This window comes from Pyrus communis, chromosome 14 (assembly GCF_041283825.1).
Source record: "Pyrus communis isolate YQ-2024b chromosome 14, ASM4128382v1, whole genome shotgun sequence".
Lineage (NCBI taxonomy): Eukaryota > Viridiplantae > Streptophyta > Magnoliopsida > Rosales > Rosaceae > Pyrus > Pyrus communis.
In genome coordinates, this window is record NC_142578.1 from 8,082,403 (window position 1) to 8,204,298 (window position 121,896).

At 37.1% G+C, this 121,896-nt stretch overlaps 11 protein-coding genes across 20 annotated transcripts; 5 read left to right on the forward strand and 6 right to left on the reverse strand.

Annotated features, from left to right (window-relative positions):
- Window positions 1-15,725: 15,725 nt before the first annotated feature.
- Window positions 15,726-18,085, reverse strand: LOC137713362 (mediator of RNA polymerase II transcription subunit 10b). The gene is made up of 6 exons (XM_068452652.2): window positions 17,950-18,085; window positions 16,971-17,231; window positions 16,785-16,865; window positions 16,594-16,696; window positions 16,416-16,505; window positions 15,726-16,011 (listed from the first exon to the last, which is right to left on the reverse strand). Exons 2-6 carry the CDS (start codon window positions 17,195-17,197, stop codon window positions 15,940-15,942), a joined length of 573 nt encoding a protein of 190 aa, XP_068308753.2. The 5' UTR covers window positions 17,198-17,231; window positions 17,950-18,085; the 3' UTR covers window positions 15,726-15,939.
- Window positions 18,086-44,384: 26,299 nt separating this feature from the next.
- LOC148691170 (uncharacterized) lies at window positions 44,385-44,786 on the forward strand. The gene has a single exon (XM_088683928.1). It carries the CDS (start codon window positions 44,385-44,387, stop codon window positions 44,784-44,786), a length of 402 nt encoding a protein of 133 aa, XP_088540054.1.
- Window positions 44,787-46,543: 1,757 nt separating this feature from the next.
- LOC137712291 (uncharacterized) lies at window positions 46,544-47,192 on the forward strand. Its single transcript, XM_088683929.1, has 2 exons — window positions 46,544-46,808; window positions 46,855-47,192. The coding sequence occupies exons 1-2, from the start codon at window positions 46,544-46,546 to the stop codon at window positions 47,190-47,192; spliced, it is 603 nt and encodes a 200-aa protein (XP_088540055.1).
- A 6,687-nt stretch (window positions 47,193-53,879) lies between these two features.
- LOC137711866 (cytochrome P450 78A9-like) lies at window positions 53,880-56,233 on the forward strand. The gene is made up of 2 exons (XM_068451023.2): window positions 53,880-54,927; window positions 55,279-56,233. The coding sequence occupies exons 1-2, from the start codon at window positions 53,935-53,937 to the stop codon at window positions 55,912-55,914; spliced, it is 1,629 nt and encodes a 542-aa protein (XP_068307124.2). The 5' UTR covers window positions 53,880-53,934; the 3' UTR covers window positions 55,915-56,233.
- A 10,439-nt stretch (window positions 56,234-66,672) lies between these two features.
- On the reverse strand, window positions 66,673-69,985 carry LOC137712577 (methionine gamma-lyase). The gene is made up of 2 exons (XM_068451672.2): window positions 68,905-69,985; window positions 66,673-67,402 (listed from the first exon to the last, which is right to left on the reverse strand). Exons 1-2 carry the CDS (start codon window positions 69,698-69,700, stop codon window positions 66,825-66,827), a joined length of 1,374 nt encoding a protein of 457 aa, XP_068307773.2. The 5' UTR covers window positions 69,701-69,985; the 3' UTR covers window positions 66,673-66,824.
- Window positions 69,986-90,129: 20,144 nt separating this feature from the next.
- On the reverse strand, window positions 90,130-94,351 carry LOC137712987 (embryogenesis-associated protein EMB8). The gene is made up of 8 exons (XM_068452210.2): window positions 93,777-94,351; window positions 93,514-93,642; window positions 93,106-93,237; window positions 92,339-92,481; window positions 92,150-92,247; window positions 91,965-92,059; window positions 91,247-91,300; window positions 90,130-90,465 (listed from the first exon to the last, which is right to left on the reverse strand). Exons 1-8 carry the CDS (start codon window positions 94,260-94,262, stop codon window positions 90,253-90,255), a joined length of 1,350 nt encoding a protein of 449 aa, XP_068308311.2. The 5' UTR covers window positions 94,263-94,351; the 3' UTR covers window positions 90,130-90,252.
- Window positions 94,352-94,537: 186 nt separating this feature from the next.
- On the reverse strand, window positions 94,538-95,447 carry LOC137712988 (uncharacterized). Its single transcript, XM_068452211.2, has one exon. It carries the CDS (start codon window positions 95,326-95,328, stop codon window positions 94,855-94,857), a length of 474 nt encoding a protein of 157 aa, XP_068308312.2. The 5' UTR covers window positions 95,329-95,447; the 3' UTR covers window positions 94,538-94,854.
- Window positions 95,448-96,822: 1,375 nt separating this feature from the next.
- LOC148691171 (uncharacterized) lies at window positions 96,823-98,848 on the reverse strand. 3 transcript variants are annotated; one of them, XM_088684416.1, is made up of 3 exons: window positions 98,683-98,848; window positions 97,958-98,164; window positions 96,823-97,129 (listed from the first exon to the last, which is right to left on the reverse strand). In XM_088684416.1, the coding sequence occupies exons 2-3, from the start codon at window positions 98,098-98,100 to the stop codon at window positions 97,063-97,065; spliced, it is 210 nt and encodes a 69-aa protein (XP_088540542.1). In that variant the 5' UTR covers window positions 98,101-98,164; window positions 98,683-98,848; the 3' UTR covers window positions 96,823-97,062. The 3 variants fall into 3 exon arrangements, with proteins under 3 accessions (XP_088540542.1, XP_088540541.1, XP_088540543.1); XM_088684415.1 differs by having other exon boundaries at window positions 97,958-98,124; window positions 98,683-98,815; XM_088684417.1 differs by having other exon boundaries at window positions 97,958-98,108; window positions 98,683-98,806.
- An 8,968-nt stretch (window positions 98,849-107,816) lies between these two features.
- Window positions 107,817-112,152, forward strand: LOC137713055 (rab GTPase-activating protein 22). Of its 4 annotated transcripts, none has more exons than XR_015955575.1 (6): window positions 107,817-108,626; window positions 109,268-109,403; window positions 109,528-109,577; window positions 110,304-110,357; window positions 110,523-112,049; window positions 112,096-112,152. XR_015955575.1 is itself a non-coding variant. In XM_068452292.2 (5 exons), exons 1-5 carry the CDS (start codon window positions 108,448-108,450, stop codon window positions 111,775-111,777), a joined length of 1,674 nt encoding a protein of 557 aa, XP_068308393.2. In that variant the 5' UTR covers window positions 107,831-108,447; the 3' UTR covers window positions 111,778-112,152. The 4 variants fall into 4 exon arrangements, 2 of the variants coding, with proteins under 2 accessions (XP_068308393.2, XP_088539983.1); XR_015955574.1 differs by having other exon boundaries at window positions 107,831-108,314; XM_068452292.2 differs by having other exon boundaries at window positions 107,831-108,626; window positions 110,523-112,152.
- A 734-nt stretch (window positions 112,153-112,886) lies between these two features.
- On the forward strand, window positions 112,887-118,234 carry LOC137712622 (protein HLB1). Of its 3 annotated transcripts, none has more exons than XM_088684075.1 (14): window positions 112,887-113,575; window positions 114,050-114,175; window positions 114,394-114,463; window positions 114,958-115,071; window positions 115,306-115,389; window positions 115,881-115,931; window positions 116,121-116,150; window positions 116,299-116,361; window positions 116,499-116,564; window positions 116,730-116,858; window positions 117,036-117,071; window positions 117,338-117,457; window positions 117,619-117,792; window positions 117,967-118,234. In XM_088684075.1, the coding sequence occupies exons 1-14, from the start codon at window positions 113,154-113,156 to the stop codon at window positions 118,075-118,077; spliced, it is 1,596 nt and encodes a 531-aa protein (XP_088540201.1). In that variant the 5' UTR covers window positions 112,887-113,153; the 3' UTR covers window positions 118,078-118,234. The 3 variants fall into 3 exon arrangements, with proteins under 3 accessions (XP_088540201.1, XP_068307832.2, XP_088540202.1); XM_068451731.2 differs by having other exon boundaries at window positions 112,978-113,575; window positions 117,622-117,792; XM_088684076.1 differs by lacking the exon at window positions 116,299-116,361 and having other exon boundaries at window positions 112,978-113,575.
- A 62-nt stretch (window positions 118,235-118,296) lies between these two features.
- LOC137712621 (metal-nicotianamine transporter YSL1-like) lies at window positions 118,297-121,659 on the reverse strand. 3 transcript variants are annotated; one of them, XM_068451729.2, is made up of 7 exons: window positions 121,315-121,617; window positions 120,868-121,246; window positions 120,606-120,778; window positions 120,229-120,323; window positions 119,905-120,039; window positions 119,515-119,819; window positions 118,297-119,418 (listed from the first exon to the last, which is right to left on the reverse strand). In XM_068451729.2, exons 2-7 carry the CDS (start codon window positions 121,232-121,234, stop codon window positions 118,499-118,501), a joined length of 1,995 nt encoding a protein of 664 aa, XP_068307830.2. In that variant the 5' UTR covers window positions 121,235-121,246; window positions 121,315-121,617; the 3' UTR covers window positions 118,297-118,498. The 3 variants fall into 3 exon arrangements, with proteins under 3 accessions (XP_068307830.2, XP_068307831.2, XP_068307829.2); XM_068451730.2 differs by having other exon boundaries at window positions 121,391-121,529; XM_068451728.2 differs by having other exon boundaries at window positions 120,868-121,659.
- Window positions 121,660-121,896: the final 237 nt, after the last annotated feature.

The window sequence follows — 121,896 nt, forward strand, 5'->3', positions numbered from 1 at the left end:
GTCCCTTTCACACTGCCACACATTTTGAGAGAAATAAGTTACAATGTGCCATGAAATTTTAAGCAAATTAAGAAGAAGATGAAGATTAAGAACATATTATATATTAGGCAAACACTTGTTAATTTAGTGCCGGTACTATTCTAAACAAGTTGTTACGTTGTCTATATGTGGTCGATATTAAGTCAACTTTATGCTGGATATTTACATTGCTTAAGAAAATGACAATTGAGCACATTATAGGATACAAGTCAAAACCTTGTTAATTTGGTGTCAATACCATTCTACACAATTTGTTATACTGTTAAAATTTGGTCAATACTAAGTTGATATTTGGGTAAATTACATTTGCACCCTCAGGTTTGTGGTCATTTGCAACCTCATACAACATCTTTAAAACATTTCAATCAATTACATTTAGTTATTTGGCCTAGTCGGATAAATGGTCCCCGCAGTCATAAGGTATTCGGAAGATAGCCCCTGTGGTAAAAAAATTTAGATTTATACCCCTGCGGTCTAAGTCTATTAGGATTTATGCCCGAAATTAGAATTTTTGTCATTCCTCTGTTAGTAGCTTGCAGGTGGGTTTCACGGGTAAGGCTAAGATGGTCATTTCATCCATTCCATTGATCTCCTTGCAAAATGATGATGATGGCCACAACCGCATTGCCAAACTTGTTGTCGATGTCTCCTCTTCCTCGCCATGAAAACAAATCAAAATCTTTTAGACCCTCAAATGGTTACATTTTCCTCAAACCCTCTTCAAAAACCCCTATATTATCTCCAAATTCGGGCCCTTCTCGTGCCCGATTTTGCATCTCCGACTCTCTCGCCGCACTCGCCATCACCGGATTTGCAGACAAGAACACTAAGATTAACAAGTAATGCGAAATGGGTAATCTGAAATCCGCCATGGAAATGGTGTCGGGGGCTCAAAAATCCGATCTTAACTTGGAGGCTTACTGCTCCGTTGTGGAGCTATGTGATGGAATGATGTTGCTGCAAGACAGAAAAAGGGTTCACTCAATTATCTATGACAATGGTGTGGAAGCTGATGGGCAACTGGGTGCAAAACTTGTGTTTATGTATGTAAGGGATGAAATGGAAATGGTGAAATGACCATCTTCGTCGTACTCGTGAGACCCACCTGCAAGCTACTAATGGAGAAATGATAGAAGTTCTAATTTCTGGCATAAATCCTAACAGACTTAGACCATAGGGGTTTAAATCTGAATTTTTTTTACCACATGGGCTATCTTTCAAATACCTTATGACCACGGAGACCATTTATCTGATTAAGCCCAGTTATTTTTATTTCACTTTCATATATTCGTCAAAAAAAATCTATTAAGCAGTTAAGCCCACCCATACAACCGCCAAAGTTAATGAACACCTTAACTTCATATAAACTGTTAATTATGAAATTTTAACAAATTTCACACCATAATTTCCTAAACTAATGCTGCTAAATTAAAGTTGCCTAATCTACATATATTCCAATGACACACAAACTCAAAAATTCATATAATACACAATTTAAATATCACAATCAAATAAATTCAAACTTACTATTTATAATTAAGGGACAAATACATAGATTTCCTTTAATTGACTTCCAATCCAATCACAAACCTACATAAATCAAAATTAATTAATCATACATTTAAATAAAAAATTATTCCACAGATAAAAACAAACAAACCTTCAATTAATGGAGAGACGAAGAGATAAAGGAGAGGGTGTGGGTGTGTGTGTGAGAAACAGAGGGAGGGAGGATTACAGAAGCAACGCGGGGGAGGGGAAGAAGAGAAATGAGTAAATGAGAGAGAAAGAAGACGGCATGAACCTAATTCATGAATTAGTGTTTGCCTTATGGAATGGTTCGCAGGGCAACCACTAAGATGCGATCGAGTAAAGGCTTTACCACTAAATTTTTAACACGTCATCGTCTTCCATGCTCAACGAACCAGAATTGTAAGCCTACGAACCTTTACTAGAAAACCTTTGCGCGCCATTTTTTTTTCTCTTAGTGCCAAAATCTTGCTCGACGGATAAGTTTTTGTTGCATGATATTGTCCGTCTCGTAAAGGTTTTCAGTAACCCCGAATTGTTGACCAGATTTGCTTTATGAACTGGAGATTTCGTCAAGTAAAGGTTGTTTAACCGATGAAATCCTGTTCATTGTAAAAGTTTTTGTAGGGCAAGCCCTATTTTCTGGTAGTGATTAATTGGTGAAATCTTCCTTTATACTAAGTTCATATTTTGCTGGAAATTTTCATTTTCTTTAGATGACGGAGATTAAACACATATTATCGATACTTTGTAGTTGATAATAAAAATTGTGAGAACATGATTTTCTAGGACAAAGACACATGACACATGACACTTAGGGTGGCAAGAATGACATAAATACTCATAGTACTTGACAATCATGTGAACAAATATCTGGCAATTGGTAACCACCACCAAGCTTCGTGACTCATGTGCAAAATTTCTTTTAATGGACTTGTTACTGCTATTGTTCATGATCAAGGACTGAGTTTTCCTTGCAAGCACAAAAAGATAGGGTTTCTAATATCTTTGTTTATTTTCTTCCAATATCTTAATTGCTTTGAAAAGTTTAAATCATGTCAGCATGAAAAAATTAAGAATACAATCAGACTATTTGTAATCATTTTGCAAAAAAGATATGTAACTGCTACAATGACACAACTGCTTCGACCAACATAGCAGAGTTCCATAAGAAATCTCTGGGGGCAAGTCACCCCTAGAAAAGGCATAAAGTTCAACTCCAGAATTCTGTCTCGAGTTCCATCAGAGCTTCAAACTAAACAATGAACCATGACATTCTTGCAACGCAGCTCAACAACTCTGCCTATAACTCAAAACACAATGAAATAGGGCATCACATTCGACACATATGACATCTCCGCCTAGTAGAGGATCAGGGATCGTCCTTACAAAGGCAAAGGAAGTTTTGGCTCCACGCTGACCAACATTGCATCACGGGTTCGACTTATAGACTTCTTATCTGAACTCTACATGCAAATCAATTTTGAGTTCATCAACATTAGACTAGGGCAATGTAATCATGCCTAAAACCCAGTCTATGCACTTGAATGATTTTCAACGGAAGATTGACTTCCTGGATAAATTTTGACACAATACCAGTTGGAGACAAAATTTAAGATGCTCAAGATCGCTGTCTCAAAGTTTAAGAATTTTCTGCGAAACTAATGCTTCCATTTTTTGGAACAAAGACAGTCGAAGCTACATTCCCGTTAGGGCTGCACAGCTGTAAGAAAACGAAGATTCAAAGTTTTTTCAATTGTGCCATGTGACATGCCATATATGCCTGGAAAGCCAAAAAAGTAGAGCTACAATTAGGGGTGGGCAAACAGGTTTAAGATCCGTGGCGTGGGATGATTCCAGCCGATTCGGGGCCGGTATAGATTTTGAAAATTCAAAATGGGGTGGGGTGAGCTGGGTCCATTTAATTAGCGAGGCGAGCCGAGTCCAAACCTTTGAAAAAACGGGTACACAACTCGAACTGCTTCCACCACCTATTACATGGAGACTAAATCTCCACCACTCATTTCAATCACTTATGTTATCTCCGTCTCTCCGCTCTCGAATCCAAGGTCTAATTCACTCAACTTTCTCCTCTAGAAATTCAAGCCTCAACCTCTAGTCTTTATCCCTACTCCGACATCACCATCTGCTATCCTCAAACCCAACCACCATCATCTGTTTTCCTCAATGTAACTATCACCATCTACTCTCCTTAAAGCCGACAGACTTTTTCTCATTCAAATTCCAAAACCGGAGCACTCGCGGCAAGCGGAAACTCTCTCCTCCCATGATCTCAAAGTATGTTGCTGTTGACCACCCAATCTAGTCCAATTTAGTCGATTCTACGGCGTTTCTTGACTCGATTGATGACTTTATTGCCATCATCAGGGAATGGAAAGAGCTTGTTTTCACGCTTTAGGTGGCATATAGGCTGAGATTTGACCTGGGTTTTTAAATTTCAAGCTTTTGCCTTCCATCAATCCCTTGAATCTTCAATCTGTCAGTCAATTTCCATAACCCAACATTTCATTTTTAAGTATTCAAGAACCAAACTTGAATTGCAACCGATAAACTTGAACAATTTTGTGAGTAACCCAGATCTAGAATTTGCTTGGATTCTATTTATGTTCACCAATTGATTTGCAATATCTTTATTAATCTTAATACGTGTTTTGGGGCATTTTAGAAAGTATAATACGGGGATAGTTTTGATTGTGGTTCTTACATTTAGGATTTTTTTTTTTTTTTTTTGTTATGTTCTAACAAAGTTAAAAAAAAAAAAAAAAAAAAAAAAAACAGGACCCGTGGCTCGTAGGAACCGGCCCATTTAAAATGGGCCAAGGTTAGGTCCGGTTCCATTTCTACAAAAGTCCAAATCCGCCCCGCCCCAATAATTTTATAAACCGGTCTAGTCCGGTCCCTCCAATTTTGTGCCCAGCCCGGCCCGTGGCCACCCCTAGCTATAATGTTCTTATTTTTCTCAAAATTTTCCAGAAGGCATAATAATCCCAAATCTGACACGCAAAATAGATAAACAGCTAGCCAGCCCAACCAGTTACAGTAGCACTACCAAATTGACAAGCTAAATTGTGCCTCCTCCAAGTGAGTTAAATTTTTTTTCCATTCACTATCGCAAAGATACGAATGTCAGACTTTTGTAGAGTTTTAGAGAACTTAATTCCGAGCCACGTGGAAGACGTTATCATCGTTTACTACTCTTCACACGTGCTAGATTTCTCTGTGGTATTCCTCAAGTTTTCCTCCAACCCATATCAAACACGTACAACACATCTCCACAACCTATGAGTTTAGGATACACACAATAACGATCAAGCCAGCGGTTTACCTAAGGGCTCCAACCAATTCAAGTTCTCCTTGATGAGCTAAAAACAAAAGTCATCTGCAAACCACTATGCGACAACTCCACACTTGTCCTCCTCAATTGCTAGCTTGCAATGGACAAACACAAGGGGCATACCAAATGGAGAAAGAAGAACATTTTCATGAATCCAAATGACACCTATCCCACATGGCCGTTATGAACCAGATTCCCACACATGAGGAAGTCCAAACGGAAAATTACTCTGGCTTACTAAAAAACTATTCAGAGCAAGGTGGCAATCAATGTACCTTCGTAGTTCGATCATGGATTAAAAAAAATTATCCTCAAAGTTGGACAAATAAAGTAGTGATTCCACCATCATCCTGTTTCGGAGCTTCACTAAGATTGACCGTGCTTGTTCCCAAAAGATACGGAAACCTACTCTAGCAAATAATCATAGAGTTTTGTATAATCTTATAGTCCTTACTATCTAAGGATTGGAGTTCGTCGTAAGTAGTCACACTCCTAAGAGGATGCAATATCTCTATTCCTATATATCTTCTGGGATTCTCGAAGGCATCATCAAAGATAAGTGAGGAAAACAACTCGAAGGCCCATTTGACAAGTGAACAACCTTGGTCCAAACCAGGGTAACGCTCCAAGAGATAAGTACTTTTATATACATGATTAAATGCATATCCAGGATAGATGAACCAAAGCTAGAAATGATCTTTTCAGATCCTCGCCATTGTTTGTTTTTTCTTACACTATTCATTGCGGTACATGAAATAACCTAAATTCCAGAATAACACACAGCTTTCAAACTTTGCGTAATTACAAGTCTAAATATTCAAAGTTATAATGTCAGAGGAGTCTCCTTTAGCCCACTCCGTTGAATTTGGTTAGCAGCTTGGAAGGCCTGAAACGTATGAAGCGTGGTAACAATGGGCAGGCTATGAGCAAAAGCACATGGCCTTTGACCCGGAAACCCAATGCACCATCCGGCCTCTGGACAGTTTCTACAACCTAAGGATTGTAGGTTATAACATTCTAACATGGGCTCAACATCATTCTCAAAAAATGATTGAAAGGGCAATTCGAAAATCATCTAAGAGGTAAATATGAGATTTCGACCTTGAGTACAATTACTTCTACCTCATACCAGCGTACTAGGTCAAGTACATTCTATATCACATATGTTTAAGAAGTCCGAATGAGGTATCCATACTAGAGCTACCTTAGTAGGATCAGACTAGCCTTTATCAGAACAGATAATTCAAACAAAGTCAGAATACAACGAAGAGAGGCAGCCATGGTCAGAAATAAGCCTATTAAAAATAGTACATGTCTCCCAAGTAAAGAAACCCTAATTCAAGTCAAATTAGGATATCTTGGGGATTAGGCAACGTAATCATGATCCTAGGAGGATTGGGTATCTTATCCTAGATTCCCTCCTAGATAGTCTCTCGATTTAATTGGGATCCCTTTTCCTACAAGGACTTTCAAGATCTGTATAAATACCCTAGCTTGGGCATTTATCTCACTAAGTCTTTTATGATCCAAAACCCTCATGATTTTTCATCTTCTACAATATACACATATCCTCTCTATGTTTAATAGAGGCTTATCTTACATATACGATGTCGTCTATATGTAGACACGTCCATGGAGAACTCATCTTCTTAACGTCCCTCCATAGGCTATGTCAAGGATGGTTCATGATGTAATACTCATCACACCATTCTTTCATAGAACTACTCTTGGGGTTGGATTCTCCTTCCCGAAGATATGTATGCAGTTCTATTGTGATTCAACCACACCCCCAATAACCCCATTCTCACATTGTCGGAGATCATGGACAATTCCGATTGGATTTCGCATCTATTCGTAGATGTGCGTAAATTTGGTTCCAACAAAAATGTATGAGTCAAATATCCATAATATATAAGATTGTAGATTCATACTCGAGACCAACTAATTCATACGTGTGTATAATGTTCAACTTCCAAATTTCCCAAAGATATTCATGGTCTAGACTGACAAACAATATTAACTCATATATTAATGTATGAATAATAGAACAATTGAAGTAGGGAACTCAAGCTACTAATTAACAACTTGCTTATCAGTAATTTAAGAATTAATTTAGGGTCGAAATCCACCAGAGTCAGAGAAGTCCAATCTATCACATCTTTTTTCCCTTTTTCCTCTTTTACATAACATTTTCTTCCTTGGAGCACAATCCAAATCACATTATGTTTGGAGACAAGTCAAAGTTTAAAGAGAGTAATTTCAACAGTGTTAGCAACTGGGTTGCTTCTCAGATACAACTTTGTCATACATCTCACTTACATCTGTCACCCTTGATAGATTATTCCTTTCTTTTCAATTTGTGTGATATGATCAGATCTTTCAGAGCTACTGTAAAAACAGCAACGCAAACTGAAGACACATATACAAAGACATAATAATGTAATCAACAAACAAAAAAAAAAAAAAAAAAAAATCTGATCTTTAAGATCATCCAGATCTGAAGAAATCCAATATAATCTGACAAATAAATGTTTAATTAATGGATGATTAAGATAAAGTACAAACAAGACAAAGCTCCGGAGATTACAACGCTCTAAAGCTGAATTAATCCACCAAACCCATTACCGCTAACAACAAAAGAAACAAATTTAAAAGAAGAACAATGATTAAATGCATGTTTTTTGCAGCATTATGTATTCACGTATAAGAAATATTAATCAGAAGGAAATGAAATAAAAAATGTTTATGGTAACTAAACAAGATTATTTAATAGAGAGGCAGTAATAGCAGCGTGTAAAGTGGAAACCCTACTGGAGGGCTACGGTGCTATAATGCACAAGTAAAATTAGGGTTGTCCAAGGCAAATTTAAACTACCCAATTAACCACTCTGTTCACCAATAATAAAAAACATAAAGCTAATGAAAATGTTTAAAAACTTTAAGTTTTAATGATAAAGACAATATAAAAAATATAATGAATAATATTATAATTAACTTTTAGTATAAAAATGTAACCTGCATTAAAATAAACAATATCTAGAATTTTTCATTAAAGTTTTCTAAAAAAAATCTTCAATTAAAAGTCGCTGTGGTGGGATTAGAGAGAGAGAAAGCAGAAGTGGACAGAGAAGATTCTTGAAGCCATCATGAAAAAAACCAGTCCAATGATATGAAAACCTGTTGAAAGAGTTAGAGACTGACAAAGAAAACGCAACCCTGCATATGTGCTGCCCAATTTCACGAAATTTAGAGATAAAAATAAAAGAGTAATCATGATCTTTCCCCACTTTCGTCAGAGTGAAAAGGCCCCAAAAAAAAAAAAAAAAAAAAAGCATAAAATAGCAGTCAAAACCTTTCATCATTACACCAATCTGCTTCTGCCTGGTCAACAACCCGTGTACAATTTCTTCAACGAAAAATAAAAAGCCGTTAGAAAAAGTTAAAAAGAAAATAATGTTCATAAAAATATACAAATATGAAGGCTGGGAAAAATCAACAGAAATCTGGAAAGATGTTATCTTTGGATGCTCGGGGTAAATATATGGGATAGGTAGTGAAGATCTGTGTGATTGGAAGCAGTAATTGGGGGGAATGAAGCCTGGTCCGAGGTCGCTAAACATAAAATCAATGATCTTTCTCAACTGATACTATAAAATTTTTAAGACTGGTGGCTAAAATTGTCACCAATTGAGATGGAGATCATAAATCTAGCTAGAGGCCTCGAGCCAGACAACATTCCCCTCAAAAAAAAAAATTTGCTTCCTCTTCTTTGATCTTTCTGCCTCCATTTCACAAAAGCAGCTTTACCCTAACTATGAACGAGAGAGAGAGAGAGAGACAGACAGAGACAGAGACAGAGAGGAGGGGGTAGGAGAAAGAGGGGGAGGGAGAAGTGGTGTGTGGTCGTGGTGAGTGAGAGAAATGAAATGGGTGGTACGAGATATGAGAAGGGAAGGATAGAGATAAAAAGGCTGAGTCTAGAGAGAGAGAGAGAGAGACGGGGAAGGGTAAAAAGGACAAAGTAAATTAAAGTCAGCAGAGACCCTACCAACTGGGTCTTGACCACGACATTTCGCTCTTTCTCTTCTCGCTCACACACACTCTCTCTCTCTCTCTCTCTCTCTCTCTCTTTCTCTCTCACTCGTCCCATCGTCTCTACCATGCAATCTATATATACACACACCCTCGCTCATAAAAACAAACACTTTACACGTTAATATCCAATCCCCCCCCCCCTTCTCCCCCCCGCGCCTCTCTCTGATTACTGCTAAATCATCATGACCTAATCATATCATCACTTAAAAACCTAATTCCATCAATCTCTACGCAGAGATTTCGACTTTAACGGAAACCCATTTCAGCCATGCTTAAACTAAGCACAATTAGCTTTTCTCTACATATTATATACGTATATGTGTGTGTGCGCGTGTTATATTAACGTGGATGAATAGTAGTTATCAAAACCCTAAAAATGAAGTTATTCTGTACTACGATTTAGTGATACCTCTTCACTTGTAAATGAGAGATCTTAGGACATTATTGCTAGCCATTGTGAGACTAAACCCACGCCCTTCCTCTTAGTGTAAATAATATCATTTTTTTCAAAAAAAAAAAAACCCTAAAAATGAAGACCAATTGTGAGCCGTATGACGGTGACGAACATGACAAGATGAGGCACAAAAACGAGTAACCAAAAGGATGAGGCAGTGGTTTAGTTTAGCTAATTCAGCGACCCTTACATAGGAAAATTTGGGATTTGGGGCTTTCCACTTTTCCTTTGCTTGCATACATCGTTGTTATTTTTTTAATTAATTTGATTATTGCATAATTTGGTTGATAATGAGATAATTAGAGTCAACCACTCAAATTTTACATTTTATTTATTTATTTATTTTAATTTAATTTTTTTTTTAATGAAACGATAGCGTTAGTAAGTTAAATGTTAGATTAGCCATCAAAGAGGTTCAAATCCACACCGTGATATAAGGACACAACACATTTCCACCACTGTGGCAAAGGGCCACTTGCTACATTTTATTTATTAAGCATTGGTTGGTTTTTAGTTTTTTTTCTTGAAGCCTTCTAAATTATAATTGAAATGTTTTATCTTTATCCATGTTCTTTTCTTAATTTTCAACTAGCATTTGCCTACACACTTTGTGTGTATGAACACATTTTTTTTTAAATGTGAAGGGGAGAGAGAGAGAGAGAGAGAGAACGTGGGGGAGTGGGAGGTTTTTGTTTTTGGTTTTCTTTTTAAATTTTAAATATTAGAAATATTTTAACATCACCTGTAGGTGAGGCTTCAATAAAAAAAGTAAAATTTAGACCTACGAAATTACATTATTGCCCATCATTTTTTTGTGTGTCATAGAAGACTAAGTTGTCTTTTCATCCTTTTTTTATTGACAAAGAGAGTTTCATTAATTAATAGAGATAATATTTAATTTAAACTTTAAAGAAAAAGAAATTGTTTTCTATAACTTCAATTTTTTTATGTCTAGTCCTTCTCCTTTTTTTCTCTTCTGAAAATAAATGTCATTATTTTAATAATTAATTTATTATAATTTAATATTATATATTTTTTGTATAAAGTTTTAATATGCATTTCTTTTGGGTTACCATTAGTTTTTTACACGCCAAAATTATGATAATACAACATATTGATAACTTGGTACGTATTTAACCAAATTTGGATTATATAACGGTACATTACATTTAATATAATATATATATATATATATATATATATATATATGTGTGTGTGTGTGTGTGTGTGTGTGTGTGTGTGTGTTTGGAGAAGATTGGTACGTTCAAAACAGCACTGTTTGGTTTTTAGCACCGATAATTTAACCTTTTTCTTTTTTTTTTTAATAAAAAATTTATTGGTTTTTTTTTTTAATTTTGAAATATATTGAATTAATAAGACATAAATTAACAAGATTTTCTATTGCAAGCTGTTAAGTCTTTATCTTTTGGATTTAATTAGTAAATTAATCAACATTTTATAAAGCAGTTTGATCATTTCTATATTGAAAATGACCAAAACGCTTTTGAAAAAAAAATATATATTTTTGAGTTCCAAAAGCATTTAAAGTGTTTAATACAAGAAGTACCAGTTATGTGCTCTTTATAGAAAGCATTTCAATTTTAAGTGTTTTTTTTTTTTTTTTCCAGAATTCACTTGCATTTTTATTAAGCATTAGTTCAAAAAAATGTTTTTTTTTATCAAAAGTGCTTTGAACAATTTTAAATCTACTTCTAAATAAGCCGTTGAAGTCACTCAGTACTACGGTCTGATGATATTCCTCTTCCCTTAGAAGTGAGAGGTCTCAGGTTCAAATCTCCTAGATGGCGAAGTCGATACCAAATTGGGCTGCCTATTATGTGGTTTAACCGAACTTCTCATTTCCTTAATGAAAAAACATCGATGTACTAAAAAAAAAAAAAAACCGTTGAATATTTAACCTAAAAAATTCAAAAATCAAATATTTGGATCAAAATGTACCTTTAATAATATTCAGGAAAAGGGAATCCCTCGTTCAGTGGGGTTTCACCCCTTTTTACTACGGTAGCGGGGGATTCAAGATGACGACAGAGAGTAACTGACAAATAAAAAGAAGAGAGAGAGAGAGAGCAGCCAGCTTTCCGGATACATAGGCTAAATCTCGTTATTTTTCAGGTGCTTGCTGGTCTACTTTTCATAGTATGGTCCTCCCATCCCCCTCCAACATCACCTATTTCATGTTTTGTACCTAGCTTAATTGATTGCATTCTGTTACTAATTATAAGGATCTTCTTTTAACTTACCGTCATTATTTGGTTATATGTTTTCGTTTGGTCAACTGAATTTAGTTGATGAAGTTTTAGCTTACCTTGATCATGCATGAATTGTCGTCTCTCAACCATTGATCGTTGTAGAGTTAATTATCATTAATAATTGTAAACACTCGAACTAGTAATGTTAGTATTTCCTTCAGTAATATTTAAACATGATTTCTCGTTTCTACAATTATACTTATTAAAGAAACGACAATTACTAATTAAAAACATTGATCTGACCCAATTTTATTGATAACGTAACTCGTTACACTTTTCTTTTGTTAAAGTAAATTTAAAATGAGGGTAGAGATTGTAGAATCAAATTCTTATGTAAATTAGGGAAAACTATAGTGGTTGGAGAGAAAAACAGAAAATATATCTGCTACAGATCCTTTCCTTTGGCATTGGGGTCGGCTTAATCATTCTTGGCTCTTCCCTATCTTCCCTCCATATTTTTCTATGTCGTAATTATCTTTAGCTCGTAGTTATAGTTGCTCTTTCACTCAGGCGAGAAGAATCTTCGTGATTGTCGATGATATCTCACAATGTTGAGTAGAGCCTTTGTCGCGCCTATATGACTCAAACCCAAATTATTGAGCGGCAACTGCAATTAGAGATGAGGATGGTTTTTGTATTTCTTATGATTTTTGGGCATGGCAAAGGACTATGACGAGGAAGCTTGTCATTTGTTGGAGGTGAATCAGAGTAGTGCTTCTTTGTCAACGATTACAAGATCATCAAATGATAGTGCAATATTTTTTCGTGAAGCCTTTATGGAAGGTAGTTCAACAACTTGCATATTTAGTTTTTGTGAGTGTTATCTTTCATGTTGGTTGGATGTGACTAATCAATTGTATCAAGACGTAATGAGAAAAAAACAGTAAAGTTGTAGTGTTTCTTTTACATGCGTGTAGCCTCTTGGTTTCATTTTGTATGTATGCTCTATACACGTTTATTATTCTTAATAAAGTTTCGTTTTATCTAAACAACAACTTTATGTATTTTGTTTTTCAACTAATTGCGTTTTGGGTTCAAACCATCCATCTTCCTCCCCTTAAGTGTAGATTAATATTGATTGCAATAAAAAAATAACATTTATGTAGAAAACGATTTTTGTTTTCCTCTTACCATAATGTCAATATACCATTTATGATATTTCTTTCCTTATGAATTTAAAATACATGAGTTGTCAAATCCATGCCAACTACAAATTGATGTTTATTTGTCATGTAGCATATTTGACAAAATATAAGGCCATAGCCTTTTCAAGTTATAGATCAACTATCATTTAGCTACAAGATCCAATTCAAGCTTTGTCAAAGAATCCACAGCAACCACAGAAATATTATTTTGAATTTGCAGGATTGAAATCTATGTGCGAATTAGGTGCTTGGTGACCAAGTTGATCGAATAAGATAAACAAGTTTGAGCAAAATCAAAAACCAAGTTTACACATCTTTACTAGTTTATAGTTCAATTGTTTTAAAATATTATCGTGCACTATAATTCGAATTTAAATTTAAACTTTTCTCTAAATTCCCTCGTAATAAAATAATTGGACAATACTCACCATCAAAATATTTTTTTAGTGCTTTTCTCACCCTCCTAAAGTGGGGATGATGCTCACCCCCATTAATTATCGTTAAATTAGTTTGGTTTAATTGATTTAAGATACGAATCTTAATCTAACGACATTTATTGAAGGGCTGAGCATTATCCTCATTTTAAGGTTAGAAGAATGCAAATATTAGGCAATCCAAAAGAATAAAAGTTAAGAAACACACAAGTAATAGGAGGCATGCCAACATTTTGGTTGGATTCAGGACCACATAAATAAAGTGTCCATTGACCTGAAGTCACCTGTTTGACCATAATCCCATGAGATTTACATCTCTCTTTTCCCGAGCTCCCTAATTTCATGGTGATTGACCTTAAAAGCATCTTTAGATGGACACCAAACTTCACCTAGATTTTTGTTCTTTCCCAATTCCCACCATACATATTAACGGCATCGTCTCCTCTCTCTCCATTTCCTCTTCAAAAATCCATCTCCACAGCTCAGTACCTGCTGTGCCCAATTTGTAGGGAAAAATAATAGAACTCAGCCTATATCTTTTCTATCATTCATATATACAATTTTGAGATGAAAAAATGAAGATTTAATATATAATTTCTCTCCAAATTCACGATACTCTCAAGACGTCTCTTGACTTTATTCATAATGTTGGTTGTTATTCGAGCTAGGTTTATTTCTTCATTTTTTTTTCTAATTGTAACTGAAATTTTGTTGCTTGATATATTACATCAGACATAAATACAAATACGTGAAGTCAATAACACAAAAGCAAACCTCGCATAACGCTTCGTTAGTGGCCGGCGCATTTTCCGAGCTACCCCAATCATAAATAGGAAAACTAATGAAAAAGGTTTTAAAAACTTTGAGTTTTAATGATAAGGTCAAAATAAAGGATAAAGTGAATAGTATCAGGATTGACTTTTTAATGTCAAAATGTGGTTTTTCGTTAAAATGAACAGTACCGTATGCCTTTCGGTTAAACTCCCATTATAAATAGGAATCTCAATTATCATCAACTCCATATAAACATTTACAATTTTTTTTTTCTTCCAAATCAATTACTTAATAAGCTGATTTTGAAAGCACTTTGTAGTAAGCAGCCACTAATCGTTATGAAAAGCTTAAAGTACCTCCCCTTGATTAATATAATCTCGTTTGTTAACAAAAAAATTGAAGCAATTGGCCTCGTTCTCATACAAAATAAACATAAAGAAAATGAATGTGCAAGAGTAGTTAAAAAGTGAAAAAGGTGACCGCCCTTTTTGCTCTGGCTTATTTTCTCCCACCCCAAACCAAGGAGCCGGCCTTGATTGAGCGGACAAGATTCTTTACAAACTACACAACGTAGAAAATAAAGCCAAAAGATTTGGTGGGGGTCTCTCCCTCTTCTATTTTTAATGGTTTAGAATTAGGGACACATGCTTTTGACATACATTTTAACAAATATTTTTTGAAGCCTTCTCCATAATGTCTTTTAACAATTTAAACCGTCTATTTTTTATGTCTTATCTCAAAAATCATGTCTACTAAAAATCAATCTAATCCGAAACTAGTTGACCGTTGGATTAAATGAATGTCTTAATTATTTTGAATTTGTCTAATTTTTTATAAAGATGATTTATGAATTATGTTAATATTAAAAAAATAAACGGTACGGATCGTTGAAATACATTATAAAATGACCCTTACAAAACAAATCTTAAAATGTGTGTCAAAGCATCCAGAATATTAAAAAAAAAATTAATGAAATACATATAAAAAAAAAAAAGAAAAGAGGGGGCTATACCATGTACGTGTATAAAGGGTTGATTCCCATCCAGATAATAAGTTTCATAAACGGGTCTTTTTTTATACCGTGTTTCTTTAAAGTGGAATTGATCCTTTGTTTTTTTCTTTCCATTCGCTCGGATCTCTTTCGTTTCATCGATTTTGCAAACTTCAAACTCAGACATACAATATCACGACGGATTCAGCTTCGAGTTTTGTTTTTATATAAAAATGGTCCAATGAAACAACCGAGAGACAGGGTGCAGGTGCTGCTGCTGGGAGACAGATTTCTGGCAAAACATTTGGCAGTATTGTTGTTTAAAAAAGCTACCAGTACCAATATGCATGTCAATTTTGGATTTTTTTATTTTAATTTTCAATTTTGTTTGGTTGTTGGAATGTTTTCGCTATCAGATTATTTTGTTGGGTCTTTTTGGTTTCGAAAATTGAGGAGTGCAGTGTGGCTGATTAATTTGATGGCCCAAATCACAAAAACCCTTCTCAATTTGGGCTAAATGTATATTCGACAGTATAAATGCTAAGCAAGTCCAATTTGTTTCTTACACAAGCGGTATTACAGAAGTGAGAGGATTCAAACCCGAAAACTCGGATGCAAAGATGAATGCTGTTGACGAATTGAGCTACGAACTTCTTGCTATATTACAAAGTAAATTGACAAAGTCTCTAGGCATATAGGTGTAAAGGTGAACAAAGTCATTAAGCTCCCACATGTTCAAGGAATTACACATGTAATATAGAATCACTCATCATTTTGAATTCACTACCTGGTAGATTACAAGCACGGCAAGATGTGGACGGTAACAACATGATACATAAACGAATCATACACTTAAAGCTCTGGCTTGACCTTCACATCTCCATTTGGTAGTGTGCTCTGTGCTTGTGCAAGCCGTTTTGTTTCCTGTATCATACAAAACGAGTTTAAACCATATGAGAATGGTAATTAAACATACCTAAATAGACAAAAAAACACAAGGAGACGGTAACATGAGTGCTTCCAAAGAAGGCTCCGCTTTTCTCTAAGAATGAGAATGAAATATCGACAATAAACACAAACAAGCTGGCTTCTGCTGAGTGCATAGTCAACACATCTGTAGCAGATTTTATCGAAAATAAATAAACCATCGGAGAAAGGTTGTTTGGTCTGGATAAATGACCACAGGGAAGAAAGGCCGAAAGGGTCCATGGAAGACTTTCTTCACTTAATTTTGACAAAAAAATATGCTTAACAATTTACGAAGGAGGCCAATAAGCTCAATAAACTCATTGTTCAAGATATTGGTGGGGGAATTCAAGGTATCTTACAGCAGCAGATGCAGCACGTATGTCTCTGTAAGATTCAACTTCATCCGGAAAAGCCTGTTCAAGTTCCTCCAGGAGATGTTTGCGTAAACTCTGAAAAAATGCGCACAGTAGGTTCATCATGACAAACTTCAAACATCAAAACGAAAATAAATAATTATTTTCACACGGGAAAAGCTACCTTGAAGGTATCAGTTTTTCCTTTCGTGATCTGATTCTTGGCAATACAGCCGTTAATGACATCCCTTGTGAATTCATCGGGATTCTTCCCATCATCGATCAAACTAGGCAAAATTGATAAGTCAAACGTCAGAACTCTCCGCAGAAAAGGAATTGTCAGTTGCTAAAAGCAAATTACAGGAGAATGCTCACTTAAAAACTTCCATAGGAACCTGGATATTGCATTTTTCTGATAGCTTAGCCATGTTGTCAAGCTCCATAACAAGAGCATTTCTGATAGGTCAAAACCAATGTGAGAAAGTCTCCAAGCAGCAATAAAATATATTGAGAATGTAAGGTTTGAATAAACATTGAATAGGCTCAGACAGAGAAAATTACAGGCGTTGGAGGATGGGGAGCTGAGACGCGGCATTGAATGAAGACACGGTGAGGTAGAGCTGGTGAATGAGGCCTAAGGTTTTCTGAATAGAGTTAATGACCTGATTCAAGTTTTGCTTTGGATCATCAACCGCTGCCGGTCCAGCTGTATCATTGGTTTGAGGGACCAACGTTCCGTTTCCACCACTCCCACCGATTCCGGCTGTTACATTCTGTGATGTATCCATCTCAGACCAACTCTAAAGCTCTTCAAAGGCGCACCTGGTATACAGAAATTAAACGAATTAATAATTTCTTTTTCTTCGTGAAATTGATCTTTAGAAATTCCCACAAGATAAACAGGATAATATAAGTACAGCAGATGCCAATATAACAAACCAACGATGACTGAGTATAAACTTGAAATCATCTTTTATCGACTATTCTTTCTTTTTCAGGATTACAAAGTTAAGAACAACAGAATGCAGGACATGAGAGACTCGAGATTTATCTATATCGAAATCGAAAAGGTATTCTTACTTTCATAACAAGAAACAGAACATACACCTTTCAGTTCATCTACAAGTGCAATTTCAACCTGTCTACTTAAACCCCATATGTTCCCCATATGTTTCCTAACCCAATCTCCAATCCACTGATAAAAATTTCAGTTTCTTTGATCACAATTTAGAGTCAAATTTCAGTTACAGTTAACAAAGCAATCAAATTTCCGAAATATGGATTGAAACCTTCAATTTCCAATTCCAAAGGCTCCAACTTTCCAAATAAATCTGCAAATAGATGATTTCCGTTTCCGAAATTCATCCAAACCCAGGATAATAATTCCACAAAGTACAATATTCCCATTTTCCCGGTACCCCGACACATCTGTCGAACCCTAATTGAAATTCGTGCCCTAATCAGCCGAACAAAGGACCTCCCCAATTTTATTTTATTTTCCAATTTAAAGATCGTAACTTTGAATAAATCAAGAGTTTACCTTGGTGTGAATTGCTCGTTGAGGTCGAGGCGGTGAAGCTGCCCAGCTACAAACGGAAAGACGAGGTTTCTGGCTCTCTGAAGCGACGTCGCTTTTCAGATGTTCGTTTCGGTTGAGTCCACTGTCATGTAGTTCGGCATCTGGATTAGATTGGACTTTTGAGTTTCTAGACCAGGCCCATTTTCACATTGCATTGTTGGTGAGGGCTGACCTCAATCAAGCCCAATGAAAAGCACAAGAGCACACTTCCCTTCTCACAAGGCAAGCTTTGTTTAAAGTTTCAAAGTCATGTTCAATTTCTCCATTCTATTATACAAAATAATAGTGCTACAGCCTCGTTCGGTATAGAGGATTAGATTGTAATGAATAACTTTTTAGATTTAATTTTTTTTTTCTTAAGAAAGAGGAGAATAATTTCTCATGTATAGTTGACAGGATTAGAAGAGAATTAGATATGCAAGAAACTTCTCCCTCTTATTCTTCTCATTTTGGTGAGGATTGGAATGGATAACTTTTATTTTTGAGTAGTCCATCTACTACCTCCAAGTTGGTCACCAAGTTTTCATTGCTCCTTTCAACATAACTTGGAAATAGTTGCTTATCCATTCTAATCCAATCTTTGATGCTAAACGATGACACATAAGACTAATGACCTCCCTAGTAACTCACACGTCACAACATTGCATGTAGGACTCATTTAAATTAAAGAGGTTGACAATAATATGATCAGTTTTGTGTCTATGTAATAATACTCTCAAATAAATTGGAAATTTTGTAAAAATGTCATTTTTTGGAGGTCATTCTTTATCAAAATTCTGTAATTCTGTAATTTTTTACTTGTGAAAACTGATTTATAGTTTTAACTGGACCAAAAACATTTTTGACAAGAAGCGATAAAGTAGTTTCCATTGAACATCACAAACAATTACGAATGTTGCCAACCAGGTACACAACTACACTAACCAAGTAATTTATCTGATGTGAATTTGCACAAAATACAAAATGCCACTAATACAATGTCACAAAATGATAGAAGCAACAAACTTATACCGCTACACCAATAATCGCAGATGAACAAGACCACATAAAGCCGTAGCCATGGAGTGAGACCACATAAAGTCACCATTGAATGCCGGGAGCACATAACATGTTGCTCGAAGACCACATACAACATATGCGCGACCACAACAAAATACACACTACTCCGAGAATGGAATCTCTGGTCAGCTCATCAGAGAAACAAAGACACTTTATCCAAGACTACATGCACCATCTCCGTACAAGTGAGCTATGTCGTGTTTACGAGTCGAGACAGCGCCAAATCTGGTCGCATAAGGCAGCGGAGTCACCTAATTGGATCAAAAACCTTCCTTTGCCTAATTCTCATTGTTCGAGACCCCTTCGAGAAAAATGCAAACTCTTCTCCACCCTCTCGAGTAATATGGCAACTAACAAATATATCACTCGAGATAAAAGAAGTTACTCAAGAACTCGAGATTGGCTCGACCTATGGGAAGGGCAAGGGCCTGAATGCAATCAAAACTAAGCGGTTAGTTAAGTCCATTAACAAGTAAAAAGAAAAGAAAAGTTCTAAGTATTTTTGATAAAAAAAAAAAAGAAAGAAAGGGACTAAGGGGGCATCTTTCGATCACGTGTTTTGCGATGTACATGGGAAGCTTAACTCTATAGAGCACTTTTACCCTAATGTTCTCGCGATGCCCTTTTATTCAGATTTAGATTCTCTTCGGATCCCCTCACTAGGGACCCTAGGGATCAATGCATGGTAACTATTCATCAAAGATCGTGCGGGCACAATTGAATGCTTTTTATATTTTTAAAAGTAAAGCAACCTCGTTTTACGTGAAAAATATAAAAAAATTAAAAAAAATTATGGCCGCACTATCTTTGATGAACTGTTACTATCCATTGATCCCCGGGATCCCCAGTGAGGGGATCCCGAGAGGATCTAAATCCCTTTTATTCTATGTTTAGATGAGCGACTTTCTGTTGGAGATTTATCAACAGTCAATGATAAATTTATACATATAGAAAATTTTGAATATGCTAATAAACAAATAAATAGCAACATTGCATATTGAATAAACAAGATTGATATTAAACAAACGAAATGAAGATCAAGGCTTGCATGTGGCAATGCCCTTAAAACATAATTTTGTCCCTACTTTGTGCTTGTAGTTCAATGAACGTCTGCTTCATTAAGATTCAATGATCTACATCGAGAATCCAACACCGAAAAACTGGACATCTGACGAATATCATTGTGGTTCTCTCAGTATGCTTTGTATTGAAGGATAGATGATTTTTGGTGGTTTGAATGATATACAAATGCATGTATTTATAGTAAATTAGTAAACATATGCTTGTTCGCAACATACATGTTTTTGGGAGGCAACTGTTCAACATAAAGGGTTGTGGCTTCATCTTTTCCTCAAACTTTTTCATACATTCTCAAACTCTCTCAAACTTCATTCAAAAGAATGAGTCTGTTGAAAAATAAAAAAATTAATTTAATAAATTAAAATATTAATTGTTTAATTTAATTATTAGATGTGAGCATCATGGCCCATCTTTCAATAATTAAATATTTATTAACTATGCATTGATTATAATTTAATTATCACATCCAAAACCCAAACCCCCATCTTTTGATAATTAAATACATACTAATTATGCATTAATTATATATTAATTATCACACCCAAAGCCCAAACCCCTTTTTTTATTTATAATTAACTACATATTAATTATGCATTAATTATATATTAACTATCACACCCCAAAGCTCAAACCCAAGGTTTAAGTTCAATTTTGCTTCCAATAGTTCATCTTTCCAATCATTTTGTATGATGGACTTGATGTTATAAGGTGTGAAACTTCTCAACTTGATGTGGAACAAATGAGAGGCAAGGAAATTTCCACTCTAAAACTCTAACAACACCCCACATTTGAGTTGAAATTTCATTCTAACACTTGTAAAGATAAAGAGTTGTCAGATCGTGACAAGTTTCAAAAGATGAAGGAATAAGGTGGTTGTGATAGTTAAAACAGTTAGTATAGAATATTTAGTGTGTAAGGAAAGTCACACACACACACATATATATATATATATATAATTGTATTATGTACTGTAAGCATTATTCATTGAATACAAAATAGATAATTCAGCTGCAACTCTCTCTCTAAACTCTTCTCTTTCTCTCTCTAGATTACACAGAAAGCTCTATTGATGTTCTTCACAGGATGAAGATTAACATGGTATCTTTGCCGGTCATTCGATTCTAAGGATAATTACTGCTTCCGCTCTCGATCTTTGAGGTTTTTTAGTGATCTGATTCGGAGTTCTTTGCTGCTATCTTTCGAGTCAAGTTTCGTATCTGACATCGATCTTGATCTGCACAGTGTATGCACCCATGCCTGCCAAGTGTTTGTTGAAAAGTATGACTCAATCTTTACGTGTTATATTATTGATTTCTTTCTGAATCTTTATCTCGATTTGTGTTCTACGCTCTTCTGCAATCTTGCGACTTCTTCTCAAACCCTAGATTTCTCAATTTCTTCAACCAAATTCCTTGATTTTCTGTTACACTCTGCAAAACAATGGTGACAGCTGTATAATTGAACATAGTTCAATTTCCAATGACGAATCTGATTACAAATGTGTCTACTTCTGTCACTGTTAAACTTGATGATACAAATTTCCTTGTTTGGTAATATCAACTTCGATTGCTTCTTGAAAGCCATGGCATTTTAGGCTTTGTGGATGGTACTAGGTGATGTCCTAATCGATTTATTGAAGATGCTGGAATTGAAGGTGTTGAAACTAATGAATTTCAGATTTGGAAAATGCATGACCGTGCATTAATGCAACTTATCATTACCACATTGTTTCCTATTGCTATGTCTTGTGTTATTGGTTGCTTGAGCTCTAATGACATGTGGATAAGCCTGAAAGATAGGTTCTCTACTGTGACCAAAGCCAGTATCTTTCAGTTAAAAACAAAGCTACAAAACATTAAGAAAGGCAACGATTTAGTTTCTACATATTTGCAACGTATTAAAGATGTGAGGGATCATCTTTCTGCAGCTGGTGTCACCTTTGAGGATGATGATATTGTGATATTGGCACTGAATGGTTTGCTTCTGAGTATAATACCTTCAGGACAGTTATAAGGAGTAGGGAGAATGTCATCACTCTTAAGGAATTTCGGTCTCGGTTATTGGCTGAGGAAGAAACTGCGGAAAATAACTCAATCTCAGAGTCGTTTATTACTGCAATGGTTGCACAAGATTCATCTGGTAAAGGCAAAGTTCTTATGCTCATAGAAGGCTCTTCCAGTGGTTCCTCTTAGTCACAAGTTTATAATGGTGGTTCAACAAATATTGGCTATAATGGTCACTCATCTAACTACAATGATGGTTATAGTTCGAATGGCTTTCAAGGACGAGGTAGGGGCAGGAACAACTTTCATTCTAATCCAAGGTATAACACAGGCCCTTCTAATTCGAGTGCTGGAATCCTTGGCCCTGCCAAACCTCATATCTCCATTTGTCCTGAGCATGGTTATGAAGTACCTACATGTCAAATATGCAACAAAAGAGGTCACATTGGTGCAGATTGCTTTCAAAGACACTCTTCTTCATCTGCACCATCATCTAAGGTGCAATGCCAAATCTGTTGGAAATATGGACACACTACAGTTCAGTGCTATCATCGAGGAAACTTCACTTATCAAGGAAGATCACCACCGTCCAATCTTTCTGCAATGCACACTACCCTTTCTCCTTCTGCACCACAAGAGCAATTCTGGGTTGCTGATACTGGGGCTACTTCTCATATGACCTTGGATCTCTCCAATCTCAATCTGGCAGCACCTTTTTTCTGGCAATGATACAGTAACAACAGCAAGTGGCTCAAGTTTGCCAATCTCTAATACAGGTTCTACTATTCTTCATACACCCAAGTATGCTTTTGAGTTAAAGAACATATTACATGTGCCTCAGTTATCCCAACATTTAGTATCCATATATCAGCTGTGTAAGGATAACAAATGTAGATTCATTTGTGATGAATTTTGTTTCTGGATCCAGGACAAGATCACAGGGAGAATCATTCTTCAGGGGCTGTGTAGAGAATGCCTCTATCCAGTACCCTTTCACATTCCATAGCATCTCATCATTCAAGCACAAAAACACAATGCATCATTTCAGCAACAAACCTACTATCTTGGCAATCAAGTCAAAATAAATTTGTGGCACCAAAGATTAAGACATCCTTCCAACATTTTCACTTCTGCAATGTTAAAACAATCACATATTCCTATATCTTTAGATCGTGTGTCTTCTGTTTGTAAATTTTGTTTGGAAGGAAAATTTGCCAAGCTTCCATTTCTGTTTCGTGCAAATAAAACTGTCCAACCTCTAGAGGTCATCTATAGTGATGTTTGGGGTCTTTCATCCACTGTTTCCATTGAGGGTTACAAATTTTATGTAAGCTTTGTGGACGAATGTACCAGGTTTACCTGGATTTTCCCATTAATGAATAAAAGTGAAGTTTTTGGTGTTTTTGTTAATTTTCACACTTTTCTGATCACTCAATTCTCTGCCATTGTGAAAGTGTTTCAAAGTGATGGTGGGGGTGAATACTCCAGTCACAAATTCAAACAATACTTACTTCAAAAGGGTAATTCATCAAAAGTCATGTCCCTATACTCCTCAACAGAATGGTCTTGCTTAAAGAAAGCATAAACACAAACTTGAAACAGACATCACTCTACTTCAAACAGCATCCTTACCACACAAATTTTGGTTTTATGCTTGTGCAATTTCTGTTTATCTTATAAATAGAATGGCATGTCAAACACTTCAAATGTCATCACCATTTCAGTGCTTGTTTGGAACCTCACCATCCATATCTCATCTTAAAATCTTTGGATGTGCTTGTTTTCCACTTTTAAAACAGTTGAATTCTAGTAAGCTATAAACTAAAACTTCACAGTGCATATTCATAGGCTATGCAGGTCAATATAAAGGCTACCTTTGTCTCAATCCTCTTACCAACAAAGTCTATGTGTCTAGACATGTTCTATTTGATGAGACTAGTTTTCCTTATTCATCCATCATTACATCCAACAATGCATCACCACACACTACATCCACATCACTACATGTACAACCACCAGTTCATCCTTCATTAGTCAATTCTCATAATACTGTAATTTCACCAATTCCACTTCAAGCTCCAAAGTATTCAACTTTTACCCCTACTAATGCCTCAGAGTTTTCAACCTTCAATCCCACTAATGCCTCAGAGTGTTCCATGTCCACACCACTTACTACTTTGGGATCTGTGGAATATCCTACATCTCATACATCACCCAATTCATCACCTGCAGAAACTACACAGTCCTTGATCCATGTTGATCCAAATTTTCAACCTGAAAATCTGCCAGTTGTCTTTCCAATACCCTGAGTGAGCTTGCACCCTATGCAAACTCGATCTAAAAGTGGCATATCTAAGAAGAAGGTGTTTTCAGCAACAGTTCAGTCTTCTGTCCAAGTTTCAGAACCTGTTACTTTCAAGTCTGCTAGTAAAATTCCAGAATGGGTTGCTGCTATGGAAGATGAGATCACTGCCTTAAAATCTCAGAATACTTGGTCTATAGTTCCATTGCCATCTACCAAAAACCTTGTAGGTTGTAAGTGGATCTATTGAATCAAAACTAATCCTGATGGATTAGTGGCAAGATATAAGGCACGGTTAGTTGCAAAAGGTTATAGCCAAGAAGAGGGTGTGGATTACAGTGAAACTTTCAGTCTTATAGTGAAACCTCCACTGTTAGGTTAATTTTAGCATTAACATCTCAGTTTAAATGGTCTTTGAGGCAAATGGATGTGAAGAATGCATTTCGTCATGGTGATCCACATGAAGAAGTGTACATGTCTCAACCACAAGGCTTTGAAAGTTCAGCTCATCCCTCTAATTATGTTTGCAAACTTAATAAGTCACTCTATGGATTAAAACAAGCTTCTCGAGCTTGGAATGAAAAGTTTACAAGCTTCTTACTAGGATTGGGATTTAAAGCTTCTGTGGTAGATCCATCATTGTTTATGCAGCATACTCATCTTGGTACTGTGGTTCTTTTTTTGTATATGGATGATATCATTCTAACTAGAAGCTCTACTCCGTTGATTGATGAAGTTATAAAAGCTTTAGCCAAGGAGTTTGACATGAAAGATTTAGGACAGCTCCATTATTTCTTGGGGTTACAGATTACATATCAGCCCCATGGTCTCTTTATTTCACAAACTAAGTACATCAAGGATCTACTAGCAAAGGTTGACTTTCAAGATTCTAAACCTTGTGCCACACCATGTATACCCTACCACATGTTGTCTAAAATGGAAGAGACTCCTTATCACAGTCTACAACAATATCGAAGTATTGTAGGAGCCTTGCAATACTTGACAATTACAAGGCCTGATATTGCCTTTTCTGTCAATCAATGTTGCCAGTTTATGTATAATCCTATGAACTCCCATGTTGTAGCTGTCAAGCGCATCTTAAGATATCTCAGTGGTACTTTGCATTATGGTCTTCAGTTTCAAATAGGCAAGCTCTAATTACAGGCTTATAGTGATGCAGATTGGGCAGGCGACCCAAATGATAGACGATCAACTTCTAGTCATGTTGTATATCTTGGTTCGAGTCCTATATCTTGGGCATCGAAGAAGCAACACACGGTTTCCAGATCATCAACAGAGGCAGAATATAGAGCATTAGCAATAGCAGCTGCTAAGTTAGTATGGATAAGGCAGTTATTATGTGATTTGTGTGTTCCAATTTTCACTGCACCGGTTCTTTATTGTGACAACATCTCTGCCATTGCTTTATTGTCTAATCCTGTCTTTCATTCACGGGTGAAACATATCGAAATAGATTATCATTTTGTGCGGGAACATGTTATTCGAGGAGATCTCCATGTGCATCATGTGTCATCAAACGAACAGTTTGCAGATATATTAAAAAAGGGTCTGTCTGCACCCTTGTTTCAGCATCATTGTTCCAATCTTATGCTTGGTTCCTCCAAGCATATGATTGAGGGGCGATGTAAAGATAAAGAACTGTCAGATCGTGACAAGTGTCAAAAGATGAAGGAATAAGGTGGTTGTGATAGTTAAAACAGTTAGTATAGAATACTTAGTGTGTAAGGAAAGTCACATATATATATATATGTGTGTGTGTATATATATATATATATTTGTATTATGTACTGTAAGCATTATTCATTGAATACAAAAAGGATAATTCAGCTGCAACTCTCTCTCTAGACTCTTCTCTTTCTCTCTCTAGATTACACAGAAAGCTCCATTGATGTTCTTCACAGGATGAAGATTAACAACACTAACACTTTCAAAGTCTCAAGAATGTTAGATTCAATTGTTAAAATGCATTAAAAGACTAAACAAAACAAATATAGGGAACTGTTCCAGTCACAATAAAAAATTTCTCTCCTTGGAAGAAGTTTGTATCGTAAATTTATTATCCTTTAGAAGAAAAAAACTATGAATTCCACCTTCTTAATTGCAAATAAGAGCTAACTTAGGCTACAATTCCCATGATAAACTTCTAAAGTTGTCCGGTTTTGAAATGGCCAGCTTCTGCCTGTGCCAGTTTGGATTTAAGGATATGGGGACCAAGTCCAAGTACCAAAATCTATCACTTAAATAGACAGAGAAAGAGCACGTAAAGTAAAGCAAATGAAGCATCAACCATCCCATTAGCGTTGCTTTTGCCATGCGACCCATCATAATTGTAGAAGTTTACTAATAATACCACTTTTTCCTTATATTTTATGGCCTTTTTTTTTAACTAGAACAGAATAATCACTTCCTTGAACTTATATTTTACAGTATCTAGTTAATGGTTATGGAAATGTTCTGCTGACCAATTTACCTCTTCCAACTGTTGTTTTTCACCAACCAATTGCTCATTGAAGAATAAAGAATATGCAGATATGGAAGCTTTACACCAGGTTGGCATCGGCATATAATTTTTGCGAGTGCTTCGTTTCGATGTGAAATTTCAGCATATGCAAAATATCTTATAAAAATAAACTGATAAGGATAAATCCATGATCGATGCTGCTTTAGTCAATGTCATGATTTCCATATGGACGTATTTAAACAAAGATTATATGGTTAATTTTGAGTACAAATTAATGAGCGGATGAGCTTTTATATACAGTGACATCATATCAACTATATAATTATTATTTTTTTATTGTATTTCAGTCACCATAGGCTCATAGCTATAAATTGAACTTCAAGAGACGGAGATCAGTCGACTATTTACGTTATAAGGCTTGTTAACCAGAGGGAAAGCACACGAAGAAAATGAGGGATTGAAGGGTGGTGCGCATGAAGGGGTAAAAAATATCACCTAAATTAGAAACTGTTTTAGGTTTTTCATTTTGGCTATCATCCATATATGTACATTTCTTCCACATAAGCGGCCCTCAATTTATTTTTTAAGCAAAATATATGTGTGAATCTGTTTCTGTATATGGAATTATTATAAAACGAATGGCAATAATACTCTATATCAGAATGAGAATAAAATGAGTCACGGAACTGAACTCATCATCTTTTTCTTGCTTCAGGTATTCTCCCAGGAAAAGGAATAAAGCCTCATTGAATCGAATCTATGATAAATTAATTTACATGATCATATACAAAATTAATCATCTATCAATTCATATCAGACTTGTTTCTTCAAAAAGTTAATTTAATTAGTAATTTTATACGATTATAGTTGTTGATCAAAGTCCTATTTGAGTCAATGAAAAACCTAGACATCTAGAGCAAAAATCAAAGAAAAAATCTCTGTCGTCGGCCACTACTTTGGCTTTAGGGTCAGCAGCAGTCCTTTTGAAAATCATCTTTGGTCTCTTCCCTCTTCCTTATCGTTTACTTTGTATGGTGTATAATTGTTGCCGTGAAATGTTGTGGTCGTTGTCTTTTGGCCCATGCACCCTTGATGCAGGGTTGAAGCTGGAAGCCATAGAAGATGTCGGATTGCGTCGGGATTGGGTTTAAGAAAGACAAAATGGTTAGTCGGTGCAGTGATATTGGTCTCGGATGTCCAGATGATGTGTACTTGCAACATGATTTTATCCTTTTATTTTGTTTCTGTCTAATACTTCCAGGAATTGTCTTGGAGTTTGGTTTTGACTTCTCTCTTTAAAAGTGTTTGCTAGCTTGATTACTATAGGAGAGTTGTTTGATTTTAATTTTCATTTTGGTCTATGCTGCCTCTTTTGGATCCATGTGTAAAGAGTGGAGTTGTTTGATTTGTTGGATCTACTTCACTTGGTGTTTTGGAATCGTGGCGGTGATTAAGTGATGTGGTCGACCCATGAGCATCTTAGTCCCTGTCCCAATATATGATTTGAGATTTTATTTTCACATGATCTCCGTGTAACACGATGTTTAATGGTTTTATTGATCTGTGTAATCTTGCGGTTCTCGATGAGGTTGAACGAAAACTCAAAGTCTACTCATTACTTTGTGATTAGTGATGTTTTATTGTAATATTTTTAAATTTAGTTTTCAAGGACTATTTAGAGATGAGTTATTCATGATATGTATTTGTAATGCTATTTTTCATTCAATGAAATACCGTAATTTTCTTATTAAAAAAAAAAAAATCCTATGTGAGTCCTATCATACAAGTGGCACGCATCAAATGTCAAGTGCAAAACTTGATCTGCCAAACAGAATGCTTTTCTAAAATTAATATAATATAAGGGTAAAATATCCACGAGACATCTTTATTTTATTGAATCCTACTTAGTAATTGATCACCATAGGTAATATGTAGTAGGGCATAAATTTTAGTGGTTGCACCAGAGTTAACTACCTTTTGATTTGTGGTCAAACTATGAGAATCAAAATCAACAATTTGTGGAAATTAATTAATTGGATAGATTTGAAGCTAGCTTCTCGAAGAACACTGAATAGATTTAAGGTTCAGAGCGATTCAAATTGGAATGAGTTGAGTGAACGTGGACCTTCCAATAACCCAGTATATATGAATAAAAAATTCATGTCCAATGATGAACTTTTGTTTCATCTTACTTTGTTTGAGTGGGAAGACCCATCCACTAATATTGACTCAACCTGAAACTAGTAAAGTTGAGGCAGCTGAAGGAGTAGATTTGATCCTATTCACATTATAATGTGATAAAAAGAACTTTATTTACATATACAGATAAAAGTTTTTTTTTATTTTTTATTTTTTTATTTTTTTCCCAAAAATGCCAAGGAGACTCTTTGGAATTCTTTATAGACTATCTGTCACTTTATGTGTTTGAAAAAATATTTTATAATGTTGGCATAAGAATTGACGTTAAATTATGAGTAACAGAAAGCTCTACTTTGAGAGTCCCCTTAATATTTCTCATTTTCTTAATTATAAATACACTTGTAATATTTTCTTATTAGGCTTATATCAGTTTGTACACATAAAGGCGGCTACCCCGCGTAACTTTTTCCTTTAAATTATAAAAAAAAAAAAAATGGATATTCTAGCATTATTATATGTTACATTTTATTTTATTTGTCACGGTAGCTTCCACTAAGAAAAATTTCTCACCTCGTCTCGGTTTGCAAATAGCATGAACATTTGGTTATTTAGAAAGTATCTAATGCCAAGGGGTGTTGTTAACTCCAATATAAGCATTGTGCATTAGAAATTTTTTATAATTAAAAATAAAAATACATGTATGAGGAGTGTACAATGACTCTTTTAGAGTGCCAATATCATATTCCATGACAAAACACACTTCTTAACTTACAATGTAGAAACAAACTTCTGTTTATATCAGGGACGAATCCAAAGCAGCTCGGTTGCGCTATACTGCTTCATAGCCCAACCAAGATTTGGGATCTCTTTTTGGTTTGTATACTCCTTTATGATTACTATAACCTCCAAAAATAATATTAGACAAGAAAGCATTAGGAAAAAAAAAAGAAAAGAAAAGACTCCTAAGAAGCAACTCTCTGGATTTTTCAAATTATTTTAATTTCTGTATTCAAGATAAGATTCCTAAATAACAAATCAAGGAGACTATTCGGAAGTTTTAATTGATAAAAAAAAAAAAAAAGCTTAAATGTGTAGCCCACCCTGTTTAATAATCCTGAATCCCTTCCTGTTTGAGATGGCCAAATCATACAAGTTGTTGCAGGTGAAGGTTTTGATGACGAACAAGTAGCGAGAAATATATTTGTGATGGACGACAATAACGTATTCCCCTTTTCCGTTTTGACTGCTGCGGGTGGAAAATCAAGTATTTCTTAGTGAACATAAGATGCGAGACCCACCATAGACAGAGAGTCCCACATCCAGCAATACACATGATGCAATCGACTATTTTTTTTTTGCCTAAACTAAAAATGCCAAACCAATCTAGTGTGAATATTTGGCCTTACATATTAAACAAAATTATGAACGGTTCTAATGCAGACACATGAGATGAGGCCATCAATTACTGATGTCTTCAATCTGAAATCGAACACATGCATCAGAACATCTCTATCGATCGATCGATTGAGCAACAAGGATTCTCGTCATTGATAACCATTTAAAGCCAAATCTCCTGAACAGTATGGCCAATTTTATGTCTTCTCACTTTTTAACGTGGGTGATCATTGAGATTTCTTTTGATAAGGTTTGTCGTCCAAGCAAACATGTGGAGTATTACAACCTTGATTGTTGATAAATGATAACCAATTACTAAAATTTGTAGAGTTAATATTAGAACCGTGGATGTGGGCATTGAGATCTCTTTTCATAAGGATTTCTTTTGATAACCTTGTACTTATCATTAAATGCTCACACCATGTAGAATTATTGGATTTGAAGTCTTCAGCTTCCAAGATTAGGATTCTAAAAGTATGAAAATATAATTGACATTGACTTGCAATACATGCAGAACAAAAAAAATCCTAAATAGCATTTTATTCTTTCAATTTGATTTAGGTCTAAACCGAAATATTAACTTTAAAGTTTAGTTTGGTTCACTTTAGGCCTTAAAACTATTAGCATTGCCAACAATAAGTGCTTGTTCAATAAGGTTTTGCAAAATAGTTTTCAGATACAAAAAAGGGTAGTGAACAAAGCGTTTGATTGACTATTTCGTGAAAATAACTTAGAAAACAATATTTAACTTAAGTTCTTCTATAAAACAATTTCCAAAATAACAGGAAATAGAAGATACATTATAAAACAAGTTAGAGTTTTATTTAAAAATAAATTCACATATGCCACCATTATCGTCACATCACCACCACCAGCACAACATTCTCCACCTTCTCATCATCACCATTACCACCGCCACCATATTTGACACCACCACCTCCCACCACCATATCCGCCACTACCATCACCCTCGCCACCATGGCCACTACCATTCTCCACTGTCTCACTATCGCCACAACCGACACTACGGCCATTGTCTCATCATGACCACCACCACCACCACAACCACCACTACCATCATCGCCACCATCACATTCTCCACCCCATTACCCTCACCATGGTCACGACCACTGCCATATCATCCCCTCCACCTCTCAACCACCGATTTGACAAGCATCCCTCACAAACATTGTTGACATAACTTTCATCTGTCACTATCACAGTCGACGGCAGCAACCACCATTTCATCCACCATTGCCCCTTATCCCACTATTGCCACCACATATATCCCACAACTACTAATTAAAACCTCTATTGTAACCACTACTACCCCCACTTGAACCACTGTTGATACCAACACACTCTGGTATCAAGCACCATCTCTACCACCATGGCTACCATTACTACCAAACACGGATATATATATATATATATATATATATATATATATATATATATATATATATAACTGAAACCCTATTTGTTATTTTATTTTACAAAATAGATCATCGAAAATCATTTTGTAAAACGTTACGGACAGACCTAAATGATTAACTAGGTTTAGTTATTTCTCGTCATAAATAGTTACACAAATAATTTATATTCTCTTATATATTTCAGAGAGAACTTTAAATTGAACAATTTATGACGGGAAATATAAATTTGAATTATTTAGGGATTTTAGATTTCTTTTGATAAGGTTTGTCGTCCAAGAAAATATGTAGAATATTAGAGTATCTCCAAAGAAGAAGTCAAATATAATATGTTAAAATTTTATTTAATGGTTGATTTGTCAATTGAATACAAATATTAAATCGTCTTCTCTTCCAATGATCCAAGGGTATTTCAGTGGAGGACACATCTTGAATCGGAAAGGCTAAGGAGAGGAGACTTCCTTGGACTATCATGTGACCTTTACTCCTGTGCTATGTGTTAGAATTCCCTACCCACCCAGAGTTACCATGAGATGCCATGCTAGGATATTTTTAGAACAGAGAATGCTAGGAAGATTATACTTTTAAAAATTATATTTTATATATCACGTGGTATTGCGATTGATGATTAGATACAATTTTTTAATGATTTAACTATCAACTGTCATATTGTCTAATCCACAAAATATAATTTTAGTAGTTGGTGACATCCCCTTTCAGTGGAGATTGAAGGAGCTTTGGTGCGCGGGAAAATCAGGGTCGTCGATTTTAGGCCACTGCGTGTCACATGCAGTAAGCAAAGCCACCAAAATAATTCACAGGGCCATAGGGTCTCACCACTGCATTATGCATGGCATGGGGACCGGCCTCGTGCTGCTGCTGCCACATTGTATAAAGGTCGTGGCAGTCATGGAAGTTATAGGAGTACAACAAAACAGGGAACGATAGGCAAGGTAGCATCAGCATCAAAGTCATGGTCGGACAACGTGTAAGAATCAGGCAGCTATGTCCAATTTTCTAAGATTTTTTTGAGATTTTTTTTTTTGGGTATTCATTGTTACTGATTGTTCATGGGCAACTGAATATTTAGCTTTTACGTACAGTTAAATGGTAAACAAAGGTTTATGGTATTGATACTTGTAAATGAAATTCAAGAAGTATTTTAAGATTATTGTAAGCTTTGGATGTGGCGACGAGACAGTTGTGATTGTGGTGGTGGTGGGATGGTGGGGAGGGAGAGTATTGATCCAAAACTTAAGATTGCCTTCCAAGGAATTTTATTTAAACTACGTATTCAATTAGAATTTTATTTAAACTACTGACATTTTAATTTAATCGAAGTCAACATCTCACTCCAACTAATGACATAGTCTTATTGATTTGACATTTTTTTAACCATCTGTAATATGCATTGATTTGAAAAGAAAAACTCATTCTTGTATGTAAATTGGAAACTTTTTATTAATTTTTTTTTTATTAAAAATAAGAGAAATTAGGATCTCATTCCTATTTCTTCTATTGCATTGATTAAAACTTTATTTATTTTTAATTTTTTTTATCAAGGTCTCTAATGTGGAGCCAAAAATAATCACAAGGCGACACGTGGATTTTTGGGTGAAAATGACAAAATTAGCCTCGAGGCACATCGGGACTCCTACGCGTGAGTAATGGGCAATCATCCATCAATCAAGTCAAAAGTGCCCAAAATAGGTAGTAATTCAAAACCTATTTCATCCATCCTTATCAAATCCTCTCCACAAGGTAACTCTCAAATCATTCCTCTTTTATTATATTAATTAGCTAATCAATTAAGAAATTATTCTATTAATTAGCTAATTAATTGATTTATTATTTAATTATTCCTAACTAGCTACAAATCATGAACCTCACCCAAATACCAACCAAGTGGCCAATCCTCCTCCGCTTAAAGGGGCCGGTCACACCCCTATAAATACTACGTCTTTCTCTCCAAACTAAATTCCAATTCTTTTGCTAAATTCTCAAAATTCTAAGTTTGGCATCGAAGATTCTTCGGCCAAAGCCCTTCCCCCCCCCCCCCCCCCCCCGCCCCCCAAAAAAAAATTCATTGTGGGCGCGTGAGGCTCTTGGTCTTGATCGAAGGTGTTATTTGTTTTGTAGGTGCAATTTTGTCCAAGAACAAAGAGGAAGAAATTTACATCTGGTGTTTTCCAACTACAATAAAAGGGCCAAGATCCGGCAGTTCCAACTCGGAGATCTAGTCCTAAGAAAAGCCTTCATCACTGCCCGCAGAAAAGCTCCAAGAAGATAGATCCCATCTGAGAAGGTTCGTACAAGAACAACAGAGTAGACGGCAAAGGTAGTTACACCCTTGCCACCATGAACGATAAAGAGATCGAGAAGTAATGAAATGCCTACAACCTGAGGAAGTACCATGTGTGACCTCCCACTATATCAAGACCCGAAGACTTAAGCAGCTCAACGGGCACCACCTCGCAAGCCAAGGACTATCAAGTTGTTATGCAGTCTTTTACAACTAAGTTATTCGTTCATTTCACTCGTTTTTTAATGAGGAATTCAGAAGTAATTTTACTACTTGGCTCGACTATATGTCTACAACAACTTATCTCTCATGCACTTCAAAAGAAAATCGCACCCTTCTTAAGGACTCACCGCAGGAATTGCACCCCTCGAAGGACCAACCATGCTCTCCAATGCGAGAGGGTAAACTTATTCCCTGACACCCACATGAGCCTACTCTCTAAAGCATGAAGATAAACTCTACACTCCGAATATCCATACGTGGATGAGCCGGGCTGCCCTAGTATAACTAGATGCACGATGGCTTACGCCAGGATTCCTAGAAGTAGCCACAATGGTCTTTTTCAAGGCTTAGCTAACTGAAGAATTTTGGGTCTCTTAGCCTAATTTGCGGGGAGTTGGGCCCTAGAGACGGAAAAGGCACATTACGCAGTGCGCCCTATGAATGGCTGCCCTGAAAACCTAAAGCTGCTACCGAGTGCACTAAGGTAGCCTACAGTTTTCGAAAAACTACCTACGGCTTGCCCTTTGAGCAGTAAAGCCGCGCTAGACTTATGCAATTGCACACTCTTGGGAAAGGTTAAACAAGCTAGCGTGCATATACGAAGCCTTATCTACTATCGACATGCTACGTAGTCAATAAGCTTCACCATTGCCAAATGCGGAACAACCTACACCAAGTCCTAAAGTGTTGTGGTACTTGCTACACAACCTACAGAATTGGAGAAAGCCAAGGTTAATAGCCTAGTGGTTATGGGGACTTGTCTGCTTCTGTAAGTAAGACATTCGGCTGCCAACCTTATGGCTAACAACATTGCAAAAGTTATACACCAACACCTACGGCTGTGTAGGCTACGCAGGCCTGTCTAAAAGCAACACACCTGCCACTGGCCTATAAAGTCTAAAGGTTAGGGCATGAACAAAAGAAGCGAAGATGGAGAAAAACGAAGGAAATAAGTTTATTAAATTTTCTAGCAGAATTGATAAATAACTAGCAAAGACCGAATGAGTTCAAGCAAAACAAAAGTAACAAGGAAAACAAAGACAATCCTAAAGGCTACCTAGAAGACTACTCTTTAGCAGGTTGGACATTCTACGACTACTTGATCGATACACCTTCAGCAGCCGTGACGCCCTCAGCAGCGGCACCATCCAACACTTCACCCCCAGCTGCCCTAGCCTAGGCCAACCTCTCTGACTACTTCATCAATAGAAGACTCAAAAGGAAAGACGAGCAAGTCTTCCGGAGAAATAGAAAAGGTCTCGAAGTCTTTACCAGAAAACTCAAAGTCGGACAGCCGCCGGAAGAAATGATCTACATAACCCAACTTGTAGAACTCGGCTTGATTCTGAGTAAGCTAAGCCTTGAACCCAGCCTTGTCACCCTTCAACTGCTCATTCTCCTCGAGCAAACAAGCACGAACCAGTTGCAGCTCCTCCATTTCTTTCTTCAGATTGTCGTTCATCTTCAAGGCACCTTGGAGTTCTAACACTTAAGGCTCAAGCCTATCAACAACCTTCTTGAAGTAGATCACTTGGTTGTAACAACGATCAATTCTTCATCCTTTGCATAAGTAGCGAAACGGAATTCAGAGATGGCACGCTCAAGATCTTGAATCTAAGGTATGTAACACTCAATCTCCTTCTCTGCACTTTCAAACTTTACTTAGATCGCGTCAAGCATAGTCTTCAAATCCACGATCTCTTGGCAAGCGATCTCAAGCTGCAGAGAAATTGGGGTAGAGATATTAGACCTTTCAAAGCAGCAAGCTCGGATTCCAATTTCTTAAATTTCTCGGTCAAAGAGTAACCTTCAGTTGCTACAGTTCTTGCTACCTTCTTAGCAGCCTTGGTATCCTCTTAATCAAGAAGCATAGACTCGGCTTCCAGAATCATCGTTTTCTACATCATGGCCAGCAGAACAATCCTCATATACCTGGTCATATGCTTCACAAAGGAACTTGGGCCAACAACTCCTTTGACGTCATCAACAAACTTGGCACATACATCTATGTCCTTAAGCAGATATGGTTTCAAAAGCACACAAATCTCAGCAACTTCCCTAAACGCAGACTTGGTGGATTTCTCATAATTGCCTGCACGAGCAGTCTCCTTCTTTTCAACAGACGAGTCGGTCTCAACAGCAGAGGGAACGAGTTTTGGCGCCACTTTAGTAGGCAGGGGCACCTTCTCATTCTTCATAATAGCAAACCTATCCAAAGGTTAGCCAAACTTAGCCCCAAACGGACGCTTTGGCACAAACTTCGGCATGGATGAACTTCTACGCTGGGCAATCCTATCAGTATCGAACTAATAGCCTTTGGAACGGCAGACACCACCAGCACAGATCTCGCAACCTTCTCTTTCTCACTCTTGGAGGAAGTCAAGTCAATCATAAGCTTAGGAGCAGCCGGTGAACCCTCTTGAGTAGTAGAAGAAGTCTTCGATTTCTCCTCAGCAGACATCTTTTGAGCAGCCGGTGAACTCCCGCAAGCAGCAGAAGAAGTCTTTGATTTTTTTTTCAACAGGCGTCCCCTTAGCCTTGATTCGTTTTATCTCTTCTCTCGGGGGCATCCCACCTTTTTCCCTACGAAGAAGACTAAGCAGCCAACGCCACTCACAGTACTCGGAAGGGATACCTATAGCAAAATGCACTTTTTTCATGTCTAGAGAAGTCTTAGGAGTGGAGCCAAATTCTGAATCTACAAAAGCAGCGGAAGACAATTAGAAAATTAAAGAGCAGCTTACCACAAAAGCAAAGCAATCGAGAGATTAAGCAGCCTACTCACCAGATATGAAAACCATTGGTACACGCAGCTCTAGGGAAAAATCAGACTCTTATTCTCCACTTATCTCCAAAGTCTCATTGGCCCAGTCATGATCTCCCTTGCTCGAGTTATCAAAAAGCCTATGGCGAGATCGCAACTGACCAACTCTCTCAATGTGACCTATGTCAAAAAAGTACCAAAATTCATTGACGGTTAGATCTAAGTCAAAGAATTGGCTTAGATTATGGAATCCCACCATCACATGGACTGTGTTCAGAGATCATTGGGCGATGGCACATCTCATGGAGCAGAGCACTTCTTGGAAGAAACGTGGCATAGGAAAAGTAAACCCCAACGCAAAATAGTAAGTGTGGAACTTGATGGCTCTCCGAGCCTCATCACATGGTTCACGGCTACTACCATCCTTAGCACGCTTCACACACATTCCCGATGGAATGGCATGGCAATATGCCTTGAAGAAGTCTCTAAACCAGTTATCATAGCTAATCTTGAAGTGAGCAGCCTTGAAGTAACCAACCTTGCTTAAAGACACGCCTTGACAATACAAGGGCCGCATACTATCATCATTCTTGTGGCTCGAGGAAGATATGCTTGAAGAAAATCTACAAAGATACAAGAGGGATTCGTTAGAGGGCTATTGAAAATAAATATATATAAAATTAAAAAAAGGAGCACTTCTCGGCCCAAAAAAAAAAAAAAAGGAAAGGTAGCTTTCGGCCCAACCATGCGTGCCAAGCCTTGCGGCCCGTTGACTTCCACTCTTCCCTCAAGCACGAGCCCTAACCCAACTTTAAAAAATAAATAAATAAAAAAAAGCAAAAAAAAAAAAAACAAGAATGAGGCACGTGCCTCATCTCCTGGCCCGAGCCAGCCATGTGCCACCAACCCTCGGGCCGAGTCGAGTTAGCCTTTGAAACCGTCACTTTTCAAGCCACTTTCTCACACTTCCTCGACCCCTGTTGAGTCAATTTCAAGCCCCGAGGATTCCAAAAAATTATGAAGACAAGAAAAGTAATTTTTTGTTACCTAGAAGCAACGAAAGACAATCCTTTGCATAGGTAAGATGTAGAAGATTGCTAAAGGAGGGGGAATAATTATCCTCTAAGCTCTCTCTCTCTCTCTCTCTCTCTCTCTCTCTCTCTATATATATATATATATATATATATATATATATATTGTAGGATAGAATAAATCGCTCTCCAAGTTGATTTAACAATCCACTTAAGTTGGACTTACATAGGCTTTGAGAGAAATTTATTTCCCTTTCCTAGAAGGATCTAATTTCCTATTAAAGAGGGAATCTACATCAAAATAGGAAATAGTCCTAAATTTCCTAAAGCAAGAAAATCTATACACCTATTGCCCTTTTTCTACGAGCAGCCCAACAGGTATAGGGGCATTTGTGGAGCAAAAAATAATCACAAGGCAACACATGGATTTTTGGGTAAAAAGGACAAAATTACCCTCGAGGCACACCAGAACTGCAACACGCGAGCAGTGGGCAATCATCCCTCAGTCAAGTCAAAAGTGCCCAAAATAGGTAGTAATTCAAAACATATTCCATCCATCCTCATCAAATCCTCTCCATAAGGTAACTCCCAAATCATTCCTCTTTTATTATATTAATCAGCTAACCAATTAGGAAATTATTCTATTAATTAGCTAATTAATTGATTTATTATTCAATTATTCCTAATTAGCTACAAATCATGATCCTCACCCAAAATACCAACCAAGTGGCCGGTCCTCCTCCTCCTAAAGAGGCCGGTCACACCCCTATAAATACTACCTCATTCTCTCCAAAACTAAATTCCAATTATCTTGCTAAATTCTCTAAATTCTCCAAACATTTTTCCCTCAAAATTCTAACTTTGGCATCGGAGGTTCTTCTGCCAAAGCCCCTCCATTCATCGTGGGCGCGTGAGGCTCTTGGCCTTGACCTAAGGTGTTATTTGTTTTGTAGGTGCAATTTTGTCTAGGAACAAGGAGGAAGAAATTTGCATCCACATCTAACTTTTATTGAACATCATTATTTCAGTTATAAATTATTCACATATCAACATAATTAAATTTTATTTCTAAAATATATTCATTTAGTGTTAGAAACGTTACATTTGGTATATTTATATTTATGGTTAAACTTTGTATTATATATTTCTACTTTTAGTTTGTACCATTTTTAATTTGCAACCCTTTTTTAATTTGTACCAATTTTCTTTTTAGTTTTAATTTGTACCCATATATTAATTTCATTTTGTGCCCATATTTTTTAAATTTTTATTTATACTCATAATTTATTTATAATGTACCCATTTTTCTTTATAAATGTACCACTTTGTTATATGTAAAATGTGTCACATCCCAGACTCCAACCTCTCGGATATTGTCCGCTTTGGCATTCTGGGCCTGGACTATGTCGCAGCCACCCAGCTACCGCACGGTTTTGTTCTTGTGGACCGTAGTCCACAAAAGGCCTCTCTGAAGTTAAAGCTCTGGGCATGGATATATAAGGCCCAAAGACCACGCCCTCACGGGCGATGTGGGATACTACAAAATGTATCATTTTTTTTTTTGTTAAAATGTTTCAATTTTCTTTTTGTTAAACCAATTTTTTTTATGTAAAATGTACCCATTTTTAAGTGTAAAATCTATTTATTTTTTATTTAGAATGTATACATATTTTATAATAAAATGTACCATTTTTCAAATTTTTGATCTATTTATTCTATCAAAAATTTTGAGTATTTTCTTTTTAATTGTAATGGTTTTTAATTTATATGCCATATAATAGGGGATTTTAAATACCATAAGATGTAAAGTAATTAATATCAAACATATGAAAATACATATTAATAACAATAATCAGGTGTACAAAGTTAAGCGACTTTTGATAAAAATTTAAAAACCATTAAGGTTTTAGTAAAAAAAAAAATGTTAATGGCTAGGGACCAGATGCAAAGCCTCCCTTAAAACTATGTATACATATGTAATACTCTACACATATAGGAGTTTTACAAATTTTTGGGGACCCTCATAAATGTAGGTCTCTGCGTCGGTGCACTTTTTGAATGCAGCCACCCTGGATAATTATGTACGCTGACGAATATAATTTAAACTAATACTATAGAATCATCATGCAACCATCATGTATATACATGTTTCCTCGACTATAAATTAACTAACAATACAATCTAAATTTATAAATGAGGTGGTGTGAAGGAATTATTTTTGGTTACAAACATAACTAAATTAACAAAGCTCTGAGAAAGTCTTAAAAATAAAATAAAATAAAATCTCTAACTACTTGTTAAGTTCGACCTTTATTAAAAAAATAATACAAATTCAATATGAATAATGTAATAAGTATAATATTACTTATTTCTTCAGTTACAATTTAAACTAACAACACGAACCAATAATTATTTATAACTCAACCGTGAAAGTAAAATATGTCTGTTTACATATGAAAATGACAGAATATAGTCCATGTACGACACTTCGTATACTTTTCCTTGGATGCGGGTACACTTTAACTAACGTATGTGAATATTTTTAACTGAAGCCACAAAGTAGTTATGTTTTGTTATGAAGAGGACTTCGAGAAATTATTTCTTTCTCGTCCATACTCAAGGGGATACGGACAGACATGCATACGTTACTGGAGACGGTAACAAAAATGGAAATCATCGTGCGACAATCATCCTTTTCCCGGCTAGGAGTATATATCTAAAATAGATATTAATAAAAAATTTATTATCAATAAAAAATTTATGAAATTATTATTCTAGCCTTCTAATTAAAATTGAACATTGATAATAAATGTGACCAGTAATGTAATTTCATGCAATCAAAATTTTGTTTTGTTTTTTTTTTTTTTCAAAATCTCACATATATGTAATTCTAACATACCTTTATTTTCAGGAAAAAAAAAAAAAAAAAAAAAAAGAAGCAAACCTCTGTCCCTTCTCTTTCTCTCTCCTTCCGTTTAAGAACAAAAATATAAAATTTTCACACACATTTTGTGTGCCCATATACTAGTTTTAACTAAGAAAACAAAAACCGACTACTACTTATTAACTTAATACATAATGTATGTATTAGTTAACCAAAAAAATGTATGTATTATGAATACAATTTAAACTAACAAAACAAATCATCATTCGAAAATCATTTATACTAATCTTCAATTATGAATGTTAATTTAAACTAGCCAAACGAATTGACAACTAAGTTTAACTCAACTGGTAATCTTTATTAATTAATAAAACCCTGTTTGTCAACCAAAAGATGGTGACAAGACTATTTAGTCTTCTATCATAAAAAATAAAAAATAAAAAGAAAAAGATGGGTAATAATGTAATTTCACAGGTCCAAATTTTACTATTTTTTATTGAAGCATCACCTACAGGTGATGTTAAAATACCTCCAATATTTAAAAAAAAAAAAAAAAAAACCTCCCACTCCCCCCTACATTCTCTCTATCTTTCTCTCTCCCCTTCTCTCCATCTCATTTTCTAAAAAAAATGTGTTCATACACACAAAATGTGTAGGCAAATGCTAGTTTAATTTATATGAACAATGCTTAGATACTTAAGAATGAGTAGGAATTCCTACTTAAAATTCTTTGTGTTCGAATTACAGAGTTTTGTGCTTATGATCAAAATCATTCATATTATGAATCACTTGTAAAGATCATCTTTGCAAAAAATGAATTAAAACTCAGGTCTTTTAGTCAATTTATTGTAGCAAATATATAGACGGTTCATAATGTTTTTACCAATTCGTTCAAATATTTTTATACAATTCAATGACTAAACAACCTTAATTTTAATTGATTTGTTGCAAAGGCAATCTTTATAGAATGATTTATAATATAAACAGCTTTGATCATAAACACAAAATTCTATAAATCAACAATGAATAATTTTGAGTAGAAACTCTTACTTATCTTTTAAGTAGCCAAGATTAGATTTACATTACACTTGTAACAAAAGTTACCAAGAGTAAAATAGTTATTTATTCACTTGTAATAAAAGTTTGACAAGACTTCTGTGGAGCCTAAAATAATCCCAAAAATTCTAGAGGCGACATGTAGACTTTTATTCAAGAAAGATAAGATTGCCCTCAATAAATGGACAGGCTTCTCAGATACTCTCACGCGCAGCTCACACCCCTAAAGGCCCTAGCAATTGAACACAACAGCCCACAGCTCACCTGCCCTTGGCAAGGAATTAAAGATAAGGATTAATTACCCAAATCCTATCTTGAATACATTCCTAATTGAATATTGACTCCAATCAAGTAAGTAATCCTAATTTAAATCAATTAGGCATAATTACTCCATTATCTCAAGATATCATCTCCTATTAAATATCTTAGGAATATTTAGAGAATATCTCTCCATTAAACACTATATGGTTGGCCCTAACCGTATAAATACCCCATATTCTACCAACTTTTCAAAGCTTTTGGCAACCCTAAAAAGCCCTAAATACTTAACTCTCTCAGAGAAACTAACTTAGGCAGCGGAGATCCGTTGACCTAACCCCCCCTCACCTCGTGGGCATGTGAGAAAATTGGTGCTTTCATTTAGAGCTGATTCAAAATACTCGAAAAAGTCTCTTGCATTAGTTTCTGGAATTTTCTGTTACGTTAAATTTCTCACATGTCGTATCAATTAATTTTTCCTAAAAAAGTTTCTTGATCAATCCCTAGAGAAAGGATACAATGGTAGGAAATTCATAAACTAAGACGAACGGAGCCTCCTACGTGCAAGGATTTGGACGGAAGAGTGGAGACGAGGACATAGCCCCACGACAGAGGTCCTTAAGGCTTAACGCGATGGCAGGAGGAGTCGCGCCACTACCACCACCATTGTGACCCACCAGGCCACGACACCACTTCCACCCTTACAGCACCGCACCCTACCAAACCCTAGACATGGGGCCTAAATCCAATTCCAAGCCCATGGGCAAAAGGCCCAGAACTTGGTAGCTGTCATGGCAAGCCCTGGGCAGAAGGCCCAACCCAACACAACAGCTGCTGCTAGCCAAGCAGTTCAACAGGCCTAAGCCCAAACCACTCAGCCAGCAGGCCATGATGTGGCAGCCTAACGGCCGAGAGAGCCAGCAGCTATATAGGACCAAGGCGAGCAGGTGCAAATCCAATGCGCCCCGCGACCCACTCCGACGACCCGACCCACGGCCTAATCCATTCCAAAGCCACCTTCAACGATCCAAATTCTGACCACAGGCTCACGATCGATGCAGGGTTACCTAAACCCTACTTTTATGTTGGAATGCCCACTTTCGGCCTGAATTTTGTACCTGCAATCTATTATACTTCCACCACACATGGAGAAGCCTATTATCCAAACTTTTTCAATCTAGATGGTAAGCATCACCTGTCCCAGCAGGTCCCCAATTTGACGAATGCCCTCGCGCAACTAACTACTTTGATGAACCAACTCCTCGAGCACATCGAGATGCAGCGCACATTAGACGAGGTGTCCCGAAGCAAGATAAGGGCGAAAGAACTTGACTCATTCCAGCGACGTCCCGACAAAGTGCCGCTCAGCCCGCCACGAACCATGTGTTTAGGTAGTGTGCACTCTTGTTTGGGCCCTTGAGGAAATGTCTTCTCCTGCCCAAATGCATAAAGAAGCGTTCATTCCCGACTCGACTGCATTCGAGGTTGGGTCCACACTCTAACAAGCACTCAGGACATTCCAGGCGAAGCATCCACACAAGGCTAGGCCCACAAAGAGATCCTCCTATAAGGCAACGGCGTAGGCAGCCGCATGACGCCCAGAGGAGAGCAAAAGAGCAGTCCAGCTCGAGTTCCACTGGCAGCCACCGCCAAGCGCGACGGCGAGCAGCACAGCATGAACCATGTGCATAGCAACTGCAGCATGGACAAGCAGGTCAGTACCGAGGGCAGCTGAAAGCTCCACTGCCTCACCAGGGGCAAATCCATGAGGAAGTACAAAGGCTCGTAACAGAGCAACTACACAGATTCCAGCGCATTGATACTACCAACGATGCCCTTCGAAGAGACGTGGCCAACCAGAGCAAGCCACCATTTGTAGATGAGATCAAGCAGACGGAGCCACCGTGGAAGTTCAACCCGCCACATTTCTCCTTATTCAAATGAGATAAAGATCCGGATAGACACTTGATGCACTACAGAAGTGTCATGACCCTCTACGCCAACAATGACACTCTCATGTGCAAGATCTTTACCACGAAACTCCAAGGCGAGGCGCAAGACTGGTTCCACACCCTGCCATCATGTTTAATCTGGAACTTCAACGAACTTTCCTTGGTTTTCACAAAGGAATATTCATCCTACCATTTGATCAAGAAGAAGTCTAACCACCTCTTCAACATGAAGAATGACCCGAATGAGTCACTCTACACTTACGTCAAGAGATTCAAGGCGGAAAAGGCAAAGATTATTAGATGCGATGACAGTATCGCATGCTCAACTTTTCAAAAAGGGTTCCCAATAGATCATCTATTTTTCGGAGAATTGATCATGGACGAGAACTTGACCCTCGCAAACTCTTATGCTTTAGCAGAAAAACACTCCCTCTGAGATAAGGAAAAGCGCTCCCAAAAACCGCCTGAACAGTCGCGCAAAGATGCAAAGCCATCTTAAAATAAAGCATGTGATAAACCGTTCAACAACAAAAACAAGCCAGAAAGCAGACGCAGGGACCGATCCCCGACGAAATGAGGCACGACACCCAAGTCGTACACCAAGTTCTGAATGAGTCGAAGAAAAAATCTTTTGCCCAAACAGTAGCAGCTGAAGTACAGAAAGATAATTTTATCTCCACCGAATAGCAATCATAGCAGGCAGGTCAGGAAGATGGCGTCAAGGTCGACAATGCCTTAGCAGATGAATTAGGATGGAAACCCAAAGAAGATGCCGAGCACATCTTTCTTAACCCTAAGCAGTGGTCAGACCACGCCAAATGAGCATCCAAAGAAGATCTAAGTGATCCTAGATATAAAGTCTCTCACCACTCTCAAGAAGATTCAAGGTCTGACCTGACGAGTAGCTGCACTCAACCGATTCCTCTCGCGACCTACCGACCAATCCAAGCCAGAAGCAGCGAATGATCTATGCATCTATGACGTGATATCTGAGCCGCAATGAGCTCTACCCTCATACGAGAAGAGCTGGGGGCCTGACCACCAGTATTCCACAGTTCAAAAGCTCTCCTCGATGCGGAAACTAGATACTTGAAAATCAAAACTTTGATTTTGGCGCTAGTTGTTGCAACCTAGAAGCTCAGATCGTACCATCAGATGTACACAATCATCGTCATGACGTGATATTCCGCACAATCCAATTGCACGACATTAATGGCGGACATTTCGACGAACACAACAACTCAGCCCATAAATACCCCAAAGACAACCGAGCACACCGTAGCCGCATCAAGGAGATTTCTGACGCTTACATGACAACGTATCATCCAACTACCAGGGATCGAGGGCAGGCCTAGTTTTTACTATTCCAGATGGTTTGATGCTTGAGCAAATGATCATTCTAAGCTTCAAGGCGTCAAGCAACGAAGCAGAGTATGAAGCCCTACTAATAGGTCTTTAATTAGTGAAAGACCTAGCAATGATGAAGCTCGTGATTTATTCTGATTCCCAGCTGATCACCAACCAAACTTTAAGGGAATACGCAGCAGAACATCCAATGATGGCCCAATACCTTTAGAAGGTATAAGAGCAGCTAGCGACATTCCAAGCCTGCACACTCACTTAGGTTCCACGAGTAGAAAATGCCCACGCAGACGCACTAGCAAGCCTAGGGTCCGCACTTGAGCATCAGCTCAAATGCTCCATCCTAGTCGAGTACTTGGACAATCCAAGCATAGATGAGGAACCAGCAGTCGAGGTGGCGCAGATCAGCATAACCCTGAGTTGGCAAAATCTCATCATCGACTACATAGTTAATGGAACACTTTCCCCAGACAGATAGAGTCCAGAAAGCTCCAGATGAAGGTAACATGCTACTACATGTGGAATGGCATCCTCGTTCGAAGATTCTTCTTAGGACCACATCTCCGCTGCCTATCATATCCCGACGACCTGAAAATTCTTAGTTCAATCCACGAATGCATCTGTGGAAACCACTTTGGAGGCTGCTTCTTGGCACAAAAAGCTTTTAACGCTAGCTATTACTAGCCAACCATGCATCAAGACGCCAAGGAATATGTGCAAATGTGTGACAGCTGCTAGCGCTTCAAGCCCGTGCCCTCACTACCTACCAGACTCCACCTTCAGACGAGCCCTTAGCCATTCATGTAATGGGCGATTGACTTGGTAAGACCAATGTCGCTTGCTACTTGGGACAGAAGCATGATGATCGTAGCAATCGACTACTTCACAAAATGGGTCGAACCTAAACCCATGTCTACAATGACCCAGATGGACATAGAACGTTTCATATGGAAGAACATCATCTGCCACTTCGGCATCTCACACTTCATCGTCACCGATAATAGTCAGCAATTCATGGGCAAAGCTCTTCATAAAATATGGCATCAAGCAGTACATGTCCATGCCCCGATACCTATAGGGCACCGAGTAGGTCGAGGTATCCAATAATACCATCCTCAATCGCCTTAAAAAGACCCTCTCAGACAAGAAGGGCAAGTGGCCAGACGAGCTTCCTAGTGTTCTATGGGCATATCGCACCACCAAAAGACGAGCAACGGGCAAAACTCCATTCTCCCTGGCATATGGTTATGAGGTGATCATTCATCCCAACATCGTAATGTCAAGCATCAACACTGTACTACCAAACCTTGAGCAGAACGAAAATGAAATGGCCACCAACTTAAACTTGGCAAAGAAAAAGCGCGATAAGGTTATCAGCGGCCTATCAATAGCAGCTCATCTTCAGCTACAACAAGAGGGCAACAATCCGGCAGTTCCACCAGGAGACTTAGTCCTCAGAAAAGCCTTCATCACTGCTTGACATGAAGGCTCTAAAAAGATGGCTCTCATTTGGGAAGGTTCGTACAAAATCAGCCGAGTAGGCAGAAAGAGCTGTTACACCCTCACCACTATGAGCGACAAAGAAATCGACAAGCAGTGGAATGCCTACAACCTAAGGAAGTACTAAGTGTGACCTCCCACCATTCCTTGGACCCTGTTCAAGACATAAAAAAAATAAAAAAGGGTTCAAAGACTCAAGAAGCTCAATGAACAAGACCTCGTATATTGAGGATTATCAATTGTTATGCCATTACAGCCTATAAGCAAAGTTAATAAAAGCTTCTATCTTCAACGAAGATTAAAGGATTTATTAACAAGACTGGGCTAAATGCATAAACAAACTGACCAACCCTGTGATAAGTAGAAAACGTATGCTGCCCTGCAGATATGGTGTAAGCTCTCCAGAGCGAGAGGGTAAACTAATCCCCCGACACCCATCAAGGTAAACTCTTTAGCGCAAAAGGGTAAACTAATTCCTTGACACCCATTTGGGTAAGCTCTCCAACGCGATAGGGTAAACTAATATGGAACATCCAGACGTGGATAGGTGGTACAACTACTCAATTCCCCCTAAATGCAATGACTACCTGCATTGGACGACTCCGATAATTTGCCACGATAATCCTTCCCATGGAATAGACTCAGCCAATAAAAGGATTCAATTCCGTAGGATCCCAGGTCTCTAACCGTAAGAGACGTTAAGTGCAAGACCCCTGTCTATGAAAGAATTTACGTGACAAGATGGTTTGTCCTCGACGTGCAAATCTTCATGAAGTGGCTTGGTTTTAAAGTGTTGCAATGCTAATTAAATGACCTACAAGATCAAAGCTGCAACTCGGAAGGATATGGCATCTAAGGAGCGACTTCGTCTACACATCATGCCAAAAAATGCCTTCGAGAGCCAGGGATGACGACTGAAGTGGTTACGCGAGTTGTCTGCTTCTGTAAGTAAGAAACCTGGCCGACAACCCAACGGCTAAAAGCCCAAGGCAGCTTGTAAGCCGAAATTTACACTTTCTATGACTACGCGGACTCGCCTGCTTATTTTCAAGCAGCAATTCCGACCGATGGTCTATGGTTTAAGTTTTGCTAAAACAAAGTTAAGTGTCACAACTATAGCAGCTACGCGGACTTCCTCTGCTTCCTACGAGAAGCATGAGTCCAACTAACGACTCTATAAGTTAAAAATCTTGCAACATGCCCCGGGAGGGCCCAAGCTCAAGAAGCCACTAAAGTCGAGTGTCACGACTATAGCAGCTACACAACCTCATCTGCTTCCTACGAAAAACACAAGTCCGACCGATGGCTCTATAAGTTAAAAATCTCGCAATATGTTTTGGGAGAGCCCAAGCTCAAGAAGCCACTAAAGTCGAGTGCCACAACTATAGCAGCTATGCATACCTTCTTTGTTTCCTACAAGAAGCACGAGTCCGGCCAACGGCTCTATAAGTTAAAAATCTAGCAACATGCCCCGGAAGGGCCCAAGCTCAAGAAGCCACTAAAGTCGAGTGTCACAACTATAGGATCTACGTGGACCTCATCTGCTTCCTACGAGAAACATAAGTCTAGTCGATTGCTCTATAAGTTAAAAATTTCGCAATATGCCCCAAGAGGGCTAAAGCTCACGAAGCTACCCAAAGCCAAGATTCACAGTTATAGTAGCTACGCAAACTCGTATGCCTCCTATGGAGAAAACGAGTTCGACCATCGGCTCTATAAGTTGGAAATCTTGCATTTCTTCCTTTTGCAGGTAAAGCTCTAGAAGCCCCAAAGCCAAAACTGAAGCCTAAAGTGATCGCATAAGTTAACTGTTCTATCGAGGTAGCCAACTCAACTGTCCGTCCTACAGCAAAGTTTTGCAACATGCCTCAAGCAGGGAAGGCTCCCAAAGCCCAAAAGTCGAAACTAAAACCTAAGTAACGACGTGGGATTAACTGTTTCGTTGAAGCAGCTCACCTAGCTGCCCGTCCTACGGTAAAGTTTCATAAACGACATAGCGAAATAGAAAGATGAAGTAAAAACAAGGAAATATGTTTATTAAATTTCTAGCAAATTGATAAACTGGCTCGAATGCTAATAAAGTTCAAGCAAAGCAGAACAAAAAGGAAACAGAAAAAGACTACTCCTTAGCAACTTGTGCAACCACTGGTTCCTTAACTGCCACGCCTTCAACAGCCGTGCCATTCCCAACAGCTAAAGCTTCTATCAGCTCATCCTCAGCCGCCCTTGCCTGGACTACCTGACCCTCAGCTGCTCCACCAAAGGCAGCCTCAAACGAGAAATCAAGTAGATCAACTAAAGAAATGGAAAAAAGTCTCGAAGTTCTCCTCAGAAAACTCATAATCCGATGGCCTGCCCTGAAGATGGTCTACATAGTAAAACTTGTAAAAATCGTCCTGACAAGAAGCAAGCTCTACTTCATGACTAACTTTCTCATTCTTCAGATGCGCATTCTCATCAACAAGCCCAATGTGAGCGCCCTGCAGCTCATGCAGTTCATTTCTCAAGTTCTCGCTATCAAACAGCGCACCTTATAGATTTATTTCCTTGGACTCAAGCTTACTGGCAACCTCCTTGAGACGAGACACTTCAACATACATGAAGATAAGTTTCTCATCCTTAGCAAAACAAGCAGATCGTAGTTCCAAATTAACACACTAAAGGTTCTCAACCACCAAAGAAACACAACTGATTTCCTTCTCTGCAGTTTCCAACATAGCCTGAGTCACACTAAGCCTAACATTCAAATAGGCGACCTCCTGATGAGTGAACTCCATCTGCAAAAGAGTAGAGGCATAAACATCAGACCTCTTTAAAACGACGAGTTCATATTCGAGCTTTGAGATCTTTTTAGTAACCGAGCGAAGCTACGCCACCAATGCCACTTTGGCCTCCTTATCACACTTGACAGCATCCTGATCAACGCGCATAGAGTCAGCTGCTAGGATCAAAGTCTTATGAATTGTAGTAATCAGGGAGGACTTCCTCGAATAGGCAGAACACTTCGCAAATGAGTCTGAGCAGATGAAAATTTTCCCAACACTGTTAAAAAACTTGGCGCATGCAACAATGTCCTCAAGCAGATCAGCATTTAGCAGCACACAAACCTCGGGAAACTCTCCAGCCTCAAACTTGGTGGATATCTCACAACTGCCCGTGCGAGCAGATTTCCCCTTCTCAGCAGACGAGTCAATCACGGCAGAATGAGGAACGGGCCAAGGCGCCACCTTAGCAGCAGAATCCACCTTCCTGCTCTTTATAGCTGCAATCCTCTCATAAGCCGATCCAAACTTAGCTCTTGATGGACGCTTCGACACAAACCCGGACACCGGAGGCGTCACTGAACCTTTCTGCTGGACAAGTCTCTCAACAATGGGCATGGTCACCTTTGGAGCAGCAGGTTTCACAAGCTTAGGCTCAACGGTCTTTTTCGCCCTATTTGGGGAAGTTAAATCAATGACAAGCTTCTCGACAGCATACGAGCTTCCACGAGCAGCAGAAGAAGTCGTAGGCTTCTTCTCAGCCAAAGGCTCACAAGCAGGTGAGGAAGACCTCTTTTTTCCACCCTCATTAAAAGCAGGCTCTACAGTAGCGATCGAGCGAACCAACGCCTCGTCCTTTATCCGTTTTTTCTCTTCCTTAGGAGGCAAGCCACCTTTCTCCCGACAAAGAGGGTTGAGTAACCAGCATCACTTATGGTACTCAGCAGGAATGCCCAAGGCATTATGCACTTTCTTCATATCTGCTGAAGTCTTTGAAGTTGAGCCAAACTCTAAATCTACGCAAAGCAAGAAAAACGATCAATAAATTGAAGTCATAGAGTAGCTCCACAAAATTCAAGCAGGACAAGAATGAAGCAATTCACTTACCACTGATAAAAGTAGTCGGGACACGCAGCTCAGGAGAAGAGTCAGACTCCCACTCTCCGCTCACCTCTAAGGTAGCTCTCGCCCATTCATGATCACCTTTGCTAGAAGCATCGAGCAGCCTATGGCGAGATCTCAACTGCCGCACACCTTCCTTGTGGTTGATCTCAAAGAAGTACCAAAACTCATTTATGGTCAAGCTATGATCAAAGAACCTGCTCAAGTTCGAAAACCTTATCATCGCACGAACTGCATTTGGGAACAGTGAGCCGGCACGCATTTCATGGAGTAGATCACCTCCTAGAAAAGACGCGACTTGGGAAAAGTAAATCCTAACATACATCTCAAGAGAAGAGTCAGATGCCCATTCTCCTTCCCTTCTCCAATTTCCAACGGGCACAAGCCGAGAATCGTGTTACCTGGCCCACGCCAGCCGCGCGCTGAGCTCAGCTCACACCGCCAGCACCTCAGCCAAGCCGAGTCAACCCATGCCGAGCCACGAAGCAGCCCTATGGCTCATTGTTGTGTGTCACCCACACCCACGGCCCCCGCCAAGCCAGTTTTTCAAGTCCCAAGACTCCCAAAAAATTCAAGAAGAAGAAATTTCAAATTTTTCTTACCTTGGTGTGGCACGGAGAAGAAAAACTACAACGAGAGACAACTCTTTGCAAAGGCAAGAAAAGAAGAATGCTAAGGGAGGGGGAATAAAAATTTCCTCTGGCTTCTCTTCCTTGTTGGAATAATGATTGTTCTCCAAATTTATTTAATCCCCTGCTTAATGCAGAATTAAATAGGTATTGGGGGCAATTATTTTCCTTTCCTAGAAGAATTCTATCTCCAAATCAAGAAAGAAGATCAAGTTCAAATTGGGAAGCAATTCTAGAAGCCTAAGCAGCTTGGGATTCCTACACATACTATCATTTTCCTACGTGCAGCACAGTAGGTGTGGCGGCATTTGTGGAGCCTAAAATAATCCCAAAAATTTTAAAGGCGACACGTGGACTTTTATTCAAAAAAGACAAGATTGCCCTTAATAAATAGGCAGACTTCTCAGATGCTCCCACGCGTAGCTCACACCCCTGGAGACCTCAGCAGCTGAACACAACTGCCCACAACTCACCTGCCTTTGTCAAGGAATTAAAGATAAGGATTAATTACCCAAATCCTATCTTTAATACATTCCTAATTGAAGATTGACTCCAATCAAGTAAGTAATTCTAATTAAATCAATTAGGGATAATTACCCCATTATCTCAAGATATTATCTCCCATTAAATATCTTGTAAATATCTTGGCAATATTTAGAGAATATTCTCCATTAAACACTATATGGTCATCCCTAACACTATAAATAACCCATATTCTACCAAATTTTCAGAGTTTTTGGCAACCTAAAAAGCCTTAAACACTTTACTCTCTCAGAGAAACTAACTTAGGCATCGGAGATCTGTTGACCTAACCCCCCCTCCCCACCTCGTGGGCGTGTGAGGCTTAGGTCTCTGATCAAAAGTGTTGATTGATTTGCAGGTGCATTTTCGTCAAGACTAAAGACGACTGAAATTTGCATCGACAACTTCCATCCTAGCTAGTCGTAGCTCGCCTTTCCCTAACCTGAAAAAAAAAAAAAAACAAAAAAAAAAAAAAAAAATCCTAGGAACACAAATTACATACTTTAGATGTAAGATTAAAAGATTTAAACTTATAACTCACTCGAACAACTTATTTCATTATTTAACAAACAAACAAAAATAAAAAATAAATAAAAAAAATAAACAATTTACTTCATTAGTTTGATATTTTTCCAAATTAAAATATTAAGGACTAATGAGCATTCTGAGTCTTTGACCAACACATGCCAATATTAACCATTTAAAAAAAAAATTCTTTTTTTTAAAACTAACTAGTGATTTTGTCACGATCCAACAAAAAAACACAATATTAACCATGGGTTAAATTTCAAATCAGCTTCGGGTCACACTATTATTGTATGTCCCTTGTCGGTTACGCAGTTGATTTCTGCGCCAAGCTTTCCAATGTTCCATGACTTCCATATTCCTTCCCGTTTTCAGTTATATGGAATTTGATGTTCCAAATAAACGGTTACCTTTTTCTTAATATAAATGAGTAATGCTATTCATATCATGTTTTTATACATATTTCTATATCATTTTAGATGATATCTGATGTGGACAGTCACATCATTTGAAAAATTTGCAAAACCCAAGGAAATGAAGGAGAATGACTTCTCGTATACCACAACCATCATTTAATTAACTAGTTTTTCTTAATTATTAGTTTATTAAATAATGAATTAAATTTAAAAATCTGATTAATTCAATGATATGGCTGTCAACATCAAATGCTACCTAAGGTGGTATGAAAATGTGGTACAAAAACATGGTGTGAATAGCATTACTCTTTTTAGTATGAGTAATGTTATTCATACCTACATATTTTTGTACCACATTTGCATACCACCTTAGATGGCATTTGATGTGAACAGTCACACCATTTAAATTAATTAGATTTTTAAATTTAGTTCATTATTTAATAAACTACTAATTAAGAAAAACTAGTTAATTAAATGATGATTGTGGTATACGAGAAGTCTTCCTCCTTCCTTTCCTTGGGTTTTGCAAATTTTTCAAATGACGTGGATGTCCATATCATATGCCATATAAGGTGGTATAGAAATGTGGTATAAAAATATGCTATGAATAACATTACTCTTTTAGTATCGAATTACAAGCCCTGCTATTTCATGTGACCACAAAACTCTATATAAACCCAAAAATCCCCACTTCATAGTTCAGCACAAAAAAGGAAACCAACACTTCCTCTTCCACTCTTGCCTCCATGGAAACAAAAATTGATGATAGCTTATGGGTTTTGGCAATCTTCTCCAAATGCCAAGCCTTAACCTCCACAACCACCGTCGTTGCATTCCTCTGCACGGCCGCAGCTTGGCTAAGCGCGGCCGTCTTCTACTGGGCATCTTCTCCCGGAGGCGCAGCATGGGGAAAACTTCGATGGAGGAAAAGAAACTCTTGTAATAAAAATGAAATCACCAACTCCAACCCAATTCCCGGGCCACGTGGATTTCCAATAACAGGAAGCATGAACCTCATGACAAACCTAGCTCACCACAAACTCACAAAAGCGGCGGAGGTTTATGGAGCAAAGAGGCTCATGGCTTTTAGCATAGGCGAGACGCGCGCCATCGTCACATGCGACCCCGACGTAGCTAAGGAAATCCTCAACAGCTCCGTCTTTGCCAACCGCCCTATAAAAGAGTCGGCTTACTGTCTCATGTTCAACCGAGCAATCGGGTTCGCTCCTTATGGAAGCTACTGGCGTACCCTCCGCCGCATCGCCGCCAACCATCTCTTCTGTCCGAAGCAAATCTCCACTTCCGAGTATTTCCGTTCCAGGATTGCTGATCAAATGGTGTCCCTTATCTCGACAAGTTGTAACAACAGCTTCCTTGTCCGCGACGTACTTAGGAAGGCTTCGTTGAACAGCATGATGTGCTCGGTTTTTGGACGTAAATACGAGCTGAGTTCGTCAAATGAAGAGACCGAGGAACTGAGTCGACTTGTTGATGAAGGTTATGATCTGTTGGGAAATTTGAACTGGTCTGATCACCTTCCTTGGCTTGCCGGTCTGGACCTCCAGAGCATCCGGTTTAGATGCAACAAACTCGTTCCTCAAGTGAACCGGCTCGTCAGCCGAATTATTCAAGAGCATAGAGCCCAAACCGGTCCGAATAACAATGATTTTGTCGACGTTCTTCTATCTCTTGATGGAGCTGATAAGCTGTGCGACAATGATATGATTTCAGTTCTTTGGGTAAGAAAAAAATTCTCGTCTACATAAAAATTATTGTTCCATATTTGTCGTCTAACTTTATGTTTGATAGTAGATATATAGTGGATTGTTTCGGTAGTTATGACATATTCTCTTTTAATGTGTTTCGCATTCAAACTTTTAATATTTTTTAGTGTAAATTAAAATAGAATATTGTTTTCAGGTAAAAAAAAATGTATTATATATATAATATAATTGCGTAATGTTTCTCAAGCTAATAGAGTAGTACCACGATTATATATTTTTGTGTATACTTTTTTTTTCATTTTCTTTTTTACTTCAACTTTCAATAGAAATTATTGAGTATTTGTTAATGTTACATTCATACTATAGGAGATGATATTCCGAGGAACAGATACTGTAGCGGTTCTGATAGAGTGGATCCTTGCAAGGGTGGTGATGCATCATGATATCCAATCAAAGGTTCACGAGGAGCTCGACCGCGTCGTGGGAAAATCAAGGGCGTTGCTGGAATCCGACATTCAATCCTTGCCTTACCTGCAAGCAGTTGTCAAAGAAGTGCTCAGAATGCATCCTCCGGGCCCACTCCTATCATGGGCCCGTATATCCATCACAGATACTGTAGTAGATGGCTATTACGTGCCAGCAGGGACCACAGCAATGGTGAATATGTGGGCCATAACAAGGGATCCAAAAGTGTGGTCGGATCCACAGGAGTTTCGGCCAGAGAGATTTGTATCTACTAACAAGAAAGCTGACTTGCAGTTCTCTGTGTTCGGGTCTGACTTGAGGCTGGCACCGTTTGGATCGGGCAGGAGGAGCTGCCCTGGGAAGACATTGGGGTTGAGTACAGTCAACTACTGGGTCGGGTTGTTGTTACATGAGTTTGAGTGGTTTAAGTCGGATCTTGATGCCCAGGTAGACCTGTCCGAAGTGATGAGGCTTTCATGCCAAATGGCTAACCCTCTTACCATCCAAGTGCATCGTAGGCGCTACCAAACAAATTAAAGCATATGCCCGTTACTTCCCGCCCGAAAAAACCTTATGTCCGAGTGTTCATTTGTTTGCCCTTGGCCTATCACCAAAGACAAGAATTTAGTAAGATATATATGCTACGAAGCTATTTGTAAGATGTCGACCCTCTAAGTAATGTCTCGTTAAGTGTATCGGACTGTACTCACAAACTTCGGTCGTAAATTATTCGTAAACGTGTTGGATTATGTGATCCTTACAATGAATCATATGGTGTTATAATGTACTAAAACTTATTAATTGTAATGTATTTATTCCCATAGTAGCAATCAAACTGTCTTTTGTTATTATAAAACTGCATCAAACTATAGATTTTTGCCTTGATCGATGTTGGTAATTTTAAGACCCTCACAGTTATCCATTTCAAATGACAGTTTGAATTGAGAACTTACATGACCTTCATTTTTGTGAGCAAGATGGTCATTTCTTATGTTTCCTCTCGAAATAACTTCTCATTAATGAGAGAAAAAAAAAAAAAAAAAAAAAGTACAGTACTACGGACCAATCATCAAATGCACTAACTTAAATCAAAACTAGGTAGTGTGAAAACACATATGAGAATTGTGGGAGCAAAGTTCACCTCGGATTGAATTGACGAAAACTTACATACACAAATAAATGAGACGAACAGAGTTAGACCAACACCGATGTGGTTTTTAACATTCAAAATTAGGAAGTCAATCATTGATGAGTATGGGTTAACGCTTATCAATAGAAAGGTTAACTTAAAGAATATAATTGGGATTAATAGTAAGATAAACACAAAGATATATAGTGGTTCATCCATAAACAGGGCTACATCCACTGTAGTTTGTATATATATTTGTATTACCAGAGAATAGGCCCCTTCATAAAGAAAAGGGTCCAACCCCTTTCTTCTACATGACAACCCCTTCATATGGGCCTAAGATCATCCACCAGAAGCTCATGTATGTGGCTAAGGGAAGGCCGCATTTACAAGATAATGTGGCCTCATGTAAACCACTTAATAAATATCTGGAGACTAACAAAGATAACAAATATCTAATCTTGATCAACTAGTAAAAGGGTCTTCGCTTAATGGTGGTATATTAGAAGAGTACTCTACAAAAGTGGTCGTCCATAGAGCACTTTGGAGAGGTGGTATTCCGTAGAGTACTTTGGAAAGGTGGTCGTGGTCGTTCATAAAGCACTCTAGAAAGGTGGTTGTCAGTAGAGCACTCTGGAGAGATGTTCGTTCGTAGAGCACTCTGGAAATGTGCTTGTCTGTATAGCACTCCAAAGAGGTGGTCTCTATAAAGCATTATGGAGAGGTGGCCTCTGTATAGCACACTAAAGAGGTGGTCGTCCATAGAGGACTCTAGAGAAGTGATATCTATAGAGCACTCTGGAAAGGTAGCCTCTGTAGAGCACTTTGGAGAGGTGGTCTCTGTAAAGAACTTGGGAGAGGTGGTCTTTATAGAACACTTTGGAGAGGTGGTCTCTATAGAACACTTTGGAGAGGTGTTCTATCACGTGCTAAAGGTCCCCTCCATCCACTGGTGATTTAGTCCCCAGTCAAATAGTCTTCCCTCACAATGATGACATGAAAATAATGGTATCGGGTCATTCTAGAGACTGCGTTAACAATGGTGTTAGCTAAAGGCCCTATGATGCCTAAGTCAGAAACACTGTGAGAAGTATTAAGAGTGTAATGAGGGTTATTGATCATTAGACTAAAATGACTGGCCTTGGCTATTTATAGAGAAATGAATAGTGAACCTTAACATCTAGGTTCGTTAAACCTGTTAGCAAAATGTTACATAGTCTGCACACTAATGGAGGAATATTCCTATAAGAATTTTCGAATATGCTTTGGAGAGTCTTGTCATGCTAAGAGACTAATAAGCAAGCTCATTACATATCAGGATGATCTATGTAGGTCACATGGCAATCGACTTGGACTATCTGTAATGAATCGGGTCCAGTGGCCTATTGATTGTGGGCTTCTAGGACCTTCGTAAATAATGTAGCATATTAGTCCGATTAGACTAACGGTCTGTGTATTCCATCAAGAGCATAATAGTTATATTTAATAAATTATACAAGTGACATGTTCTTATTGGTCGAGATATTTTATGTTCCCTTAAATGGCCCCAGCTCTTTGGGTGGATATAAGAAACCCAATGAGATGTAGTTTGTAGTCGCCCAATTAATAATGGTCTTCAAAATGAAATAGGAAGTTGATCTTCAAGGTGGAATGAGAAAGCAATCTTTAAAGTTAATTGGGAAAGTAATCTTCTTCCTTGATCTCCAAGTTGGCTGGAGAGATTTATTTCCTTTAGATTCAACAATGAATCAGATTATGTTTCTTCATTCAATTGTTGAAACACTTATAAATAGCAATGCTTGAACTCTTCATTCTCATCACAAATATTCGCACGAACATCCGTCAAGAGCTAGCAAATTAAGCGTAAAAAAGTCCAACTTCGCGTTAATGTTGAAAAAAATAGGCGAAATAATTTTCAATATTGTTGTTATTGGTAGCGATGGCCCGCTAAGCTGCGGAATTGGTGGTTCCAACCGGGTCAGTTTGACTTAGCTAGGTGTTGTTTGGCTGCTGGCGCCAACAGCTTGGCTCAAGTCAGTTAGCAGCTCAGGTCGGTGCTCTTTTTTTTTCTTCTCTTTTTTTGCAACTTGCTAATCTTCAATCTTCTTTTCCATGATAGGTGAACCATATATTTTTCAAAGAAAACCGTCAAAATAAGCCTTCTAAAGTTCCCTTATGCAAGCAAGGTGACTGGCTATCATATGTGGGCCATTTTGTTCCTTTTTTGTTGAATACGGATACTACCAAGAAGTGTCGTGATTGGAGGCAAGAGAACCTTTTTTGTGTTTCCTCAAGAGTCAAAGTTATCTAGCCGGTGACTATTCTGGCTTGAACAATGCATGAATGAGACTAATCCTCGAGAAGAAGTCGATCATATTTGATCTATTCTATATTATATTTATGGTTTAAGTTTTCCATAACTCAATTTTCCATTAAAGTGATTTGCACCGTGGGTTTTGTTCCCGCTCAGTTGCCGCCGAATGAATATAGGGAGTTGATGTGCTTTGCCAACCTAAGTGAGTTCTTCAAGTTAAAGCCGACCTTCCGGGAGAACTTTTATTTTTATGAAATAAGACGTTTTAGGTCCTATGCCCAATTTAGCATAAAGATCAAGTTGTTCACCAAGCCAAGCTAAGGTGACTGAATGAAAGTGCAGAACATTGGAGATTAACAGTGGTTGGGAAACTGAGGATTGTGATCTGCAAGTCCTCGAAGTTTCCTGATCTGGTAAGCATTCTTTTGTAGAGATTTTTCTAAAATGAAAATAGTCTACTTCTGAGTGCCCCTATACTAATTGAAATGTGTTATTTTTGTAAGAGAGTCGATTGTGAAGAAATTTGTTGTCAAGCCAAACATGACAAAAGGTTAGGCGTGCGTTTGCCATCCATGCTAAATATAGAGAGTCGTGTTGGTTGTTGAATCTTTTGAGGCGTCAAGTGGATGATCTACCTATTGTTGAAAAAGTGAAAGGAAAAGCTATGATATATCATGCACCATAAAACAGTCGACTCCATGAATCTGCAGTGCCTTTTTAAAGGAGCAGAAAACAGTCGACTCACTTTAAAATTCAAAATGAAATGATGTTTCCACCTGCTTATGATGATTCTTTGCCTAGCAAAAGGCTCACGGAAAATGATGCTCTGCCTGTTAAGAGAAATGATGCCCTCATTTGTTTGTTATGAACTCTCTAATCCAACCTTCTACAGATCCATTGATGGTGCTCTTCAATATCTCACTTGGACAAGACCTGATTTAGCTTTTGCAGTAAATCAGGTTTGCCAATATATGCACTTTCCTAGAACAATTCATTTGCAGGCAATCAAACGAATATTGAGATATTTAAAAGGCACAGTTGATTCAGGATTATGGTTTACAAAAGGCTCTCGGTGTCTCACAGCTTTGTTTGATGCAGATTAAGCAGGTTGCTTTGTTGTCAAGAGATCTATCATCGGATATTGTGTGTACTTGGGTCCTAATCTCATCTCATGGAGTGCAAAGAAACAAAACACAGTGGGAAAGTCATCAACAAAAGTTGAGTTTAGGTCTTGATCATACTACAGCTAAACTTACTTGGGCTTGCAAAATTCTTCAAGATATCTCATTTCTCATCTTAAAGAAACCTGTGATTTTCTGTGATAACAAAAGTACTATTGCTTTGGCATTTAACCCTACGTTCCATGCTAGAACTAAGCATGTAAAGATAGATTATCACTACCTCTGAGAGAAAGTTCTACTTGGTCATCTCAATGTTCACCATGTGGCTTCCTTACTTCAAATTGCTGACATTTTTACCAAATCTTTGCTAGCTGGTCGTTTTGTTGTGTTAAGTCACAAGTTTTCAGTTCGTTCCCCTTCCTTTAGCTTGAGGGGGTGTGTTAAGAATACTGAAGGACCACCAACATCTCATGGACTCAAGGCACCAGATTAATTTCCTAGTTTGTTACGTGCTAGTTATGTGTAAATCCTAAGTCAGCATACAATAGATTGAGAAATAGAATATTTATATATACAATTATATCTGTAATGATTTATTGATATAATGAAAGATCATTTTACAATTCTCTCTCTACTTTCAGTTGAGTTTTGGTTTTCGACAGTTATATGTGTTTTTTATTAATGTAAGAGCAATTTCAAGTTAGTTTATCTATTAGATTTTGCTCTCATAATAATTTAGTCAAATATGATAATACCCATTTATAAGCAACTAGTTGAGAGAAGAGAACATGGACTAAATTAGGGGTGGGCATAAAAACCACCAAACCGGACCGAATCGAATCGTGACAAAAAAAAACCGTAAAAAACTGCATTGACCAAAAAAGTCAAAGCCGGAACGAAAATGGAACCGAACAGTTTCAAACGGTTCTGATTCCAGTTTGCAAATATTAAGAACCAGAGGAATCGGACCGAACCGCTTTTAATATAAATTTTTATTTTTTTATTTTTTTTTATATAAATAAGACATTTTTCCAAGAAGAGCATGTGCATAAGCCCAATATTTTTCTTCACTTCTCTCCCCTTCCTTTGTTGTTTTATCACTTTTCTTTCCCTACATTGTTTTCCTCCATTCTTTTCCGGTGTATTATGCATTATGTACATCTTAGTTTTAGTTTAAGATCTACACTTTGGTCTTGATATGAACCTTTCTATCTTTTGATTTATATTTATATGGACACTTTCTATCCTTTGGTCACAAATCTTGTAGATCTAGTAATGGAAACTCAAATTTACTTGAATTTGTTGTTGAAATATGTGTTTGGTATTAGAAGTAGAAAATTAGAAAAAAAAACATATACATAATTTTGGTTAGAACCATAAACAAGTATGAACCAAACCGAAACCGTCATGAACCGAACCGAACCGTTAAAATTTTCCTATTCCAGTTCCATTTTGAGAGTGGAACTGGGCTGAACCAGACCGTGCCCACCCCTAAATTGAATGAAGCTTTGATAAGGAATGATGCGAAATACTTTGTCCATTACTAAAGTGAAATACATGCCCATTTTATTTTGGACAAGGATTGTCTGCCCTCCCACTTCCGGTACCCTCCTGTGCCTTGCTGTTTTATGTGGTCACAGTTAAGCCATGTCAACATTTTATATTGTTTTTTTATTTATAGAGATAATAAGACAAAAATTAATAATAATATAAAATGTTGACGTGACTTAATTGTGACCATACAAATAAAAGGATACGGAAGGACCGAAAATAGGAAAGCAGACAATACTTGTGCTTTTATTTTTCGTCTGCATGTTTTAGTCAAGTCCAAATCAATCTTTTGTTGCTTTTGCAATCAATTTCTGAGTCCGTCAGTTTGATGTTTGTCGATTGGCTTGTACCTGTACCCAGCGATGTTTGTCAGATGTTGATTGCTGGACGATGACAATATGTCGGTTTTCCAAACAAGTTCGTGATGACAAGATTTTTATAGTAAGATTTGTATGAAATCATTTTTTGGATCCTATCTTACAGATGAATATGCCTTTTCTCTTGATGAGACCCTACCCACATATATGCATATGGCGTATCGAACACATGCAAATTAAGGATAATACTCATAGTTTCCTTTTGGGAGAATGATCAAGCTCATTCCCTTCCTTGATAGGATCAATTCTATATTGACACGTTTATTCTTTTAAAGAGAAATAAAATAAAATCCCTAAAGTGTTTAATCAAGCGACGCTATGTTATGTACTTATGCTTAATAAACCTAACCCTAGAAGGAGAGTCCTAACCGGATTCACCCTTACTAACACAAACATATATAGTCTAAGAGATGAGATTTGAGAAAATTGAGATGAAAGAGGTACAAATATAGCCTCATTAAACCAACTACAGTTAGCTCGTGGCTTTGTGATGTACTTATTCACTTCCCAAATGTTTGAAGTGTTGGAATATGAGTATGAAACTAATTGTTAAAAGCCAACTGTTGTGATTTATTGTTGGTGCAAAGAAGTCTTGTAGAAAGAGATTTGAGTTGTTTTAGTTAAGGGATTTCTAAAGAAAAGGAATAAATTACATCGCAAACCCAGGAACTAACACTTCCAAACATTATATGGGACAAGGTTTGCACTATTTTTTGAAGTCTGCTATAACTTCTTCTTCGACTGCTTCTAGAAATTATTTTGGTTCTTGTGTTTATTGAATTGTAGTTTTGATATTTGTATAATTTGTAGTTTATGAGCTTTATCTGTTGGTTTATGTTTTTTGATAAATTTATTCTTACATGTAGATGTCAAAAGCTCCATTAATGTACAATAAATAATTTATCCTTTTTTATGGTATTATTTATATTTCTGCCAAGTTTTTTGCATCCAGTCATAATAAAAATCAGATTTACGTTGTTATTTCTATAAAAGGGAGGTGATTAATAACATAATCGGCAACTGTAATATATAAGGGTTTGTTTGGAAGTATTTTTAAAATGATTGAAAGCATATTTATAGAAAATGATTTTGGATACCAAAAGCACTTAAAGTGCTTCTTGCAATAAGCATCAGTTATGTACTTTTTGTAAAAAGTATTTCAAGTGTTTTTCCATAATTCACTTACATTTTTATTAAGAATTTGTTTAAAAAATATTTGCTTCAAAAACAATTTCAACTATTTTAAAAGCATTTTTAAACGAACACTAAAACATCACCGATCATCATCAACTTATTTTTGCTTCGTTTGTCTGCACTCAGAGTCATTTCAATTAATTACATACGACAGTAACTAGTCATAATTAAGTAACTAGTTAAAAGAACGGACGTGGATTGAACGACACAAATGAAGCCTTGATGAAACGATGGCAAATGTTTTGTCCTAACAAATAATACATGGCATTTGTCGTCTGCGTGTCTTGGCAAATTAAGTGGTGGTATTTGGTCAAGTCCAGAGCAAATCTTTTGCGATGCCATTGTCATTAAGTGGCGGTACTATTCCTAATATATGTAAGGTTACTTTCTCAATTAATTTGTGGGTTCATCAGTTTTATTTTTGTCGTTTGGGTGTACCTGTACGTGCCTTGGGGCAATATCATCAGCCAATTATTGAACGATGAGCATGTCGTTTTTGAAACAAACTCGTTTGTGATGACAAGATTTTTATAGCAAGATTTGTGTGGAATCTTATTTTGGATCTTATCTCAGAAAATGAATGTGCCGTTTGCCTGTAATGAGATCTATATTGTAGAAAAATGTTTTTTTTTCTTTTTTTTTTTTTTGTCAAACGATAAATTTTGTTAGATTAGATGTTAAATTAGTCACCGATAGATTTAAACCCACGCCATCATGCAAGGGCTCAACTCCTTTCCTCCACTGTAGTAAAGAGCCACTTGCATAGAAAAACGTATTTGGCTCAACTTGTTTTTCACTTATCATTAAATGTACAACATATAGTAAATACAAATACATAAATTAATTGCAAATACACGACATTTACTCTTTCTACAATAAATCTAATGTAGAAGAGTTAATGAACCTATGTAGAAGATTTAATTAGCCTAATTGTTCAATGAACCTAATTAACACTCACCCTTTAGTGGATGGAAATTGCGTTAACATATTTATGTAAAGATGGCTCAAGCCACTTTTGTAAGACAAGGAAGAGGTTTTTTTAACAACCCCCCTCCAGTTGGAGAATGAAGGTCGAGAAACCCCAACTTCGTATCATAAACGAGAACTTCTCCTTGCCTAAAGGGTTTTGTAAAAACATCTACCGGTTGTTGCAATGACGCCATATGTCAAGTAGTGGTCATGCCATCAATTGTTTTGTCTCGAATAAAAAATTCATCTCAATATTTCGTGTCCTCTCATGAAAAACTGGATTCACGGGTATATGTAAAACCGCTTGATTATCACAATATAAAAGTGAAGCTTCTAATTGAGGTATCGTAAATCTCCCAATAAAAAATTGCTAGCTAATAGTTAAAGATGGACACTAATCATAATCCACGGGACTTGCAGCTTGCTACAATAAAAAACAGATAGTTGTCCATTTGGGAGAGTAGTACAACTTACTTATAAACTCATGTAAAGTCCTTCCTCCCATCAATGCGAGATTCATTCTCAACATGCCCCCTCACATGTGACGAATTTTCAAGTCTAACACGTGGACACGACGGGATGACGTGGAGTACATGTAGCCATTGGGCTTCATACGCAGAACAACTTACATACTTTGATACCATAAAGAAAGTTGAAGTTCCACCATAAAATCAATTTGCAATATTGGGAGCTGCCCAATTACATATAAGCACATGCAAGGTCCATTCTTTCTGCGATGTTGAACTTTACTCTTAGCACGCCCCCCACGTGTATGGACAACACAAATCAGGTGATGTGGAGCACTTATAGCTACTAAGCAATCCACATACAGGACAAGTTGCTTTGATACAATGAAGAAAATTGAGGTTCTATGATAAAACCAATCGGCTATATGGAGAGCTCAACTTACTTATAAGTTCATACAAGATCCCTTCTCCCATCAATGTAGGATTTATTCTCAACAAATGTTTATAATCATTTGTGCTTTATTTAGTCAAAAATGGTTACATTTAATTTTACACTCAAGTTCATGGGTTTCATTCTCCTTACCTCAATATTGTGGTTGCGCTCTTTGTTCTATATGTGTCCAATCCATTTTCCTAGTCACCTTAAACTATTTCCACAACTTTAAGGACAACTGAACATGCTTGTTTGGGCCTCAAAGTGCCCAATAAGAAAGAATCAAAGTATCCATTCTGAAAACCAATTGGACATTGGCTAGAATGAAGACTCAAGCTGCTAACATAGAACTAAAAGGGATCCGGAGGTGGGTTTGGAAATGCAGTGGAATAGTACACAAATTTAAATAAATTAGTTCAATTTCGCTAAACTAGTTCGCATGATCGAAATAGCATTACAGTCATGTCTTATATTAAATCACGAGAATAGATCAATACTATACTACAATAACTTGGAAGCTTCAAAATCAACTTAGAGTGCACAACGATTTAACGAGATAAAACTCTACCACTCAGGAAAACGTCCTTGCACACTTTCCTAGTCTAAAAACAATCTACTATTATTCAAACAAATGTAAGAGATTGACGCAAACTCAACTTACTAGACTCAACACTAGAAGGTAGTCTCGTCCTCATGCTCTTGCTACTTGAGTAGCACAAATTACTTGCTTTCTACTTGTCTCCTCTAAGTGGCAGAAATCTGAACTTGGTTGTGTAACACTTTAGAGCACTAACCGTTATCAAGGCTTAGCCCTCCTCAATCTTCATGCGTGAAAATGTATCCCTTTGTAACCAGCAGTTATACTATAAGATGTTATGCTCAATTTCCCTAGTTTTGCTATAAGATGTTTATGCTACAAGATATGCAAATGGGCTAGAGAATAACTAGTGGCTGCAAGGGCATGATGGGCTCGTGAATGTTTTTGCTAAACCTAATTATTTGACAACCAATTAAAACTCAATCAATTAAAACCCAATTTGATAAAAGCCTTCTACCCAAAAAGTAATCATAGACAATTAGTTAAATCCAAAATCAAGTTTCAGCTCAAAATCAATTTTAATTTTAAACGCCTCACCACTGTTCCTAAGTCCAAGTAAATGAAAGAATACACATGAGGTGACTACAGCGTCATACGTTTCTTCAATACGTAAGCAACTGTACCAGGCCGCCAAAAAGAGGGAAAGTGCAGCAGCCAGTGAGAACAAGGATCCTGATTCCTGACATCAATCTTGATTTCGATCCTAAGACGATAGACAACTTGAAACCACTACTAAAAAACCTAATTTTTAGGTGGTGGTCGATTTGATGTACTTGGGAGCTTTGTGCCCTACAGCCAAGTTTCTGTGGCTATTCCAATTTACAACCTATATTAAGCAACAGATGCTGCAACTTAACTTTCTGCACCAAAAGAATACAGATCTGTTTTCCTAATTATGGCCCATTTTGGCCAGAAGCTCCATTTGATTATATGATCACCCACATGGCCAATATTGTTATAGGAACGTATGACACCTTGAGAGCATAAAAATAGTAAAAACTGGCTCTCACACATCATGCGAGCGGCACATGAGCTTATATATGCGAGACACCCTGTTTCAGGATTTTTTTTTCTCTATGGAAATTGGTGGTGCCATAAATTTATAAAAGCATTCAGGCAAAATATAGAAACAATATTAGAACTACGCAAAGGATAGTTAGGATTCATCGTCCGAAACTGGCCAAGGGAGACATCTTTTTATACAAGAGCAACAACCAACACAGCTATATGCTCTTAGACACTTGACTTATTCATAGACCCACCACAAAACACACAAAAATACACATGTTTACTTTCACTTCTTATTCAACAAACCAGACTCCTGCATTCTAGAAATTGCCTTCTCAAACTGGCTCCACCTCTGCTCCAACGTCCCAATGTACCCGATCGACATCCTCACCAGCCCCGGTGAGATCCCAGCCAGAGCCTTCTCCTCATCATTCATCTCACTGCTTGTGCTGCTTCCAGAGCAGGACATTAGAGTTTCATAGTACCCTAGGCTCACAGCCATGAACCCAAACTGTGTGCAGTTCTGCAAGAGATTCATGAGCCTGTTGGCTCTTTCCTCAGTCCCCATGTCCAAACACAGAAGCCCTCCGTACCCGTAATCTTTGTTTCCCATGGCCTTGAGAAGCTCGTGCTGTGGGTGGTCGTCGAGCCCTGGGTAAATTACTTTTAAGCCCATCTTCTTCATCCTTTGGGCATAAATCATTGCCCTGTGGCAGTGCTCCTTCATTCTCAACCCTAAGTGGGGAATCCTCTCAGAGAGCTCAAATGCTACCTTGGCATTCATTGTGGGACCCAGGAGCATCAGGGAGCCTTGGTGTAGGTCCATCATTGAGTTCACTAGGCTTGCAGGTCCGCACACAACACCTGCAAAAAATTTATGCCACAAAAAAGTTTAGTACTTTGTTGCTAATCACAAAAGCTACTTTCCAAAGAGAAAATACGAAAGGGTTTAACAAATAATGAGAAATCATGTTAGCTGGAAATGGTGGACAGTCTAGTGTTATTTCTCTTCACTTTTTGAAGATAATAGATTTATACATAAATCATTAAGAACTTATATATTAAATGGCGAAATGAAGGATCGAAACATATTTATTTTGATCTAAAATTGTCAAAAAGTTAGAATTGTAAAAGTTTTAATTCCCAAGGTAAAAAATAGATGACGCATTAAAAAAAAGTGATTAAATATTAAATTAATATGACTAGATAAACAAAAATTGATAGAATGTGAATATAACATCTTAGATTATGTGACGATGACATTAGTACTTAAATTATGGTTCTCTTTTATTCGAATTAATATTTTTTGTTTCACCTTTTCTTTTGATTTTTGTACAGAACATCACATGAAGTCTTACAGTGAACATGGAAAATAACAGTGAAAAATCAAATCAAGGATCGCATAAGATATTCTAGTAAGAAAAATACAATTCCTACCTCAACTCACCCATGTTAATCATGAAGTAAGGTTGCAGATGGAAAACGACACCAAACAAACAATATCTAACAAAAACACAAACAAACATAAACGTATGGTATCTAAAAATAACACAAGCTAACAAAAACGAACAGAAACACCTGTCTTGCTATCTAAATATAACAAGACATGAATCACGAGTCGAAAAAGTAACACCCTCGCATGAATCCAAACCGGTCCCTTCCCCACCTTGCTAAAAGTATTACTCCCGGTCAATACATTTTTTTCGGTCTGAACTCCCCATGCTTTTATTATATAACCTATAATGTAAATGAGATCAAAAAAAATTTTACAAATCAAATTTTTACAAATCAAATTATGTGTTCCAAATAAGAAAATAAACAGGTTAATTAACACTTAAGTTTTGATTTCCCTAGTAGTATTCTTTATATAACCATCATCAATATGCCTCATTTGCAAACTCATAAAATTTAGGACAATTAACTAAAATAATTTGATATTTGGTTGTAGAGAAGATCAGTTTTTACATGTCATTATATTATTGTGGTCTTTATGTAATCAATTTATTATCGACCACTTAATTAATATGCCATTGTTATTAAAAAAAAATAACTGATTAATTTTACAACTAAATGTCAAAAACGAATCATTCCAATTATTTGTCCTAAATTTTATTCTATAGATTAAAAGTACTTAGCACGCATTTACGTAAAATCACTAAATTATGATCTTACACTCAGTCTCTTCGTGAGCGTTATTAGATTTCATTTTTATAAACATCTTTAGATCACATTTTTTATGTGATACTACACGTTACCAATCCAGTCATATAATTGACGATATACTGTCATATTCAATAGTTTTCGAACCACAGAAGTTAAAGAAAATCTCACAAACAAACTATAAGGAAAATATTTACTACTTTTACCTGCAATAATATCAGCACCGCCGCTAATAAACTTGGAAATGCTGTGAACAACAACGTCAGCACCAAGCTTCACCGGAGAGAGAACCATGGGAGAAAACGTGTTGTCCACCACAACCGTGACCCCCTTCTCGTGGCCGATACGGCTGAGCTCCGGTATGTTGGCGACGGTGAGAGTCGGGTTCGACATGCCTTCGAAATAGAGTACCTTGGTCTTCCCGACCTCAATAGCATTCCTCACCATGTCCATGTCGTTGATGTCCACAAACGTCGTCGTTATGTTGCAGGCCCTGGGGAAGAAGTGGGACATGAGGGCGTGGGTCCCCCCGTAGACGGTTCTTGAGGCGACGATGTGTTCCCCGCTGCTGACGAGCTGGAGCAGGACGGAGGATATGGCTGACATCCCAGAGGACGTGCAGTAGGCGGCCTCTGTGCCCTCGAGGGCTGCCATCTGGCGACTGAGATTGAGCACGGTAGGGTTAAAGTGGCGGCTGTAGATGAAGAAGTCGCGGTCGGCACCCAGCTCGCCGGAGAACATTTTGCGAAGAGTCTCGGGCTCCATCACGGTGAACGTGGCGGAGGCCTCAATCGACATGTTGACACCACCGTGCTCACCAAACTCATGGCGAGCACTGGCTAATGCCGCGGCTGGGTCTTCCCAGGCTGCAGCTGCAGCCGAGGACAACAACATGGACTTTTTGGCGGCAACATAGTCTTCGTTGTCTATGTCGTCGTGCTCGGCTCTCTTCTTGCTGTTGATGGTGGGGAAAACTAATCCCTGGGATTTGGTGTCAGCCATGTTTCGTTTTTGCTAATGGAGTTCAGGGTTGGGTTTATGGGGGGGGAGGTAAATCAAAAGGGGAGGAGGAGTTGTTTGTGCTTTGGGTTTGGGTTTGGGTTGGGGGGATGTTATGTCTTCTATATATAGAGGGAGAAAGAGGAGACAGTGAAATTGATTTGTTATTACTATTCAAGGCCAGATTTTGATTTTATTTATTTTCAAGAACAAAGGTTGTTACGATTCGTATTTATGGCATGCTTGTAGCGTGCCTTAATTAGTCCCATAGAGTAGCACTTCCTTTAAATCACTGGACGTATGGAAAGTTTGAGTTTATATATATATATATATATAGACACACACACATACATACATACATATATATATATATAGACACACACACACACACATACATATATATAGCACGAATAGGTGAAAGTGTTAGGTGTCGTCAACTATAAAGGGCATATCATGCCAATATTATGTATCGTTCCTTTGTTATTAATTTTGTAAAGCCAGCCAATATATGGGTCACAATTTTACCCTATATATTGGGTACTTCGGTTTGGGCAAAGCATATTATTAACTTTTGATTGCCCCGTTGTGAATGGAGAGGGTAGAAAATTTGGGGGAAGAAATTAACAACACTAATTACAAATGGAAGTTTGGAGAAGGTTCTCAAACCCCCTTTCATTATGTGTACCCAACAGTCTAACTGTAAACCCAAAATGCACCTTTTAATTACTTTGAAGCTTTTAATCTACGTGAGATAAGGAAACTCTTTATGGATGGTCACTTCACAATTTAATGTCAATTTTTCATGTCAACATTATAAATTATTATACCAAAAACATAAGATAACAAAGAGTCCATAAAGAGTCTCATTTTAAAGAGTCTCCTTAGCATTTCTTTAATATGAGAAGACAACAAGTTCAAAAGTGAAATGATAACATTAGAGACGCCAAAAATTCATTAGTCATACGTTGAAGAGGAAGTTATTCAAAACTATATATGGGAATGAAAATTTTAAAACGAATTACGTTATTAAGAGTCAACCGTTATAGTGTTCAATTTTCACATTATTACATAACAATTTTACTACCGATCACATGATAGAAAGTGGCATTGAAAAATACTAACTTCTAGAGGACAAAACACATCAACAAAAATCATAGTTGTTGTTTAAACACTAGTAGGAAAAACCATTTGTGCGACAGATGTTTGGGCGACAAAGCAAAATTCGTCGCGCCTATGTGTTTTGCGCAACGAAATCAATAGCTTCGTTGCGCAAAAATGATGCTACTTTGCGCGTCGCAATAGAGTATGCACAACGAAAAAAAGATACTCATCGCGCAAAGTCAGTAAAAATAACGTGGGTAATTTTTTTTTTTTTTTTGCATGACGAAGTTTTTCCTACGGAAACCTTGCGCGACAAGGCTTCGTCGCACAAAGTACATTCAATTTTTGGATCAAAGCATTCAACGCATGCGAATTAGCAGAAAACTTGTGCGACAAATGATTCGTCACACAAAGTCCAGTGAGTTTTTGAGTCAGAGCATTCAGTGTATGTGAATCAAAGGAATCAATACTGTATTTAGTGCAGATGTTTGCATGACAAAGGCTTCATTACATAAACTCCCTAACCTTCCTATAAATATGCACTTCTGCTCTCCTTATTCTTCACAATTATGTTCGTGCTAGAATGGAGGATAAAAAATGAGAGCACATCAAGGCCCTCGAGCCCTATGATATGAGGCAATATGTGGAGTTTGCACATACGATTGGTGTAGCAATGCAGAACAACTGTTCTACTCTTGAGTGGCATTCTTGGAAATATGTGCCTAAGAATGTGAAGAAGGTATTAGTAAGTGTGACAAATGTTGAAAATAATTAATTTTGTGAAATTTTTTGTTATATGTTGTAATTAATTATTTGCATATATGTGTAACAGTGTAACTATACTCTTGATAATACGAACGAAGAGTTGATGAAATTGATGGAGGAGGCATTGAAGGGGGTTACAAGCAGTGGCGTTATGATGTGAAGCAGAATGGAGGACCAGCGAAACAGAAGTTTTAAATTTATGTTCTTGAGGACAATATTTAATTTTAAGGTTTTTTTATAGGTTATGTATTTGGACTTAATTAGACTTGAATTCATGTTTTGTTGTTTAAATAATTGAATAGATTAATTCAATTTATTTAAGTTTTTAATTATTTTAGAATAAATATTATAAATGAATATTTGTTTGTAATTATGAAGTTTATATAAATATGGATATTAAAGATCTATGTTTACGTAAACTTCATAATTACAATCTATATTTACGTAAACTTCATAATTACAATGAATTACGTAATTTTGTCACTATAAACTTTGCGCAACAACAATTTCGTCCCGCAAAGGGCGCAAAAAACACGGTTTAGTTTACTGCCATATTTCGAATCTATATGTTTTGCGCAACAAACCATTTGTCATGTAAGGTGGTAAAACCTTGCGCGACAAAGGCTTCGTCGCACAAAAGTCATTCAGTTTTTAGGCCAGAGCGTTTAGTGCATGCGAATCAGCATAATCAATACTGTATTTAGTACAAGTTTTTGCGCAACAAAGGTTTTGTCGTTCAAAGTCCCTGACCTTCCTATAAATATGCGCTTTTACTCTCCTTATTCTTCACAATTCGTTTCGGAAACGCTTTACTATTTTGCAGATTATAATCAATTTGTTCTTTGATTGTTGGTACGATGGCCTACTATGGTGCATGTTCATCAAAGACAATGGATGGCGAAGGTTACGGAAAAGGTTGTATTGTAAATTTTACATTTTGTATAAAGTTTTTATTTAGCTTCAGTATTATGAATATATATTTTGTTGATAGACAAGAAGAAAAAAGTTGTGGTACAAGTTTGACACACTTATGGTGGGAGCCGTTACAAAATCACTGTTAACAAATTAATAGGGGTTGTGAAGTCAGATATGCATGCCAGCATTTGGTCTGACGTTGGAGTATTGGTGCGTGACAAATGTGCTGCAGATTGGTAGTCTTGGAGTGCCATCCTCGAGGAGATGAAGATGCACTTGATTGATGAGTTAGTTGTATGTGTTAAGTTATTAGTTAAATAATAATTATGTTTGTTAAATTTAATATAATGGTGAGATTTTAATTTATTAATTTTCACATGACAGCCTAATTGGGACATTGATAAAAGTAACCCAAATCTGATGAAGGTTATCGACAACATCTTCAAGTCTTGTTTTCGGGAAAAGAAGTTTAATAATCAACGTGCGGCAGAACTACCAGCGAAGGAGTAGAATAATGGTTTTTATTTTTATTTTATTGCTTATTTAATAATAAGATCTGAATTAGATGTTTTTTTATTATGAAATGATTAATTAAATATGTACTTAATGTTTATTTCGAATAAAATTAATGCATGTTAATAAATATTTATATTAATTAATTATGCATGAAGGGTTTAATCAAATAAGTTCTTGATTTATTAAGTATTTATATTGTTTGAAAAATATTGAAGACTGAATGGAAAAATTCAAATTTTCTTTTTTCAAAAAAAGAACTTTAAAAAAAAAAAAATGGTAATGCGTGATGAAACATGGTTCGTCGCACAAATTTTTTTTAAAAAAAGCACGACGAAATGTGGTTCGTCACGCAAAGTGTTATAAAAACACGGCAAAACGTAGTTGGATGTGTCAAAAGTGGAAGCACCATGTTTTGCGCGGCGGTTCTTTCGTTGCGCAAAGTCTTTGCACTTTACTGAATTTAACCAGAATGCAGGAAGGCAGAAGTTGCAAAACAATTATAGCAGCTGCCTTCCTGCTGAAATTTCCAACCATTCTAGCTGTGTTGCCATTAATCTCGGAGGCATATTTTCTTAATTAACTTATTTAATTTCCATTTATTTAAATTGTTTTGTACGTAGTTTATAATTATTGTGAGTTTATGTATTTGTATGCAAACATTTTTGTATGGATGTACAAAAAATAGTTTGCAATGTTCATATGAGCTTAGTTTCTCATGAGAATTAGTTGGATTTTGCGAATGGACGCAAAAACATGACTGCAGTCCAATTAATTCTTGAATTGTCCCAAAGTTTTGGATAATTTGAGAATGCACAATTAAATGTTGTATTTTGCGGTTCACGCGTTAGAGTTTGAACGTGGAAAATTTGGTAGCATCTCTTTGCATTCTTCAGGTGCATCGTAGTTTTTTGTATCTACGTCGTGCACTTGAAGAACTGCAAGGAGATGCTGCCGAAATTTTTCCACGATCGAACTCTAATGTTTTGGAACCATAAATTACATCACGTAACTGTGCATTCTCGAATGAGATAGGACCCATAATGGAGGCATAAGGTGGCATGTCATAATTGAAATTGTTGTAACCCTTGTAAATTTTTTATGTTTACAGGTGATATGGACAAACAATGGAAACATAATCCTAACAAATATGCTGATGATTATTTAGATGGAATAAATCGGTTCATTAATTTTGCAATTGCAAACAACCGGGGTTTAACCCAAATTTGGTGTCCTTGTAGAAAGTGTAACAACTCAATGATTGAATATTTTGTAATTGTTCAATACCATTTAGTCAGAAATGGGATGATGGAGACCTATACTATGTGGAATCGTCATGGAGAACAAATACAACATGTTTCATCCTTACACATTACCCCGAGCAGTGGGACAGTTGAATCTGTTGTGGACCCAAATGAACAAATTATGGACATTATTAATGATGTTTTTCTAAACGCTAGTTTGAATACGAATGAGGAAGTAGAAGATGACACCCTTCCCACCATGGACAGTGAAGCATTTGAAAAAAAATATGAGAAACTATTAAAAAGTGTCAACCAAGAATTATACCCCTGCTACGAAGGATTTTCGGTGCTCACGGCCATTGTTGAGTTGATGCATGGAAAAATAAAGTTTTGTATGTCGATCAGTGTTTTGATTACTCTTTGAGCATTTTCAAGAAGATGCTTCCAAAAGACAATTGACTGCCTAAAGATCATAAAAGCGCAAAGAAGGTGCTGAATGGTCTTGGATTGGGATATGAAAAAATTCACACATGTTAAAATAATTGCATTTTGTTCTACAAAGATAGTAAAGCATTAGATAATTGCCCGATGATATTATTGAAGTGCTATGCAAGTTTGAACAAATATTTCCTCCAACTTTCTTCACAAGCATGATACACATCATGATTCACTTGCTAGAGAAGACACTTCTAGCCGGACCCGTCAACTATTGATGGATGTATCTAATAGAAATGTATTTAATGGCCATAAATAATTTAGTTCGTGATGTATGTACGATTTAACTAATTTTACACATTATTTTGTTTATTGATACAGACTACTAGGTGAATTAAAAAATAGTGTATGGAACAGGGCAAAGCCTAAAGGATCAATCATGGAGGCATGGGTCGCATTTAAGCCACTTACATTTTATGTAATGTACCTACAAGATGTTGAAACTACGTTCAATCGACAGCAACGCAACAATGACGATGGTGTGAGAAATGAAATTTTTTTCGTTTTTGCCCAAATTGCACGACCCTTTAGTGAACCAATTAGAGGGGAGTCATTTAACAAAATGGACATGGAGGTAGCACATTGGTTTTTACTTAACAATTGTGATGAGACAATTACCTACCTAGATGAGCATGAAGAGTTGATGAAGTGGGAACATCCTTCATATTTATAAGCCAAGAAGCACCGTGAATTGTTTCCTTGTTGGTTTCGTGAAAATGTAAGTTGTTCATGTTTTGGGTTATTTGCATAATTGTGAATGGTAAACTAACACGTCAACCTTTTATCATTAATTTAGGTGAAGAAATTGAAGGACATGAATTCGCCCACTTACACTAAAGAATTGTACAACTTGGCTATTGGGCCCCTAAGTGCAAAATTGTACTTCGGTTGTCATGTAAATGGCATCAAGTTTTTGGCAACTGATTGCGATGGCAAGCTGTGTACACAAAATAGTGTGGTACATGTCCCGGGGCAGGCGACATTGTAGATATTGATTTTTATAGAAAATTGACAAGTGTTGTATAATTGCTTTACAAAGACCACTGTCAAGTTATTCTATTTAACTGTCGTTGGTTTGATACAAACCCACGTAGGATTGGAGGTGTTAAACAAGACGATAGTTTTCTATTAGTCAACACTAACAGATGTTGGTATAACGACAACCCCTACATTTTGGTAACAACGACCAAATAAATTTTCTATATAGATGACCCTAAGGGCGGGAGAGGATGGAAAGTAGTTCAGAAGATTAAGCACAGAGGGTTATATGATACTCCTAACCGAGATCCTGCTGACGAAGACGATTATGGTGACGTTGCTAACAAACATCTAGAGACTTCAACTACACTGCGGGATATGACTATTGGTGCAGATACACTCTGAAACTTGGTAGTCGGAGGTCCTGAAATCGAAATACCGATCGACTCCATTATGATTGACCTCGAGGATCGACTGCAATATAATGCACCCGAGCACATAAACGACGATGTTGATGTGCCTACAGACGATGAGGAATGGGAGTCTGAATCTGACCAAAGTGAAGATATTTATTCTAGTTTAGAGGAGGATTAATGAAAACTTGTGATGTAAATGTAATGATATTTATTAATGGTATTTATTTTGTAATTTTCCTTTAAAATTTGTAAAAAAAAATATTTATTTATTTAAACTAAAAATAAATTAAATTTACAAATATGCACAACAACATTTTGGAAATGTTTGTCATGCAAATATTTAAAAAAAAAAATTATTTAAAAACTGGTCGCATGACAAAAATTAGAGCACCCTCGTTGCACAAACATGTAAAAATTTGATTCTTTTTGCCAAAATTAGGCGTTTTTATTTCAACGCCTTCACTCTTCTCTCTATCTCTCTCTAATTCTCTGCATGCGAATCTCACTCTATTCTCTCTCTCTCTCGCAATTCTCTCTAGCTCTCGCTCTCATCACTCACTATCTCAGTCTCTCCCTCTCTCCCTTTCTTGCCCTCTCTCTTTTTTCTCTGTCTCTCTGTCACTTTCCCTCTCATCTACCGCACTCTTACACCACACCATCTCACCGCTGCCGCAACATTACTAGGTAAGCACCCAGTTTCCCTTAATTCAATTATTTATTTGTGCAATTTTTCATTTTTTATGTTGAATTGTTTTAATTAGAACATTTAGGGATTTAGGGTTCGAATTGGGAATCCTAGGTTAGGTATTTAGGGTTTGAATTGGGAATCTTGGATTAGGGTTTTCAAATTGAGAATATTCAGTTATGGTTTTTGAATTAAGAATATTGGGTGATGGTTTTTGAATTGGGCAGGATGCATGGTAAATCTAGTTGCTTTATATGGAAGTATGTCTAATATGTAAAAATATATGGAGTTTATATCTTTGTACATGATATAGCGTCAAGTTCAGACCTTTCTCTTGCTAATGGTATTAATCGATTAGTAGTTCCATATATGTCGTTTAGATGATAAATGAATAAGCACTCATTGAACTTGGACATTATCATGAATCACACCTTCCCTTTGTTATACACAAAACTACCATCTACAGCCTTGAAATTCAGATATTTAGTAACGTCAGTGTGAATGAATCTTCCATTGAAGCTAAGAGAAATAGAAGGCTGCAAGTTTTTCGTCCAACTAATGAGTCACTTGTATCCTTCGTAAGTTCTTTTTCTTACAAGCTTTAAAAATTGTAATTCATGGCATTAATTTCAAACACCTATTGATAATATCTTAATGTAATGTGTGTTGTTTTTTGAAAGTAATGATACCACTATATGTTGAATTGTTCTCATGATAATTAAGTGAAAATATGCACAGAGGTTGTAAAGAATCAAATTATCAGAACAACATGGAGAACAAACCAAAAATAAACCTAGTACTTTTAAGTGATCACTTGTTAGAAATATCAACATTTAAATGTCAGTGTGAATCGACATGAACCAAAGCTCCGTTAGCCATCTCTTGTTAATGGTAAGTCTAGTTGCTTTATATAGAAGTAGGTCTAATATGTAAAAATATATGGAGTTTATATATATGTGCATGATATAGCGTCAAGTTCAAACCTTTCTCTTGTTAATGATTTTGATTGTTTGATTTATAAAGTTTGACAGGCTTCCCTACATCGTTGGGAGGCAGAGTTTTGCATTGTCTTGCAAATTGTTTTCAATACAGGGTTTATTGACTGCATGCTTCCTTGTTCTAGAAGAGCTCATCAGTTCAATCGACCGACATGGCGAACCTTTTCTGAGGTTGAATGTAGTGTTTCCCTGCATGTGCATGTTTTGTCCCTTTAACTTTTCTTTTTCATGTTTTGTCATACTGATGCTTGTGCCCGTGGTAAGTTTTGCATAAGGCATGTAAATAGGTTATACATATAGGTTTACACATTTAATATTTAGGCATGTGGGATACTATAGATGTTCCTATTGTGCATGAATATATGGTTTGTGCATGTATGGGTAATTTGATAATTTGATTCCTTCTTTAATGGTATTAATGAATTTAAAGATATATCTTATTTTGCTTCAAGGTTAGGATGTTTTTTAGTATATTCAAACCAGATTAATTAGTTAATGCTAATCATTATCAACTTCTTATAGATGTCAGTCTCTCATTTTCTATCTGATGGTAAATCTCTGGTATTCAGGATTTCTACCACTTTTCTTAGCCATAATCTGTTATCTCTAGCTTCCTTGTTGTTAATAAGTCAAAGTAGTGGAATGTAACTTTTTTATTTATTGTTTTTGTAGATGTCGAACTTAATTTCAAAACGCCGGGCAACTAGTAGGGTCAGTCAGACACCTTCTCCAGCAGTTAGTGCTGCTACCACTTCCCCACCTAATATGGGCACGACGGATGTCCCTTCGGTCACACCTTTTGGTCTAACGGTGTCTACGGCTCTTGCATCATCGACTTCTTCAGTGATGCATCTTGTACTAAGCACACGGCGAACTCATCGACGACCCCAGAGTTCTGAGGAGGCTAAGCAGTCTGGTGAGGCTTCATTTGTCCATGGAGAGGGGTCCCAGACAAGTAATGCATCTTTCTCAGAGTATAATCGAAATTTTGAAAGTTTTTTTTGTTGTTGTGAAAATCGAACTTTTAAATTATTTGATTTTTTAGGTAGGTTCATAAAAAGTCATTAGTTACAAAATACTGTCAATAAGGATACTGAAATTTGTTGGTGGATGACAAAAGAAGATCCCAAATCTTCTTTAGAAAAAGTTGGTTGATAAATTATTTGGCTACACTCTTAAAAAGCTATCCTTCTTATTCTTTTATTTTCTCATTAGTGAAAATTTTAGTGATATGGTGTGTTAAATTTTCAAAGAGACGAGAATACTCACATCAATATTGTTCTCAACTTACTTAATTACATGTGCAATCGAATATATGTGTAGTTTCTTCACAAATTCACTACCATTGATGCAATTAGAAGTGAAAAAGCTTGATACGAGTTGTAAATTTTGTTTTAAAAGTCTCCAATTGGTATAAACTGTTTGAATTGTTGGGTGGATGTGTTGTTTTTGTTGTTATATTGTTTGCAAGTTTTAGGATATGCTATAGTTTTAGGGGTGGTTCTGCTGAATTTTCGGTAGAAAATAGAATTCGTCTAATGTTTACTTTGTTTATTTGGTAGTTAACAAAAAACCAAGGGCCTATGTAGACTTCTGAAGACTTCACAGACCACTCGCACCACGACCGAGAAGATTACCATTACATGGGATCCACGACATCATGCGGCAGCAACAAAGAAGCAACACAGTGTGTTGCCCAGTGACATTGGCTTGGTTATTAGGAATCATTGTCCCCTTCTGTGGGAGTCATGGAAAGCTATCCCACCTGAAGTCAAGGAAGTCGTTCTTCATGAATTATCGGTAAGTATTTTCAACCTCAAATACTAAATTTTTATTAAAGTATACAAATATTATAAATTTTAACTACTATTTATTTGTTGAGTTTTGCAACATCACTATGAGCTCATAAACCTCGATGCCAATCAAAACCAGTACATCAATGACCTTTGCACCAGTAGGTTCACTCAATGGAAGAGCAACATCCACAAGCATTATAAGATATATGACGGTCCAGAGGTTGCTTTAGCAGTTAGGTGCCCTATAGAGTTGGTGGATCGCCGGGATGAATAGGAATGGCTCTGCAGCCATTTTCAAGACGAGATGTGACAACCCGTTCCAAATTTTACGTTTTTATTTTATTTTAAAAGCGTGAATTTACGAAATTGCCCTAGAGGCAAGGACTTTGACTTCCGTAGACCATCGATTTGAGAGATGTGGAACTTATTCTTTTAGCATATCCTCGTAGTACTCATTGGTACGAACGTATAGGCGAAAGCCGTTTGCGAGTCCGGATTATAACGGTATAGTTACGGACGTTCGAAATTGGTTATTCAAGGTTTAATGTTTATTTAAATTAAATCTCCACTTTGTGGGGGAAGCCCAATCAGAAAATGGAGGGAGGAAAGAGGAAGTAAAGTTCGCAGCCAATCAAAAAGAAAGAGGAAAAGAAAAAGAAAAAAAAAAAAAAAAAGGGAAAACTCCCCCCAAAACCGTGACCCAACATGCACAACCATCCATTTTCCAAGGCCGATTCCGGCCAACTCCGGTGGATTTTTTCGATGCCACCACCACCATCTTGAAGCTCTCATTCCCCTCTACAAAACCCACCCAAGAACCACCTTGATTAACCATGGTATGAGGCGGTTTGAGGCCACGAAAGTTGACGAAAATCAATGGTGCTCCGGCCACCCTTTTCGATTTTCCGGCAAATCGGCAAAGTGATGGCCGATGCCACCACTTGGGCTTTGTAGCCCATCATCCCAGGAGCAAAACCCGACCAACCTTGACCCCGTTGGACCACCGTAGACGACGAATCGACGTCGGGAAGTTTTAGGCATCCGCCGGCTTTGTGGGCAAAATTGACCATCTTCCGTCCACTTTTGGACTTTGTGGCAGGTATGAAAGTTGCTCCACTCACTGAGATCTTCATTTCTGTGAAGTTTGAGAATTTTTTAAAATAGTTGAATTTTCCGGCGAGTCGGGGCGGCCGACCGCCACCCGCGGCGGCCCATGCGGCGGCGCGTGGCCAGTGGGCCGCCAATGCTATTTTTAGGCTATGTCGAATGTCTTGAATTCAGTTTCGTTATTTGAATGACGTAGGTTGATCATTGGAACCTAAATTTGTTACGATACGTTACTTGATAAAAATGTGAATCGACGATCCGACCGTTGGATCGTCACCAAAATTGGATACATTATAATACGTAATATTTAAAGATCATTGGAATTTATGGATCGGGAATCCGACTTACGGATCTTCCTGAATTGGATTTGTAAGTTAGTAAAATAAATGTTCACGACCACTTGTTTTAGGTAAGTGGCGGAGATCCGACCGTTGGATCGTAATGAAATTTTAATATGTTATTGTAGAAACATATTGTGGATCGTTAGGAATTGCGGATTGAAAATCTGATATGCGGATCTTCCGGGTCAAGTTATACAGGGTTGTAAATCCTACCGTCGATCAAAGATCGACGGTTGCCTTGTGGTCAATGGGTCTCAAACTATTTTAGAATGTCGTTGAGGTTGTGTTTTATGTGAATTACATATTCTACGGATAAGAGTTCTGAGATGTGATTTGATAATTGGTCACAGGGACCAATCATTCAGGACGTCTCGATGCGTGCGCTAGAGAATCATAGCGTGGACTCCTGGTGAGTGGATCTTTTCCTTTTTATCGTACATATTGTTGAGAGTTCTATCGACACTTTTAAATTGATTAGGCATATTACTTTCATATATAATTATTGTGAATGCTTGAAGTATTATGAACTACGAATGGCTTGATCCCTGTTTAGGGTACGTAGGCAGTCTAACGAGACGTTAGATGCAGCCATAAAATATTTGAGACAAAAGCCTTGTTTGGGAAATTGAGTAATGCGAAGGAAATTGATAAAGACAAGTTTTAGTTTTGTGAGTTAGTTAGTTAATTAGTGTTAATTGGGTTATTATGGATAATTATCCTTGAAAATAAGTAGTTCGGGAGTAGAACGTTATTGATTGTACATTTCACACTATATAGTTTATAATTGAAAATGCTACAACATGGTTGAGTGTTAGATTGCATCATGGTATATCCATATGTATTATACTTGCATATAATTATTGGGAATGCTTTCAAGTGCAAAGGTGGACGCAGGACACCCAGGTAAGCTTCAGGTGAGTACATGTTGATGTTAGTGATGGTAGTGAGTACGATTGTGTTGAGATATAGCATAGCTCATAAACCTGCACCCCGGTGTTAGTGCTCCCGCCCGTGGCCAGGGCACAGTCCTTCACGTGATGTTCACCTCCCGCACCTTACGCTCACCTTGGATTCAAGGTAGGTGCACAGTCCTGTCGTACAGACCACTTTAGGTGGTTCCGACTCGTAGGTGACCCGCGATTATTCGCCCAGTCTTCACGTGATCGTAGCACTTATTTACACCCAGTCCTGTCGTACAGACCACTTGAGGTGGTTCCGACTCGTGTGCAGGTATACTTATTGAGCTATTGGCTAGCCAGGATTGATGAGATATGGATAAGTCGTACAGGTCACTATAGGTGACTCCAACTTATATGCTAGCCAGGATTGATGAGATATGGATAAGTCGTACAGGTCACTATTGGTGACTCCGACTTATATGCTAGCCAGGATTGATGAGATATGGATAAGTCGCACAGGTCACTATAGGTGACTCCGACTTATATGCTAGCCAGGATTGATGAGATATGGATAAGTCGTACAGGTCACTATAGGTGACTCCGACTTATATGCTAGCCATGATTGATGAGATATGGATAAGTTGTACATGTCATTTTAGATGACTTTGACTGATATATCACCTTGTATTGATTTAGTTCATTTGGCCTACTTATTAATGTATGGTGGAGTTGATGGCAAACCGTGGTTTTAGTCATTTCTGAGTATGGTTTGGATATATGCATATATGTTGTACTTTCTTATGGAAAACGATACGGGTTTTACATTTAGGGGCATTACTTTTAGAGAGGTAATAACTTTGGGAAGCTTGGTTTTATTGCTTACTCACACCTTCTGTTTGGTGCCCTCCAGGTTTTAGTTGCTGAGTTTGTATCGACAAGAATCTGTGGCGAATCTTAGTATTGTTGGATATTTCTGAGGGTATGATTCTTACCCACACTACTGTACCTTACTTATGCTCTAAAATCGCGCGTGAAATGGGTTCGCTCCCACTCGTAGCGCACTCTGGTACTTAGACACTTTTAGATTCAAATTTATTCACTTTTTATACACTATCACATTTTATGGCTTCGTCACCTTCCAGGTGTCGGCCAGCACAGCTCGATTCAGGGTCCAAGTGGACTTTCTGGGTCGGGGTGTGTCACGAGAAATACCGCGTAAGTATAATATATATTTCAATAATATTTAATCAAAATTTTTATATTTTTAAATAATATTTTAATTTTTTCATTAATTTGTTATAAATATCTAAACTAATACGTTTTATTAATTGAACAAAAAAAAAAAAAAAAAAAAAAAAAAAAGTGAAGGCAAACTCAATCAATAGGTCGAAGAAGAAACTTTTTCACCGCTCCGGCTCACGACGCTTCTCTTATAGGTTAGAGGAGCGATGTAAGGTAACCGTATATTTATTTTAAGTTTTCATTCTTTTTACTCTCTATTACACAATTGGTAATCTATGTGTTAATATTTTTTTTATTCAGGGGGTCAAAGTTTCTTGAGATTGACATGTTCAAGAAGGTGTACGTTCAGCCCAGGGATAAGCTGACGAAGCAGCTTCATGTAAATTATTTCAATTTTTTAATATTCAATTAGTATTAATATTAATTACATGTATATTAAAATTAATTAATTAATTTCATTTTTCTAGTCCATCATGGTGGAGAAGGGCCATACCATTCTGGAGGAAGTGGCTTCCTAACTTCCCCTAGAGACCTCGATTTTCAAATCATGACGGACACATTCGATCAGACCCTTAGTCGTAGGCATGTGAATGTTCACCGGGGGCTTAGGAAAATTCGCCTTTGGGACCTGTCTGCCTCATCCTCCAGGCAGAAAACAGAAGAGGTCAAATCGATGACATATGAAGTGGTGTACCTAAATGAGCAGATTGCCACCCAGCAGTCTTAGTTGGCGGCCCAAAGTAGTTTGATGAACCAAATTCGTCTCGTCCTTCAAATCTTTGGCATTCGGTTCCCCAACGTTGAAACACCTCCAGCAACGACCTTCTAGCCCCCCGTCGCAGCAACTACAACCTCTCAACCCCCCAACGCAACAGCAACACAACCAGCAGGCGATTATGACGTGGACGACTACATATTTTAGCTTTTTTTTAAAATTGTTTTCAAGTTTTAAAATATTTCTTTCCATTGTATGTACATTTTCAATATTTTTTTAATTCAATATTCTTCTTTACATTTTCTATTTTTAATTTCATTAAATTAATTTATACATAAAACAATAGTATCAACATTTAAAAGGAAAAAATAAATAAAAATGATTTTAAAAAAATTAATTTTAAAATATTACTGCGACAGCCTTATGTCTGTCACTCTTCGTTTCGTGCAACAACCACTAAATCCGTCGCGCAATGTCTGGCGTCACAAGCTTTGCACGACATCCTCTTCGCCGCCCAATGTTTCCGACGACCGTGTTTGCCTTTGTGCGACAAATGTCCCTTCGTCGCCTAAGCAGTTATGCTTAGTAGTGAAAGGAGATTATAATTTCTAACCAAATTGTACGTGGTCCTCATTTCTTTTTTGCTTGTAGGAAAGATCAAATACTCAGTGGTATCCGAACCGGTTGTTGTCTTTCCTTAAATATTTGTACTAGATGATGAAGAAATCCGTCTTCAATAGTTGAATATCGTTGTACAAAGAAAAATGTGTATTATAACAATTTATTGACAAAATCCCTTTTTTGAGTTATTCACCCCAATCTAATTAGGAAGCTGTCATTGGCCTAAACCCTTAATCAACGTATTCTTGTTGCAAGACCTTCTCTCTCTCTCTCTCTGACCCTCTCTTCATCCAAACCCTAGATATCAAATCTCAGCCATCGACCCCTTACTTTAGTTTGGGGTTGGTGGCTGACATCCTTGCCTCCCCTTTGTCTCTCTACCACCCCGCCATTTCTCTGTTTCTTCCTCCTTCTCTCCCTCCCACATCTCTTATTCATTGATTCTTCCTCTGCCCTTCCTCTACCCCGCTTGTCCTCCTCCCACCCTTCACCCATCTGCCTCTACTTCTCTTTCCCCTCTCGCCACCCTACCCACCTTTTGTGACTTATCTTCTATTGTTTTCAAGTTTCATTTTTTCAGTTTTTTCTTCTTCTTTTTTCAGCAAACCTTTATTCCCCAATCTTTTTCCTTCTCCCCACTAATTTATGAGTGGCTTTCAGTAAGCGTTGGTGGGTCGCATCTTCCCTTTTGGCTAGACATAGTGGCTGCTCTGTATGACCAAATCAAATGGCACACTTCTTAAAGACTAATTTTGACAACCGTGTCAACCAAGGCAAAGGATCTAACCTTTGTGCCGCCTTAGGTAGCGAGGTTTGTTGAATTCATACCACTTGGTGCCCAGCAAAGGCTTCTCCGATGCTTTCCTCGACATGTTATGTAGTTATGTCGCATTGTACCGCCAAATTTGATAGTCAACCTCATTGGGGATCGGATTTGATGACCCGGACTTTGGGATTTAGTGTTTTCACGCTGCCATAGGCGATGAGATTGGTTAATTCTACCGCATTAGATGCTCTAACATGGCGACTCTGCCGCCATGTGACCCCAAATCAAATTTGGTAGCAAGGGGGAGAGATGTCATTCCATGTCATGCCACATCAGATTTGGCTTCTAGGTTGGAAAGCAATGATCCTATATTTTATTACTGTTGTTGTTGATTTGGACATTTTGACATTTCCTTTGAAGATGCTCTTACTTTGTAACATTTTTTTTTTTTTAACAACAAACAAAGAAAGAATCAAATATATTTATTATTTTTTTTTTAATGCATGTGTCTCATTGACAACCAATAGAATAAAAATTAAAATCAATTTTAATTATTTTTAAAAGTTAATGCAATTATGAGGCCCAATATAAATAATAAAATAAATACTTAATATTGAAAAAGAATAAGATTTAACATTTGTATTCAATTGGTCACATCAGCCGCCATTTAGTACTACGATCTAGTGGTATTTCTCTTCACTTATAAATGAGTGGTCTTTGGTTCAATTCTCGCCAAAGGCGAAGTTGTACCACATTATTGCAAGCTTATTGTAAGGCTAATCCACTCCCTCCCCAACCCCTTGGTCTAAATAATATCGATTGTTCAAAAAATAAAATAAAATAAATTGGCTGCATCACCGATCAAAATTTTGACATATTATATTTGACATCTCCTTTTGGAAAAGCTCTAAAAAGACTCTATCAAAGTAAGACTCTCCATGGGCTCTCTGCCAGATCACAATTCAACGTCAATTCTCATACCAACATTATAAAACATTATGCCAAAAATATGAGATAATAGAAAGTCTATAGAGAGTCTCACTTTTGAGAGAGTCTCCTTAGACCATTTCACAGATCAAGGATTAGGGTTCCGAGGCCAAGGGTCGAGTCTAAAGTCCAAAGATCATGGTTTAATTGGGACGAGAAGATCAACTTTCTTCATTAAAATGTGTACATAGGACATGAAAAATTCTAATTATTTGCCATACAGAAAATGATAAAAACAAGGGTACGTACATCTGTAATGGAAATGGCAAAGAAAATAAATTATGTATGTTAATGCAGGAAAATAATTAGATCATGGATCCAATTTGTTAAATTTTTCTTTAGCACGTAGTCATCAAATTAAGCAGGATTAATAGTAGTACTGCCAGTCACGCTCGTTATGTTTATCTTCTTTCCATGGACATTTCATGAACTACTGATAAAAGTCATTGATCATGTCTAAACTTTCTAAAACACATACTCATATTCTTGAGATGCAGCGAAACAAAAAAAAAAACAAGAAAAAATTATCAAGAAGATTCAAATGCAAGATTGACAAGCGATTCTGGAATTGTCCAAGTAATTGATTATAGTGTACAAGTAAAAAAGTTGTGATCCTGAAAAGGACTCTAAATGCATGGAACTTGGCTCGTAATTTGGTTCTTTTTAATTTCGCTTTCTTTTTCTTTTTTCTTTCAATGCGACTGGTCTTTCACTAGGGTTACATGCACTTCATACAATCGTATTTCTTGCGATTGTAAGCATATAATATAAAGTTCAAGCACATCTTATTTTACAAGAGTTCCAAGACTTTATGTGCAACTAGTACGGACCATCATTTTTCTTCCAAGCATTATAGCAGGCATGGTCCCAATGAGATAATGCCGAACCCATGACAGAAAGCACAATCTTCAATTCTGTTATTTTCTATCCCACCACCATAGTACTTTACTAGTCACTACATATAAGGTTAGGATTTAGAGACACGTTTTTGACACACATTCTAACACTTATTTGTGGAGTCTACTTTGTAATGCATTTTAACGATCCAACAAATGAATGGATACAGTTTTAAAAAGAAAGGTCATTTGGCTTCCCATTTAGATGATTTTTAGTATACATGACTTTTGAGGTAAAACATAAAAGATAAACGATTCTTTGAAATATACGAAGTGGACCTCACAAAAATATGTGTTAAAATCGTGTGCCTTCAATCCTAACTCCTATGTATGTATGTACGTGTATATATATATATATATAATATATAATATGGTATATTATAATATCATATACATATACATTGAGATTCTCTAGATGCATATTAACTAAATAGTATTCGTAGTTTAGAATTAAAACAGACAAAAGGAATCGATGTTTTTATTATAAAAATCCAAAAACAATAAATTAACTAATAAAAACAATTAACTTGCAGTAATGATTTTGTACATATGCATTAGTAAGAAGATAAGGTATCACATGACTAGCTAGTAGATAGCAAAATATATAAATTCAAGCTTTGTCATGATAAAGTGTCAACCTTATTGGAATCATTATCATATAATCATGATTATTCATATTCTAGTCATCTATGTGTTCATAAGAAAAATCCACACAGCACTTCTGATATTAGGTAGCTATCAAATAGCATTGCCACGCACTTGTGACATTATGATTTGGGTTCTTATCCAAACCCTAACCATATAAAAATAATAATCAGCAAATGATATGGAATTCAAAACAAGAACAACAAAAAAATTGGATCTTAGCATATACCCTCGATCTGTGTAGAATGATCGATATTGTAAACGTAGAAAATCCTAAACTTGAAGTTTGTTGCAAAAGCAGTTGTTTGTTAGATGTTCTATCTTTGAGTACAATTTCTTACTTAAATTGGTGTACAACAATGACCCTGATGGGAAAGATTATTACTAGAAGCCATCGAGTTCACAAACAAACAAGTAGAAGGGAAAAAATGACGATTCATTCACATATATGCACGGACAAGTCAAGCTATGAACAAAATTAAATGAATATTGGACCTTGGACACATTTCTCAGTCTCAAATTTGGATCCACAACCCCATCTGAAGCTCTCCACAAAATATCCATCCAAAAATAAATAAATTGAGGCAAAAAAGCCTCCTTCACGAAGTGAAATTTAACACGTGCTAAGTGATGAACATGCAATAGATGTTCCAGTAGAAACAAATGAGATGGGTCAAGGAATGGGACCTAATCATCAATGATCATGATCCATGTATCTTAATCCCCAATTATCTTAATCCAAATTATCTATATCATTAGCAATTACTAGTTAATTAGAATCTTATCCGAAACATGGCCATTGAAACTTCAGAAAAAGTGGAAGAAAATTAACCACAAGGACAAAAACTAAAAGGTGTGGCAACACAACATGGCCATTGAAACTTCAGAAAAAGTGGAAGAAAATTAACCACAAGGACAAAAACTAAAAGGTGTGGCAACGTTGTGTTGCTTCGATCTTGGAGGCTTTCCTTTTTGAATTTTGGATGGCATAAGGAACCAGGACGTTTGTTAGGTAAAACATGACTTGATGGATCTGTTCGCGTGAGTCGGAGATTTCTTTATTATAATTAATATTTTAATTTTTTTAATGATTGAAATTTTCTTGTTGTTACGGAATTTCTTATAACTCTATTCAACTATATAGTTTATATATATTTGACTAGTTTAATAATTCCGCTCATAATGCCAAATTATTATTGTAATTTTCAACAATGAGTTTTACAAAAGTTTCGAGTAGGGCGGATAGGCTAATCATCAAACTGCTCCGGAATAGATGAATCATCAAAGACAATCACGAATGAATGGGCTTAAGAGTTTTAAGCCTAGTAAACTATATAGTTTGTATACATAGTGCCTCCTTAAGAGAAGAATACACATAATAATTCAAACCCTAATACTCTAGTACAATTTTATCGGATGCCAACCCCCAACCCACCCAATTGTCCCGCGCATAATCCAATACACATTGTTTAGTAATTAATAGAAGGGATCAGAAGGATCATGTGACCTCTCTGGTCCTACTGGTTTTGTAACACAGTTTCTACGTGGCTCAATACACAATATTTTTAATGCTAAGGTAACTATCTGATTTTCATTTCAATCTTAATCTATTTTTTTTTTTTTTGTTCTACTCAGTCCCACATACTAAATTCTTTATCTAGACAATAAAATTTTGAGTTTTAATATTATATTGTGCGTTGAATAAGCACATTCTTAATACGATATTAGTATTACTTTGTTATTTGTGTTTTATATTTTGTCTGTTATTCATGTGCGGATTTGTTGAATACATTCTAACATGCAAAAGTATTTTTCGAACTTATAACTCTCATTTGTTTTTCTCATTTTTCTTTCTTGGTAGTCCAATTCCTAGTTTTGAATATTTATTCTACTTTTGAAATTATGACCATATTGTCAGTAGTGAATTGTCTTATTCAAGTTTATTTAGCCACAAAATGAAAGATAAAATGTTGAAATTAGCATTCTTTTGGCGTATGAAAGTTTGAAACCTTGAGTTCTAAAAAATGTCCAAGTTCATACTCACATTTAAGTTGTCCAAAATTCGATCCAATCTCAAATTGTCCTCATCCTACCCTTCAAGGGGAAAATTATTATTAGCTTTGCTTAGGTTGGTCAATCACCCAAACAATAATATTCTCTGAAAATTTGGAAGAAGAATTGCAATTGAGTTGTGGAAAATTTTCATGTATGAATAATGGATTACATTAAGTGTGCATCATAATTAAAAGAAAAGGTCGATCCCAGGCATAATTGCATGCTAAGCTGCAGTGTACAACAGCATAAAAGTACAAAGAATCATGTGATTTTAGCTTATTTGTATTGAAATGATCATATTCCATCACATTCTTATGAGTACAGTCTGAGAAAAAAAATACAATTTGTATATAGCAAGAATTAAGTTTTTCCCAACTATACTTCCAAGATGTGCAAGCACTCTGAACTCTGGTGCACACCTTCCAAATTACTAGTTGAAAAGGCTTCAAGTTTTCCTCTCTGCAGATGCTCAAAGAAATCCATGACGACTGGATCAGTCCAAGGAGCTCCAAATGGAGCTTCAGCGCCTGCAACCCACCCTAGATGGCCACCTTTGGGTGTGACTATCAACATGCAGTTTGGATTGTCCTGTGAAAACAGTAAGGGATGTAGTATATTAAAATGCCGATAGTACATAGAAGGAGATCACAAGAGATATGTCCAAAGAAATATTCTTTACAAGCAGAGGGAACACGAGGGTAGCTCAACAGTAAACCAATCCATTTGATGCAACTGATCTAAGGAAGATAACCTCTTTCTTTAGATTTTCTAAAAATCCCAAGCATATGGGGTCCGTTGAATTTTTACAAGGAAGAGAGACTCCCTAGTCAATTCATTTTTAAGGTTATGTTCAGTCTAGAACAATCCGTCCGCGCGCCTTCCCCCCTAAACCCTATCACGTTAGTTAGTATTTCAAAATTTGTGGTTTATCTTGGTGTATAAGGCATTACACATGCTGAATTATATTGAAAATAACAAAATACAAGAACTATTGGAGAATTAACAAATAAACCACTAATCCCTATGTTTGGATGAGGGACTTTCAAAATACCAAGGAACTCTACACTAGATTGCTAAAAATGCAATACAAGAACACTGCCAATAAACTACTCGAGCACTACGAAGCCACTACTAAAACACTAAATAGGCCACTTAAAAGCAGAATCTTAAATGACACCTTTCAAGGAGTCATTCGGAAGTTCTCTCATATGTATTGCATCTAGTCATTTCCAGGTCTCTCTATCTGACTTTTCTAGAGCATTCCTAACAAATATTTCCTCAGTTTTCATTGCACTATTAAGGCCTTCATCCAAAGTTAATGTTGAACGTAATTTAGAAAATAGTATCTTGGTCTCGAGACACTACAAACCTTGATATCCTCACGAGGAATTCCCCGGTTTGGAGCAATTGGATCATTTTCCGCCTGAAACCCATAAGAACAATAAGTGTAAGCTCATTTGAGTTAGTTGAATACACTTTTAATTATTCCACTCATGCAATCTAAATAAGAACACTATGTTCGATAGAAAGGACATAACTCTAAAGGATGGATATGGTAAGTCATGACGAAGGAAAGAAGTAGTTCTGTCCTCTTCTTGTTTCGAAACTGATAAGCAGTGTGAAATATAATATAAAGCTATGGATTACCACTATCCATCCATAATGTGGATTGAAGATAGAAAAAAAAAACAGTAATGTCATAACTTGTGCTTATTATGCTCATCAATCCCTCGACCAATCTATTCATTGTTAGAGGGAGAGATTATACTGGGCATGGGGTTCCTTATCCCTCTGTTTTTCCTTTCCACTCAAATAAGCAACTTCAAGGATTGACAATCTCCCTCCCGTCACTAACATCTTGCATTTTCCTTCGCTCTCCCTTTTCTATCATTCCTACCAAACTGGGTATAAGAATACACCGCCGAACAGATATGCCCAGGCTCGATGTGTCTCATATTTTTTATAACAAGTCCATTATAAATTTAACCAGAATAAAAATGAAGCTTTTAGAATCTACACACTTCAACATCGGCTGCAAGATTCATAAAATTTCTATTAACCATATGAAATGTTCGAGAGAAAAGTACCTGAATGCAGAGCAATGGTGTGCAGACATCCTTTATGGAATTTGAACTACTGGAATTGGAGTAGTAGTCATCTACTGACTTGAAACCAAATGAAACTGCAAGTTTTCATTGAAGGTGTTCTCATCAGATGAATGTCGTGTTATCCCATCTGAAATCAAATGGTTTCATGTACACAATATACGTACCGCGAGTTAGTCCATCATCAAACTCCCTGACGGACTTTGCATTGGCAGCCAACGGAATATTATACTCACCACCCATGTCTTCAAAGAGTAGAGCATGCCTACAATGTAGTGCCGTAAAATTGGGTTATTTATCAATCTCAAGCTGAAATAACTGTTGAGAACATAAAATTAATAATGCACGATATTTACTTCTTGAAAATTTTGCAGAGTGAATTTGCAAGAGCTTTGTCATAAACATTATTAAAGCCCTTATGGAAGTCCTCGTCTGCAATGACCAAATTGAAAGGATTACACAACGAGACAGCACCAGAAAGACGGCATGCATTAGATTCCTGCAGGTACCACATCATTGGAATATAAATGAAATGAAAGTGGAGCAAAAAGGGTTAAAGAAAATCCCAGTGCAAATGGTAGGTCCGACTATTTATAAGTGAAGATAAGATGTAACTTCATTGAAAATTCAAGGCCATAGAACACTACTATATGGACATATATGACTAACATTAGCTCTATATTTACATGCCAAGTGCAGATTGCATGACCAACCAAATCCAACTTGTACACCATTCTATAGTTTAATGGGCCTGCTGAATCCAGGTAAACTGTAAACGTTTGTTTCTTTTTCTGCCAGATATATATTTAAGTTCCTATTATATTTCAGCTCAACACATCATTTGTTGGTCTTAAAGGCATTGATGAATTCCGTTGAGCAGAAACAACAGCTTTCTACAACTAGCTAGAGTACTGCCTTCTAAAAGCTACCACTATATATCAAAATTACCAGCACATTAGACCAATCAGACATGCACAACATAAGTAAGCAAGAGCAACAGACACCAAAAGTTTTTAGTGAAAATCAATGATCCAAACGAACAAAATGAAATCCTGAAAGCGATTCGTCAATCACAAGCTATACAGACAGAATGTGAGAGGAAATGAGAGAAGTTACACTCTACCTGACCCAAGTAGCGAACGAGAATGTTAGCGCCAAGAGACCAACCAACAGCATAGAGATTAGCTTTCGGATACCGAGTACCAACATGAGCCACTACTTCACACATATCTCCTAAAAATGAAGCCGAATAGAACTGCATATCAGCGCCATAAGGTAACTAATCACAAAGCTGGCTTAAAAACCACATCAAAAAGTTCAAATCTTTAGCATAAAACTCCCATCAACGATTAAGAACCAAAAACAAACGATCTGAACTCGAAAACAACAACCCCACTACAACAAGTATCAATCTTGCCAATTGTAAACGATGCAGCAAAAATGTTAATTGGGATCATAAAATCAAACACAGAGAATCATGAATTGGGTTAAATTGAAAGACTAGAAAACTGATTGGACCAAGTGAGAATACCTGAGGAGTTGTTACAGGACTGCCGCCGCAACCGCGGCTGTTGAACACCACTACCCGCCACCCTTTACTTTTGGCGCGAACCAGCATGTGCTTCACATACGAGTCATCACCCCCTCCAGTTAAACCAGGCTGCAAAAACACCCATTACCCAAAATCCAAAACTCAATTTCTAACTCAAAAGTTTTCCCCTTTTTTTCTTCTTTATGTAATTTTCCGGGAAACAAACCGGAAATAAAGGAAGAGAAATGTGAGAACGAACGAACCAGGAGAATGAGGAGCGGGGAGTCAGGGGGCAAAAGGCGGTCGTCGCCGGATATCCAGTCGAGGGCAACGGCACCGTCGTCTGCAGTACGGAGGCATTCGCGACGGAGCCTGACGTCGGGAGTGGACCTGTAAAACGAAGCGAATATGGTCTCGACGTGGCGGTTCGACCCGATTACCGGATACGGGTCGTAGGGTCGGGTCAGGGTGGTGAGGGCGGGGAGGAAGAGGTCGCAGCCGCCGCCGAGGATTTCGAGGGACGGATGGGCCATGGGGGCGGCGGATGAGGTGACGAGGAGGGGGGAGCAGGCGGGGAGGCGAGTGTAGCCGTGGAGGTGGGACACGTGGCGTAAGTAGGAGAGAGGTGGTGAGTTGCCCAGGTAGGCTCTGGTCATTGGTTGGTTGGTTTTGCATATAGTGGATCGCTTGAGGAGTGGTTTTTGGAAAGACTGAAAAAAATGTTTCCTTCTCCTTTCGTTATTTTTCATACGAACAGATGATGATTATATTAAAATAAATATAATCGTACATTTAATTTGGAAATTGGAAATGATGGTCTTATGAAGTTTAATTTTTAGTACAATGTTTTGATAACTTTATATAAACCTCCACACATCAAAAGAGTGATTTCAATGACACGAGTATCATTATTATTTCTTCCTCCGTCATCACATTAACCCTGAATAAATGACATTTGAAGGTAAAAACAACTTTCATGTACTTTTATTGTGAAATACGTATAAAATTATAGCTAATTTGGAAATTAGAAATGATGGTCTTATGAAGTTTAATTGTTAGTACAATGTTTTGGTAACTTTATATAAATCTTCACACATCAGAAGAGTGACTTCAATGACATAAGTATTACTGTTATCTCTTCCTCCGTCGTCATATTAATCCTGAATAAATGACATTTTGGAGGTAAAAACAACTTTCATGTACGAGTGTAACTCTGTAAGTGGCTTAATATTTTCACACATGACGGCTTTGAAAAATATAATAAAAAAGATAAATTTTTATTTAACCATATAATTAACCCCCACAAATTCACCTCAAAACCGTCAATTAATTTCCTTAACCTCATTCATTGACCTTCTCCAAATACTTCTGCTTCTCCTCCTCCGTCATGAACGCCGTGACCGGAAAAGACTTCCCGATCCCCATCGGAGTCTTGAAAACGATCTTCTTCCCCGCCGGATCCTCAACGCTCATCTCAGATATGGTGACCCACAGAAAAACCTGCTTGCTCTTGATCCCAGTCATCTTCTTCATCCTGCACTTCTCCACGTACCCAGTCACCTCAGTTGCGTAGCTGACACGTGTGTTGGACCCCACAAAGAAGTGCTCGTAGGGTTGCTTCTGCTTCATCCACACGAACCCAGTTTCTCTGACCCTCCCGCACTCCACGAGGTCCTGCAGGGGGAGGACACCTTTGGGAAACCCTAGCTCTTGTAGTAGGTCTATGGACTGCCGGTAGCAATCTTCGGGGCCGTAAACGATCTCGGCCCCGGCACGCTGCTTGTCTTCAACAACAAGTTGCTTGCCACTAGCCATTTCTTGAGGAGTATCGTGAGCAAAATCTTTGATATTTTTCGGAGTTTTTGGATGGAGGGCTTGAAGGCTTGGAGCTTTTTGTTAGTTGGGTTGAATTAATATATGGGGAGTGTGATTAAGAAAAGAGCTTAAAAGTAGTTGGATGGAGGTTGAGCAGAATTAGGGTTTGGAACGGGATCAGGTGGGTTGCTCACCAAATTGACATTGGGTTTATTGTGCCATTGTCAATGGGATGCTCTCACCTACTTTGTGTTTATGGTGATAATAATAGACTAATAATAGATGGGTGATGTTATTTTGAGGGTAGGAGAAATTTTTCAGTATGCTGAGAATACGATTTAGCGTATCAAGTATAATATACTTTGTTGGAAACTTTAAATTGCCAGAATGTTGGAAACTCTTTCAATTCTTTTTCAATTATATGTTCTGCAGAGTGAGTAAAGCCCTCAAGTGGTAATCGAAATTAGCTATTTTTATTGAAACAATGCGAGCATGTCCGGGCACATTGGGGAGGCCAAATAACCATGAGTGCAGATAAACCTGAGGAATAAAATTTCTACCAATTATATATTACACTGGTATACCGGTCCGTATTCTCAGCACACTAGAAAATATCTCAAAATATACGCTTGCTGACACATTCTTCATTACAAGCAAAATTCTATATCCGTATATAATAATTGTTTATTTGTATTAGAGAGAGTGTTAGCTAACGTGCCAATTTTATGTATCACATAACATTTAATTGCTCACGACTTAGCTAAAGAAAAGTTAGCTTTGTTCATGTACATTTGGTGTGCTTACCAGTTACCATTAACTTAGGGTTTCTAAAAGGGGAAGGAAAAGGCTTTGCAACGGTTTCACATGGTTTGGCGTGTTGGATGATTATACTAAGCCATGTTAGATTAAAAGTTTGGTCTAATATGATACCAAAACCTAAAACCCACGGCTCCAATCTATCTGGAAAATATTTTTGAGGGCTAGGGTCAATAGGAACTTGCACGTTGTGACCAGGAACATCGTGGGTTGATCTTGGCCATTAAAACATCCATGATCAAGAACAACACGAGCGTGTGTCCGACTGATCTTAACAAATCCATTACAAGATCTTTCCAATCACTATAATATCAAAGAATGTTACGTTGTAATGTTTTCTTACTAGACTTATGTTTTCAAACCCATGCTTGCATTTTCAGACAAGTATATAATGCATGTCATCTCACTCGGGTAATATCTGCTGGTGACTAGAAGTTGAGAAACTTTTAGGTGTAAATTTGTTTGAATGAATTTTAAGAGAAATGCAAAAATAGGTTCAATTCTGCCAAGCGTATAACGTTCACAGCTGAAAATTAGGTAAAAGATCGGAGTAAAACAACACAAAACTTGACAAGGTTTGATGATCTTACGCAGTGGATATTCCGTATGTACCACAATATCTTGGTCAACTGACAACTACAGCAACTACGAGCATTACTATCTACAAAATTACACTAAACAAACAAGAAACATCCGATTAACAGGTGATAGCTTTCTCCGCGGTTAATAGTTACATATATGCATATCTAAAGACCAAAAATCAACTACGATAAACAAGATAAGACATTTTATGAACAGAAAATCCAGGGTCAAGACTTATTCCTAAAGAAATGCCATCATATAATGAAATTTTCCTTAGAAGAGAGAAATAAACGAGTAGTAAACTGTTGCGAACAACACAAGAAGCTCGTATCAACACTAGTGCTTTTCCTTGTCCTTTGGAATATCCTTCGGTGGAACCTTTGATTCCAGTTCCTTGGTGATTCTAAGAGAAAATCCATTAAGTTGGATTAAGATGCAAGACCACTAACAAAAAATATATGAAAGCAGAGTAAATTGTTTTGAAATAAACATAAAACCACATGTCACAATTCATTGATTCCTCGAGAACACACTTAAATGGTATTTTACACAATAATCAATGTCCACTGTCCAGGTTTGGCTGGACAAAATTTTGTACACCGCACCACTGTTTGATAACAAATCAATCTTGGTTTATCTTAAAAACTATGGACACGAAGAATAGAACCAAGTAATACAATAATGAAAGTCTCTTACGAGCTGCCCTTCGATTAGAGGGCTGATTCCAAAATATAGAAACTAATGCCCTACTCCAACCAAAGAATCGAGACTAGGGTAAAACTGAAAAGCTAAGATAAAAGAGAAAAGGCAAGCCTACTCGTTTAGGTAATACAGTACATCTAAGGATTTGAAAATTAAACCCTTCAAACCCCCATCAAACTAACATCTCTCACACAGGAGACCAATTTCACACCATTACTTGCTAACTTACGAAACCTTCCTCTTTTCCAACATCAAGACAAAACAATGAAAACAGTTCATGATAACATCAGAAATCTTCACCCAATCTGAATATAAAGCATGTAGCAATCTGCGGAACGTTAACTCTAATCCATGTTAAGAGTGACACTAGCACGGTAAAGAAGCATTTTCAAGAAACGTATAGAATTCAAATGAACTGCCAGATTAAAATTTTGACAAAATTGAGCCCCTACTTGCAAACATATAAACAATTTCATGGTGTACATATTTGACAGAAAAACAAAACGAAAAAGAAGGAGAAGAGGATTACTTGGGGGATTCTTCCTCGAGCCAGGTGCGGATATGTTTGACATTGCGCTTGAAGATGGTAGCTGATTGTCGCACATCACCCCGCAGCATAAGAATCACTGCGCCTACACCAGCGACTGTCAGTATGAAGTTTGTCAAAGCCATACTTCTTTCTGCTCCTTGCAAAACCTAGTTCCGCGACGATGGAATAAGTTATTCCGCATTCAATCTAGTAAACGCAGTTCAAAACATAAAACCAAAGTTTTAGATAACTTAGCCAAAAGGATGGATATCTATTCGCGGAATATTGCGATTATCGCTATCTTTTCGTGTGCCAAGAACACTATTTTACAAAATGATACAACTATGTTGAAAAATCCGTCATATTTATTGTCGAAAAAGCTCAGGAAATAAAACCCAAGTGAGGATTAATTAAAATCAAAGTCCAGAGTTCATCGCAACATTAGTTCAATTCAAGCAACATCAAATATTCAAATCAATAATTCAAAATTTTGAAACTTAAATTAGCTTCCCAACTATTCAAACACGGAAGCAAAAGCCCCATCTCAACTGGGTCAGTAGCCATGGCCGCTGAGTAATTAATAATATTATTATTATCTTAAACAATCTTAATCTGAATCAAATCACAAAAACGCCACAAATCAGCACTACAATGTAAAATTGGATTCAGAAAATCAATTGTGAATATAAAAACAGAAATTAAATATGATAGTGGCAGTAGATTACCCAAGAGAAGTTCGGGCGGTGAAGTGGGAAACTTGGGGCTGCTCCTGGGCGGGTGGCTTCGCGGGAAACGGAGACGGCGGTGCGAAAATGCGGTGGCGGCGAAGGTGTAGAGGGATTTTGTGAGAGAGAGTGAGAGAGAGAGCGTGAGCAACGAAGGTTGCGGATCAAGTTAAAATATGGATTTTGGGCTGCCTTGATATTTGCATGGACTCATTTTTGAGGCCCAATAAGTCGTTGTTGTTTTTGGTAATGGACCTATACATGGTCCAACTGCCCTCGGTTGTGTTTTCAATCCTCTCAATTTATTCTTGGCAACTATGGTTCCCACTTGAAAATGCTTATGGAGAAAGCACTTGTGCTAGTGAGCGATTTTGACAGAAAGCACAATAAATCAAGTGCATTTTGAAAAACTACTATGAAGGACATATTCAAGAAGCTAGAAGCTTCGATTGAAAGCAAATAACAAGTTCCTTCGTAATATATGAGCATTTTTATGTTTTTGTCGCACGTTTATAAATAGTTCGGGTATTCTGAGGGGTGTTTCTTGCTCTACCAAAGCTCATAGCATCCAACACATGTACCATTCAAGTCATAACTTGTTGAGCGGGAAGGAACTCAAAATTGTCGACGTCTAGGTCCACAGCTCGTCTATATAGAGGGATGTAATTTCATTTTCTTTTTTCTTTTTTTTTTTTTTTTTTTTTTTTTTGATTGAGAAAAGTTTAGGGGGAGGGGAGGTCACCCCATCCCCAGAGCCCGGACATATCACAAACCACTTTGAGGAATTACGGAGGGGATGTTAGCCCTTTTCTTGGTTTTAAGATCCTACCAAGAGGGATTGTCATCTTGAACTTAGACCTTAGTCTAGCAAAGAGAATGATCATTATCTACTCAACCAACCCTCGTTGGTCAAAGATGTGATTTCCATACACTCTTTTTAGTTTTCAGAAATTCAAACTATCAAATTAAATAAACAAAAATAACTATCAAATTAAACTAAAAAGAGTGTGTTTCTCATTTCGCCTAATAAAAATTGAATCCATACAATGAGAAATGAAGACAAGGAAGAATCTAGAGTTTCTAAAAAAAGTCAAGGAAGATTTGCACTAGGAAACCTAACATGTAAAATCTTTCCAAAGAAATGGGGTCGTCATGATAAGGGTTCGGAATCAATGGCTTTAGTTTTGGGGCTATCAATATTATCCAAATTCCCACCACACTGACCGCACCAAACTTTGGTTCTTTCTTGTCTCACAAGATCTCTCTTTTTCCCTTTTTAAAGCTACACTTTCCCTACCATCATGATTAATCACAAGAAATAATATTTTCAAGCAATATTTTTTGGCTCGTTAATCATCAGCTACTTGTGTTTTAAAATAAACTCTTAATACATGTAATCACTCACAAATGATCTTCTTATTAGATATAAATTCAACTATATTTATATTCGTCAATGGACGAATTCAGAATGATCGATCTCATAGTTTGACTAATTTTGTATGAAGAAAGAAAAAAAATTATTATCACTTGTTATTCATTTTGTAAACACTTTATTGACCAAGAAACACTCTTCTAAAAATTCTCGTTTCGACGCTAATCGGATGATCACCGACCCGATTAATCTCTAGGTGTTTGAAAATTAAGAACAGGCTCTTAAACCTACTCAAGCATCCGTCTAGGCACCCGACTAGATCGCATCTCTCGCTTAGACAAGAAACTTATAACTTTCATTTTGCATTTTATTTTTTTTAATAACTTATAAGAGACTTATTGAATAATTACATGAACACACATTATAAGTTTGTTTCTCATGTTTTCATTATGTTCTAATACTTTATAATTTATATGCCATTATATTTTTGTAGTTTATGTATCGCAATGAAACTATGTATTTTAAGTACAACCAGACACTTATTTATACAATATATAATAAAGTACAGCCAGACATTTATTTATATAATATATAATAAATTTACTTACTTGTCTAGCCGTCTAGACGTTAGGCTCCAGCGGCCGGCTTAACTAGCATCTAATATCTTTTAGAACCTTGCCAAGAACAATGGAATGCTTTATGTTCAAATATATAATCCTACACAACTATAGTGAGTGATGTGCCTTATTAATCCGAATAATTTATGACCTGTTTGGTGCAGCCACATACACGGCGCACATACTATAACACTCTACTAATCAGATGGCTTATTATGTGCTTAATGCAACCACGTACACCAAACGGTTGTGTACATACTAAAACACTAAAAGTTTATGATGTGCTCAATGAGACTACATACACCAGAAGATTGTGCGCATACTAGAACACTTTTAATTACAAGTAATTTTTTACGCCGTTTAATTGCAAGTCCACGCTACTCAGCTAAACATGAATTAAAAGATTTCTCATAAGAAGTTGGAACTACTATCTAAATCTAATTCAAAGAGACTCATGGATATGAGAAATTTTATTTGAACACATCTAACCTTTTTTTACACCCAACTTACTCTCTTCATCCATATTTTTTTTAATTAAAGAATTAATATCTTTTTAAACTCAAATTTATTACCTAAACTACGATTGCAAACCCAATTCAAAATGTAAAACTTCCTTTGCCCCTGTATAATTGCATATGACTAGCATTTCCATGGTTTTTTTTTTCCTGCTACCAAATCCATCCATAGACTTGGGATCCAAGAGATCCTTCCATAGATTTGAATTTGGCAGAGAATGCGATGCAAGCTCCAGTTCAATCCATCACTTTGCCAAAAAAAATATTTGACCTTGAAGCTTTGGATTTGGATGGAGACATGCCACCTGCTAGTGAGTGGTCAAGGTTTATGAGGTTGGGCAATCGTTATTTACAGCAAGAATCAAGTTATATGTCTTTGCATTACTAATCAAAAGTTCTTGTAATGGTATTTTGGGGGCAAACAGACGGCAAATAAACACAAATACAATATAATATAATAAGTATAAAATTTAATCCAAAGAAGAATCAAACAAACAAAATATCTATAAATTGAGTCATACTTTAGTTGGAGGATTCAAAACTTTAAAATCACTATCCATCAATAAAAAAAAACTTATTTTTATCTATCAGAACTATTAAGGTTATAGCTGGAATGGACGTAGAATAAACAAAGGGTAATGCTAGGGTTTAATTATAATGTCTGAGTTTATTAACAAATTTGAGTTTTATTATTAATTTTATTTTGTATTTAATAATAATTATGCAATAAAGTAAAATAGATCATAAATATTTAAAATTTAAATTAAATGTAAAAAAAAGTTACATGAATTTAACTAAAATTTCTCCTTGGGTATTGATAGTAAAAGGAGTGGGTGGTTGTCTCAGAATCTCCCCTGCCAAACTTGATGATTCAGAGTGGGTCCTACCACATAACTACTAGCGGGGCCCTTAGTTGATCACGAGTTTGGTCATAGTGGGATCTGGACCCTTGGTTACTCACAGCATCACCAGAAACCCTCCAAGTTGCATAAAAGAGAATATTTTGAGACTCGTCGAAACTTGCTTTGACAAACCAAATTTTGTTATAAATAGGTCAATGTTTGAGAGATAATAAATAAAGACAGAGGAATAAATGATGTTACTGGTATTTTTCTCTCGTTCTCTTCTTCTTATATTTTCTGTAACTTGAAAACATACGGAGTACTCTATTTATAGAGTAACTCCAAACTGATGCATTAACTGTATATTGAAATTTACGACACTTCCTTTGACAATACAATCTCTTTGTATTTACAGATTCAACTTTTACTTTTGCATAGGCATTGAAAACTTCTGCTAATGAACTGTGGGCATTCATTACCCAGACTTTTCAACAAATCTCATCTATATCTCTCTCTCTCTCTCTCTCTCTCTCTATATATATATATATATATAAGTGAGCATCCTAAAATAGTGAAACATTCAAAATACCATAAGATTTTCTTTTCAAGATTATAATAAGGATTTCAAAATTATATATATTCATGTTGTAAAGGACGCATGTACTCAATTGTCATTACAAAATAGCAAAGACTAATACCAAGGTCATAAGAAGAGTTTAATATCGTGAGCTTGTAACTAAGACTATCTCTTAAGAGGGCACTTGGGATCGAAAACTGAAACCAAAATATAGCTTAATTCGGATCGCATCAAACGGTTCGATTTTTGCAAATTAAAACGATTTCGGTTTGGAACCAAACTTAAAGCTAAACTAACAGTTTGGTTTAGCCGAAACGAAATCGAACCGAATTGCAAATATTAAAAATATTTAATTTAATTAATAAATTAGGTGTTGGGTGTAATTGGTTATTTGGTAGAATCCTCAATCCAGTATGGACTCGACCACAACTTAGCATGGCCACAAACCTTTCGACTTGGATTAGGTGATAGCGAGATACTTGAAACCAAACTTCAAACTTGAACGAATGCCCAAAAGGGATTTCCTGGAATTTGGTATGGTGGTTATCAATTTTGGTGTTTATTTCTGTATCGTTTGAGGGCTGAAACAATTTGGAAAAAAAAAAAATATATATATATATATATATATATATATATATATATATTAAAACATCCCTTGGAGATGATTTGGACACAAAATTTGGAGGCATTCTTCAGTGTGGGGGGCGGAAAGGGATTCTCTCCGGATCCTTTCCACCTAATCCTCCTCATCAAACAATCTGAACCCTTGAAATTTGATTCAACGACTAAAAACACGGGCCCATTTTAAAAGTTATTATAACTTTAGCCGTTAAATCAAATTTCAAAAATCAAATTATTTGATGAGGAAGATTAGATGGAAGGAATTCGGATACGATCGCTTTCTCCCGGGGGAGGGGGCGTGTGGAGTGGGGGATGTGCGAGAGAGGGTGAGGTCAAAACATTGGTAGAGTGTGGGTCTCAAAGTATGTTGGTGGGGTAGGGTGGTTATGTTTGGGTCTGGGGCGTAGGAATTACATGATCCAGCAACTAAACTATAGAATTTCTCCAATATTTGGTTTTTTTTCTTCACTCCTTGGTTAGAGAAGGTCCAAGCACGATATTAAAATAATTGATTGTATGATTTAGAGAAGGTCCAAGCACGATATTAAAGTAATTTAGAGAAGGTCCAAGCACGATATTAAGCTCATAAATACACTCTACACACTCAAAATGGACAACAAAGAATAAATGATTTGATTCGCTCTTAACATTTCGCTACTATACATAGCAAGTGACAAATACCAAAGCTATACAAGAAATTATAAATACAAATTAAATAAAGTCTGTGAGCGGATCGTGAGATTAATTCAAGGTCCATAGGCAAATGTATAAACATCATTTGTCAGATTAGTACTTTTTCCCCATATCAAAATATGTTCGGAGTTTAAATCTCTATCCATATAAAACTAATAATATCATTTCAAAGTCTAATAATATCCAAAATTATATATATACTAAAACTCATGTTTGCTTGAAATATTGTTCATTGAACAGTGTGATTCTGCTTTTGCCTCTGCTTGATTTGTTTTGAAACACGTAGGATCCCTTCCGACTTCATTTGGATTGCAATAAAACTCCTAATTCGCCTCTAACCAAAAGACTCACGGATCTTCAAGAAAGAACCCAAAAGATCACCAAATTCATCGCGTTTACAATGGAGTTTCCTAATTTACTCGCAAGTAAATTAGGAAACGAGTATCCCATGCTTCATGTGATGATACTTTAAAAAATAAGCCGAGGCATGTGGTCCGGCAACACTTGAGTGCTTTTGTCTCCTCATTGTCTCTGCAAAATGTGCACCAATATATAATTAAAATCCCACATCTAATTTGTATTTGTAAATTGTGTGCCATGTGAGCTAATTCCATCTTCAATAATCCCACTTAATTATAATAATAATCACAACTTGTCTTTTTGACTTTTGCATATGCTTATGGAAGTAAATCACTTTTAAGAGGCATGTTATGATGAAACATCTCAATTATGCAGATCACAGTGATTGTGGGAAGAGTATAAAGCCAGGGAACAAGGTCATAATTAAAAGATAAAAGTTCTATCAACTATCAAGTTGGTTGTCCATTTGTATTTTTTTTAGTACATTGATATTTTTACACTAAGAAGAGAGGGAGTTCGGCCATTTGTATTCTTTTGTTCTTGGACCCGGCTTCTTTGCCCTCCCAGTTCTCATACACTCTCATTCCCTTCTGTTTTGTACGGTCACGGTTAAGTTACGTCAACATTTTATATTGATTTTTTTTTTATAAAAAGATAATAAGACAAAAAATAATAATGATATAAAATTTTGATGTCACTTAACCGTAACCGCACAAATAAAAATAAATGAGAATGTATGGAAACTGGAAGGGCAGAGTAGCCAAGTCCTTTGTTCTTTCTCTTATTTGCACGTTAATGTCCAGCCTTTCATAGTGATACTGATGTAGACGACCAAAATATCTATTTACAAAGAATATTTTGGTAGTAGAGTTAAAATTCAAAAACCAAGCTATAATTCATAGGGTTATTCTATACTCTAGAAGAAACAACCACAATAGGATGTGATCAAAATTTTGAGGTAAAAAAATATAATCAAAATGGGGGACTGACTATAATATTTACATGTATTTAATGTACTTATTTTTTAATGTTTAATTATAATTCATGTGAATATATGTGTTTAATTCAATCACCATTTGACCGTCGAGATGATAATTATGGTAAACGTTTACCAAAATTTAGTTCACAAAAGTGATAGAAAATAGATCTTCATCAAATTATAGATTTACCCTATTCAAATTAGGAACATTGTAGATATAACATGTTTTTAATAGTACTTACTGCTGCCATTAAGTACTACGGTCTAATGAAATTCTTCTTTATTTATAAGGCGAATTTGATTCTTAGGTTCGATTTTTGTCAAAAATGATTTTAAATTACATTATTACTACCCCATTGTGAAGTTAAGCTGTACCACTACATCATTTGTTTGTTCTGAACAAAATGAAATTACCGACACATCATAGGCCTGCATTATTGTTTTTCTCGCAAACCAACCGAGAAAAATTGGGCCAAATTGGGCCGGACCAATCCTAATTTCCCAGCCTTTGCCCTCGCTCCGAGACTCCGACCCGCCAAGTCTCCGATCTACCTTTTATCCTGTCCCACTCACTCTCTCTCATCAACGGAGAAGGTAGAGAGATAGAGAGAGAAAGATTCGCATACCAAGTTACCGATAAAGACTAGAGGGAGAGATATATGGACATAATAATATAATAATTTTTAATTGGCTTATTCGACAATCTCTAAAGAAGATGTCAAATCTAGATGGAATTTCAAGTAATCAAATTTGCATGTAGGAGTGAGCTCCAACCGATATGTCAATCTTATGTGGATTGACATGTAAGTTTTCATATGTCAAATTTGACATATGAGAAAATGTGATGTTAGTTTTTTTTAATTATTTTATTACGTGGATCTTATTAATGCACAAATTATAGATCTTGAAAAATGTATTTTAATTGATTTCTTTTTAAAATGGGTCCTACAAATATCATTTATAACAAAGAAACATATCGGTTGAAAAAAGAGAAAATCTGACATTGCCACATCAACCATCAAATTAACATTTGACATTTATCTTTTGACATGTCCTTTGGAGATGCTCTTATATTAACATTCCACAAATTGTTGAATAAACCTCACATACTAAATACACCCAACATTTGATTTTTCAATGAAAAATTATCTTAATATACCCCCACATACTTCCCCATAATATCCTTACACCTCACATTCTCAATATACACCTTATATTTTCTACATGCATCCCATCTTTTCTATACACTCTACATTTCTCAAATCTTATAAAGCGTTTAATTTGGACAAAAAATGCTGACTGGAATTTGAAAAAAAAGATGCCGCTTGGGATTTAAAGCATATGTGGGTTGTTTTCAATTCCACCATTAAAACCATGTCGTCTCTTTTTAATATTTGGTGATAATTTTAGGTGTTTAATTCTTCATGTAATCGTTGTGATCTCTACAAGATGAATACGAACATAGAAGTTTGAATAACGCATCAAAAGCAAGATAAAATAATTATTGATGTCGTCAAAATCACTAAAACAATAAAAAATATGAAGTCTTACCTCATGTGAAACTTCGGAAACATCGATTTCGTGTTTCATTCGTCAAAAATAATTTTTCTCAATCAACATATTTGTAGTTATTTTGATACTTGAAGAAGATAAATAATACATTAAAAGTGATCTGGAGTGTAATTAGAAATATTTTTTTTTTTAAACATAATAAGGTCAAAATTGTCATTGTATAGTAGGGTAAATAAATAATTTAATATTAATTTTTAATGTGGGGTGCTAATATAAAAAGCCTTTATTTACCCTACTATGCAATGACAATTTTGATCTTATTAGGTTTACAAAAAAAAAATTTCTAAATACACCTTAGATCACTTTTAATGTATTATTTATCTTATTCAAGTATCAAAATCCCTCTAACCAATGAAACTACAAACATGTTGATTGAGAAAAATTATTTTTGACGAATGAAACACGAAATCGATGTTTTGGAAGCTTCACATGAGGTAAGACTTCATATTTTTTTTTTATTGTTTTAGTGATTTTGACGACATTGATAATTATTTAATATTGCTTTTGCTGCGTTATTCAAGCTTCTATACTCGTATTCATCTTTTAGAGATCACATAGATTACATGAAGAATTAAACACCTAAAATTACCACAAAATATTAAAAACATACAACATAAGTTTTAATGGCGGAATTGAAAACAACTCACATATGCTCTAAATCCCAGGCAACATCTTTTGTCAAAATTCCAGTCAACATTTTTTGTCCAAATTAAAAGTTTTATAAGATTTGAGAAATGTGGGGTGTATAGAAAAGATGGGGTGCATGTAGAAAATGTAAGGTGTATATTAAGAATGTGAGGTGTAAGGATATTATAAGTAAGTATGTGATGTGTATTAAGATAAATTTTCATTGAAAAAACAAATGTGAGATCTATTTAGTATGTGAGATTTATTTAATAAATAATTATGGAATGTTATTATAATAAGCCGTAAATAAATTATTTAATATTAAACTTTAATATGAAGTGCATTTAACATTACTTGGAATGCTAATATAAAAGCCTTTTTTATTTCTGTAATCCTGCCTTTCAATTCATGGAAAGAGAGCGCAATCTCTAAAAAACTGTGAAAACCAAAGGCAGTTTAGAGAGAGAAAGCTAGAGAGAGAGACTGCCGAGGGTTTTCTGTTTGGTCATAGTGATTTAGCCGCCCTGCAGCGCCTGAGCGACAGAAGGCGAAGAACCCTAATTGCTGAGGGGGATACGTATAATTTGAGAAGGGGCTCATCGGAATCGAGGGTGAGTTTTTTCATTGATGCTCTTCGGCGGTGGAGCTGATGGTTGGAAATGGATCGTGTTCGCGGAGGCTAGCGCCGGTGGCGGCGGCGGCGGTGGTGGGGGGAGAAGCGGTTCGCTCATCGGCGGCGGCGTCGGTGGCGGAAGCGGCTTCTGGTCTTGGACTGCTTCCTCCAATGTCGGCTTAGCCGTCGCCGTCACGGCCATGGCCGGTATCGCCTTGGCCGCCACAGTCGTCTACTCTCGTAGGTAAAGCAAACAAACAAAAATTCCCAAAGAATTTACTGAATCGAAATCGAAATCCCTAGATTCGTTGTGAGTGCAAAACCCTAGATTCTTCAATAGCTTGACAGATTGATAGGTAGACAAAAAACACACAAAGATGATTACGCATCAGAAACAACCATTAATGAAAGCCCTACGGCGGATTCACACTTCTTCTAATCCACCTCCACCGTCGTCAAATTCCACATCTTCACCGTCGTCGTCATCGTGGATACATCTACGATCGGTTTTGTTAGTCGTTGCTTCCTCGTCTTCCTCACCAGTTTCCACTGATCGGTGAGTTTTCACTGTTCCTGTTCTTGCCCCATATCTCTGTCCCTTAAATTTGGTCCCTTTCAGTCTACTTGGTTACTTAGAAATTGTGTGAATAGGAAGAAAAGGTGGGATTTTTCTGTTTCATTTCACATTTTTTTAAGCACCAAAGGTGGGGTTTTTCTCATCTTTTATAAATTTGATATGTAATCCAGTTGATTCTTGTGTTGCGGAAACTGTCCTGTTCAAGTACTTATTGCCTAGTCTTCCCTTACTACTCTCCTGTAGTATTCGGATTCTGAATATTGTTTCCATGCATTAGATGTGGAATGTCGGAAATGAAATTGGGTTCGATTAGGCTTTTTGTGTCACAAATTTAGAGCTCCAGTTCTTCTGTTGTCTCTGATTCATTGAAAGAAGAATCTTCTTTGTGCGTTTCGTGTTTAGTCATAAACCTTGCACTGTCCAAAATTATTCTCTCTACTTCGGTGGCAATAGTTCTGTTGTCCTTTCGTGGTTGACCTTATTTTTTATAGGTGATTTGCACATTGTTCTTTCTTGATATCTTCGTTTGTCTTTTGTATACCACTTTGGTTTTTAGTTATGTTTGTTTTACTTATGCTTCCCGCAGTGAAATCTGATCACTTGTATTTGTCTGTCTTCAGGGGCAGTCTTAAATCACCTTGGTCCCGTAGGAGAAAAAAGCACGCCCTTCTACCAAAACAATGGAAAAGTTTATTTACACCGGATGGGAAACTCACTGATGGTGGTCTCAAATTTTTGAAGAAAGTTCGCAGTGGAGTATGTTATTGACTTTTGTCGGACCTATCTTCTATTTTCCATCTAATTGTGTTAGTTGTTGGCTTTTTTTTATCAATGTATGTTGTACAGCTGTTGGATATTAATCACTTACTTTCTCATGCAGGGTGTTGATCCAAGTATTCGAGCTGAAGTGTGGCCGTTTCTTCTTGGAATGTGAGTATTTTCTTCTCTATGCGATTGCTTTAATGCTTCAAGTTGTGTATCTGTAAATTAGTTAGTGTATGATTTCAAACTTGTTGCAGTGATGACTGTTTGGTTGCCTGGTCCTGGGGGATGCTTGGTCCAGGGAGCCTTGCAGGTGTCTGCTATGAATTATGATGAATTTTTTATCTACCCAGATGTACTTTGTCTTTTCTGGTGTGTCTCTATGCCGTGTTTTCTGAGTGCTTTGAATACATTCACGCATTGTTTGATTTTTCCTTGGTCTTTATGTACTTCCTCTGTGATTTTCCTAGCGCCTAAGATTTGGTACAATGAGGAGGGATGAAAAACCTCAATGTGTTTGTTTTAAGTTCCAATAGTTATTTAGGCCTGGACCCTCATGCATGGTACTATCTGTTTTTATGGATGTTTTAGTCGTGATTAACATGAGAACCTGCATCTGGGTGCATGGTGTTAAATTATGATAAGGAACTTGTATTTGTATATGTAGTTTCTTTTTCATTATTTATCCAGCCCAATTTGCTTTCTGGAGGCAAAGGTTGGACCTTTGATTCTAGTATGGCATAATGAAATATGGAACCTAATCTCAGTTGCCTTGTAGTCTCACAAGAAAAATGAACTTATAAAATGCTATTTTCCCTTTTTTGGATGCTGAAAAAAATTTACCTTGGATTTTGATACTGGCTGATTTAACATTGATTTGTTCTTTCTCAACAGCTATGATGTGAACAGTTCCAGGGAAGAAAGAGACTCTGTAAAAAACCAGAAAAGGTATTGTCTTTCAGTTCTTTGCCCTCTTCCTGTACGTAAATTTCATATGGCATATTCCTTGTCACGGTTCCCTATCTCTCTCATTTGCTTTATATGTGCATGTTCTTCTTCTTCTTCTTCTTCATCTTCAAGGTGTTCACACTTTCTTAATCACTTGCAATGCAGAAAAGAATATGAAAACTTGCAGAGACAGTGTCGCAGAATTTTAACACAAAGTGATAAGAGCTCGAAGTTGAAAGAAACTTCTGGTAACAGTAGCACTGAGAGCAGCGGGGATTTCAGTCAAGTTTTAGATTCTTCTGACCAAGGGGATGTTACAAGTGCCAGGAGGTACATTTCAACTGAGGGAGGAGACCAATTACCCAAGGATTCAGATAACCCTGTAGGCAATCAAGCTGTTCAGACTTCTGAATCACTTGAAGGAGATGGTGAGAAAAGTGGAGTCACCTGTGACGATCCTTATGCTGCCGATACGGAATCAACTTATTCTGATTCCTCTGAAGAGACTGATATCACTCGACCATTACTATCCACTGATGTTACTGAGGAAAACTATGTTGATGACAAGCCTAAGGAGAGCTCCTCTCTCTCCAATATTGAAAACAAGCCCAAAGTCCACTCAGCAGAAGATTTTGCCACATGGCAGAGGATCATCCGCCTTGATGCTGTTCGCGCAAATGATGAATGGATTATTTACTCACCATCACAGGCTGATGTGTCAGAGATGAAGGCACAAAGACTAGCTGAAAGTGTCGGGTTAAAGGATTATGATCACTTGGAGCCATGCAGGATTTTTCATGCCTCTCGCCTGGTTGGAATCCTGGAAGCCTATGCCATGTATGATCCTGAGATTGGGTACTGCCAGGGGATGAGTGATCTACTCTCTCCTATTATCTCAGTGCTGGAAGAGGACCATGAAGCCTTCTGGTGCTTTGTGGGTTTTATGAAAAAGGCACGGCATAATTTCCGACTGGATGAGGCAGGAATCCGGAGGCAACTTGGCCTTGTTTCAAAGATTATCAAGTGCAAAGATGTTCCTCTTTACAGACACCTGGAGAAGCTTCAAGCAGAGGATTGCTTTTTTGTGTACAGAATGGTGGTGGTTCTCTTCAGGAGAGAGTTGAGCTTTGAGGATACACTTTGCCTCTGGGAGGTAATGTGGGCAGATCAGGCTGCAATCAGGGCAGGTATTGCCAAGTCTGCTTGGGGAAGGATTAGGCAGAGAGCCCCTCCTACTGATGATCTCTTGCTCTATGCAATAGCGGCCTCTGTGCTACAAAGAAGGAAGACTATCATAGAGAAGTACAGCAGCATGGAAGAGATCATGAGGGAGTGCAACAGCATGACGGGCCGTCTGGATGTGTGGAAGCTTTTAGATGATGCCCATGACTTGGTGGTGACCCTTCATGACAAGGTTTAGAAACACCCAATGCTAATGCTAGGCTTTGATCTTTTGCTATCTCTCTCGCCCGCCCTCCGATTCTGCTTTTCGTTATTTTTATTTTTTTTGTTGTTGCACCTGGTGGGGATCCCTTTGAAAGCAAGGGATCTTTGGGATGAGTTTCGCACTTGCTTGAAACAAGCATCTGATAGGCAAATTCTGTATTGGAGTAAATTATGGGATTTACATATATAAAATGTATTGCTCGCACTCTGTTGCCCTTCAGAGTGACTGGCAGCAATTCAGAATTAGTAAATTCAGATCAACAAGGAGTGACTGGCAGCAATTCAGAATTAGTAAATTCAGATCAACAACCTTACTTTGATTTATGAACGAACTTTCTTCTTGAGTAAATTGTGTTTTTGGTGGCAGTGGTTGACAATCAGATGGTAGCGAGTAATGGAGTTACAATCTGACCCCGGTTGTATATTTCGTTGCATCTTTCTCGTCACGCATTGAGATATAGACACAATAGAAACAATCGGTTAGAAGGCAGATTCTCTTTGAGTTAAGATGTTTCGTCAAATTCAAATCTTGCCATTGGCATCTGATTCATGCAAAGCTATGGGTGTTACCCTCTTATACCACTCATAATTCAGTCCATTTTTGCAATGCTATAGCCTTGCAGTCGTCAAAAAAATCCATAGATCCATTAGATACTTCAAACTCAGAGTTTATGGTTTGTTCGGAGGAAACTTTTAGTATGGCATAACTTACTGGAGGACTTGTCTGAAATGGAGATGCTATGCGCGAAAGTTGACATACATGGTTACACGTGACGTGATGGGTTTGACATGCCACCTTGACATTCTTGTTTCCAGTAAGTCTCTTCCCATTCGTAGGGAAGCTCTCACAAACGGTGGTGCTATTCACACATATAATTTTATTTTTCTTACTTTCTTAATTTCAGGCTGTTAGATTGAATGAATCGAAGATAATTAAAAAAAAAAAATTAATCCGAATAAATTGAAGATGATTTCAGAACAAAAATTAGTAGGAATGTGTAGAAGACAAAATAGGATGTGTGAACAACACTCTCTAATTTATAATCTATTCGATTTAAATACCATTTAGCCATTAAGATGTATGGTTGAATTCTTTTTTTATTTTTATTTTATTTTTCTGATTTGAAAGAGTGATCCGAAGAAAACGTTGCAACTTGCCAAAATACAAATTTTTACTGTGTTATGAGTTGGTTACTTCAATTTAACTCCTCCGGGATCCGTACGGCCGCTTAATTTTTACTTTGCTCAAAGTCTAACTTTGAACAACGGATCTCTCTCTCTCTACGACCTCTCTGTAACTTCACAGTCGGATCACTCTTCCAAATCCGAGCCCTCCTCCGATCTCCCACAATGTCCACCACCACCGAACAACTGCACGTCCAGAACGGACTCGTACCAGATCCGACAACAAATCCCAAACCCGAATCCGAATCAGAGCCTGAACTCGAAGCTGAACCAGCACCGGCGCCGGAGCCCGAAATGCAACCGGAACCGGTGCCTGAACCGGAAGCTAAACCCGAGCCAGTGCCGGAGGCCGAAGCTAGACCGGAACCTCTACCCGAACACGAACCGGTGGTGGCCGATGCCGCGGATCCGAAGGTAAACGAAGTGGTCGAAGCCTCGATCCAATCACACAGCCCAGGAGCTGCGCATCCGGAGCTGAAGAAAGACGAAGGAAGCCGTACATTCACGATGAGAGACCTGCTTAGTGGCTTGAAAAATGACCAATCAAACGACGTCGTTAATGGTTCCAGCTCCCCTTACAGTTACAGGTCTACATTCCTTAATTTGAATTTTAAATTTTGATTCTTTTGGCCGTGTAATTGTGCAAAATTCTGTTTGTTGTGCTTGAATTTCGTTCAATGTGGAGAATTAGTTCAATTCATTATCTTCTTCTGCAATTCCCACTTTCGGGTTTTCGAATACTGGAATTCACATGAAGGAGGATAGATATTTGAACTTTGAATTGTTATGGTGGATTAGCATGTATCTATTTCGACGAAATTAATCAGTTTTAGTTGTGGATCAAATTATTAGTGAATGGAATTTGTGTTAGGGGCGGTAAAAATGTAAGTTTTGTATGGTCATTGTAATGGGTTAATGATGAAAATTGGAACATTAAATTGGGTAGCTCGATTTACATGTCTCTGCTTTTGACGAAAATGATCAGTTTTAATTATGGATGGTCATTGTAGTTGATCACCTTTGTACTGTATTTGCCAATTTGTGGGTTTGAATTGTATCAGTGACGAAAGCCCACAGGAGCAACACTCAGAGCAGAACAATGCTGCAATGGAGTTGATCAACAGCGTTACTGGTACCGATGATGACGGTCGGTCTCGCCAACGGGTTCTTACTTTTGCTGCTAAGAGGTATTGTATTCTTTGTCTTTCCTTCTTACTTGTCAGCTCGTAGGTAATAGTGTAATCCTATATTTTAGTACTGATACAAAGTTTAAGTTGTTTGCAATGTGCATGGTCATACTTCTCTTTTCTTATATTTCTTTTCAGAACTATGCGAAGTTTGCAACCGCATAATGTCTTTTGGGTGTTGCTTTCCTGGAATTCTTATTTGTACTTAAATTTTGTAGGTATGCTAGTACAATAGAGAGAAATCCAGATGATTATGACGCACTTTACAATTGGGCGCTGGTTCTTCAGGTTTGCGATACGGTCCTGTTTGATATTTGGTTGCATGTAATTATGGTTTCTGCTTATCAAATTTCAACCAGACGGCTTTCTCTGATATTAACTATTTCTTAGCAATGCAACTGTGAGAATGGTTTTAGTTTATATGGGTTTCGAGGCACCTGGTAGTAAAGAATAACGCACTGAAACTTTGTCTACCCCGGTGTGTTTTCTACACTAAATAACCCATTCTACATTAGCCAACGTTTTCCAACTCCCTATAGTCTATACATTAGTCAATATTTTCCACTTGGGTCAGATGCGTGGTATGAAAAAAGCTATAAGTACCTTCATTATGTTAGCTCTTTCCTCCAGTTATGCACCTTTAGATGTTTCAGCTTCTTTATAAATGCTTACATAACGTGAACTGTCACTTGAATATTTTTTTTAAGGACATTTTGTCTTCCTCTTAGGTGCACCAGTGTCAATTCAATTTACTATCTAAATGATCCTCATTTGGAACGCAGGAAAGTGCAGATAATGTTAGTCCAGATTCTACTAATCCTTCTAAGGATGCTTTGCTTGAGGAGGCTTGCAGAAAGTATGATGAGGCTACCCGTCTGTGCCCAACACTTCATGATGTATGTTTACATATCCTTTTCCAATATAATATCATCAAATAACTAGTGAAATTAGTAATCTTGAAAGTGCTATGATAGGGCACTTCAGAAGGTGTCTATATGTTTGTTGATGATCTTTCTATAATTTCTGATTAATTATCTCACTTGTGTGTTCTTCTCAAAAAAAAAAAAAAAAAAAAAAAATTTATCTCACTTGTGTGAGAGTGAAAATAATGCGTGATTATAACTTGCCAGGCTTTCTATAATTGGGCTATTGCTATCTCTGATCGGGCAAAAATGCGTGGTCGTACAAAGGAAGCTGAAGAACTATGGAAGCAGGTTAGACCATAATTTGAGGGCTTCAGCCTTGCAAGATAGAATTTACCTTCTTTTTTCTGTGTCTTAACTCTTAAGAAAAGTTGCTGCTCGTGTTAATTTCTCCTTCAGCTGCTGTTGTGGCAGCCTTACACTTGGCAGCTGTATTCTGACACTTGGAAGCTGGATATGACTTTAATATTCAAAATATAATAGCATAGAAACATGAGCAATTGCTGCTTTTTAGTTTTATTCTTTCTTTTTTTTAAAAAAAAAAAAAAAAAAAAAAAAACAAAGGCCTTAGGACTAGGTGATCTTTTGGAGGTTTTAGGAAATTAGGAGTTTGCTTCGTAAATCAATTTTACTTCTCCTTAGATGTGGTGGTGCTGGCATCAAGTGGCGATAGCTTTTATTTGTTTCTTGTCAAATCATAACCAATTTGATTTTTAATTCCTAAAGAAAAACATAGTCGAATAAATGAAGTGATTTTTACCACCCCTTGATTTGATTTGCAGGCTACAAAAAATTATGAAAAAGCAGTGTTGCTTAACTGGAACAGTCCCCAGGTATGACTCAAGAAATTGTTGTATTAGGCTTATTCCTGTTTCTTATGATATTTTACAAAAACCAACGTTATATACAGTTATTTAAAGAGAAACAGATTATGAAACCTTCTGACTTGATGAAAGGAAAAATGTACTTATTTGCGTTGTCTCCTTTGTTTCCTAGCACTAAATCCATGTCATATATTTCAGGCACTTAACAACTGGGGGCTTGCTCTGCAGGTATGTTAAATTGCATTAGTATTTGACTTTGATTTAACTTATTTTAGAAGAAATAATATCTTTTTGAATTTTCTCCTTGCTCGGCATATATATGTTACATGTCATCAACTCCAAATTGACTTTTTTATAAAACAATTATACAATTTAGGAACTCAGCGCAATTGTTCCTGCACGAGAAAAGCAAACAATTGTAAGATCTGCAATAAGTAAGGTACCAAATAATAATTTTTTGGAGATATCAGAATGATTGAATGAATGTGGATGGGAAACCAGAAACTTATTTTCATCTTTGAAGTGTTTGTTTCTCATTTATACTGTCATGACTTGTGTCACTTTCTTCTGGTGCAGTTCCGTGCAGCTATCCAGCTGCAGTTTGATTTCCATAGAGCAATTTACAACCTTGGAACTGTACTGGTTAGTTTGTTACTTATCTTAATAATTTAGGATAATATGGTACTCCATTCATAATTTAAATGGATTCTCGGTTTCCTCTATAGTGGATCAAGAAACCACTGGTTCTCTTATTTACTAGTCCCCTGAAACTTGAATTACCAAAACTTGGTTTTTTCTTACTTGCAGTATGGATTAGCTGAGGACACACTAAGAACTGGGGGATCTGGACATCCCAAAGAAGTTTCACCTAATGAGTTGTATAGTCAATCGGCTATCTACATTGCAGCTGCACATGCTTTGAAACCAAATTACAATGTAAGGTTCCCATTGTTTTCTTTCTCTATCAATTTGATTTGATATTTATTTGGAGAAAAGGACAACACTTAAGTGAGAGAGACATAAAATTTACTTGGTTTTATTTTTCCTTCTAGGTTGAAGGATATTCATTTTGATTTGTGTATGCTAAGTTTTTGTGTGATTAATTATTTACAGGTTTACAGTAGTGCCTTGCGGCTGGTGCGATCAATGGTAAGAACTAATACCAATTTCAATAAACCCCTTAGGATTCTGTATAAATACTTTTGGTCAGTTATGAGATTGGGTCTCTACCGGTTCTCCATTGTGAAGTGGTCCGTATGACAGTACCGTACATGATGTGCGTTCTTGATTATTCCATGATCTTCAAGACTTAATCTCCCAAATCTTTCAGTGGTCATAACTTGATGTCTGCTTAATCTAGTTGGTTGAGATATTTTTATTTGGTTTGCTTACATGACGATTTCTAATCTTTACAGCTTCCTTTACCATATCTTAAAGTTGGATATCTTACTGCACCGCCAGCGGGAAAACCAATTGCACCTCATAGTGATTGGAAACGATCGGAGTTTATTTTGAATAATGAAGGGCTTCAACAGGTAATCTTTATCATTTTCTAGTGTATATTAAGCGAAGAAAAATCATCTGCTCATTCAATTACTGAATTAGTTGTAGTGACTTTCCTTGCTTGTGCCACAAGTGTATTCTTTTTCTATTTGTTACTTATTTGTGTTCTTTCTGTTCATCTACCTCCTTTCAGCAGGTTAGCAAAAGTGAGGCAAAGAATGTACCCCAAGGCATGTCAGGCAGATCAGTAGAAGCAGCTATAAAAGTTGAGGTTCCAGATATCGTTTCTGTTTCAGCATGTGGTGATCTGACTTTACCACCTGGTGCAGGCCTTTGCATTGATACAATTCATGGACCCGTCTATCTGGTAAGGAATGCCCTTGGTAACAGATAAAATTCTTTATATGAAGAGAAGTTCTTTTGTTCTTTGTGGTGGCTACAAATCATAGAATTTTTTCGACCGTATATATATATAAAGTGAACTAAAAACATTGCATATGTATATGAAAAACTGATTCTAATGCGAATGTCCAACCTCCAGGTTGCTGATTCATGGGAATTCCTTGATGGATGGCTTGATGCAATCCGTCTAGTTTACACCATCTATGCTCGGGGTAAGAGTGATGTTCTGGCAGGTATAGTAACAGGCTAATTTAACGTAGTTTTTATTTTTCTTTTAATGTATCATCAGTTCCTTGATTTTGTTTCGAGTGATGTATAATTTTCCGATTAAGAATGACTTATTTGAATAAACTCTGTAAATTACGCATTTTTTGACACAACCAATACAATTTTTCTTTGCATAGTCAGATTTCACTCTGTTGAACCACTTTTTGTATCTCTTCTTAAGTTTTACCTCGGATTCCTTCGGTTTTCGGTGACAAGAATAAATTTTTATTGTGTAGGATCGGATACAACTTGCTACCATTCTTCCCTATACTAAATACTAATTGCTATGATGTGCCCTTTAGTTTTTTGTACCCATTTCTCACTAACCACAGATATATATATATATATATATATATATATATATATATATTTATTTATTTATTTATATATAAAGCGTTTTCACTCTAGGAACCCAAAAATTTCATGCACATTGGGGGTTTTACTTTGGCCAGAGCAAGAACCGATGCGGGGAGAGTCCACAACCCTTCGCCGCAAATCAATCCAGAAGCAACCGCCGGAACCAATAGCACAGCCTTCTTGCTGTTAATCTTGTGCCATACAAACACAATCAGACTCCCAAGGCACATGTCTATGGCAAAGTATGCCCCAACTAGAAATGGAACGCCCATGACCATCGGAAGTGGCATCCATTTTCCGATCTTCGGTGAAAAATCTCTGACTACGTTAACTAGAACCGCGAAAGCAAAAAAGCCATAGCAGAGCTGCAGGCAATGCTGAGGCAGCGCCGAGAAGCCTTGAACGCCTAGGATCGCCATGTTTCTGTAGATCAAGGCGTAAGGAGCCTTGAATTCTCCGTGCGGGTTTCCCACATCGAACGCCTTGTAGAATAGGAAGAAGCTGAGAGGAGCTGTCACACAGCCTAGTACAGTGCCAAGGGCTTGGCTCACAAACATTGCCCTGGGAGAGGTGAAAGTTAGATGGGCTGTCTTGAGATCTTGCATCAGAATACATGCCACGTTGACGACCGATTTGATGACGCCGCAGCCCGCAAGCCCTGCCACCACACCGTGCTCTTTTCCCGTCATTGCTGCCAGCACAAAGAGGGCAACTTTTCCATAGTTGTAGGACATGTTTAGATCGGTTAGACCAGCTCCATAAGCATTGCAGAATGCAAGAGATGGAGCAAGCATGTAGGCTACTATAACATAATACCATTTGAGCTCCGGGAACATCATCGGGATCGTGATGACAGAAATGATGGAAAAGACAACGTATCCGGCGACTGCAACCCACGTAGGGATGTTTTCGCTGAGGAAGATTTCGTTTTGTTTTTTTTCGATCGGCTTCACCTTGCCCTCGACATCTGCAGGGAGAAGAGGCTGATTAGCAAAAACTTCAACTAAAACAACACAGCACAGCAGCATAAAACAAAAGGAAATTAAGAGGCTGATTTTATTACCCAATTGGAGATTCTTGTTTTTCAATCTGACATAAATATTAACAATGGTGCAAACCAGAATCTTGACGAAATTGTAAAGCCCGTCACCAAGGATTAGGGCAACTGCGAGAAAAACCTTGTAACCATACAAACTCTTCATGTCGTTTTCGTCTAAACTCTCCGGGAACCAATGTCCTTTACGCCGGCCTATGAGCGGCCACAGTACACCGAAAGAGAGCACAGACCCAAAAAGTAAGGACAGGTTTACTAGATGTGAACATATCATGCCCGCTCCGACGAAGGTCATGCTGAAATCGAAGTAGAACCTGCAACAGATGGCGGCAAATTAGAAAGGATCACTAACAAAAAGCAGAAGCAGGGAGAAACAACTGAGTGATCGATTTTTCGTACGTGTTTTTCCAAGCTTGCAATCCGAACGTGGGGAATTGTGAGAATCCACATTCTGCTCTAGCACTGTAAAACCACTTGAAGAATCCCCACAGGAAGCTGACTGAAAAATACTTCATGAAGCCACGTACTTGCTTCCTGCAAATGATCATAACTTGGGTTGAGTTTTGCTTCTAATACGGCTTTTTAAGAGCAGATGTGGCATAACTACATTGGTTAGAGCGGATGTGCTCCCTCATATGCACCTAGTTTTAATATCATTTCTATTAAGAAATACATATATGGCTTTCAAAGGAGAGATAAGGGGAAGTGTTGGTAGATGTTTACTTAGCCATTTTATCTCCCTGAGTATGGAAGCCATTGATGAGAACCGCAGTTGCCAAACCACTTGGATAAGTCAACTTCAAGTCAACTATCATAATCTGTGAATAAACAAAAAATCCATATAAAAATCTACTTAAAGGGAAAAATAAACCATATTTATCTCCTTGAAATCTTCAGTTAAACAAGTAATTGAAGACAGCAAGGAGCTTGCAACTCAAGTGATTAACAACATTTCCTGATTAATCGGAGATCTTGAGTTCGAATTCTCAAGGGATTAACATTATTTACCCTAACCCAAAGGTCCTGAGTTTGAATCTTCCCAATATTGCTCGATAGTAACAAGATAAGAAAAAAAGAAACAAAGACTATAAAATCAGTACCTTTCTTAGAGGAATCAAGGCAAAAAGGCCAACAAAACAGACTAGAAAAAGGAAGCCTATCATCCAACCAAGCCCAGGTTCCTTAACAGCAGTTGCAGGGTTTCCTTCTGTGTTCACACCGGACAGCAGATATGTCTTCTTGTTTAATCCCAACAAATAAGACGCAAATCCACCTGTTTAACAAAGAAAGTTTAAAGTTATACAATGTTTAAGAAACATTAATTTACAAATTAATATAACATATAAAGAAAAATAAAAGTACCTCCCACAGCAATACTATAACAAGCAACTGCACAAGTCTGAATCATAGTATTCTCCTGCCGAGTGAAGGGTTTCGAATTAAATCCCGCCTTCTTGAGCAGGTTCGTCCACGTTCTGATGAACACGAACGCGAGGAGAGCAGCAGAGACATTGAGATTAGGAACAATCCCAGTTGTGAGATTTAGCTTCATGGCTATCACACTGTACACCATTCCAATCACTATGCTTGCAACGACTCCTCGGAATGTTAGCTGCTGTGTCCATGGAAGGATTGCCCCAACCGGCCCCTCGGATTGAACTATTGTCTCTTCTTCCATGTCATCCCTCTCTATCTCCTTCTTCCCCCTTGCTTCCAGCTCCATGTTCATGGCTTCAAAGTCCTGTTGCTTGTTTGTCAGGCAATGGGAACAAAAAGAGAGTTTCAAAGGGAATCCATGCATGAAATTACCTTTTTTTTTTAATGAATAGAAAGAAGAGGATGCAACACGAGAACTTCTTAGGAGATCACTCATGCATGAATGTACCCTTGAGTTGTTTTATTTTAGTCCTCTCTTTTTCCGATCCTCGAGCTCAAGACTAGACTAGCTTGGCTATGAAATTACATAATCTTGAAAAGTGGATGAAAATATTTGGTGCTGCCTATTGCAGTGAACTAGACAGAGAGAAAAAGGATGCTTCCTTGATGAATATATGTAGCCCACAAAGTGCAGATATTAGTACTTGGACGGATCTATCCTCGTCATTTTTCTCTGCTCACAAGCCTACAAATTCCAAAACCACATGAATATATCTTATCACTAGAAATTTCAGACTTGGTAGAAATATCTGGGGCTATAAATTTTTCCCGAAAAGTCCCGAATCAAAAAAATCCCAATCCCATATTGAAAAATTTCGTCAACCGATAATACCAAAATTTTTGGGATCAATACCAAATTGATCCCAAACCTTTTGGTTCGGGAATTGAGATTACATATTCAATAGTTCGAGAATCCCGAACCAAACCAATATATATATATATATATATATTTAT

Bases quoted from the DNA above. Each gene is read 5' to 3' on its own strand.
- LOC137712291 (XM_088683929.1), top strand. From the start codon at position 46,544: ATGTCGCTTGCTACTTGGGACAGAAGCATGATGATCGTAGCAATCGAC. The intron at 46,809-46,854 runs GTATCCAATAAT...AGACCCTCTCAG, and splicing joins AGGGCACCGAGTAGGTCGAG to ACAAGAAGGGCAAGTGGCCA.
- LOC137712988 (XM_068452211.2), bottom strand. From the start codon at position 95,328: ATGGCTAGTGGCAAGCAACTTGTTGTTGAAGACAAGCAGCGTGCCGGG.
- LOC137711866 (XM_068451023.2), top strand. From the start codon at position 53,935: ATGGAAACAAAAATTGATGATAGCTTATGGGTTTTGGCAATCTTCTCC. The intron at 54,928-55,278 runs GTAAGAAAAAAA...TTCATACTATAG, and splicing joins ATATGATTTCAGTTCTTTGG to GAGATGATATTCCGAGGAAC.
- LOC137713055 (XM_088683857.1), top strand. From the start codon at position 108,085: ATGCTCTTCGGCGGTGGAGCTGATGGTTGGAAATGGATCGTGTTCGCG. The intron at 108,315-109,267 runs GTAAAGCAAACA...GTCTGTCTTCAG, and splicing joins ACAGTCGTCTACTCTCGTAG to GGGCAGTCTTAAATCACCTT. The intron at 109,578-110,303 runs GTGAGTATTTTC...CTTTCTCAACAG, and splicing joins TGGCCGTTTCTTCTTGGAAT to CTATGATGTGAACAGTTCCA.
- LOC148691170 (XM_088683928.1), top strand. From the start codon at position 44,385: ATGACCCTCTACGCCAACAATGACACTCTCATGTGCAAGATCTTTACC.
- LOC137713362 (XM_068452652.2), bottom strand. From the start codon at position 17,197: ATGGATACATCACAGAATGTAACAGCCGGAATCGGTGGGAGTGGTGGA. The intron at 16,866-16,970 runs GTAATTTTCTCT...TTGACCTATCAG, and splicing joins CTCCCCATCCTCCAACGCCT to AAATGCTCTTGTTATGGAGC. The intron at 16,012-16,415 runs GTAAGATACCTT...TGTATGATACAG, and splicing joins TACGTGCTGCATCTGCTGCT to GAAACAAAACGGCTTGCACA.
- LOC137712987 (XM_068452210.2), bottom strand. From the start codon at position 94,262: ATGAAAAATAACGAAAGGAGAAGGAAACATTTTTTTCAGTCTTTCCAA. The intron at 93,643-93,776 runs GTTCGTTCGTTC...GTGTTTTTGCAG, and splicing joins CCCCGCTCCTCATTCTCCTG to CCTGGTTTAACTGGAGGGGG. The intron at 92,482-93,105 runs GTAGAGTGTAAC...TGGTACCTGCAG, and splicing joins TCGTTCGCTACTTGGGTCAG to GAATCTAATGCATGCCGTCT.
- LOC148691171 (XM_088684416.1), bottom strand. From the start codon at position 98,100: ATGGCTTTGACAAACTTCATACTGACAGTCGCTGGTGTAGGCGCAGTG. The intron at 97,130-97,957 runs GTAATCCTCTTC...ATTTTCTCTTAG, and splicing joins CTCGAGGAAGAATCCCCCAA to AATCACCAAGGAACTGGAAT.
- LOC137712621 (XM_068451728.2), bottom strand. From the start codon at position 121,378: ATGAGTGATCTCCTAAGAAGTTCTCGTGTTGCATCCTCTTCTTTCTAT. The intron at 120,324-120,605 runs GTACTGATTTTA...GTTTATTCACAG, and splicing joins CCTTGATTCCTCTAAGAAAG to ATTATGATAGTTGACTTGAA. The intron at 120,040-120,228 runs GTAAACATCTAC...GATCATTTGCAG, and splicing joins CAGGGAGATAAAATGGCTAA to GAAGCAAGTACGTGGCTTCA.
- LOC137712577 (XM_068451672.2), bottom strand. From the start codon at position 69,700: ATGGCTGACACCAAATCCCAGGGATTAGTTTTCCCCACCATCAACAGC. The intron at 67,403-68,904 runs GTAAAAGTAGTA...AATTTTTTGCAG, and splicing joins CGGTGCTGATATTATTGCAG to GTGTTGTGTGCGGACCTGCA.
- LOC137712622 (XM_088684075.1), top strand. From the start codon at position 113,154: ATGTCCACCACCACCGAACAACTGCACGTCCAGAACGGACTCGTACCA. The intron at 114,176-114,393 runs GTATTGTATTCT...TAAATTTTGTAG, and splicing joins CTTACTTTTGCTGCTAAGAG to GTATGCTAGTACAATAGAGA. The intron at 117,793-117,966 runs GTAAGGAATGCC...TCCAACCTCCAG, and splicing joins TTCATGGACCCGTCTATCTG to GTTGCTGATTCATGGGAATT.